This window comes from Eptatretus burgeri, chromosome 15 (assembly GCF_056783735.1).
Source record: "Eptatretus burgeri isolate ZD-2024b chromosome 15, Ebu_testis_v1, whole genome shotgun sequence".
In the NCBI taxonomy this organism is placed as follows: domain Eukaryota; kingdom Metazoa; phylum Chordata; class Myxini; order Myxiniformes; family Myxinidae; genus Eptatretus; species Eptatretus burgeri.
The window spans coordinates 10,552,509-10,696,687 of record NC_140975.1 but is presented as its reverse complement, the minus strand read 5'-3'; the positions used below and the strand labels follow the sequence as shown (position 1 = coordinate 10,696,687).

The 144,179-nt window shown below is 46.2% G+C and overlaps 2 protein-coding genes and 1 long non-coding RNA gene across 3 annotated transcripts; all 3 read right to left on the bottom strand.

The window, feature by feature from the left end:
- Window positions 1-11,538: 11,538 nt before the first annotated feature.
- Window positions 11,539-73,099, bottom strand: LOC147011493 (terminal nucleotidyltransferase 4B-like). The gene is given in 14 exon segments (XM_085857428.1): window positions 11,539-14,364; window positions 25,433-25,615; window positions 27,080-27,217; window positions 31,120-31,172; window positions 31,175-31,312; window positions 32,284-32,384; window positions 33,294-33,420; window positions 33,771-33,981; window positions 44,954-45,082; window positions 51,379-51,486; window positions 51,597-51,717; window positions 51,875-51,921; window positions 53,675-53,798; window positions 72,665-73,099. Coding segments are annotated over 14 exon segments (2,037 nt in total). The 5' UTR covers window positions 72,976-73,099; the 3' UTR covers window positions 11,539-14,118.
- An 862-nt stretch (window positions 73,100-73,961) lies between these two features.
- Window positions 73,962-75,033, bottom strand: LOC147011492 (uncharacterized). The gene is made up of 3 exons (XR_015052065.1): window positions 74,685-75,033; window positions 74,385-74,546; window positions 73,962-74,281 (listed from the first exon to the last, which is right to left on the bottom strand). It is a non-coding gene; the product is annotated as an uncharacterized LOC147011492 (long non-coding RNA).
- Window positions 75,034-77,285: 2,252 nt separating this feature from the next.
- Window positions 77,286-134,924, bottom strand: RABGGTA (Rab geranylgeranyltransferase subunit alpha). Its single transcript, XM_085858096.1, has 15 exons — window positions 134,766-134,924; window positions 125,127-125,237; window positions 123,972-124,096; window positions 123,617-123,801; window positions 123,042-123,239; window positions 121,520-121,603; window positions 117,360-117,442; window positions 117,143-117,244; window positions 116,440-116,545; window positions 116,255-116,306; window positions 113,855-113,943; window positions 113,531-113,736; window positions 87,963-88,076; window positions 84,164-84,251; window positions 77,286-78,289 (listed from the first exon to the last, which is right to left on the bottom strand). The coding sequence occupies exons 1-15, from the start codon at window positions 134,766-134,768 to the stop codon at window positions 78,147-78,149; spliced, it is 1,689 nt and encodes a 562-aa protein (XP_085714222.1). The 5' UTR covers window positions 134,769-134,924; the 3' UTR covers window positions 77,286-78,146.
- Window positions 134,925-144,179: the final 9,255 nt, after the last annotated feature.

The window sequence follows — 144,179 nt, the reverse complement described above, 5'->3', positions numbered from 1 at the left end:
CTCTTAACGTATACACAACTTACCTATACCGTATTCGACGTGTGCCAGTGTTTTAGACACATTTTTCATAGGTCGGCATACGCTGGCTAAATCGTCAAGGTGTGACTGCGTGGTTGACACTTCCAATTCTCAGGTAGTTATGATTTAAATCGGCGTGCGGAAGGTTTTTAACAGGCTACGCCATGAGTTCGTCGGCGATACGTGCAGCGCGCTATGCCTAAGTTAGACTATCGTTGGGCATAGGTGGTGAACGCCGACAACACGCTAATCATTCGTTGGTATAAGTTATCTATAAGACAACGAAACGTTCTGTGCCCGTTACTAATATGTTATGCATACGACCAACACGTTATGAATACGACCAAAACTTTAAAAAAAACATCAAAATTTCAGCGTACGCCAACGTTTTACATACATTTTTATACGTTGCCATTGCTGGCTAAGTCATCAAGGTGTGACAGTGCCTTTACCGGGGGTTAATGACATATGTGGCAGTGCTTCTGATAAGCATGTGCATAATCGTGATAATATGGATAACAGATAGTGAGGGCATGATGGGAATGCCAAAGAGAGCAGAATGTTTAGTAGGTCTGGAGCAGGGGAAGCAAGGAATGGGTCGTGACAGGGTACACAGGGCAGGAGGAGGGAAACATCGGGATCAATTGCATGAGAAAGGCATGTATGGGAAAACCTTTTTAAACATAAACACATAAACACCCTGTTACACAATTATGCAACGAAGGATACAATTATGCAAATGAGGCAAGGTGTTGGGTATGTGCACACCTCCTGCACAATTCATGAACAGGACCGTCGTTCGTGGTGATCCCATTTTAGGAAATAGATTATTGCGGAGCCGGATGGTACCATAACTATGCTTTGAATAGAACAAGCAATGAGTCATTCACGAGCTTTGTGGGCAGGTGGTACCCTCCTTAGAGCGTAGCAAAGAGACCACCGTATTTTCGGATTACGTACAAACAAGCGGGGTTCCTTTGCCCAACTTGGACAAATCTGAGCAGCAAATTTTATGCAGGCAAATCTACTTATAATTAATAGAGGTAAACGGCATGGCAGATAACAGGTAGGACATAAATGGGACCTATGCTAAAGTAGCCTCAAACAGTACGTACTTTGTATGCGGGTTTAGAGCCTATCCTTGGTTGCCGCTTAATTGGACCGGATCCTGTTATTTGGGATTTGTGGTGCCACATGTATGCCGAACCGCTAGCCCGCTACCTCAAGGTATTCTGTGACATAAGAGGAGCATTTCAGAAGTGGAACTCGCAGCAATGACAATTTTTCCCCAATATGAGGCATTGAAAGCAGGAAGAGAGCTTATTGAAATGGCAGCCTCATTGGATGAATTGGGGAACGAAACCACTGATGGCTTTGAGAAGGTCAACGTTGAGGTGGCCGCACGTCGCACAATGACCATGCAAAATAGAATAGCTTTAGACATGGTCTTAGCAGCCGAAGGAGGTACTTGCGCTGTAATTGGGAAAGAATGTTGCACTTACATTTCAGATAATTCTGAAAAAAAAATTAAACAAACGTCGTACAGCATGTAAGGAAGGTAGCTGCAAAGTTCAATGACTATTTTTAAGGGATGGGAGTTCGGATCCTGGTTAAAGGGAGTGTTTGGTGGATGGGGAACATGCATACTCCACATATTGTTCATTGGACTCATGATATTCATCACTGTTTTTGTCATCATTGCATGCATAAGATAAATAATTGTGTGTGTGTGTGTGTGTGTGTGTGTGTGTGTGTGTGTGTGTGTGTGTGTGTGTGTGTGTGTGTGTGTGTGTGTGTGTGTGTGTGTGTGTGTGTGTGTGTGTGCACGCAAATTTGCCACAGTAACGATGGTGGTGCATTAAGTTTTCCTGGACGGACCATCTCTGAGCAACTATGGCGACCATGAAGATCCAGAAAACCCAGAAAATGAAGGACCACAAGTCTGGGTGACGTTGTGGAAACGGACCTCCCACGAAGCGGCGACAAATTTAAATTTTTGTAGGTTTGTCTTTACAGAACAAGCCCTTGTGTTGCTCCGCACGAACAAATCAGGGGATTGTGGGAAACTGAATTGTTCATTGAATTTATGAGGTAAAATGCCAATTCTCTTTTGTTAGTGCTTTGAGAAAGAATTTAATAAATATATGCTGGGAAAGCTAGTAAGGAGGTAAAATATACAGTCCTCTGTAGTTGTAAAACCTTGTAAAAATCTTATCTGTTCCGAGCCCAGATGGCCAGCGCAAGAAATCACAAACTCTTTCCTCCCCTCACCGGGGCAATCCGGAGCAAACTCCGATAACAGACCGTTTTAATCCTGTGTTTGTAATTTAAACTTACAAAGTTCCATCTGTTGTTTCTCAGAGGCCTCTCTTTGTTCAGTGAATTTCCTTTGACGTCTTAACCACGCCCTGGAGGGATCCCATATAAACTCGTTAAACTCATACATGTTTAAGTTTTTCTGCTTGTGATATCACTCCAGGCTAAAAACTTCCTCATGCACAAGTGTGTGCCATATTTGTTATTGAATAAACAGCTTAAACTTAACTAAAAGGTACTTTCTGTCTCAAGGTGGCCAAAAAAAAAAAAAATCAACGAGACGGGACAAAGGGAAAGTCCAGTGGGGCAAAGAGAAAGGGTGTCCAGGACAACAACTTCACCCCATTATAATGAAACGGGATAGTTTCGTGATTTCATGATTGCCAAACCTCAGGAATTTAAAAAAAATATCACATTGGAATATATACAGCTTATTTGTATGTGTGTGTAGTATATATGTAGACAATCTGGTCAAAATTAGCAATGGTCAGGGTCAATACCATCCAAAACATGTTAAACACCGATTCGGCCACAATTAGAAAATGTGTCAACCAAATTTATGTGCAACATTCCATCATGTGGAACACTTGATCGGTCAAATTTTCCAACTTGCTGTTTCCATGGAAACTATTGTTCATTTGGATTTTGCAGGTATCAGACAGAGCACGACATCTTTCACGTTTGTTTGTATGTGTGCAGGATATCTCAAAAGGTTGGAGACGGATTCGGACAAAACTTGGGTGCACGACAAGGAAGAAGCGATTCGATTCTGGTGAAGAAACAGATCTGAGAATTTTAAGTGATTCTTCACCATTGAGTGATAGGGTTAAATCTATACATAGCACGATATCTCAAAAAGTTGTGTACAGATTCAGACAAAACCTGGTGGACAGGTTGGGTGTGTGACTGAATAATTGATTCGAAAATGTTTTTTTTTATTTTATTTTTTTTACAAGTGATTCTTCACCATTGAGAAATGGGTCCAAAAACGATATGTAGCACGATATTTCAAAAAGTTGGTGGATGAGTTGGTCACAAAAGAACAAGCCGATTAAATTTTGGTTGGAGGAAGCAGATCCAGATCCGGCCTATCAGTGTGACACAAAACATAGTGTTCAGCCTGACGGAAGTATGTGCTCTTCCGAGTGCAGTTGTAGTTGAACACTCAAAATAAAGACCACTTACTGCACCATAGCCCCAAGAAGGAAGCCAGGCAGTCACACACACACACACACACACACACACACACACACACACACACACACACACACACACACACACACACACACACACACACACACACACACACACACACACACAGTTATTTTATTGGTAAGAACTTACAAAAGTTATTTTATTTGAAGCTATAACCTTAACTTAAAAGCAATTGATTGATTTCCCAACTGCCCGGATCATCAGCTGAGCACCGTTTTTCATCGAGGTTTCGATCGTTACAGCCAAGAACCTCTCCAAACGGCGGATCCACAACCCCAGTCGCCGGTCCACATCAGATTCCTCAACATCAATGCACCCACAACCTCAAAGTTGTGTCCAGTCAGTCAGTCAACACAGCAATGCGATATCCTCATTCAAACTTATTTAATCATTACTTTTATTTGAAGTATGACTACATATGAATAACTTTAATCATACACCACTTTATTAAAAAATATATTTAGCGATAAACACTTTACCTTGAAGACGTGACCATTACACAGCACCTCCACATAACCAAACTGTCATTCAAATATTGAAACTCTCAAACACCCATTTTAATATGCTGCACTGCATATCCTCGCAACCAACAAATTATTTTAATGCTCATTTATAATGTATTTCATAAATAATAATAAATTCTTTCTTTACTTTTTTTTTTTTATCCAACTACCTCCTTTATTTAATACATCCATAGATATACATGATAGGATGCTCACAGCAGGATACTGCCCCCAGAAAGTTCAAAATACATTATCTGAACACAGTCTAAAGAAATTGAGGATTCCACAAAATTACCGGTTAAATAATAAGCGCTTGCAATTCGGACTTTTTGCATAATGCAAAAAACACAAAAATACTGGACCACTAACTTTTCTTGGGTATTTTTAAAGACATTCCACCCCCCCCAAAAAGAGCTTACTCAATTATTATTGATTAGCGAGCGAGCCCAGACAGACAGGGTGGCCTAGAGGAATGCACACTCACCTATCAGCTGTCTTGCCTGGGTCTGAATCCAGCCGTAGCCATAAAGTGACCCTGGTGTTTTGCAGACAGTGCAAGGCATTGGTGTGTGCGCCGTCCATCAGGACATTAAGCCAGAGGACCCATGCACCAGCACTCGTCCTTGGACATTAAAGACGCCATGGTGTCCTTTGTAAAGGGTAGGTGAGCGACACCGCCACCATGAACAAATTAAAAATTCCTGCCCCAACTACTTAGTCTAGTGTCAGGCCTGGGCCAGCCTGTTCGTGACTCAAGCCGAACCCCCCCACCCTCCCAAGCCAACCCCATAAGAACTTGGGAATAATTGTGGCTGTTGAAGAAGAAGAAGAATAATAACTGGAACTGCCACTTTGTAACTGCTGGCAGTGATGACCGGGTACCCAGACGTCCGCCTTTGATAAAACATGAGACATAAATGACAGTCGCAAATTTTCCCTTCGATAGGAAAAGTGGTTCCAGAGAAAACATTATTTAAGAGTGATACAAATGCAGCCCTGCTTCGATACAGCGTGGGACTGACGAGTTACGAACCGGGTAGCACAAAGTGTTCAATATAATTATTACGTTTGGAGTTGACCCTTTTTTCTGGGGACATCGACGGTATCAATTGAATTGCTATTCCTGTACCCTCAAACGCTTTCAGGTGCAGCCAAATGAGCCTTCTGGAAAAAACAACAAAAATCTAAAAGTTCTCAGATTCAAATAATTAAATATTTTTGGCTGCCAAACCATGTGACCGATCGGGTTGAAATTTTAAACCTACGTTTCACATGTCAGCCAGATTATAATTCGAAGTTTCGCATATATTGAAGCAGCGGTTCCAGAGTAAACATTAATTAATATTTATCTTTCAATCCAACATGGCTGCCAAAACATGGGGCCGATCGAGTTGAAATTTAAACACTTCATTCCGCATGTCTGCTGCATCATCTCTGAAGTTTCACATTTATTGATGTAGCAGTTCCAGAGTAAACATTAATTAATATTTTCCATTCAATCCAATATGGCTGCCAAATGATGTCGTGCATCAAAAGGGGGGAGGGGGGAGAACTTTTTGTTCATCATGGAGAGGCGGTCATACATGTGGAATTTCGCCTCGATCTGTTCAGCCGTTTCAGAGAAGAAGACTTTTAAAGTTATTAATTTTCAATCCAATATGGCTGCCGTACCATGTGCCCGATTACAACATAAATTTAAATTCTCCATCTAATGGGGTAGTGGATCATGCTTGTTAAGTTTCGTGTTGATCGGACAAGATGCGTTTTTCGATCCAAGATGGCCTCCAAACTTTGTGACATGTGACATCATAATTTTTACTGTCTTGCAGGCATGGGGGTAGATTATATTTGCCAAGTTTCACTGCGATAGGTTATGTGGTTCCAGAGAAAACATTATTTAATATAATTCTTGAATCCAACATGGCCGCCAAACCATGTGACCTATCAATTAGAAATTAACAAAGTTATATTCACTACTCGTGTGCAATATGTTTGTGAAGTTTCCCCTTGACCTGACCAGCTGTTCTGGAGAAGATGTTTGAAGGTTTTAGGGTAAATTCAATATGACCACCAAACCATGTGACCTATCAATGAGAAATTAACAAACTTGTGAAAGGATGTCTTGGGGAAAGTGTGTGTGAATTTTTGCCTCAATCTGTCCAGCCGTTCTGGAGAAGATTTTTAAAATTTATTCATTTTCAATCTAGTGTGTACTAGGTGTGGTGGGACGCAAGAAGCACGCGGGCCACCATCTACTCCGCTTTATTGCACGACCAGAAGCACAGTCCTGCCACCCCTAGCGGGCGAGGCATGATATACGAAAACCTAATCACGTGACACAGCACACTCCTCCCCTCGTAAAATGACCCGTCACATAACGAACGGATAATCACAACATGACCATCAGAAACCCATCAACACTCATAATCCTCCAAGTATCGCGGCCGCACCCTGACCCACCTCGGACAGGCAGCGCCACCAGACAGTCCAGGCTCATACGCCTCCCGGCTCGGTCGAGGTGACACCCTAGCCGGACTCGCACTTTCCGCAACACCAGCTACTCCCGACTGCCTAGCCTGCTCGACGTCCCCGGGTAGGACGGCATCAGGCGAAGACCCCCTCGACGCCGGCCCAGCCAGTCCCGGCGATACAACGTCAGGTGCCGGCGAGACTACCGGTGGGGGCCCCGCAACGTTCGGCTCGGGGAGGTGTGGGGGGGGGGGGTGACGCTGAACAGCGATCATGCATCTGGTCCACGTGCCGCTTCCACACATCCCCACCATCAGTCCGCACCATGCAATTCGCCGGCCCCAGCACCCCAGAGACCACCGCCGGCACCCACTTGGAACTGTGGAAATAATCGCGTACCATCACCCGCTGCCCCACCTCGAAGCTGCGCAGCCGCGTCGGCTGCGACATTGCCCCACTCCCCGACCCTCCAGGTAGCGGCAAATCTAGCCTGGACCGCAAAGCCCGTCCATAGAGACGAATGGCAGGCGAGTCACCCGTGACAGGATGAACTGCGTTCCTGTAATGGAGCAAAAAGACATCGACCACCGTCTGCACAGGTGCAACACCCCCCCCTGCGCAAAGCCCGCTTCAACATCTTGACAAACGACTCAGCTTGGCCATTCGTCTCAGGATGATACGGTGCGGACCTTAGATGTTGAATACCATTCTGGCGCATAAACTCATCAAATACACCCGCGATGAACTGCGGACCATTATCAGAGACCAGGATCTCCGGCAACCCTTTATTAGCAAAGATCGTCCGCAGCTTCTATACCGTAATGCTTGCTGAAGTATGCTGCATTACTACCACTTCCGGCCATTTAGAGAATGCATCAATCACAATCAAAAACATCTTGCCATTAACCGGTCCTGCAAAATCTACATGGACCCTCTGCCAAGCTCGGTCTGGCACAGGCCAGAGACTCGAAGCTCGACGCGGGTTATCAGCATCTGTCTGGCACGTGGTGCAACGCTTAACCAATTGCTCAATGTCTTTGTCCAACCCTGGCCACCACAACAGGCTACGAGCAAGACTCTTGGTCTTCACGATGCCCAGGTGACTGATATGCAGTTCTTCCAAACACCGCTGCCTGAACCTCCGTGGAATCACGGTCCTCATTCCCCACATTACGCACCGTTGGACCAACGACAGCTCCGCTGCGCGTGACGTGAAAGGTCGAAATGCCGGTGTCGAAGGCAGATCGCTCCAATTCCCCGTAGAAATCGCCTGGACGACACGGGCAAGCACCGGATCACGAGCCGACTCCACCGCGACCTGCTTGGCCGTGACCGGCCCGCTTTGGACCTGGTCCAGCGCAAACACGTCGACCCGGTCGCCCAGCTCAGACGCAGGTGGACCCTCCGCACACGGCAAGCGTGAGAGCCCGTCGCAGTTAGCATGCTTCTCGGTGCTTCGGAACTGAATATCATAATCTTAAGCACCCAGAAACAGACACCACCGCTGTATTCGCGCGGCTGCTACCACCGGCACCCCGCGTTCGGGTCTCAGGATGAATTGAAGCGGTTTGTGATCCGTCTGTAAAATGAAATGCCGTCCCAGCAGATATTGATGAAACCTCCGCACACCCCAGACGATGCCGAGAGCCTCCCGTTCGATCTGGGCATATCCGCGCTCTGCTGTGGACAGGGTCCGGGATGCAAAACAAACAGGCCGCTCGGAACCATCGTCCATCCTGTGGGAGAGCACTGCCCCGACGCCATATGCAGAGCTGTCGCATGCCAATAAGAGCGGACGCGCAGGCTCGTAGTGCACGAGGACCGTATCCTCTGTGAGCAGCCGCTTGACGCGGTCGAACGACGCCTGGTGTGCAGGCCTCCAAATCCAGCGCTCGTCCTTCTTGAGCAACCGCGTCAGCGGCGCAAGTTGTGAGCTGAGCCCGGGCCATGCCAATGGTAATTTGGTAATACTGGGCCATGCCAATGAATGAGCGCAGCTGCGTCTTGTCGCGAGGCGGTGGCATGTGCTGAATCGCCTCCACCTTCCGAGGACCTTTCAACAGCCCCTCCGGCGTGATGATGTGCCCGAGGTATTCCAAGCGCTGCTTGAAGAACGCGCACTTGTTCCTGTTTAAGCGCAGGCCGCACGCTTCTAGCTTTGTCAGCACTCGGGCAATGTTCGCCAGATGCTCGTCCGCTGTTTTCCCCGCAATGAGTACATCGTCCAGGTAGGTCTGAGCGGGCAGGCCAATGCAAACCTGATCCATAGCTTTCTGCCACAAAGCTGGGGCCGAAGCAATCCCAAAACAGAGTCGGGTATATCGATAGAGTCCTTGACACGTGTTGATTGTTAAAAGCTCGCTACTCCCGGGATCCATCAGCAGGTGAAAATATGCATCACGCAGGTCTAGCTTCGTGAAGTATCGACTCCCCACCAATCGCGCATATATTTCATCGATCGACGGCAATGGATATTGCTCCACGCTGAGCCCCGGGTTAACTGTGGATTTGAAGTCCCCGCACAATCGGACGTCCCCATTTCATTTCAGCACCGTGACAACCGGGGTGGCCCAGTCCGAGCACGACACCCGTTCGATCACTCCACAGGCCTCCAGCCTATCCAGTTCACCCTTGACCTTGTCCCGCAGGGCATACGGCACTGGACGCGGTTTACAAAACCGAGGAATCACCCCCCTCCTTCAAGAAGAGTTTCGCCTCCATGCCCTTGAGTTTTCCAAGGTCGTCTCTAAACAACCCTTGATGTCTTTGAAGAATCTCCTCCAACTGATCCTCCCACTGGCTCGGCACGGGTTGCACAAGGTGAACTGCGGCCCAGTCTAGCCTGATGCGGGTCATCCAATCTCGGCCGAGGAGAGATGGCCCCCTCCCCCATACGACGTACACCCGAAGCGTGGCGACCTGGCCTTGGTACCGCACCGACACGTCTGCCATCCCGACTGGCGTTATCTTCTCGCGGGTGTACGTGAACAGCGCGAGGTTTGACCTGATAAGCTTCAAGCCGTTGAGTCTACGCGCGGTCTGTTCGCCGATGAGCGACACCGCTGCTCCTGTATCGACCTGGAACGTGATCGGCGTTTCATTCACTTCGACCTCCACCGTCATCGGGCGCGCCGGCGTCGGGCCAACTGAACCCAGGCTCAACAACGGCCGCTGGTTCCGCCCCGAGTCGCGTCGCCCATCGCCGTCCACGACTTTAACGGTGGCCGACGCCCCACGGCACACACGCGCCAAATGACCCACCTTGTGACATTTCAAACACACGTTGCCTTTATACGGGTATGCACGGCGCAGGTGTCGAACTCCACATCCCAAGCATGTCCGCGGTGTCACCCCGCCGCACGCGTGGCCGCGCGGCGACGTCCGACCCGCATCGAAGGTCGCGCGCGCGTCCGGGGGTTGCTCGTGACCCCGCGTGGCCGGTGATGGCTCGAACATCACCGCGAGTCTGCTCAACCGCCATGTGTGCTTTCATTTTCTCCACGATGTCCCGAAACGCCAGCCCGTCATCCCGGGGCCTGTTCGGTGCCACTAAATCACCCAGCAGCCGATAATGCTCCGGCGAAAGCGAAGCGAGCAAGATTGACTTCTACTTGCTCTCGTCGACCACATCGTTCGCGTGGAAATAGCAATCCAATTGCTCTGAAAACGATTCGAAGTCGTCCCCGTCGAAAACGGGCATAAGTCCGTATGATCCCATCTTCGTCAGCCAACTAGTGTGTACTAGGTGCGGTGGGACGCAAGAAGCACGCGGGCCACCATCTACTCCGCTTTATTGCGCGACCAGAAGCACAGTCCTGCCACCCCGAGCGGGCGAGGCATGATATACGAAAACCCAATCACGTGACACAGCACACAATCCAAGATGGCTGACGAACCATGTGACCTATGACATCATAAATTTATATTCTGCTTCCAATCGTATAGTGGAATACGTCTGTGAAGTTTCGTGTTAATCGGATAAGGTGCGTTTCTCTATCAAAGATGGCCACCAAACCATATGACTTGTGGCATCAGTTTTTACCCTATATGCAGGCATGGGGTTAGATTACAGTTGGCAAGTTTCACTTCGATAGGTTATGTGGTTCCAGAGAAAACATTATTAAATATTTTTCTTAAATCCAACATGGCTACCAAGCTATGTGACCTATCAATTAGAAATTAACAAACTTATATCCACTACTCGTGAGCAATAAGTATGTGAAGTTTCCCCTTGATCTGACCAGCCGTTCTGGAGATGTTTGAAGGTTTTAGGGTAAATTCAAGATGGCCACCAAATCATGTGACCTATCAATAAGAAATTAACAAACTTGAAAAAGGACGTCATGGGGAATGTGTGTATAAAGTTTCGCCTCAATCTGTCCAGCTGTTCTGGAGAAGAAGATTTTTTTTTAAATTTTCAAAACAAGATGGCTGCCAAACCAAGTCACCGATGACATCATAATATTTTTTTTTCTGCAGTGAATTGTTGTGTCGATGATGCTCAATAAATTTCAGATTTTTCCTATGCAGCATTCAACTTGACGAATTTTCAATGGGATACCGCTTCACTGATGACGTCACTAAAAATCACCCGTCTTCCCCTTTGAAAGTTCATTAAAATGTATGAAGTGAAAAAAATTTCCATTGCATGGTTTGAGATACGGAGGTCCAAAGTTTATCATTTTTTTCAAGATGGCGCCCGTACCACGTGACCTATGACGTCACAATTATCAATTGAGTGCGCTATCAAAAAAGATACATACTATGGTGAAAATTGTGTCGATCGCACAGCGTTCCTGAGAAAATGATTTTGAAAGCGAAAGAATCCGCAAATTGCTGGCGGAAAAAAAAAATAAGAAATAAACAGAAGAAAAACAATAGGTAACCCAGTCTATTTGACTGGGTACCCTAATAAGCAGCAGCAGCAAGTTAGCCCAGAAATAATATGGTATGATTGCCTGAAAGCAATAGAAGCAACAAGATTCTGCAAGGCCAGAAGAAAGTAGACCAATAGGGATTAAAAGTTTCCATAAAATCTTTATTAGCGATTATACAAAACAATTTATGATACAACAGGGTACATTTGCGGGAGAGAGGAAAAATAAAAATAAAAAGAAAGCCAACATACCGAACAAGCATGTCCATATCACAACGCCCCTGATTGAACCCCAAGCAAAGGCCAACCCAACAGTCTTCAGTACAAATGGCTCAAGTACTCGAGACCCAAAACTGCAACCTGACGAATTCCAAATTTAAACGATCTTGAAGTCTGGCACTGCCCACGGCAGACTTCAAAACCTTCCTGATGCAGAAGAAGCGAAAGAGCTCATTCGCAACAAATCAGCAGTCTGGGAATAAAAGAGAATCACAACCGTCTTTTTGCTCAGAATACAAATCAAAGAGTGGGGTGGGTCTCAAAGGGGAGACTTCCATACAGCAGAGGTAGGCCTTTGAAGAAAGGCCGTGTCAGGATCATCATCCCACACTGATGCTTCAATGCAGTCTACCTACAGCAGATCAACAAACCGTCTGTTGACTTGGCACAGATACCGTTCGATGAGACGGCCGAGACAGTGCTGATGCATTCCGGGGGAACAAAATGAGTGTAACAAAATAAGTTAAGGGGAAAGCATGTCGAGACGTTTACAACAATGGTAGAACACCCGACTCCAACTTCCTCTCTCTCCGTCAAAGTACACACGTGGTCACCAATGAACCAAGGGAGGGAGGAGAGGAATGCAGGGCAAGAAAAAAAATATATGGGAGACAAAGCCCAAAATTTGCAAATGACCTCAGGATGTACGAAACCTTCTGTGGCACATTCTCCCGACGACGATGAGATAGATCCCACGCCACCCACCCACCCCCCAGTCCCAGGAAAAAAATTTAGTCACCACATCCAATTGAGACTTGCAATTCAGTTTTGAGCACCCACCATCACAGATACGTCGTTCCGTTCGTTTAAAAGTGAGGATAAAACAGCCTGAAAACAAAATAGAGAAGACCAGGGCCACATCAGTTTTTACACACACTCGACTCGACACGGAGCCCCATTGAACAAACAAACAAAAAAACACCTGCAGTGGTGGCAGAATGCCCGATGGAGAAAACAAACTGACAAACAAAAAAAAATCATTAAAATAACAAAACAAACCGACAAAACCGCATGGAGTTAAGAAGAAATGTGTTTTTGTGGAAAAGTTAACAGACTCTGTAAAAAGTGCAGAGGTCATCATTTACACATGCTCTGGAAAAAGAGAAGGCGGGTGGTGATGTAACAGATGAGCCATCGGCGAGACCTGCATAGCGTTGGGTTTATGTACATTTCCTTGTGTTTTCATTTTTCTTTTCTTTTTTGCATAGTCCGCTGCCAAGAGTATCAAGTACCTGGAGTGAACAAGTACTTTGGACAAATTCATGAACCCTATTACAGTAGTAAAACTGGCATTTAAAACAAAATATATATATATATATATTTATAAATATATATATATGTATGTATATATATATATATATGTATATATATATATATATATATATATATATATATATATATGTATATATATATATATATATATGTATATATATATATATATATATATATATATGTATATATATATATATATATGTATATATATATATATATGTATATATATATATATATATATATATATATATATATATATATATATATATATATATATATATATATATATATATATATATATATATATATATATGGCTCAATAGTTGGCAAATGTTGAAGGAAGAAAGACAGGAAGGAAAAGAAAAAGAAAAAAAAAAGAAAAAAAAAAGAAAAGCTGCTCGATCGATGTGATCATCGAGATATTGAAACAGCCACAATCCGCCATGACCAGGATGAACGTGAACCCACCCCTACAAAGCCACCCAAAGAAGTCTGGGCATCCAGACCAGTGTTTACTAATGACCGTCCGTAGCACCAATTCATGCCAGAGGACTTCAGGACAGCAGTTCACTCAGACTTATGGCAAGTAACGAGCGTAAAAGCGACGGGTGGGGGATGTGGGGTTAGGAGGGGGACAGGGTATTTCTTGAATGCTGCAAAGCCAATGGTGATATGGGAAGGGGGGAGCGGAATTTGGGAATATAAATTTTGAAAGGACTGCATAGTGGGATGGAAGGACGTCCTGGGCTCTTGCAGAGAAAAATGGACAATCGTTGAAAGGTGGGAGATGGCAAGGAGGAATGAAGGCGTTCTCATGACGAATAACAGCAGTTTTCCTCTCCAAAAAACGAGGGGGGGGGAGGGAGGTCAAAAATAAAATGTCAGCAACATTTTTTCTTTTTCTTTTTTTTTCTTTTGAGGGTTTTTTTTTTAACCCCCCCTCTTGTTTTCTTCTTCTAACTTTTAAGATTTTTTTTTTCAACCCCACAAGTGAAAAGTGCAAATCCCACCTTGGGGTAGTGGGGAAGGGGAAGGGATGAAGATTTTGACATTGGGTAATGACGGAGTTATCTCCTCTTCAGCTCTATGCTTGCCGTCCCATCACCCAACAGTCTCGCAAGAAAAGTTTCACAAAGGAAGGGCTTCGCAAGTGAGAAGCGGCACGGGTGCTCAGCGACCGAGACCGTTCATCGTGCCATCCCGGCGATATCTTCGCCGTTTGCCGAGACCGTATCCAAAGTGCTGTCCTCCGCGATGAGCCGACGCACGACCCTGTGCCGGCAAAGGTGGAGGTAACCTCTCGGCCGGCAGTTTGCTGGAAAACTGTGGCAGTGACTGCTGCAGGTGATGGTGGTGTGGGACATGGTTGTTTTGGAGGAAAGGCTCAGGAACAGCCATTTGTGTGCAAACATTTGCCTGGTGGAAACAAGACAACAAATGGCACCAATTACCAAAATAAAAACTATTATTGCAAAATTTTCATTCATCAAAATGCAAAACTATAGACGACCTTTCCCACTACAACTGCTCGGATCAGTCGATCAAAAACGCCATCCGTTCCAACAATTCTCCATGCCGATTAAGAGTAATGGGCTCCTGGAATAGCCGCACAAGTGGAGGACCGGGGCCTCCCTTCGTAGATAGGATGTGATCCCCTGTTTTATTCCCGACTATTCCGGTCTTGCTTCCTCTGCTCTTTCAAGCCCCCCCCCGACCATTCAAGTCCATCAGGGTCGCACACGTTCTTCTAATAAAGCCCTCCGAAGGAAACTCCCAAAATCCAGATGTTCTGCTAAACTCCTGTCCCTTTTTCCTCTATTCTTCAGATTATGGATTCACCTTTCTGAATCTGTTTAATCGTAGTCTGCCATCCTGGGCATCAGGTTGGCAGTACAACAGTCTCACAACATTCTCTATCTTCACCCACGATATTATCAACCCCAATTCGGGTTCCCCGATTCCTCCCTGGCGACCTTCTTCTTCCTTCCCCTTCTTAACCATCAACGAACCAAGATTGTATCCAATTAAAATAATAATAATAATAATAATAGATATGCCCCACTATCTTAATCCTGCAAATCACCAAAATCATCTGCAACATGATTTGACTGCTAATCACAAGGAAATCAGATGGAGATTGAGACCATTCAGCCCATCACTGTGCCACATTAACACCACACCAAATTATCAACACAAGATCAAACTAGAGGGGGAGCACTCGGTAGAGTGCAAAACCTCCGCCGCCAATATTGCTGGGTCACTAAAGTGAACCTGATATCCGATTCATTGTAGGTCAAAACGGATCAGACTCCACTGAACCACGATTGAATAAACTAAACTAGATCGACGCGCATGTAGAAATGCCAAAAAATAAATAAATAAATCAAAAAAAATTGAAAAAAAAAAAAAAGGTGCAAAATTTTTTTTTTTCTCCAAATCTTTTTTGGGGGCGGGGGGGGGGGGGTTGGAAATCACTGAAAACATGTAGAAATGCAAAAAAAAAAAATTCAAATATTTTTCCAATAAAATCGAAATTATTTGAAAAAAAGTTGCAGAATTTTGTTTTTTTTTATAACAAATTAATTTTTTTGGGTTGGAAATCACTTAAAACATGTAGAAATGCAAAAACAAAACTTCAAATATTTTTTCAAAATGGCCGCCATAGCGGCCACATTGGACTTTGGATCAAGTCCAAAATCAAATGGCATGATCCTTGGACCATACCGAATCCCCCCACCAAGTTTCGTCGAAATCCGTAATACTGTTCACAAACAAACAAACAAACAAACAAACAAGCAGTCAGTCATAGACTGCCACTTACGAAATCGTCAACTTGACCTCTGACCTTGTCGAATAAAAGCTGTCTCTGGAGAAGGTAGCGACGCAAACCAGAAGTTTATACGATGAATCTGTACCAAACCATCAAAAATCGAAACGTCGACCGAAGCAAAAAATCTCCATTTCTCCACGCAATTATTTTATATGATTTTATCAGTCACAAAACCGTAATATTCGGCCATCCACCAACAATCTTTACATAATCCGACAAAGAGAGTCAGGCATGCGATGATAACCTTTATTGGGATAAAAAAATGACTTTTAAACACCATCTTTATCGAAAACACCGTCAGTGCGCACACGCAAAACCATACGCGAGTCAACGACATGTCTGCTCAAGCGCACTGCATCACATGACGACCCGTGACGCGCGAGTGCAATATTTTTATACAATCCTAAAACGTCTCCAAAACATCCGATTTTTACCAGAATTTCGACAACCGAGTTTTAAGCGTCCGAAGCGATCGCAAAAACCGAAGACAAAATTAAAATCGAAGTTAAAACGAACTCGTAAAGTCGAGCGAAGCAAAAATACTCCATTTCTCCACATGAATTTACAGAATTGCGCACTGCATCACGTGACGACCCATGACGCGCGAGTGAAATATTTTTTATACAATCTTAAAACGTCTCCAAAACATCCGATTTTTACCAGAATTTCGACAACCGAGTTTTAAGCGTCCTAAGCGATCGCAAAAACCGAAGACAAAATTAAAATCGAAGTTAAAACGAACTCGTAACGTCGAGCGAAGCAAAAATACTCCATTTCTCCACATGAATTTACGGAATGATGTTTGACCTCACTCTGACCTTGACCTTTTGACCGATTTTGACCAAAATCTAATCAGCGCTCGCCACCACCCTCCTGAATCACGTGGTGTAATTTCACATTGGAAGCTTCTTCCGTTCTCGAGTTATCATTTTTTGGATGTTTGACCTCACTGTGACCTTGACCTTTGACTGATTTTGACCAAAATCTAATCAGCACCAGCCATCAGCCTCCTGAATCACGTGGTGTAATTTGACATTGGTAGCTTCTTCCGTTCGAGTTATCTGTACCAAACCATCAAAAATCGAATATTTGACCTCACCGTGACCTTGACCTTTGACCGATTTTGACCAAAATCTAATCAGCACTAGCCATCACCCTCCTGAATCACGTGGTGTAATTTGACATTTGTAGCTTCTTCCGTTCTCGAGTTATCGTGCCTACAAACAAACAAACAAACAAACAAACAGAAACGGAAGTCATCAATATACTTACGAAATCTTTAGATTTCGTAAGTAACAAACAAACAGACGGGTGAAAACAGTAACCTCCGTCCATCTTTGATGGTGGAGGTTAACAAGAGAATGCAAAATGTTTATTTTTTGTAGTTTTTATAGGTCTCCCCCCCCCCCCTTTCAGGCGAGGGGGCATGGGCTTGGGTTAAAAAACCCCCCCAAAAAAACCACATCAACCACACAACACCCCTTGATGAGACCCCCACCAACAGCACTCTGCACACAATCACCCATCAATGCTCAAACTACCTAAAAGTCCTGTCAACATCCCCAAACCCCTCAAACTCCATAACTTCCAGGTACCTATGCAATTCCAATTTTAACTTATTGACTGTTTCTGCTGCCACTACCTTTCCAGGGAGACGATTCCATGCATTAACTACTCTCTGAGTAAAAGTCGCCTGCCTGACTCCCCTCTTAACTCTCCTCCTCTTTACGCGCTCAGGCTGTGGCCCCTGGTTCTATCACTGTCGACTCTGCTGAATAATTCATCTGCACTTATTATGTCCACACCCTTGCATGATCTCAAACGTCTCAATCTCCTTTAAAATGAATAAAGCTCTGTCTCCTTCAGCCGCTCTTCATAGGTGAGTCCAGCTTGGCCCAGAATCAATCTCGTAACCCTGTGCTAAGCCCTCTCTATGGCATCTATGTCCTTCCCGAGTTGTGGTGACCAGAACTGCACACAATATTCCAGATGTGGCCCTCACTAAATTCCTGTACAATGTTAACACCACCTCTTGTTTTTTCAATGATCCCCCTCCGAATACAACCTAAAACCTGATTTGCTTTACCTACAGCTGCCTGGCACTGTGCTGTCTGCTTACCTCCATATCTATTACCACCCCCAGATCCTTCTCCTGTGTGACACGTTCCAAAATTACCCCTTGTATCCTGTAATCTCTATTTTCATTGTTCTTTCCCATCCCCAACACCTTACACTTGCTCAGGTTAAATTCCATCTGCCAATCTTTTGCCCAATCTATGCAAGTATCAATACTTTCTTCAATCTGATCATCACCCCCTCTGCTATCCACCTCACCTCCAAGCTTTGTGTCATCTGCAAATTTGGAAAACCTACTCTTCACCCCATTATCCAAATCATCGATGTAAATAATGAGTAATAAGAATGGTCTGAGTACTGATCCCTGAGGTACCCCACGACTTGCGTCCTTCCACTCACAGCCCCTCCACAATCCCTCACCTTGGCTAACAACCTCCGATGTGGTACCTTATCAAATGCCTTCTTAAAGTGTAGATATACCATGTCCACTGCCATTCCCTCATCCACCCAATCAGAGACTGCTTCATAGAACTCCAAAAGGTTGGTTAGACAGGAACTACCTTTGGTAAATCCATGCTGACTACTTTTAATTAGTTTGTATTTGTTTAAATGGTTCCCCATCTGGTCCCGAATTAATGTCTCCAACACTTTCCCCACAACTGAAGTCAAACTATCAGGTCTATAGTTTCCCAATTCTTTTCTGGATCCTTTCTTAAATAATGGTGTTACATTTGCGACTCTCCAATCCTGTGTTACCTGTCCTGAATCCAGTGGACTATTGAAAATATCCGTTAATATCTCGCTTACCTGCTCAGCCACCTCCATCAATACTCTCGGGTGCATATTATCTGGACCCGGAGCCTTATCTTCTCTTAGATTACCTTGCTGTTCCTTTACTATCTCCACTCCAACCTGGGTATTCTGTAAAAGCCCTTCCTCACCTCCTTGATAAATACTCTCAGCAATTAGCAGTTCTCCTGACTGTTTCTGTGTAAAAGTTGAAGAAAAATACCTGTTTAATAAGCCTGCCATCTCACTTTCATCACTAACCACTCTCCCGGTGCTCTTCCTCAATGGGCCCACACTGGTCCTATCCTGTTCTTTTCCCCTGACATACTTAAAGAAAGTCTTGTTATTTTGTTTAATATTCTTAGCCATGTCCTTCTCATAGCCTCTTTTGGCTTGCCAAGTTATTTTCTTAACTTGCCTCTGTTTACTCTGATAGTGATATAAATCTAACTCCAGTCCTGTTATCCTGGGCTCACGAAGCAACAAGTGGGGTTAAGTAATTGGTCATGTGCGTGTGCTGTACGTACGTGCATGTGTACGCATGTATGTTCGTGTCTGCATTTTAAAAATTCATTTTCTCACCAACCGTTAATCTGATTGACACAAAGTTTTCCAAAGAGGAGCGCCTCCTCATGAATAATTTTTTGTCATAATTAACATATCATACGTCACGTGGTACAGGCACCATCTTGGAAAACCCAAAAAAACTTTGCACTTTTATGTCGAAAACCACTCCATGGAAAAAAATTGAAACATGGCTCATTGTCAAATACTCTCCATGAAGAACAAGATATGTTAATGATGATGCCTTCATTGTGACATCACAATTCGACAAGTGCAATACCTGATCTGGTCAGGATGAAAAAAACTCTGCAATTGTTGGTCCTCCTCCTGTTGGAATTTGACAATTATGATGTTATAGGTCACGTGGTACAGGTGCCACTTGGAGTTTTCTTGGCTTGCATGCAAAGTTTCAGGCTGCCAAGTTCCATTGTTTTGGAGTTATGACGGATGGACGCGCGCGCACGCACACACACTCCTTTTGTCCACAAAATGATTCCCACTGCATCTTAAAGGTAAAAACTTCTTCCTTTCACCATTCTTCTCGCCATTGGTCGACATCTAATTGCTCTGCTCATCATTTCCTAATTTTGGGAGAATCCCAGAAAACATTACCTCAAAAACCTTTGCTTTTAGCCGCTCACTCAATATCCTGCAGCTATTTTTCAAAAACTCAGAGTAAACTTTACCTGAACCATTTGCTCCTCAGTGTACAACAACTAACTTCTTCCGACCGTGACCCGATACGATATCATATACCCTTCCTTCAATGTCCCGAACTCCTGCTCCCTCAAAACTGCACAGAATTCCATGACAACAATCCTTCCTGCAGAATGAAGAATCTACATATTTAATAGTCTCATTAACCACAAAAAACGATCTCCCAGACCTCATTCCTTCCAATCTCTATTGATGCACCTTCACCACTGCCTGCACCCTTTGCACTGAACTAAATCTTGTAAAGGTAAAATTAAATAAATAAAAATAAAAGGAAGACGATAATGACCACCCCCCCCTTCCCCGAATATCCACAGAAACTGACATTATGAAGCATGTTTCCCAAATTACCTTGCAAAGAAATGAGCTCGAGAGGAGGCAAAGATTATCGAACATGCAAATGGTATGTGCACGGAGATACAAGGAAGTGAAATCTAGTAAGTACTGCATACAGACTGGTCTCTGACATTCCCAGATACATTAGCACTTGATGGTGGGATTCAGGTTCAAATTCCAAAAACAAAAATATGCCAAACTCCAAAGCCATTGAAGTGACTGGGTATCCTCAGTTGTAAAATGTCCTTCCTTGGCACACCTGAACTCCTATCTACAAGGCCTTCATCCACAGCTTGGAGTACTGCTCTCCCCTCTGCGCGAGCTCCCGTGCCTCACACACCTTGCTCAGCTTGATGCCATGGAAACCAAAGGTCATTGGAACCTCCCACACAGAAGCTGAGTCTATGGGCCTCTCACTTTCACTTTCTAATAGTGAAAATAGTGAGCTCTGTCTTCTCCTGCCTCCTTTCTGGTCTTGCACCCTCTTCCCTCTTCGTGCATTGCCCCCCAGGTATCTGCATGGCACACACGGGTCCACCGTGAAACCACCTAAATCCAGGATCACAGCTCACCTGCACTCATTTATTCCTCTTTTTTCCCCCACGTGTGGAACCAACTTCCACATCCTCTTCAATCCCATTCTTCCCTCCACATCTTCAAGACAGCTGTTCACCAGCTCAGATCATCCCCAATGCAAAATTATGATCTTTGCTCCACTCATTAACCCCCACCCAAAGCCCTCTTCCTTCTACATCCATTTTGTCCACCCCATGCACCATTTTCTGCCTTTTCTCCCCCTCCTTCCTGATCCATTCAGTGCTCCAACTCTTCCACAAGCCAAGACTCTGCATCCAAATGTTGTTTGAAATAATAATAATAAATAAAAATAACATGCAAACTTAAAAACAAAATAGTCTTGAAAGCTTACTTTGTTTTTCTGACCAAATCACACTTTAAAACCTCATACGATTCATGCATAGAACAAACTCATTAATGAGCAACAAACCACTTCAATCGAAAAAGTAAAAATACATAAATTGTTCTGGGGGGATGTCAGCAGGTAAGAAATGGGGGGGGGGGAATAGTAATAAAAATAAATATAATAATAATAATGAAACTGACTATTCACGCATGCTCTCCATTCGTGTTAAATGATCAAACTGCATTTAATTCCCTCCCTTGTCATTCTTTTCTCGACTGCCGGCGATTTTCCCCTCATGTCCACATCGAGGACCACTATAAGAAAGCGATGCGAAATCCTTTCATTAGGCACGGCCATCAATCCTTAAGAAAGTTAGCCCTTTAAAAAGAATGAAATTTTCAACCGACAACTTTGGTGAAAATTTCTGAGTGTTGGTCATGTTATTCCGGTTCACAACAGTGCCATACATGAGCGCAGGTGGCAACGGCAAATGCTATGCTGTCATTCGGTCACAGAATGTAGCACTCAGAAAGCAAACAAACAAATAAATAAATAAATAAATATAACTCGTGGTACGGAAGAAGAACCGACAATTGTAGAAACTTATGGATTCAAGACGAAATCTTTTTTAAATGCATGCCTTTTAATTAAAGCAGTTACCGTGCCAAAAGACATCGCTTACAGCTGTGAATCTTAAAAGAAAACAAGATGGGTGCGTTTGCCAGGAAGAGTAGCACTTAGGTTTATTCAACACAATCCTGATCGGTGCTTTACAGTGAGGTTGGCGCAGGACGAGTCCCATCTTTTGCCTTCACTATTCTCAACACGACGTTCTGTGCCCAAACCACATGAAACGATCTTCTGGCTCTGATGACCATCCAATCTGGCCATAACCATGTCTCTTGCAAGCCCTCACACTTCTCCTATCTTCGGGACTGTACAGATGCAACACATCTCAAGCCTTTTCTATTTTCAATATTCAAGGCGCGTCGAGGATCTTGGCTTCTCATCAAAAAGCACCATCCAACGTCGACGACGTGTGAGAGTTATCGATCACACACAAAAGCAATAAAGATCAGAATAAAATGTTCAGCTAAATGACGTAAAGCTCAATTTGGACTCCATATGTTGTCCATCGTTGCAATGGAATCACAAAACTCGACAAACTCAGTGGATGAATGCTCGAGTTTCAGTTGTATTCTTACGGCACGCTTTTCCAACCCGCATTTCAAGTTTTGACACAATATGTGCATCCATATGCCCGACTCTTCCGCTAAATAGTTTACCGACAATTTGGGAACGATCCAACACAAGGCCAAAATAAAAATAAAAATGAGGGATTTGAAGTCGTGCTGGGCGCTATTGATATTTTTGCGAGTCGATCATCCCTCCAAATATGGATGATTGAGCGATGGATATATTGACATTATACCGTTAGTTGCTTATGCTAATGTAGCGTGACTACCTGGTGCCTGAGGGGTACTCATTAGAGGTGTTTTTAAAACCCTGATGATGACCCACTGTACAACAGCTCGAAGATGTTGCTGTTTATCGCCATGTAATCTGTCCTGAAAATTTTGTAAACACATTCTTGTCCTCTCATTGATAGCAGCGTTTGTGTCATTGTCAAACAAACACAACATCATAATGGGTATTTCTGAACATTAGTTGCATGTTTGCAGTGGCGAAGAAGCCGCTGTGGCTCGACATCAGACTTCATATATACTGGATATTAAAGCAGCCAGATTTCTCTGTCTGTCCCTCTGCCTGTCACGCTCTATTCGCTGGAACGTCATCATGGCTTTACGTCTGGAGCTAGGATAGGCCGCGACAGACGTGCACATCACCCCGGCGTCCAACACTAAACCTGTCCTCTGCTTATCTATTTCTTTAAAGTTTTTTAAAATGTTTTTTTTTTAAAGTTTAAAGGATGAAATGCTGTGTTTGTGTTTCTGTATTTACCATATGGTGTATTCTGTAGCTTTTATTGTAATGAGGAAAACCATTCGTTTGGAACTAAATTAGAGGTAAAACGACTTTATAAACGGAATGGTGAGCAACTTTAAATGAGTTATGTTCTCTTGTAGATCAGTGACTTAATAGTGGGAAGATGTTAAGTGAGGACTTACTGTACATACTTTGCATGTAAAACTGCTAACACACAATCTAATGGGGAAATTGGATTCACCTAAAGTAGTTTCAGTGAAAGTTGCACTTTTCAAGAATGTAACTTTAAGCGAGGACTGAGTGTACATAGTTTGCACAGAGCAAAATAGGCAGGGCCTGTACACTGCAACACACCACTCTTCACACACTGCCGTTTCAAAGTATATACAAACACAGATTGTTTTACCATAAGTGCGCATCATTAGCCAATGCTGTCAAAATAGGTCGATAAAAATTAGCATTTGCTTTACCCAAACAAACAAAATGAACGAGCAAAGCAACTTTAGGTTGGGACTGCCGGTTCTGGGTCTGAGTGCGTTGGAGTTTGCATCGGGCAGTCCCTCCCTTCAGTTCATCAAAACTAAGTTTTCCAGACTGGATCGGTCATGTCTTTCCATCATCTTTTTGTCCCCGTGTTGCCGTTTGGGTTTTCATCCAATTTTCCATGTTTAACTGTACCTTGTTGTGGTGTATTGTTGAATTGGTGTCTGTGCGTGTCCGGCCTATTCACCAAGGCCTGAAGTAGCTGGCACGCAAATCTTGTCACTGCTCCGAAACAGCATGTGGTGTGATTTGTTCTGCTTTCTTTCTCTAAAGTGTTATCCTTTCACTTTCTTAAACTCGACCTGATTACTCCTCACTTTGGGAAAAAAACAAAACACTTATTTTGTTAAAAAAATAAAGAAAAAATAAATAAATACATATATATATATATATATATATATATATATATATATATATATATATACATACATACATACATACATACATACATACATACATACATACACATATACATACATACGAGGTGTGTTCCAAAAGTATCCAACCTTAATTTTTCGTGCGTAAACAAATGAAGCTAGGGAGGCGTGGTTTGGTGCACGTATGAAGGCGATCCTAATTCGTATGCGTGAATATTTTCCCGCCTGCAGAAGCTGTCAGTCGCCGACAGACCGCTGACGAGTGAGGAAGTGTAAGTGAGCGCCGTCGGATTTTCGTTTTTGACAACATGACGGATCACTGTGGTCTCATCGCCAGTGATCACTGTGTTGAAGAAGTTGGGATCGCTGTTCACAGTCTCCAGCATGTCCTGTGAGATCTCCAAACGGAGTTGCTTCTGCTCGATCATTAGCAGCTTTGGCACGAACTTCGCTGAGATTCTCCTTGAGCCCAAATCCTCAGTCACAATGGAATGAACGGATCCAATGCTGACACCCGCCTCGTCTGCAAGTTCTCTGATCATGATTCGACGATCCTGCATCAGCAGGATCCTCACTTGGTCAATGACGATCTCATTTCAGGATGTTGAGGGCCTACCAGAACGTGCTTCACTTTCCACTGATGTGCGACCATCTTTGAAGCGGTTGTACCACTCTTTTATCTGTGTGGTGCCCATTTCTTCATTCCCGAAGGCCTTTTGAGTCTTGCGGATCGTTTCCACTTGGGAATCGCCAAGCTTTACACAAAATTTGATGAAGTAGCGTTGTTTAAGTTTTTCCGTCATTTTGTCAAAAACGAAAATCCGACGGCGCTCACTTTCACTTCCTCACTCATCGGCGGTCTGTCGGCGACTGACAGCTTCTGCAGGCGGGAAAATATTCACGCATACGGATTAGGATCGCCTACATACGTGCACCAAACCATGCCTCCCTCGCTTCATTTGTTTACGCACGAAAAATTAAGGTTGGATACTTTTTGAACACACTTCGTATATATATTTCTTGGAAAAAATTTTTTTTTTCAGGCTTTTCAACACCCATCCACCCTCTCCCAATCCCATCTCCTTCCAAATTTTCAGTTTTTCCAACCTGACAGTTTGTGGTTGTATCCATATTGTCCACATGTGTCCTCCCCGACACCACATCCCTTATTTGTCCGTCTCCCTAAATTTTGTCCCTCATACCTGCTGTTCATGTTTTTTCTCTCATCTCTTTTTCTACTGTTGCTTTTGCTCCGTTAAATCTTGATACAGTGCACCTTCCATCTCCTCCACAAGCCTCAAAATTCTATACAAAAAAGCACGCCTCATGTATTAATACAAGAGGGGACATGCACAACCCACAGGTAGAAAATTGTGGGGCTCATACCCGGGGCTGGATAGGAGGGCTGTGCACAGGGCTGTTTCCAGGTGATGGATCCATGGTGGCACGAAGAGGCTGCGCCGCGCCATGCTCTTGCGGCTGGCAAGAGGCGCTGGGACCAGTGTCCGTTCCTGGTGTTGGTCGTAGAGGGGGGGCTGACTGAAACCCAGGAGTTTGGGAAACTGGCTTCTGAGGTACGTGGGGAGATCGGGACATGGAAGTAAGAGGTCAATGAACAAAGTGGAAGAGCAATGTCTCTTGCTTTCTGTGGACAAGCAAATGCACCTGATATGCCATGCAATAAATAGGGTTCAAACAGGAGTATGACAATGGTTACCTATCTTACAGTATACTTCATGGTTTAGCTATTCTCAAAAAAAAAAGAAAGAAAAAAAGATTCACCACACTGACAGACCCATTTTCAATTGCTCTAAAATTTATCCTTTTCAATAGAGTTGTTCCTTGCCAGAATTAAGAGGCTTTAATTCTTCCACATTCGCCACGCTTCCTCCATAAGATGCCATTTCATCTCCTTGCTATTCGGAGAGCATTTCTACAGCTGTGCATTACACCATCGGGACTTTCACTGACAGTTTTGCGATTTAATCATGGACAATCAGAAAGCCCACTCACTCAGCACATCCCTCAATGCAAATGAGCAGGTGAGCGAGTTTTGTCGAGATCGGCGAAAAACCGGAGGAGTTGGCAAACAGCAAATTGACCTTTCCCGCTTTATTGTATAGATTCGTTTTTTTTCTTCAAAGGCCATATTATTGTCAGCAATAAGCCTTCAGCTTCAGGTCAAAATCACACCCATTCCTTTTACCTCTCCCAATCCGGATTTGTTTGGGACAATGACCACAGAGGTGCAGCGTTTTCCAAATTCCTGGCACAAAATTGCCGGTGATTCTGTCACAAGCGGAGAGAAAATGTCTTGATGGAAATTTAAAAGACCATTTTATCTGACCAAACACTATTTAACAGTCCACAAGATTACTTAAGGCTATACACACACACACACACACACACACACACACACACACACACACACACACACACACACACACACACACACACACACACACACACACACACACGGCTAATGCTGTACCATCCTGAAACATGGAAACTCTCCTCGGAGAGAAAAATCGACTTAATAAATGTTTCTTCAAATTAATCCAGACGGGAAAATTGTATTTTTTTTTCAATTAGCTGGAATTTAAACACGGGCAGTGTATAGGCAACAGACTGCTGCCCCAATCACTCGCGGAAAAAATTATTGCAGTAAGAAGTGTAGATAACCTCACATTTTTTGAAGACTTTCAACGAGCACAACAATAAAAGGCTTCCTTTATATATCGTGGTATTTTTACCATGGGCTTCTGGTTCTGCTTTTATGTTTTACATCAATTGAAGATAAGAGGCCACAAAGAAGACAACAGATATAAAAAGGCCATCCCACATGTTGATGAGATAATATTCCCATGCATCAGCATGCAGGAAACCAGAGATAACAATATCACGCGATAAAGCATTTGAAAGTGAGTAAACCGTCACGCTCGGTTTCCCCTTTTAATCTCGTTAATCCAATCGCTCAAAACACGGATTAAAGAAATGAGGACATAATTGGAATGGAAATGGCTGCATGGCCACCTTGGCAGGAACTGGTCCTTGGTGGACGGTAAAGCTCCGGGGAGGCATGGTGGGGGTAGCAGAGGGTAGCAGGCCAAACTGGATGCAGTTTGTGGGCCGCAAGCAGGCAGCCGAGTGAGTTCGGGTTGCATCAGGCTCCTGTACCACCCACAAGACAAGTCATCGCAAAGGAGCCGAAGCTCGTAAATTTGCAAACACCTTTGGGATGAATTTTTTTTTTTAAATAAACAAAAAACATTTTTTTTTTTTTAAACCGAATAGCAGAGTTTAAAAGAGCTGTTACTGCCACAGATCTATTTAGCTAATGATGGCCAAATAGCCAGACCACACTATTCAATACATACATTTTTATATATATATATATATATATATATATATATATATATATATATATATATATATATATATATATATATATATATATATATATATATATACTGTATATATAGTGGCGAGACAAAGTCTGCACCCCTTTCAAAATTTTCACCTTTTGTTGCCTTAAGGCCTGGAAATAAGATTCATTAAATGAGACCATTTCCACCTTTATTTACACATCATAAACCACAACTTCCAAAAGAAAAACAAATTCCACAAATATCAGAAAATTAATTAAAAACATAAAATGAGAATATCTTGGTTGGATAAGTGTCCACCCCCACCCCGAGTTAATTCTTGGTGGAAGCACCTTTGACAGCAATTACAGCCGTGAGTCTGTTGGGATAGGTCTCTACTAACGTCGCACACCCTGATTGGACAATATTTGCCCATTCTTCTGTACAAAACTGTTAAAGTTCAGTCAAGTTGCCTGGGGAGCGTTGATGGACAGCAATCTCCAAGTCATGCCACAGATTTTCGATTGGATTTAGGTCGGTACTCTGACTGTGCCACTCAAGGACATTTATCTTTTTGTTCCTTAGCCACAACAGTGCAGCTTTGGCTGTGTGCTTCGGGTCATCATGCTGAAAGGCGATTCTTTGGTGGGTTCAGGAATTTGTATACATATCTATCGCTGTTCTGTTCAGGATACCCATTATCAAGAAGAATAGTCTTCATGGTCTCAATTTCAGCATGGAGTTTATCTGTTATGCAGATCTTTCTTACTCCATTGACCAAGATACCAATCAATCCAATCTTGTATCAAGAGGAACTGAAAGAGTCCCACCTAGTATACTGTCCAGTAAAAGTAGATTTACGGTAGACTGTGGTTTTATAAGCGTCGGCCAATTTCTCAACTAAGACGTCTAAGAAGGGAAGTACGCAGGAGCGTTCCATCTCTAAGGTGAACTCAAGGGATGGATGGAGAGAGTTCAGGTATGCCAAGAAGACTTTTCATGCTGAGGTTGACTCAAAAACAGCAAAGATGTCATCCACGTACCGATAATAGATGGAAGGGGGTTGAATTTCAGGATGTGGATCTGCAAAGGCATGCGATTCACAGTAACCTACAAAGATGTTTGCCAAGATGGGATCCCATCGCTACACCATCAATCTGATTATACATTTAATCATTGAAACTGAACTCGACAGAACGCGTCACCATATTCATTAATTCAACAAAGACAGACTCAGGGATTGGTGGAGTTGTCAAGTCACTGATATAGAAGTCGCTCACAGATTTCGATCACTTCTGTCAGTGGGACTTTCGTGAATGGACTGGCTATATCATGAGCACATTGTGGAATTCTCGTTTTGGTGTGTGATGGACCGTATAGCATCGGCGAAAGTGAAGGAATCCACAATTACATGTTCTGAGACACTGCCCAGTGCTGGCTGCAATAGTTCACATTAACCATCTGGCGGGATCATGCTGTGCAGAGCCAGTCATTGAAAGGATCGGCTGAAAAATAATACTATTTTTATGAGTCTCTGGTAGACTACATCCAAGGTCTTTGCAATACGACAGGTATAATTGTGTCATAAACCTCCTGAGAGAGGTCTCTTCGTTTGCAGAGTTGCAATCATCTTTTCACCATATGTTTCTCCAAACGAGATGTGTGGTCACATTCAGTTGTATTTTCCAGGTGTTGAAAATTCGGCACATTGCTCAAAATCACAGCCATTTTCTCAACATAGTTATTCTTATTCAGAATAACCATGCCGGAACCTATATCTGGTTTTCAGGAATGGACTTGAGGTCACAGATAGCGACCAGGCAATCACGCCGATTATGGAAATCAGACAAATGGTTTGGAATACCACAGTCGGCGTGAGCGAGATCGGCAACTCTGGCCTCAAGTGCTTCGTTTGCCTCATTGGATACTGGTACGTGCTGGAACAGCTGAGCATACAGAAACTCAAACTCCGCAAACACCTCCTCTCACTTGATGTTATGAATAGGTATTCCGAATGTGAAGCCATGAGCCAAGCCAAATTATTTGGTCGCAGATAGTTTATGATCTGACAAATTGAGCACATGTTTGGAGGGATTACGAATCAAGGAACCAAACCAGAAGGGGGAGGATAGAAGGTAGCAGGGGGGGGCAAGGGATGAAAGGCAGCGGGGGGGGGGCAAAGGATGGAAGGCAGCGGGGGGCAAGGGATGGAAGGCAGCGGGGGGGCAAGGGATGGAAGGCAGCGGGGGGCAAGGGATGGAAGGCAGCGGGGGGGCAAGGGATGGAAGGCAGCGGGGGGGCCAAGGGATGGAAGGCAGCGGGGGGGCAAGGGATGGAAGGGGGATGTTCCACAGAAAAACTCCATGCTGAAATTGAGACCATCAAGACTAATCTTCTTGATCATGGGTATCCTGAACAGAACATCGATAGATAGATGTACAAATTTCTGAACCAACCAAAAATCCTATAATCGAGCCTGGTAAATGTCCTGTGTACCTATGTCGACCTTGGAAAGGCAAAGTGTCTCAACGGTTTGAAAACCAGATCAAACAAACAGTGTCCCATTCTTACTATGCTGTTCAACCACGAGTGATTTTCACAACCCGCTGGTTGCTTCCGCCAGTCCAAAAAGATGTTCTGCCTTGCTCTCATACAAGTAAGATTATTTACGAATTTCAGTGCCAGTGTGATGCTCGGTATATGGGCCGTACATCTTTGAGATTGAAGGATAGTCTTGAACACTTCCCTTTGGGGATCAGACGGGGTCAGTCAACTGAACAGACGACCAACTCGGGTTTGTAAGAATGTACATAGTGAGACAACTATTCCCTGTGTCTGCAATTGGTTACCATTTCCTGAATAATCCTCAGTGTACAGAGCAATACCGTATTGGCTGGTTTCAACCCCTGAGTAGAGGATGCAGTTTAGCTCACCTTCGTGCAACGGAAGCCACATTCATCAGGTCAACCAACCCTATTCATTGTGGACAGAAATAATTTGTCCAAACTTTATATCTATTTTGACGACGATGGCTTGAATGTGTGGAAACTGTACGACAGTCAAGATAGAGTCATCATGAAAACCAAACTGACCCCCCCCCCACTAGCCCTCAGCTACATCGCATTGTATTTCAGCTGGTACTTTGGCGATTTATCTCCGCCTAATCAGTATTCATGATGTTCTATGATTCCACCAATCAGGTGATCCCGTCCTTTCTTTCTCTCAAACGATCAACGTTGAGGACATTACATTGTGACTTTATAAACGAGTGTTTGGTGCTTCTTCTTCATCTGCTTGTGGTTTTAACCTGAAGAGTGCAAGTCGAAAAGCTTTGATTATGTCCATTTTATTGAAATGCATATTTAAATTTTGTTGTACTAATTGAATGTTTTGTATTTTTTATTAATTTTCTGAAATTTGTAGAATTTGTTTTTCACTTGGAAGTTGGGGGTTACGATGTGTAAATAAAAGGTGGATAAAGTCTCATTTAATATAATTTTATTTCAGGCCATAAGGCAACAAAAGGTGAAAACTTTGAAAGGGAGGGTAGACTTTCTATAGGTACTGTATATATATTTGCAAATGAAACAAACAGGATTTTTAAAGCTTCCCTGAGGCTGTGGACAGATTAAAAATGAACAATGCTGTCATTTTTAAATCCACAATCTTTCACCATATCTGTGGTTCACGCAAGCTCAACCACCTTACCGAGTCACTGGAGCTTCCCTCGGAAGACACGCTGGAAGAGCGGCTCGAGCTGGACCCCGGTGCAAGCTTCGCCCAAACCCAGATGAAGACCCACTTCCAGAGGATTCAGAACCACGGGTAGAATAGTCAAGGCCTGATGGTGGGTGCTTGTCCAAGTTTCCATTGTTGTCTGAGCACTCGTTATCACCATGCCCTACACAGACACAGAGTAACAATGACGGCTGTCAGCCTAATGAGTTTTATTGCACAAGAAAGCTTGGAAAACCTTTTCAAGAAAGGAAACACAACAGTAAAACACGATGTGACGATAGGAAGTGATTGATGTGAACCAAAAATAAATAAATAAATAAACCAATGTCACCCCCAGGGTGACCAGTATCTTGCCAAAATGTGAACACGAGTGACTTATTTATTCGATTAAAGTTACTCAAAAAATAAGGGTTTCGTCGACCTTGATGCTTGACCTTTTTGTGACCTTGACCTTTATATTTTCGTACGGTTAATGGTATGTCTCCAGGACCGTTGTACATGAAATATCAAGAGATTTTGATGAGAACTGAGGAAATAAAATTTTCATGAAAAATCCGTTTTTTCGTCATGACGTCATCAAATGACGTCATCACATCAAACTTTTGACAGATCTGGATAGCACTTATCAAGCGCTTTCATATGAGGTATTACTTGATATGGTATCTAAGATTTCAAGATTTGACCTTGGGGTCAAAAACTTTCGACCTCCAGCGCTAACCATGAAGGTCAAGGCCGATCGCCACCAAAAATTAATCAGCTGAGCGCCAGACCATGAACTATATTCCCATGAAGTTTGAAGACTATCCGATCAAAATTACTCAAAAAAAATAAGGGTTTCGTCGACTACCCTGATTTGCGACAAAGTGACCTTGACCTTTGACCTTGAAAATTTTATGCACTGAAAGGGACCTCTATAGGACTCTGATATGCGAAGTTACAAAAATTTCCAATGATAACTGTGCTCTGCAGAGTGATCGATACGTGATTACAGACAATAAAAATAAAAATAAAAAACATAGAAGCTGACTCACATATCTTGCAAAAACTTCGTTTTGGCAAGATAAAAACAAGTCAAAAGAAAATATGGAGAACGTGTGGCAAAATGCTTTGAAGGTAAGTGTAGAAATTGCTTACTGTTATCAATCACTCTGTGGACCTTCGCACCCCATCGGCATTGGATGAAGGAACGGTACTCCACCACTTCAGGAATCACCTTCAACACACGACCCAGCGTGCTGTGGGAAGGGCAGCACACGGATCATCGAAACCCACTTACCCACAAACAAACTTGCACAGGTCATATTAAAGTAGAAGCAGAGGACGGATGGACGCACACTCGCGCACGCACGCACACACGCACCCACCAATTGGTCCCATCTTTTGTAGGTTAAGGTGGGGAAAGTAGGTCCAAGTCTTTCACAAATTAGCTGGCCAGGCCCAACATTCAAATGGAGGGAGCAGGAATTTGTAATTTGTTTTAGGATGCAAGCGATGACGACTCTTCATGAAAGACACCGTGGACTCCAACGTCCACAAATGACCACTGCTGGCTGACGGGCTGTCCAACTTAATATCCATCGAACGGATGGTGCATTGCCATGTGAAACACCAGAATGGCAGTTTAAGGCCGAGTCGACATTCAAACCCAGGTTGACAGCTCAAAACACTGCGCACATGTATGCCGACAAGCTATCCCACCAGCCTTACACTGAAAATTCACATTTCGATCATTTATAAAACTGGCGGGCAACCCCACCCTCCGAGCGGGAGTACCCTTGTTAGCCCACCTTTGATGGGCACTGAGCAATGTGCTGAAGCACAGTCTTGGAAATGCACTTCACAATTTTTCTCATTTTTGAAATTATGTTTTTATTGATCACAATACAACATTTAAGACAAAAGAACTGATGGTTTGTAATTGCGGCTACCACCAAAGGTGGTGCTAATTCCGCCACGTCAATTTTGGAGTTTCGGTGACATCCACATTTGCTCCATTAAAGTAAGATACATGGGCAAGAAAAACATCCCATCCCACCATTCCCAAAAGACACTTCATCAAGAGAAGCATTAACATTGAAGAAGAAAATAATTCACCAGAAATCACATTCTACACCACCAGTTCGTTACGTGATTGCTTCACTCACGTGATTTGTTCGCGGTGTGGATAAAATCGTGTGAGTGGGGAGACAGCGTGACTAAGAATGAGGTACGCAGAGTCAAAAGCCTGCTTGACCTGCATCGCCCCATATGAGCTTCGGCCAACATCGTTCGCTTGATTTTGGGGAAGGGGGAGGAACACAGGTGGGGATGAGAATAGGGGAGGAGTGGAGGTGGGGATGAGAAAAGGAAAAAAAGTTTTGATGAAGTTCAATTTTTAAATTATCAAGCATTTCTATGTTTCTAAATTAAATCACAAATCAGTTTAAATACACCCAGACAATTTCAAGAAGTTGAGGGATGTTCTTGTGGCGGTAAACCATGCAGATGCAATAAAAGGTGACCGAAACGCACGAGCACAAGCATCACCACAACTTCGTACTCCATAAAATCAGTGGAATGTTTACAGAGAGTTTTATTTTTATTGGTAAATGGAGATTCACACAATAGAGGATCCGACTCACTGGGCATCAAGGGATCTTCAATGTAGAGCATAGAGGGCCGGTAACCATCCATCTCCTTTTGCATGTCATCCTTGGCAATGTAACAGCCGCCATCTTTTATTCGAATCCCGGTCTTCAGATAGTTGAAGTGACGACCATAAAGTTCAAAGAACTCGATAAGCAGGACGCCCAAGTTCGCTCGTGGGCTCTTGGCATCAGAGCGAGGATGAAGCTACAATATGATCGAGGAAGAGAGAGGCGGAGGAAGGAAGTAAGTGAAAGACACTGAGGGGATGGAAGGCAGTGGGGGGAGGTGGATGGAAGGCACCTGGGGGAAGGGGGACTGAAGGCAGCAAGGGGGGAGGACGACGGAAGGCAGCGGGAGGAAGGGGGACAGGAGGAACAGGTGTCGAGGGGGTGGTGGAAAGGAGGGACAGGCGTCGAGGGTGTGGTGGAAAGGAGAGACAGGCGTTGGGGGGGGAGAGGAGAGACAGGCGGCGGGGGGAGGGGACAGGAGGGACAGGCGTCGAGGGGTGGTGGAAAGGAGAGACAGGCGTCGGGGGGGAGAGAGACAGGCGTCGGGGGGGAGAGACAGGCGTCGGGGGGGGGAGAGACAGGCGTCGGGGGAGGGAAGGAGAGACAGGCGTCGGGGGGAGGGAAGGAGAGACAGGCGTCGGGGGAGGGAAGGAGAGACAGGCGTCGGGGAGTGAAGGAGAGACAGGCGTCGGGGGGAGGGAAGGAGAGACAGGCGTCGGGGGAGGGAAGGAGAGACAGGCGTCGGGGGAGTGAAGGAGAGACAGGCGTCGGGGGAGGGAAGGAGAGACAGGCGTCGGGGGAGGGAAGGAGAGACAGGCGTCGGGGGAGGGAAGGAGAGACAGGCGTCGGGGGAGGGAAGGAGAGACAGGCGTCGGGGGAGGGAAGGAGAGACAGGCGTCGGGGGAGGGAAGGAGAGACAGGCGTCGGGGAGGGAAGGAGAGACAGGCGTCGGGGGAGGGAAGGAGAGACAGGCGTCGGGGGGAGGAGAGACAGGCGTCGGGGGGGGAGGAGAGACAGGCGTCGGGGGGGGAGGAGAGACAGGCGTCGGGGGGGAGGAGAGACAGGCGTCGGGGGGGGAGGAGAGACAGGCGTCGGGGGGGAGAGAGGAGAGACAGGCGTCGGGGGGGGAGAGGAGAGACAGGCGTCTGGGGGGGAGAGGAGTGACAGGCGTCGGGGGGGAGAGACAGGCGTCGGGGGGGAGAGACAGGCGTCGGGGGGAGAGACAGGCGTCGGGGGGGAGAGACAGGCGTCGGGGGGGAGAGACAGGCGTCGGGGGGGAGAGACAGGCGTCGGGGGGGAGAGACAGGCGTCGGGGGGGGAGAGACAGGCGTCGGGGGGGAGAGACAGGCGTCGGGGGGAGAGACAGGCGTCGGGGGGGGAGAGACAGGCGTCGGGGGGGAGAGACAGGCGTCGGGGGGAGAGACAGGCGTCGGGGGGAGAGACAGGCGTCGGGGGGGAGAGACAGGCGTCGGGGGGGAGAGACAGGCGTCGGGGGGGGAGAGACAGGCGTCGGGGGGGAGAGACAGGCGTCGGGGGGGAGAGACAGGCGTCGGGGGGGGAGAGACAGGCGTCGGGGGGAGAGACAGGCGTCGGGGGGGAGAGACAGGCGTCGGGGGAGAGACAGGCGTCGGGGGGGAGAGACAGGCGTCGGGGGGAGAGACAGGCGTCGGGGGGGAGAGACAGGCGTCGGGGGGGAGAGACAGGCGTCGGGGGGGAGAGACAGGCGTCGGGGGGGGAGAGACAGGCGTCGGGGGGGAGACAGGCGTCGGGGGGGAGAGACAGGCGTCGGGGGGGGAGAGACAGGCGTCGGGGGGAGAGACAGGCGTCGGGGGGAGAGACAGGCGTCGGGGGGAGAGACAGGCGTCGGGGGGGAGAGACAGGCGTCGGGGGAGAGACAGGCGTCGGGGGGGAGAGACAGGCGTCGGGGGGAGAGACAGGCGTCGGGGGGAGAGACAGGCGTCGGGGGGGAGAGACAGGCGTCGGGGGGGAGAGACAGGCGTCGGGGGGAGAGACAGGCGTCGGGGGGGGAGAGACAGGCGTCGGGGGGAGAGACAGGCGTCGGGGGGAGAGACAGGCGTCGGGGGGGAGAGACAGGCGTCGGGGGGAGAGACAGGCGTCGGGGGGAGAGACAGGCGTCGGGGGGGGAGAGACAGGCGTCGGGGGGAGAGACAGGCGTCGGGGGGGAGAGACAGGCGTCGGGGGGAGAGACAGGCGTCGGGGGGGAGAGACAGGCGTCGGGGGGGAGAGACAGGCGTCGGGGGGGAGAGACAGGCGTCGGGGGGGAGAGACAGGCGTCGGGGGGAGAGACAGGCGTCGGGGGGGAGAGACAGGCGTCGGGGGGAGAGACAGGCGTCGGGGGGAGAGACAGGCGTCGGGGGGAGAGACAGGCGTCGGGGGGAGAGACAGGCGTCGGGGGGGGAGAGACAGGCGTCGGGGGGAGAGACAGGCGTCGGGGGGAGAGACAGGCGTCGGGGGGAGAGACAGGCGTCGGGGGGGAGAGACAGGCGTCGGGGGGGGAGAGACAGGCGTCGGGGGGGAGAGACAGGCGTCGGGGGGGGAGAGACAGGCGTCGGGGGAGAGACAGGCGTCCGGGGGGGGAGAGACAGGCGTCGGGGGGGAGAGACAGGCGTCGGGGGGAGAGACAGGCGTCGGGGGGAGAGACAGGCGTCGGGGGGGGAGAGACAGGCGTCGGGGGGGAGAGACAGGCGTCGGGGGGGGAGAGACAGGCGTCGGGGGGGAGAGACAGGCGTCGGGGGGGGAGAGACAGGCGTCGGGGGGGAGAGACAGGCGTCGGGGGGAGAGACAGGCGTCGGGGGGGGAGAGACAGGCGTCGGGGGGGAGAGACAGGCGTCGGGGGGGAGAGACAGGCGTCGGGGGGGGAGAGACAGGCGTCGGGGGGGAGAGACAGGCGTCGGGGGGAGAGACAGGCGTCGGGGGGGAGAGACAGGCGTCGGGGGGAGAGACAGGCGTCGGGGGGGGAGAGACAGGCGTCGGGGGGGAGAGACAGGCGTCGGGGGGGAGAGACAGGCGTCGGGGGGGAGAGACAGGCGTCGGGGGGGAGAGACAGGCGTCGGGGGGAGAGACAGGCGTCGGGGGGAGAGACAGGCGTCGGGGGGGGAGAGACAGGCGTCGGGGGGGGAGAGACAGGCGTCGGGGGGGGAGAGACAGGCGTCGGGGGGAGAGACAGGCGTCGGGGGAGAGGAGAGACAGGCGTCGGGGGGGAGAGGAGAGACAGGCGTCGGGGGGGAGAGGAGAGACAGGCGTCGGGGGGAGAGGAGAGACAGGCGTCGGGGGGGGGAGAGGAGAGACAGGCGTCGGGGGGAGAGGAGAGACAGGCGTCGGGGGGAGAGGAGAGACAGGCGTCGGGGGGGAGAGGAGAGACAGGCGTCGGGGGGGAGAGGAGAGACAGGCGTCGGGGGGGAGAGGAGAGACAGGCGTCGGGGGGGGAGAGGAGAGACAGGCGTCGGGGGAGAGGAGAGACAGGCGTCGGGGGGAGAGGAGAGACAGGCGTCGGGGGGGGAGAGGAGAGACAGGCGTCGGGGGGGAGAGAGGAGAGACAGGCGTCGGGGGGGAGAGGAGAGACAGGCGTCGGGGGGAGAGGAGAGACAGGCGTCGGGGGGGGAGAGGAGAGACAGGCGTCGGGGGGGAGAGGAGAGACAGGCGTCGGGGGGAGAGGAGAGACAGGCGTCGGGGGGGAGAGGAGAGACAGGCGTCGGGGGGGGGAGAGGAGAGACAGGCGTCGGGGGGGGAGAGGAGAGACAGGCGTCGGGGGGCGAGAGGAGAGACAGGCGTCGGGGGGGGAGAGGAGAGACAGGCGTCGGGGGGCGAGAGGAGAGACAGGCGTCGGGGGGCGAGAGGAGAGACAGGCGTCGGGGGGGGAGAGGAGAGACAGGCGTCGGGGGGCGAGAGGAGAGACAGGCGTCGGGGGGGGAGAGGAGAGACAGGCGTCGGGGGGGAGAGGAGAGACAGGCGTCGGGGGGGAGAGGAGAGACAGGCGTCGGGGGGGGAGAGGAGAGACAGGCGTCGGGGGGAGAGGAGAGACAGGCGTCGGGGGGGAGAGGAGAGACAGGCGTCGGGGGGAGAGGAGAGACAGGCGTCGGGGGGGAGAGGAGAGACAGGCGTCGGGGGGGAGAGGAGAGACAGGCGTCGGGGGGAGAGAGGAGAGACAGGCGTCGGGGGGGAGAGGAGAGACAGGCGTCGGGGGGGAGAGGAGAGACAGGCGTCGGGGGGGGAGAGGAGAGGCAGGCGTCGGGGGGCGAGAGGAGAGGCAGGCGTCGGGGGGCGAGAGGAGAGACAGGCGTCGGGGGCGAGAGGAGAGACAGGCGTCGGGGGGCGAGAGGAGAGACAGGCGTCGGGGGCGAGAGGAGAGACAGGCGTCGGGGGGAGAGGAGAGACAGGCGTCGGGGGGGGAGAGGAGAGACAGGCGTCGGGGGGAGAGGAGAGACAGGCGTCGGGGGGAGAGAGGAGAGACAGGCGTCGGGGGAGAGGAGAGACAGGCGTCGGGGGGGAGAGGAGAGACAGGCGTCGGGGGGAGAGAGGAGAGACAGGCGTCGGGGAGAGGAGAGACAGGCGTCGGGGGGAGAGGAGAGACAGGCGTCGGGGGGAGAGGAGAGACAGGCGTCGGGGGGGAGAGGAGAGACAGGCGTCGGGGGGGGGAGAGGAGAGACAGGCGTCGGGGGGGAGAGGAGAGACAGGCGTCGGGGGGGAGAGGAGAGACAGGCGTCGGGGGGGGAGAGGAGAGACAGGCGTCGGGGGGAGAGGAGAGACAGGCGTCGGGGGGAGAGAGAGACAGGCGTCGGGGGGGAGAGGAGAGACAGGCGTCGGGGGGGGAGAGGAGAGACAGGCGTCGGGGGGGAGAGGAGAGACAGGCGTCGGGGGGGGGAGAGGAGAGACAGGCGTCGGGGGGAGAGGAGAGACAGGCGTCGGGGGGAGAGGAGAGACAGGCGTCGGGGGGGGAGAGGAGAGACAGGCGTCGGGGGAGAGGAGAGACAGGCGTCGGGGGGGAGAGGAGAGACAGGCGTCGGGGGGAGAGGAGAGACAGGCGTCGGGGGGAGAGGAGAGACAGGCGTCGGGGGGGGAGAGGAGAGACAGGCGTCGGGGGGGGAGAGGAGAGACAGGCGTCGGGGGCGAGAGGAGAGACAGGCGTCGGGGGGCGAGAGGAGAGACAGGCGTCGGGGGCGAGAGGAGAGACAGGCGTCGGGGGCGAGAGGAGAGACAGGCGTCGGGGGGCGAGAGGAGAGACAGGCGTCGGGGGGCGAGAGGAGAGACAGGCGTCGGGGGCGAGAGGAGAGACAGGCGTCGGGGGCGAGAGGAGAGACAGGCGTCGGGGGCGAGAGAGGAGAGACAGGCGTCGGGGGCGAGAGGAGAGACAGGCGTCGGGGGGCGAGAGGAGAGACAGGCGTCGGGGGGCGAGAGGAGAGACAGGCGTCGGGGGCGAGAGGAGAGACAGGCGTCGGGGGCGAGAGGAGAGACAGGCGTCGGGGGGCGAGAGGAGAGACAGGCGTCGGGGGCGAGAGGAGAGACAGGCGTCGGGGGGCGAGAGGAGAGACAGGCGTCGGGGGCGAGAGGAGAGACAGGCGTTGGGGGGGCGAGAGGAGAGACAGGCGTTGGGGGGGGCGAGAGGAGAGACAGGCGTTGGGGGGCGAGAGGAGAGACAGGCGTTGGGGGCGAGAGGAGAGACAGGCGTTGGGGGGCGAGAGGAGAGACAGGCGTTGGGGGAGCGAGAGGAGAGACAGGCGTTGGGGGGGCAGAGAAGAGACAGGCGTTGGGGGGGGCAGAGAGCAGAGACAGGTGGGGGAATGGGGGGGAGGCGAGAGACATGTTGTGATTGGGAGATGAAACATCAAAGTTCCAAATACGTCAAATCCACAAGGTTCAAGGTTGTATTGTTATAAAACCCAATCACTTGTCTTTAAAAAAATGAAACCATCACTTTTACTTGAGAATTTGAGAGCAAGCTGGGGTGTTTCATCGTCACTCAAAAACCAGGTGACCTGTGGTTTTGCTTGTCGAAAACATTTCAGGTTCGGTTGACCTTTGTGGTTCAGGGTTTTTACTATTATTATAATAAAAAATAAATTGCACAAAACTCATTATTTATGATGTCCGAGACTTACTGTGCATATGGTTGCAGTAAACGCCAAAGAGATAAGCCAGGCCTCAGTTTTAATGTTTCCCAGGGGAGTACGTATGCTGCAATAAATTTATAGCTCCCATCTCGTGCTCGGGATTGGGCTTGGGTATCAGGCTGAATATTCCTTATGTTGCAGAAAGCATCCTTCAATCAGTAAATCAATGTAAACTCGCATCCATTGAAGACAAAGTCTTCAATATCTCCCGCCATAGTAAATGAGGACAAGTAGCAAAAGGCACCAGTTCAATTTATTCTTGATGTGTGTACCAAATTTCATAAAGAAATAGTTAATAGTTCTATGCTCTGTTAATAGTTCAACTATGCTCTGTAAATAAAGGTTTACCTCAAATATTTCTTAATACCCAACTTGTTTCCATGGAAATTGACAGAATTTTTTTGGGGGGGAAATCTCGAAATATCAAAAGGCACCAGTTCACCACTTGCTTGATTTGTGTACCAAATTTCATAAATATATCTTGAGGGGATTTGTATTTAAGCTCCGGAAACTAAATGTGACGGACAGACGGACGGAACTCATTTCTATATCCCCCGCCAACTTCGTTGGTTGGCGGGGGACAATAAACAAACACACATTGCAACACTAGGTGAGATAAGATTGTCGAACACAACATGGATGTTATAAAATTACCCCGGTTGGGGGTGACGGTCATCTCTGAAGCTCTGTAGATGTGGATCTCTGATCGGCTTAGAATGGCTTCGATGTCATCTTGTCTTTTGGTTCAACGTACAGACGAAAGCCCGGGAGTAAAAAGGATAGAAAACCTCAGAAATCAAACTACATTTCTGAGTTATCCGGAGATAGATTTTGAAAATGGTTGATTTAGAACATTTATGATCAAGGCGTCTTCAAAAGGAGAGAAACCAGACCTCAGAAATCAAACCGCATTTCTAAGTCATAAATGGCGGATGATATTTTGACAATGGATGATTTCACAAGTTTACAGCATCGGTGACCTTGACATTGACCTTCAATGAGGTCTGAAGTCATACCGTCGTGCATCACTCATCGACCCCTACCAACATACCAAGTTTCATCAAGATCAGGCGGATTTGTTTTTGACCGTATCACAGACGATTTTTCCAACTTTGAAGACTAGTGACTCGATAACCAGGACGAATTTTTAAAAATATCTCCGAGCGGGAGTGCCGGTCATCTCTGCCAGAGATCTCCCGGACCCCAACAGTAAGCATTCCCTCGAGGAGACGATTCTAGGCTTCATCCCGTGCCTGCCAGAATCCGCGGCATCTCGGCACCCAGACCCACCCACCCAACGCATTCGATGCATTTCCCTCATTAAAGGTGAATTTCAGGTCGAATTCGCTTTATTTCAGTGTCGATCAACCTTATGCAGTGCGAAAGGTGGAAACATGATTGAATTTGAAGTTAAAATCAGCGTGGGAGACCGAGTTGAGGTCTTCAGCGCACCAAGAGGCGGATAAAAACTATAAAATCGGAACGAGAGCAAATTTCAAAAAAAATGGCTCGTGTTGTTCGAGATAATAGTCCATAGCATCTGAATCACCAATAACATTTGATCTCTCTTGATAAATGAGGTAGGAGATACGATTTGAAATCGACGATTTTCGCAACTTTGACAGCCTCGTGACCTTGACCTCGACCTTGGACGACCTTGAAAGTTATATCGTTGTGCATGTCTCATCGACCTCTATCCATTCCACTCTTGGTTATTTGTCTCCACTCGGTTTGATTGTGGATCGACGTACGGACAGACTGAGACTGGCTTTATTAGGTCATCTCTACTGAGATGTAGAGATGACCTAAAAACCGGCCCGACCAAATTTAGATATTGTTCTATATTATCAGAATCCAAAGAAATTTCGAAGATTAGATCACAAACGGCAGAGGAGATAGATTTTGAAAATGGACGATTTCACAACTTTGGAGTGACCTTGACCTTCAATCGTGTCAAAAGTCATACCATCGTGCATCACTCATAGACATCTACCCACATACCAAATATCAAGAAAATCGGAAGAAAAAAAAATGGAGACATACGTACGGACGGACATAGAGACTGGTTTTATTAGGTCATCTCTAACGAGATGACCTAAAAATGATGGCACTCTTTATAACATCTCATCGCAGCTGCTGGGTATTAGGCTGAGGACTACCTGGAGGTGGACCTGGGCACCGCGGAGCTTTCTGATCACGTCGGCGGCTGTTACAAATTGTAAACTCTCAAAGTATAAATTGACATGAATGTGTTGATGGATATGCCTCCGCCCACATGAGACATCAACCCACTGTTACATTTGATCTCAATTAAAGGTCACATGAAAAAGTAAAGGTCACCTGAGAGAGAGCACGACAGAGAAAAGATAGATAAGTAGAAGAGATATAGACAACATCAGATGCTTCTCACTTGAGTTGTCGTCTGCAAAATGATTTTCCAAGATCATATGACCTTCGACCCCAAAATCGAATCAGTTCATCTTTGCATCATCGTAAACACTTGTAACAAGTTTAGTCAAAATCCCTTCAATGGTTCAAAATAAATCACGGTAAGAAAAATCTGCCACGCACCCATGTACGTACGGACAACCCTGAAAACGCCTCCCGCATAAATATAATATACATACAGACTGTGCATATGGTTGAAGTAAATGTCATGGAGATAAGCCAGGCCTCAGCTAGGCAAAGGGTTTACCCGAATCCCATGATAAGGTGAGCTGCCCTGTGAAGGGCGGCTGCACCAAAGGTATTCCCACGGAGTGATTTTCAGGGGTTTTTTTTTTCATGTGTTTTAGGGAATGAAACATTTTGCGGTGGCTGGATTTTTTTTGCGGTGGCCACTTTTGGTGGGTATAATGATGGTTTTTCGGTGAGGACACCGGTGTGACATCCCACGCGTCGTGGTTTGAAAAACTGCTGGATGCAGCAGCATGAGGGGATTTTGATTTGAAGCTTTAGGAAGTGAATTGGATTTTCTCAGAACAACCGCCACGGCGTGATTGAATTATCTGTAAAAACCCAGCTGGCTCATTAACGAACTTTATCGTGAGGACTATATTATACCTACCACACCCAGTCTGGTCCAGATGTCCACCTATTACAGTCGACTCCAATTCAGATTACCTTCCCTTCGCTTTTATTCTTCATGACCATGGATGTTACCCTTCTCATGTACTTGTTGCTTAAATACATTAACATTAAAAAGAATTGAACACATTATGGCCAGTTCTGCCATCGCCATAAAGCATTCAATGTACAACCTCTGATAAGGAACGTCTGGGCGAGCGAACACGATCCACGAAAACAAACCATTTAAAACTGTTCAAAAGTTTCAAAAAGACTTCCCTGGGGAAAGACCATGTGGTGCAACAATCGTACGAATAAACACACAACGTGCCTACAGAGGGTGGACCACTGCCAAAGCAACAAGTGCGTCAAGGATACGTGACCAGCAAGCTCTCTATGCAATTGGTTTTCCGTCTGCACGCAGGACGCCAAACTTCGCCTGCGTACAAAACCATGTTGTTTGCAAGCAGACGGTACATGAGCTGGACGTTTATTTTTTTTTAATTGCCAACAGAAACTTGCACCAGGTCAGATTTTGGTAGATTGGATTCACACCCTTTCCTTAGTATATATGTATTTATTTAAACACGCACAGGGTGTTGAGGTTCGTGGAAGAGCGAGAACATCGAACAGATCAGGACATAACAGAACAAAACAAACAGCATGAGGAGATGAGGAAACACACAACAGCATTGTTGAGGGATAAAATAGAGGTAGAGTTTGAAGAGAAGGGATGTGCGGAAGAAAGAGGACGAGAGAAGGGTGGATATGGTGGATAAGGCTGATACAAAGGCAAACTCTCAAGAATGAAAACGAAATTTGGAAAGGTGTGTTTGGGGAGTGTTAATGAGGTAGAAAATATGGTGGTTTGTGACGGAGGACGATACGAGATGGCAGATGATAAGAGATGGCAGTTTGGATGGCGGCTGATACGAGATGGCGGTTTGGATAGTGGATGATACAGATGACACGAGATGGCGGTTTGGATGGCGGATGACACGAGATGGCGGTTTTGGATGGCGGATGACACGAGATGGCGGTTTGGATGGTGGATGATACAGATGACACGAGATGGCGGTTTGGATGGCGGATGACACGAGATGGCGGTTTGGATGGCGGATGACACGAGATGGCGGTTTTGGATGGCGTAACAACACGAGATGGCGGTTTGGATGGTGGATGATACAGATGACACGAGATGGCGGTTTGGATGGCGGATGACACGAGATGGCGGTTTGGATGGCGGATGACACGAGATGGCAGTTTTGGATGGCGGATGACACGAGATGGCGGTTTTGGATGGCGGATGACACGAGATGGCGGTTTTGGATGGCGGATGACACGAGATGGCGGTTTGGATGGCGGATGACACGAGATGGCGGTTTTGGATGGCGGATGACACGAGATGGCGGTTTTGGATGGCGGATGACACGAGATGGCGGTTTTGGATGGCGGATGACACGAGATGGCGGTTTGGATGGCGGATGACACGAGATGGCGGTTTTGGATGGCGGATGACACGAGATGGAGGTTTTGGATGGCGGTTGACACGAGATGGCGGTTTTGGATGGCGGATGATACGAGATGGCGGTTTTGGATGGCGGACGGTATGAGATGGTGGACGGTACGAGATGGCGGATGATACCAGATGGCGGTTTTGGATGGCGGATGACACGAGATGGCGGTTTGGATGGCGGATGATTTGAGATGGCAGTTTTGGATGGCGGACAGTACGAGATGACGGTTTTGGATGGCGGATGATACGAGATGACGGTTTTGGATGGCGGATGATGCAATATAGTGGATGATCTGAGATGGTGGTTTTTTTAATGGGTGATGATCTGAGATGCACGGCAATCATATGAAATGCACTCAAACATGACGCAGAGCCATCTTAAGTGATTTAACTCGCATAATAAGGAAGCCACACACAGAGGGGAGGCCAAGCAGTAGCTGTTTACACCGACCCCATACCTGCAGGAAGCTCACAATCATCAGGATGAGGCTGTAGGAACTTATGCCACCGGTAAACACCTCATTGAGATCTCGCTGCAGCAGGAACTGTTTCAAGACGAGCACCAGATGTGGCAGCAACGGATACATCTGCAGGGGCAAAGGTTGGCACCATTCAATAAGGCAAACGACATGCAGACCACATGGCCACGAGGTTTCCATAACACTATGCGCAACCCCAAGATGACACGAATGCTCCATATCGAAACAAACAAAATGAACTCTTCCAAAGGTGCAGTTATCAAAGCCAAAATAAACCCACACAGCGTTTCCAAAATGGAGTATATCAAACGATCTTGGTATTTCCTTGGCATAAAAGATCTCAACAGTGGAAATCGCACGAGCTCGAGAGTTTCAGCCAAACTTTGTCGAGTTGATGAAACAAAACCCGAGCTGGCAAACCCACAAGGTGGCCAGAAACAAATTTCTGAAAAGCAGATTTTGAACGACAGTCAAAATTTGCATTTCCAAGTGAACACTTAATGGAATAATAAATGGTGCAATGCACCGGGGAGGAAACGGCGCAGCCTATGGTCATTCCAAGAAAATCAAACGATCAATAAATTATAAGGTTGATAAAGGTGGTCTTAACCTTCAACCCTGTGGTCTTAAAATGTTTTTTTGTTTTTTTTTAAGCAAACCAGTCAAATGACACAAGTATTTGCATGGAAGGAAAAACAATTTACATTTTACTCACAAAGTCCCAAAGAGATCAAAATGAAACAAAAGTATACCGACAAGTGCGTAAAATCCAGGGGACATTAAACTCCAAACACTGTGCAATGGTTGTTTTAAAATTGCCAGGAGTTTAACATTTTAAGCTCGAGAATGTCGTGGCAGGGTGTGCATATGCACAAGCACGTGGCGTTGCAAACCGATGGGACGGGGAGCTCAACCTCCGTTTCAAAATGAAACAAATTGAAAATGACGAGATTAGCAAGCCGTTTTCGGAGAAGTGAGAATCCAGCACGGATTGCCCTGAGGGCATTTCCGAGTCAATTGCTGCGCAGGGCCTGGCACCACTGCCCTGGAGGTCAGTAAACTGGCTTGGTTTTTAAAATATTTTTGACGCATTAAAACCTGGGCGAAAAGAGGTTGGATCAGAAACCATGAAAACGTTTTAAGTAGCCTGAGGTTCAAATATAAACGCAATGTTTTCAGATTGATTTGATCCCACGTCTGGGACAGCAACCCAGTAGCCTTGACGGCATACCACTGCACCGACAGCTGGTATCGGATGTCAGAGGTGTTTGGTTCTGCTCAAATTGACATCAAACCAATGTTTTGTGCCACACCGGGAATCATAGCATACACAGCCCTTCACATAGGAAAAAAAAAACCAAACAGCTGTCTTGTTGGCTTTGTGAAAATTAGAGATACCAAATGTGGTGTATTTTGCATTAAATGACTCTCACGGGATGGTCGCTCTTCAGGGCTTTGAGATCGGGGGAGTTCATCATCATTGGGTAAGGTTATATTTTTACAATGTTTCATATTTACATCCAATTTGAGGCTTTTTTTTTTTTTAAAACAACAATAATAATCATAATAAAATAAAAGTCACTTGGAGCCATTTTTTGTCAGCGTAAATCTCAAAATGCAGTGCGTTCACCTTTGGGCTATCTTACATGGGTTTGAGTCTCAACCCGACAACGTACTGTCAATCTGACGCCTCACAGACGGGCATTGACTTATCGAGTGCACCATCCTCCGGAAGCACGCCAAGCCAGGAGTCCCATTTGTTCACATTGACCGGTGGACACCAAAGATCATTACAATACCTTTTGAAAAAGGATGCCATCGTGTCATCAGCACCTTGACCAAATTCCGTCCCGACTGCCGCAATGAAGATCAATCGCAAACACTGTTATTCTCTGCTTAACGACAACATTGAGTGCCAAATCTCAAAAAAAGAAAAAAAAAAAATTAAGAAAAAAAAAAAGAAAAGAAAAGAAAAGCATGGTCATGCACCAAATTGTTCGAATTGCCTCTTGGTGAACAAAGCCCAAAAGCAGATGATGCCGTGGCAGCAGAGGAGGCACGCTTGTACATTTGTCAGCTTTTTTCGCAAGAGTTGTGACGTCGGGTAGCCACACAAAACAGACTCGAGTCGCACGGCGACAAATCGGTGAAACACTCGACCAACAGTGCAAAAGTACGGCAGAAATGCACGTGCGGTGTGCACCCGTCTCCAGCGCGACCGTGAGCCTTTTAGGGAAGGCCAGTTTGGTTTTTCCATTGGCGTCACGTGCACCCGCAACAAAAAGCACGCCCAATGCCAGCATCCCCAATAAATTTGCATTCAGCAAGAGGAAATGGGCAGCACAAGACAAGAAGGCACGCAGCCCTACAGTCACGTTGGAATCAAATGCAGATTCTAACCAGTGAGCCTTACTCTGACACAATATGCAGCACTGTTGCAACAAAGCAGACGAGTCTCCAATCCACCAATTTGCACGTGCAGCGCCTGAGCGAGGAAGAAGCATCTGGGTGGCATTCCAGAATCCATAGCACTACTTCACCAAGCTTATAAGCAAAGCCATCTGTTTATGGTGGGTTAACAAGACATCAATCTGGTGGATGCTGCTCTACTCTTAAAGATGAAACAAACAACAAAAAAAGCAATAAAGTAAATAAATAATAAATAAAAATACAGCACAAATGCACATATGGGCCTTAACATGTTAAGAGTCCATTCCAATAAAAAGAAAATAAGAAAATCCAAAATCCTCCTGCCAATGTAAGCAAGCAGCTCTGGAATGCAAATCCATCCGGAATTGAGGGTGGAGGGGAAAGGGGACGGTTGGAGTTGTTTAAAAGGGAGAGAAGATCCATGCCTGCTCGTCAGCTGGTGGAATTGACTTTGCTGGATTGTAGGCGAATGCTTTGTGATGGAAATAAAAACTAACCGAAAAAGCAGCTGAAAGTAAAGCAGCGGAAGTAAACCGGCACTCAAAACCGCAGGAAAATATCCACCAATCCACATTCAATATTTCTAGTAAATAAAAGAACACCTCAATGCGACACGTACACTTTTATGGTATGCATTGAAGGTGAAGACGGGAGTGGTCGTTGGAAACAACCTCTCAGTATTACAGATCCGGAGAGACCAAGGGGATGAGGAGGAGGAGGTGGAGGAGGTGGAGGGGGTGGAGGAGGTGGATGAGGAGGAGGAGGAGGAGGAGGAGGAGGAGGAGGAGGAGGAGGAGGAGGAAACGATTGGCAAAGCTGGGACCATATTTCCAATGTTGATCTGTTAAATCCCTCAATGCTTCACACCCCATTGTCATTGCTGGAAACACACTTCCTTTTCACGGGGTTCAAGTTTGCTGGAACCTTCATAGACCACGTTAAACATCCCGTCTCGACCAAGGGAAGGTATTACGGTACTGTACGTGCAATGATGCAACCAACATTATTCTTCACCGTCAACCTTCTCGTTACGTTCCTTTCTTCGAGTCCATTTTACTCAATTAATCCGAATGTGTGGTTGGGCACCTCAAGACCATCCCACAGCAAAACCAGAAATTCCAACTGCAGATTTCAGGTGGTAAAGAAGCCGGCTGTCCAACTGACCAGTGAATACAGAAGATTCAAATTCGTTTTTGGAATAAAGTTTGGCTGACTTGAAAGAAACAAAAATGGACTAATAAATATTTATATAAATAATGCTGCACTCCCCAAGTCATCATCATCATCATCATCATCATCACACGCACATCAACATAAACATTTTAACCACGTTCGCAAGTGCTACACAAGCTACTCTGGAACCTCGTTAAAAAAAAAAAAGACAAGTAAAACTATAACAGAGGCTCAGAAAAGCCAAAAACCATGCATTTCACTTCTCATTATAAATGATAACTCAAGCAAGTACAACCCGAAGACCAAGGAAGATGAAACCAATTAGAACTCAACCAACCAGTTATAACTCAACCAAGTACTACCCAAGGACCAGGGAAGATTAAACCAAGTCTACCTAAACCTACCAATTACATCAACCAAGTACAACCAGAGGACCAAGGAATATGAAACCAATTACAACTCAACCAACCAATTAGAGCTCAACCAAGCACTACTCAAGGACCAAGGTAGATTAAACCAATTCTACCAAAAACCAACAAATTATATCAACCAAGTACTACCACCCGAGGAATAAGGATCACTGCAATAATTGACAGATTGGCCATAGTTTTTAAAGAGCTCTCACACAATCTTTTGGAAGGGCCTCTTTGGAATCCTGCTTCGAAACCAGTTTGTCATCCCTCAGAAGTCCACCTTTTTCATTTCATCATGTATAATGGTGACAAGGTTTGAATCCTGTTCGCCATATCGATTTGCTAAGCTCGTGTTTTGCGGACCGGTACTAAGCTCGTGACACCTTATTATAGTACAGAGCAGGGCACTAATGGCACACTCTTGTTCTCATCTGTGGATGGGTTTATCCTAACATCTTACCGTCTGTGCAAGGGGTTTACCCTAACACCTTACCGTTGGTCCTCACTGGCGGCCCGGCGAAGCCACGATCAGGCAGAGACGTGCTGTGCAGTTCGGATCGCTCGGGCTGCGTGACGAATTGCGGAGCAGGCATTGATCAGCACTAATCGGGGGTGCCCGGGCGGGTATGCGGGGCCGACATGACCCTCGCCCGGTCGCCGGGGCACGGTCCAGGAGATCAGTGCAAGGCAATTCATGTCGCGGAGTTCGGTGCGGGGCGATTCATATCATGAGGCTCGGAGCGAGACGATTCCGCAGCTTGGAGTTATCTTGCCGGAGGAAGTGGAGTGGAGCCGCTTCCGGCCATCACGGCCAGGCCATGCAGTGGTCCGGACCCAATCACAGCGGCCGATTCGGGTGACGACATCGCTTTGGGGTAATGCCCCCCACCCTGCACCCCTGGGTCTATAAAGGATGGGTGGCGAGGCTGTTCGTAGTTCCGGTTTTGGTGTCTTGCCCATCGCTGCTGTCGGCTCATCCCGTTCTCCGCCTGGCCTGGGATCTATCTCTCCGCCCATCTGCTAACTCCGCCTTCTTCACCTGCTCGCTCCTGACTCTGCCTTCGACTCACCTTTCTGTCGTCATCACCTGCGATTCTGCCTCCACCCCCCACCCTCGACGCCACCCATCCACCTCGTCCTGTACCACTCCACCCACTCGCTCTCGACTCCGCCTTCTCCACCCATTCGGCTCCCGACACGGTCTTCTCCACCCAAAGTCCCTCCTTCGCGCCTCACGGTCACGTCTCGTTCTCTGGACCGACGCCAGCTGCACGAAGTGCGACGAAGCAAGAGACGGCACGCCAGCTGTCAGGGAGGTATCGCCCAGCGGAGCATCACCCCAAAACGTATTGGTGGCGCGATCGGGCAATCGTGCAAGGTATTGAGAGAACGTTAGCCTCATCTCCTCTCCTTTTCTCTTTATCAAAGTGTGTGTGTGTGTGTGTGTGTGTGTGTGTGTGTGTGTGTGTGTGTGTGTGTGTGTGTGTGTGTGTGTGTGTGTGCGTGTGTGCGTGTGTGCGTGTGTGCGTGTGTGCGTGTGTGCGTGTGTGCGTGTGTGCGTGTGTGCGTGTGTGTCCGTCCTGGCGCCTGTCCTCGTTTAAGTTAAGATTGTACAATAATTATAATCGGGATAACTCTGCTCTGTGTCTGCTTTTGTAAGTTGCTTGTATGTTGCCACACCTCTCACGCTTCTTTCCATCCCTGCATTACACACAACAATAAAACTATTCATTGTGCCACATATCTTTCCTCACCTGGTTGTAAATAAATTATTAGAAGAAATGTTCCCAGCTCGTTTTTGTCTGTTCTTTCAATGATGCAGCATAGTCCGAACTTTATTCCCAACGATCCGTTCCTTTTAGCCGGTACGTCCTTGGCAGTATCGCTCAGGTGCATCCGATGCGGTAAAGTGATCTGGTTCGGACAAGGCGTACCGGGGGTGTGTTCCCCGGTAATTAAATCACGTGATTAATTACGTAACCCGGTTAACCCACTGACGGGAGGACCCTCGGTCACGTGGTTGAGTTATTAGCGTTCACGGTCGGTTAGCGACCCGCCGCGTCACAGAATTATCCGTGTACGCGGCCTGCAATTCCGAGGAGTCTGGTGGGAACCCGAGATAGCTTCCCCCTCTGGTGGTCTTCTCACCCGACCTCCGGCCCACAACAGTATGTTTTAGAGCAGGTGCCAATTCCCCCTTTGGGTCATTTTGACACCCAATCTTCAAACACATATGTGCCACCTTCCAGACACCTCACTTAAATAAGGAAATGCAACTCCAATTGAAGTCCTCTCAAAACCAAAATAAAAATAACAACCCTTTGAGCTCCTCCACCAAGCAGGCAAACCCCAAGCTCTCAAATAAGGAAGACACAGCAAGCGTCTCACCTGGACAAACTCCCGGATGAGTTCTGCCGATTTCACTCCGTTTTCCACGTTGAAGCTGATGTCCACCTTGACGTCTGACTCTGCGTCAGTCAGTTTGATGATAGGTACCTGCGCATCAACAAGTACAGCACGTGACCAAAGACACGATTGCTGGTAACAACCGATCTGAGCGCACAAAACCACCTTGGCAAGCTTAGCGTTTGCCAAATCTAACTCACCGTGGCCTTGTCCAAAACTTTGATGGAGTTTGGAGCGGCGATGCCATGCCGACGCAGTGCCTCATCAAGGGTCCACAATGGTAATGAATCCCACTTTCCAAATACCACCAAGTCAATATCACTGAGAAGATGATCGTTCCATGAGAATGTGTGTAGGCGAGCAGATAATGTCCCCCACCGGAAGGGTCACAACCCCGACCGTTCAACCTCTCAAAAGTATAAAGCAAAGCAGGAATGAATAAGGTGGCTAAGGGGCACAGAGATGGACACAGACTTACCTGGTAGGAAGGTATAGACCAGTACGAAAGCTTCCAAATACCTGAACCTGCAAGACAAAAGGGGATCTTTCTCAAATACACTTCAGAATATATCAGGTAATAAATGAGCGAATATGATGTGCCGCGAATGCGTCGATGGTCATGTGTCCGCCCAAGTTAGATGTCAACCCACCGTTACGTTTGATCTCAATTAAAGATCACATGAGAGAGAATACGAGACAAGTACAAGAGACCACACAAGATGCTTGTGACTCAAGTTGCGGTTTGCAAAATCATTTTCAAAGGGTACATGACCTTTGATCTTTTGAAACTAAAATTGAATCAAAGTATTCTCTCTGTTACAATCTTCACTTGGTGCCAAGTTTGGTTGAAATTCCTTCTGTGGTTCTGAAGTTATCATGGTCTCAAATATTTAAATTTGTCACAAGACCTAAGGGCTTAGACCTACGACCCTTTGAACCAAATATCTAATCAGTTCATATGTGCACATAGTTTGGTTGAAATCCCTTCTGTGGTTGCAAAACAAAAACAAACAAAAAACAAGAAAAAGAGTAATCAGAGATTGCAGACCCTCACCAGGACTTGTTTTGTGTGGCGTTTGTGTAATTAATAAAACATAACTAGAACTGCCACTTTATAACGGCTAGCAGTGATGACCAGGTACCAAGACGTCTCACTTTGATCGGACACCTGACCCATGACATTTATTATTATTCTACTGAATTCAGAATGGGTTTAAAATAAATTAAATTCAAATCAAATGGAAGACCAAACAGGTATAGTCCTGCATTGGAGTAATCAGAAGGAACCCGAACAAGCAAAAAGCAAAGATGAAGTCATCAGGAGGAACCTGGATAGGATTCAGGTTTCAGCTGCTGCTCCTCTACCCTCAAAACCCATCCAGGTACAGCCAAGTGAGCATTATTCAAAACAAAAAAAAGAAAGAAAGAAAAAGTGTCCAGTCATTCTGGAGAAGATATATTGATACGTTTTAAGATAAATCCAATATGGCTGCAAAACTATGTGACCTATGACGTAATGTGTGAACCTTTTGTTCCTCATGAATAGGCGGTCAGACGTGTAAAGTTTCACCTCAACATGGTCAGCCATTCCAGGAGATTTTTTAAGGTTTAAAAAATAATAATAATGAAAAAATACGGCTACTGAATCATGTGACTGATGACATCTGCAATTTATTTTCTGTGTACCATTTCATCCCAAGATGACCCTCAATTTTTTTCAAACTGATCAGATGTAGCATTACACATATGCAATTATGACGTCATAACAAGGGCACCGATGATGATGTAAAATAATCACACTCGTTCCCCATGAGTAGGACTTGCCAGGTGCCAAGTTTCAATTTTTTTCCCCTTGGTGTGGTTGCAGAGATAGAAGTATGTATCCACCGATTACAAATGCACAGGGAGAACATCAAAATGAAGGGAAGAGAAGGGAAGGGATGACGATGGGATAAAGAAAATGGGGTTAGAGGAGCGTGGAAGGAGTGGATTTGGAATACAAGTCAAGGAAGTGAAGCTGCGATGACCAGTCCGGATGGGGAGTGGGGTGGGGTTTTGGGAGGATGAAAAATTCCACCATATGTGCCGGTGCAACAAATCAACCGTCTCCCAAGCTGGGATCATCATGTCATCGTTTCAAACAAAACAAAACTGATTTTTTTTTTTTTAAACCTCCGAGAACCTAAAAGTCTGTGCACAAAACCAGATCAACGTATAATGCAGAGGGACAGCGGTCTGTACACAAACCAGAGCCACCGATTTCATAGTGCGCACTCACATCTGCGCTCGGCCACAGCTCCTTGATGACCTGCCGGATGCGATCCACTACCTCCGTTCGCATGGCGTGCTCGGCGGGCCTCGGAGACATGTACTTGAAAAAGTCTATCATCTCATCGTGCAGGCTGCGTGAGAAAGAGAAATAGTAGAGGGGAGGAGAGGGGGAGTGAAACAAGTAGGGATTAGACGCCATCGTGCACAACAAAGCCATTGTTGTGATTGGTGGAAGACTATATCCTTGATTTTCATTGTGGTGGCAACAAATGTGTTGTGCTAACAACGACATGCTGTATTGCTTTCAATTCACAAAAACAAGAGGTTCAAGTTCATACAAATTGAGCAGTTTCTCCTCACAGCAAACAAGAGTCATGAAGCAGCTTATACGTAACAGATGCAGGCCAAGGACATTTGGAGACATGAATGTACTTTTCCTTTTACATTAAACAAGCCATGCCAACCCGTCACTTCACCGACGGCTTTAATCAAAACATTGTACAGTCCATCCATCCATGAATCTCAATGAGGATGTAAAAGGAAGTGAAACAAACAAAAAAAAAATGATGCTTTATAACACTTAGTTGTTGCTGCTGTCGTCGGTGTGCTCCGTCCGTTTACTATTATATACATTTCCATTTGTTTGAGTAGAATCACTATATATAATTTCTTGTGCTCCTTCAGTGTCCACGACAACACATTTCCAAAGGGCTCCTGCTGTCATACGATCGGAATCACAACATTAAAGGTCCAGGTCCTGCTTCTTCCTCTTCTTTCAGACATGGAAAGGAGACAAAGAGACAATTCTTTACCGGAAAGGAGACAAAGTCTTTCACGAACCAGCTGGCCAGGCATGGCATTTGACAAAGTAATTGGGGCAGGAATTTGGAATTTGTTAATGGTGCCGGCGATAGCTCGCCGACTCGTTGCGAAGGACACCGTGCGATCTTTAACGTCTCTGGCAGATGGAACACCCGGTTAAATGTCCATCTGAGTGACGGCACACACTTTGATGAATCACCCTGCCTGTGAAAAACAAGGATGACAGTTAATAGCTGGGTCAGGACTCAAACCCAGGCAAGACGGCTTGGAGGTCAGGAAAATAGACACCCTATACAGTCGGATTTAAAATCTGAGGATCTCAGCTCCATCAAGATCTGTGCTCAGACGTGCTACCACCCCCCCCCCCACCCCACCCCTTCCTTAGAAGAGAGGGGGGGATCTGTTTTTGCTTCCTAGGGTTTCCTGCCTTGGTCGCTGGTTACAAACCAGCTCCATTTCACAGCACAATGGCATTCAGGCAATTTCATCACGTGTCCAAAAAACTTTTGTCAAACATGCCACAAGGACGAGCAAGGAGCACTTGCCTTTAAAATAAATAAAAACATAATAAATAAATAAAAAAGAGGTCATGAAGATCAAAATATCAACACATGGTCATTCATAATGATACAAGCTCATTTCAAACGCTAAAACTCAGTGGAACAAACATAAAGCGTTTTAGTCCTGGGCCGACCCCACGAGGTGGGGACTAATTGGGTCGGGTTTTATTTTCGTAGCACCAAGTAGCAGCAATCAATGCTTCATTCCAACATGAAACAAACGGATAGAACGATAAATACATCCATAAATTGCACAATACAATACAATACAATAACAGCACTTGGTCAAGCACATACCTCTGCCAGGCTGAACAGTTTACGTGTTGTATCCCACCGATAGACCGGATCTGGATCCGGACCTGAACCAAACTCTAATCAGCTTGTTATAGTCACCGACGCACTCATCCACTTCGTTTTGTCATAATCCGGCCGCAACCTTTTGAAGTAGTGCATCATGCTATCTATCTATCTATCAATGTATTACCAAAACTCTCATCTTGTATGTATGTATGTTCTGAAATACAGCCAAAACGGTACACGATAGCGCAAAAATTTTAGTGCCACCTTACTCACCATTCTCCTGCGGTGTGCAGTATCAAGTTTCATTCAAATCGAGCAACGAAAAATTTTTTAAAAATCAATTCCTGTTTCAGTGAAGTACTCTTCAGGAGAATTTGATCAACGCAAACAACCTCAGCGGTATAGTTCGCTGGAGCTATCTTTTTTTTTGTTTTCTTGAAATGATTTATTTTAAAATCTCAAACATTTGGTATAGACAAAGAACGATTTATTTTCAAGCATAAAATAAATATCACCATTTTGATCTAATACTTCCGTGTTCAAAAAGAAATTAAATTGTGTTTCGAAGATTATGCACAATAAATTCTTTTCTCAGTTTTTTTTCACATTGACGCGCAATATCAATTTTCGTTCAAATCGGGCAACGAAAAAAATTATTTCAAAAATCAATCTCGATTTAGTGAAGTACTCTTCAGGATTATTTGATCAATGCAAACAACCTCAGCGGTATAGTTCACTGGAGCTATATCTTTTTGTTTTTTGAGAAGTTTTTTTTTTTAAATCAACCGCTGTCACAACGGTAACCCAACGGGTTCACAGATCGTCCAGTACCGAGAATATCGCTTTTAGCCACATGTGCTATGACATCATGAATGACGTCACAATTAATGTTTATTTATTTATTTTTGCACGATTGACGTCACAATTCTTCTTCTTTTTCGTTTAGTATGATGTCACAATCGACGCTGGGGACCTGAGTATGTGCCTTTTCAAGGTTTGATATTGTTACAGCTGTGGAAATTCGCAAACCACCATTCAGGGCCCGCAGGTGAGATAACTCTAAGTACATGTGTAGTTAGCCCCAAACCCGTTGTTTAGAGGGAATTTATGTGATTCATTCGGGCTGCGACACTTTGAGATAGCCGTTTTTCTGTTCTATCTTTATTTTGAACCAACCACGTCTCAACCGCCATCACACAACCACCACGCCAGCCAACATCACCAACTGCAACAACGCTCCAACCCTCAGACAACAACAACGCCAACAGCCACGACCTTTACCTTCACAACTCAATCTCGCAAACATCGCATCACCATCATTCCCAAACGGCACCATAACCATCAAACCACCACCGATAAACCCTCCACCACCCTCACCTCTCTCCTTCTATGGCCATTCCCACACCACCTGTGAACACTGAGCGTCGGGCTGTCTTGGGCTCGTTCAGCGATACGCACCGAGCCGCGAGTGCAAATAGCGGCATTTCCGAGGGAGAATTCGGATCAGGAACGCGACACGCCCACTTCTGATCCGTCCAATTAGCAAGCGCGGAGCGGCTTGGCCCCGCCTCCAGGTGTGTCTGTGTGAAATCGATATATGCAAATTCTAGGATCAGGGGAAGTTCACGCCCACTTTTACTCAGTCCAATTGGCGAGCGTGGCTCCGCCTCAGAGGTCATCCTGATCCGGATATTTGCATATTGTTTTCTCCTGCCGGCCTATAAAACGGCGAGCGCAAGTCGAATCGTGGCAGAGTGTGGCAGTGGCAGACTGTGGCAGGGGCAGAGTGTGGCAGGGGCAGAGTGTGGCAGGGGCAGAGTGTGGCAGGGGCAGAGTGTGGCAGTGGCAGAGTGTGGCAGTGGCAGAGTGTGGCAGTGGCAGTGGGAGAGTGTGGCAGTGGCAGTGGGAGAGTGTGGCAGTGACAGTGGGAGAGTGTGGCAGTGGCAGTGTGTGTCGGCAGGGCAGAGCGAGTCGAGTCATCGGTGTGGCAGAGAGTGGAGTCAGGTGGCGAAGTCATCGGTGTGGCATCGAGTTGGGTTCTGCAGTCGGCTGAGGAGAGTTGCGGGAAGAGGCAAAGGAGCTTGGGTCCGAGGCGAGAAGGACGACGGTCAGCGACGAGGTCGTGGTGTGAGATTGCTCGTCGCGGGACCCAAGCCAGCCAGCCATTCTCCTCCCCCAGGGCATCAACAATTCCCGCTTTCCCCGCGCTGAGATAGTGCAAAAAGGGGGCCCCGTTCCCACCCCACTCCAAACGTCGTGCCAACAAAACCCGCCAAGGAGCACGGACTCGGGGCACAGCCACGCTGCCACCTCTGCGGCTCATCCGCCAACGCGTCACGAGGACGCGGGTGGGACCCCCCGGTCTCGCGGACCTGGCCACTCCTCCAGGTCACGCGCACATATTGGCCTCCAGGCCTGTCTGCCCCCTTGTCTATGAGGGTGGCTTCTTTCCTTTGCTTTTGAGTAAATGTGTGTTGGCGCCGTCTGTAAAGTAGAACTGTATAAGTGTTGCCGTGTGTACGCGTATTCGGTAGCAACTCTGCGTCATTGTTTCTTTTGTTTTAACTGCAATATGTGCATTTTGACTGTTTGGCTGTATATGTGTGCTTTCCATGTGTCGTGTAATAAATGTGCATTGTGTGAACTGTTTTCCCGTTTCGCTTCGTCTTTTCTTTATTGACCCTCCATCCTGCTTCAAGTAAAGGGTTCGTCGTGGGCTTAATACGCCCGGGAATTAATCTGAACCGTCCAGGTCTGCGATAACACCGCTCGGTTATCCCGATAGCACGGAACGGGCCGCCCAAGCGGCCCGTGTCTGGAGTCGACCTGCGGCGAGGTGCGATCGCCCGGTTGACCATTCGCGCAGGTACTTCGGTAGATCGAATTTGGCGAGCAACCCTATCCTGCGCAGGTGGGCAATTGGCACGATCGTGGTGAGGTTAAACCCCCACCCGTGACTAGCTCCCGGCGTTGGTCCGAGAGGGTCACGACTGAATTGTCCGTCCGGTGGGCGACGTGCCGCGATCCGAGTTACGTGGCGCGATCCGAGTTATGTGGCCGTCCACACCCCGGCGGGTGCGAATTCGCAAAAATATTAATCGGACAAGCGGTTCCCAAGTTACGGCCATTTATCTGTCAACCAATGACAAGACACGGTGCTATGACATCACGAATGATGTCACAAATAATGTTTATTTATTATTATTTTTTTTTTTTGCACGATTGACGTCAATTCTTCTTCTTCTCCGTTTGGTATGACGTCACAATCGATGCTGGGGACCTGAGTATGTGCCTTTTCAAGGTTTGATATCGTTCTTTATCCGTTTCAGCTGTTTCCCAAGGGTTTGAAAGCTGTTTTTTTCCCAAGGTTTGAATTAATTGTTGTGCTTGGAAGACATTTGTGAACACATTTACAGAGGGGCGAGGGAGGAGGGAGTGAGGAGGGAGTGAGGAGGGAGTGAGGAGGGAGTGAGGAGGGAGTGAGGAGGGAGTGAGAGGGAGTGAGAGGGAGTGGGAGGGAGTGGGAGGGAGGGAGGGAGGGGAGGGAGGGAGGAGGGGGAGGGAGAGAGGAGAGGAAGGGAGAGAGAAGAGGAGAGGAAAGAGAGGAAAGAGAGAGGAAGAAGAGAAAGGGAGAGAGGAAAGAGAGAAAGGGAGAGAGGAGGAGAAGAGGAGAAAGGGAAGGGAGAAGGAGAAAGGAGAAGAGAGAGAGAAAAGAGAGAGAGAGGGAGAGAGGAGAGAGAGAGAAGAAGGAGAGGGAGAGAGAGAAGAGAGAAAGAGAAGGGAGAGGAAGAGAGAGGGAGAAAGGAGAAGAGAGGAAAGAAGAGAAGAAAGGAGAGAAAGAGAGAGAAAGAGAGAAAGAGAAAGGAAGAGAAAGAAAAGGGAAAGAGAGAAGGAAAGGAAGAGAAGAAAGGAAGAAAGGAAGAAAAGAAAGAAGGAGAAGAAGAGAGAAAGAAGGAAAGAAGAAAGGAAAGGGAAAGAAGAAAGGAGAAGAGAGAAGGAGAAAGGAAAGGAAAGAGAAGAGAGAAAGGAAAGAAAGGAAGGAAGAGAGAAAGAAAGGAAGAAAGGAAGGAAAGAAAGGAAAGAGAAAGAAAGGAAAGGAAGAAAGGGAAGAAAGGGAAGGAAGAAAGGAAGAAAGGAAGAGAAGAAAGGAAAGGAAGAAGAAAGGAAGGAAAGAAAGGAAGAGAAGGAAGAAAGAGAGAAAGAGAGAGAGAAAGGAAAGGAAGAAAGGAAAGAGAGAGAAAGGAAGAAAGAGAAAGGAAGAAAGAAGGAAAGAGAAAGGAAAGAAAGGAAAGGAAGAGAAAGGAAAGGAAGAAAGGAAGGAAGAAAGAAGGAAAGAGAGAGAGAGAAAGAAAGGAAAGAGAAAGGAAGGAAGAAAGGAAAGAGAAGAAAGGAAAGAGAAGAAAGGAAGGAAAGAGAGAAGGGAAGGAGAGAAAGAGAGAAGGAAGAGAGAAGGAAGAAAGGAAGGAAGAAAGAGAGAAAGGAAGAGAGAAAGGAAGAAAGAGAAGAAAGGAAAGGGAAAGGAAGAAAGGAAAGGAAGAGAGAAGGAAAGGAAGAGAGAAAGGAGAGAAAGGGAAGAAAGGAAGGAGAGAAAGGAGAGAAAGGAAGAAAGAGGAAGAAAGGAAAGAGAGAAGGAAGAAAGAGAGAGAAAGAGAGAAAGGAAGAGAGAGAGAAAGGAGAGAGGAAGAAAGAGAGAAAGGAGAGAGAAAGAGAGAAAGGAAGGAAGAGAAAGGAAGAGAAGGAAGAGAGAAAGGGAAGGGAGAGGGAGAAAGGAAGAGAGAAGAGAGAAGAGGGAGGAAGAGAAGGAAGAGAAGAAAGGGAAGAAGGGAGAAGAGAAGAAGGGAAGAGAGAGAGGAGAGGGAAGGAAGAGAGAGAGAGGGAAGGAAGAGAGAGAAAGGGAGGAAGAAAGGGAGAGAGAGGAGAAGAGAAAGGAGAGAAAGGGAGAGAAAGGGAAGGGAGGAGAGAAGGAGAGAAAGGGAGAGGAAGAGAGAGGAAAGGGAAAGGGAGAAGGGAGAGAGAAAGGAAGAGAGAGAGGGAGAAAGGGAGAAGGAAGAAGGGAAGGAAGAAGAGAAGGGAGGAGAAGGGAGAGAAGAGAGGAAGAGAGAGAAGGGAGAGAGAGAAAGAGAAGAGAGAGAGGAGAAGGGAAGAGAGAGGAGAGAAAGGGAAGAGAAAGAAGAAAGGGAAGAGAGAGAAGAGGAAGAGAGAAAGGAAGAAGGAAGAAAGAGAGGAAGAAAGGAAAGGAAGAGAGAGAAAGGAAGGAAGAAAGAGAGAGAGGAAGAGAAGGGAGAAGAAAGGAGAGAAGAGAGGAGAAAGGGAAGGAAGAAGGAAAGGAAGAAGGGAGAGAGAGAGAGAGAGAGAGAAAGGGAAGAGAGAAGGAAGGAAAGGAAGAAAGGAAAGAGAGAAAGGGAAGAAAGAGAAAGGAAAGAGAAGAGAGAGAAAGGGAAAGGGAAGAAAGGAAGAGAGAAGGAAGAGAGAAGGAGAAAGAGAGAAGGAAGAAGGAAAGGAAAGGGAAGAAGAGAGAAGGGAAGGAAAGAGAGAAAGAGAAGAGAGGAAGAAAGGGAGAGGAAGAGAAAGGGAAGAGAGAGAGAAAGGAAGAGAAGGGAAAGGGAAGAGAAGGAAGAAAGGGAAGGAAGAAAGAGAAGAGGAAAGGAAGAGAAAGGAAAGGAAGAGAAAGGAAGAGAGAAAGGGAAGGGAAGGAAGAGAGAAAGGGAAAGGGAGGGAGAGAGGGAGGGAGAGGGAGGGAGAGGGAGGGAGAGGGAGGGAGAGAGGGAGGGAGGGAGAGGGAGGGAGAGGGAGGGAGAGGGAGGGAGGGAGGGAGGGAGGAGAGAGGGAGGGAGAGGGAGGGAGGGAGGGAGGGAGAGGGAGGGAGGGAGGGAGAGGGAGGGAGAGAGGGAGAGGAGAGGGAGAGAGAGAGAGGGAGGGAGGGGAGGGAGGGAGGGAGAGGGAGGGAGGGAGAGAGGAGAAAGGGAGGGAGAGGGAGAGGGAGGGAGAGGGAGAGAGAGAGAGGGAGGGAAAGAGAGAGAGGGAGGGAGAGAGAGAAGGAGGGAGGGGGAGAGAGGGGAGAGAGAGGGGAGAGAGGAGGGAGAGAGAGGGGGGAGAGAGAGGAGGGGGCGAGAGAGAGGGGGCAAGAGAGAGGAGGCGAGAGAGAGGGGCGTCACAATTCTTCTTCTTCGTTTGATATGACATCACAATTGATGCTGGGGACCCGAGTACGTTTCCCAGGTGTTTCCCAAGTTATGGCCATTCATGATACGGTTGGTCCGATCTAATGAAAACAACGCCCCAATCCAGTCGTTTACGAGAGCGAAGGAACGAAGCTGCACATACTGGCACGCACCTACGGGCCCGCACTCGTAATAATAATAATAGCATCACTTGGCAATAATAATAACCAATGTATAATCCCAGCCTTGGCCCAAGCACATCTGGGCTTTGTGAAAGGCAAGCTCATGCTCAAGCAGTACAGCAGGAAGGTATGCAACAAACCTGTGAAAATGAAAATTTGATCAAATGGAATAACTAGTTGACGAAACATGTGAAAGTGAAAGTGTCCATTCCTTCCCTTGGTGTTGCAGCGATCACCTTGGAGACGTCAGTGCCGTGGGAAAGCACCTTGACCTCTTGTGAACTACAAATGTACTCCAATGAGTGGACATGTGGAAAACTTAAATGGCTCATGACCACGAGATGTCAACAGCACTTTGGAGCAGACATCAAGGAGGCACCTGCACCAAATCAAGACTTTTAACCCATGAGGTTTATTTATTTAACGGGAAAAGAGCCAGTCTTTCGGTGCGGGTTAATTCCCTCAGGATTGGCATATTTTAGTACGACTTGCAATGCCTCGAGCAGCGCGATGCCAAAGGTACGTACCAGGTATTTACTTGGAAATAACCACCTCCACCCTGAACACACAGGACTGTGGATGATTTTTTTTTTTTAAACTGTGAAAACTAGCCCGTGCACACAGTACAAAAGGCAGTCTTCACCTCATTCCGTCAAGGAATGGTGCATACATGTCAACAAACATGCACTTCTCAAATCATAGTATTGTAACGTTTCTTTGGGAGTGGGTGGGAGAGGTTAGATATTCCCATAGAGCAGATAGGAATGTTTTGAGTAGCATGGTGCGTCTACAAATAGTTAGCCATCTTGATGTATAAAAGAGGGAAACGTTGGTTTAAGAATTGTCTGGTTTGCATGTGCACCAGACAGGGGGTGGTGCGTGGTAATAATTAGAGATTATGGTGAAGGAAATTGCGTGTAAAACCTCTGTCAACCTCTACAATGGGATGCCAGGAGACTTGGCAGAAGACGGGGCGGAGCCATGAACGCCTTCAGGGTCAGGGTTATAGACGCCTCCCAAGCGGGCAGTGTGTTGCCCAGGGAGAGGAGAATGAAGAGCCGAATCGGGCAGTTGGGAGGAGAAGATCGAGGTCTGAGGAGAATGAGGAACAGAACAGAGAGAAAGAGTTCTGAGGAGAACAAATTGTGGGAGAGTTTTAAGGAGGTCGTTCTGCCTGCCTGTTCTCTTCGCCCTGTGCCCGTTCGGTCTGCCCAAGTGCTTCATCTCCTCATCGTTCTGGTCATCGTCTGCTCGTCCCCGCTGCCACCAGAGCCGAATCCCACGGTTTTGTCCCCTTCCCCTCAGTGACTGAGTTTGGTGTGTGGTGCCATTGTTTTTATTCTCATCGTATGTAATTATTTATCAATTGTATGTAATTATTTATCAATTGCATCCCCTTCCTCCCAACCCACTGTTATCTCCTCATGATGACATCATCCCCAGGTCCTTTTTTTGGGGGGGGGGGGGAATAAACCCGTCGGTTACAAAAAGCTTGAAGGTCTTTGTGTCTCTCCTCACGATCCGCGCACACATTGTCCGCCATAATTCGGAACGTCGTCCGAGGGAGTAAAACCGCCAGTTCGTCTCATCCACCCAGCATCGGTGTTAATTGACCTGGACACGACAGTATTACTGTACGAGCAAAAGTACCCCTTGCTTCGCCAACTGATATAATCTAAAGACATGTTGTACTTCAAACATTCTGCTCTATTCACTCGATAATTTGCCCAAGGTAATCTTCTATCCGGTTGGACGTCAGCTATCACCTTCATCAACCGTCCTTGCTGCTCATATGCGGAGTGAGCAAAAAAAAAACAAAAAACAATCACAAGAATAAAAATAAATCACTTCTTCTTTGCGAAGCTTAGTGTTGGATTTTGTTTTGGTTTGAAGCTCCGCTAAAAATGAATGAAATGAAACATTTTGAAAATTTATAATTATTCTCACTCAGATTTCAACATCACCACAATGCAGATCGTTAATTTGTTAAAATTTTCTTTATTTCAGAAGATGATGATGATGATTTGTAATACCGGCAACCACCGGAGTCGCTATACGATGCACATTTACATTGAGGGAAATGGGATCTTTCGCCCAGCCTGAACACCATCCCTAAGATATACAGAAACCATACATGGAGTATCCTAAGGCTACATACAAAATTTGCTTCAGTAGTTTTTTTTTTTTCATTTATGAAGCAAAAAAAACTATTAGGGTTACCAGTATCCAGTGTTACCCAATGGGGGGATACTCGGCGCTGCCCTGCAAGGTGGTTGGGGGGGGGGGGAAGAATACCAAGCATTGCCAGATTGGGGCGGGGGAGAGGGAAGCGCTACCCCATGCGACTCAACTGTGAACTTTTCCTGGCAGTTGTTTCAGAACGTGATGGACCTTGAAAGCCTATGGAGTTATTGGTCTCATGAGGGTTACTTTTTGCTTGCGGAGAGAAGGCAGCACTGCCTGATGCTACATCCCAATATACACTTTATAGCAGCCTTTGGCGGAAAAAAACAGATGTTAACGGCAATGTGCGGTCACTTAAAACCTTGTCCAGATTCTGAAGTACCCACAACCAAAATTTGGGGCCTCTCAGTGCTACGGTTCAGCCATGGAAAGTATGACGCAAAAACACTTCAAATTATGTAAACAAACATGAATTGAGATTTATACATTAAATATCAATGAGATTTGGTGGTGCAGCATACAGTCAGCTGAAGTGGCAGAAAATAGGTACAGCAACGGTTTTTGGTAAACCAGAGGTTTGGATGGAGATGGAAAAAAAAATGACAGACCAGACTCAGTGGCATCATGATTGGAGCGTCCGCTCGGAGCCAGGGAAGGTCGGTGGGTCGAACCCAAGACAAGTCACACGAAACACGAACAACAATAATTTTTATTTTATTTTTAATCCCACCCATATCCAAAGGAAGCGGTTGTTTGGCATTTTTAATTTGAAATAGGCAAATCCGAGAAACAAAAGACACCCATAAGAACTACCCCCCAGGAGTCGCTCCAACTACCCCCCAGGATCCGCTTCAACTACCCCCCAGGACCCGCTCAAACTACCCCCCAGGACCCGCTCAAACTACCCCCCAGGACCCGCTCAAACTACCCCCCAGGACCCGCTCAAACTACCCCCCAGGACCCGCTCAAACTACCCCCCAGGACCCACTCAAACTACCCCCCAGGACCCGCTCAAACTAGCCCCCAGAAGGTCAGGTCAGGTAGGTCAGGTATGGGAGGATGTGCTGTCGCAGCGCGTCGCTGAGTCCACTTCCCGCCAGTACTCCAGGGGACTCCCTCTGGCCATCCCCCAGGCAGTTGCCTGGCCCATCCCCATCTCCTTGAGATGCTGATCAACCTGCTGCAACTACGAGGCACAGGGTTGGCCCATTGGCATCCACCCACGAGGCTTCCTCGCTGAGAGAAACTGGTGAGTAGGATCAGCATCAGGAAAACGAGGCACATGTCCATGCAGCCACAGCTGACACTCACAGATTATGCAGGTAACAAATCTCATTTGAGTCTCTCAGCAACCGCTGATTGGACAAAAAGTCCGACCAGCGAGAGCCAAGGATTCTCCAAAGGGACCTGGTTCCAAAGGAATTAAGTCGCTAACTCAGATCCTTGGTCAGAGTCCAAGTCTCACATCCATAGAGCAAGACTGCAAGCACCAAGGACCTGAAGACTCAGACTTTCATCTTCCCGCACAGGTACTGGCATCGCCACACCCCATGTTATGGGGAACCCATGACTCCCCAGGCCCGACCGAGACGTCTATTGAACTCTGGCTCACAACCAGCAGAAACATGAATATCACTGCCAAGGTAAGTGAATCTCTCCATGATCTCAACATCCTCACCACAAACCGGTACAGAGAAGATATCAGCGTCCAAGATGTCATTGAAAGCATGGATCTTAGTTTTGACCCAGGAAACCCGTAATTCCAGCGGCTCAGACTCCTCATTCAGCACCTCAAAGGCCCTCAAAAGGATATTCAGAGTCTCTGCAAAGATGACTGCATCATCTGCAAAATAAAGGTCAGAGATTTTGACATTCCCAAATGATGCACCACAGCTTGATCTCTCCGACATCCCTCCGCAGAATCTAGTCAATTCAAGCGCTGAAAAGTGTGGAGGTCAGTATATACCGCTGACGAACTCCAGTAACAACTGGAAATATGACAGAGATGGTACCACAATATCTCACAGCACTCAGTACCAGAGTGTAGCTCAGACATCAGATCGATCAGTTTTGGTGGCACCCCACAAAGACCAAGAATCCTCCAGAGAGCACACCGATTCACTGAATCAAATGCTTTCCAGAGATCAACATAAGCTGCAAGCAGCCCCTGCCAAAACTCGTCTACATTCGGGGAGGACCCGAAGAGCAAGGATAGTCAATCGTTGACCTCTTTGGTGTAAAGCTGACTGCTCTGGATGCTGGTGCTCAAGTAGAGGGTGGCGACCCCTCAATAATTATCTGAGCAAAGACCTTGCCCGACACTGAAAGCAGCGTCACCCTCAGTAGTTGATGCAGTCTTGGCGATCACCATTCCCTCTCCAGAGAGGGAAATCCAAGGCCCCTCTTCCAGTCAGTTGGGATGACGGCTGTATTCCAGGCAGAGCACAGAACTAATTGCAATGACACGAGTAAAGCATTTCCACCAGCCTGGAGAAGTTCAGCATGGATGCCACAGCTCCCAGGAGCTTCACCCCACTTTGACCGGTTCACCGCAGCCTGTGTTTTCACAAGCGAAGGTGGATCATAGTTGATTGGAGGGTCAGCAATAGGGACAGAAACACCCATGACATCCAGCTCAACAGCTCGTGGATCAGCCTGGCACAGCTGCTCAAAGTCACCGGCCCAGCGGGCCTTCACTTCGAATTCCCTTGTCAAGAGCCCACCACCCTCCACTCCAACTAGAGTACACCGAGAGACGGGCTTGGAGGAACGCAATGCACGAATTCCCCTGTAAGCAGGAGAATCACTTGACCACAGGTGATGCTCAACCCACTCACAGATTCCTCGCACATCGGCCTTGTCCAAACTGAGGGCACATGCAGTTTTACGCCTCCGCTCCCTCAACAGCTCAGTTCTGCCATTCAGCCTGCCCCTGCGACTCTGGTCAATGGTATCCAGAGTCCCTTGAGAGACAAACTTCTTCTTCGCCCTGTGGTGAGTTCCAAGACATCGACCGACAATATCAAGGATGGTTGGTGGTCCTGAAGGCACTCCACAACTCTTCAGGATCCCCCAAAGCAGCAGGCCACCCAAATCTCCACTCGGGTTGTTGGCAAACTCCTGAGCTACCCTCTTGTCCTTGAGCTTGCCAACATCCAGCCGGGGTTGGGATGGTACCATTCTCCCAGATTTAAGCTGCAACTTCAGAGTTGCCACAACAAGCCTGTGGTTGGTATTGAGGAACTGAGCACTACGGTAGACCCTGCAGTTCTGGATCATCCTCCAATGACCGTCAATGAGGACATGGTCAATCTCCTTTGCCACACCGCCAGCGTTGGAATACCAAGTCCAGCGATGAGCTTGTGGGCGCTGAAACCATGAACCAGCCACCCGACGTCTATGACTTCTTGCAAAGTCAAGGAACTTAGTGCTATTCTGGTTCACAGTTCCAGACCCATGGGAACAACACGTCTCAAAACTATCCACATCAGTTCCAGTCGATGCATTGAAATCCCCCAAGACGAGAAGTGTATCTCGCCTGGGGCACTGAGCAACCAGACTCGAGCGTGGCATAGAATGCGTCCTTCACAGTGAGATCACTCGCCTCAGTCGGGGCATGGATCGAGACCAGGTAAATGACACTCAAGGAGTGACGAATCCTTAATCTCATAATACACTTGGTGACTGGTGTTACCTCAATTATCATTGGAGTCAGTGTCTTGGATACAGCTACAGAAACTCCTTGGACATGGTAACCATCAGAGTGACCAGACCAAGAGTAGATGTAACCACCCGCAATGATCTCATTGCAATCCAGTCTCCCGACCTCAGAGAATGCTGGCAATACCGATGTCCAAACGCTTGAGCTCAGATGATGAGAGACAGGTGACCATCTCTCTTCGGGATAGCACAGTTCAGGCACCCATCCCAAGGGACCACCTCAGGTTAACCCAAGGAGACCGCCCGCTGGTGGACAACACCTCAGCACCAGCCGAACAAACACGACTGCAATCTGACCTGGGAATGTTACCCAACGGTTTTCCTCCTTTCATCAAAGAGTGAGGGTCCCGAAGGCTTTGCCCGAATCCCGTCATCCGGTGAGCTGCCCTGCGGAGGGCAGCTGCATAGGAAGTACTCCCACGAAGTGGGTCTGAAGATTAATTTTGGCTTTTAATACGTTTTGCGGAATGAACGATTTTACGGTGGCTGGAATGCAAACCCTGCCACCAACCTCCGAATAAAAAGTAACCCAACTGCAGGAGGACGTCCACAGATACAGTTGGGCATCAGAAATGAATGGCCGTTGGCTCAAAAGGAGCTCCTCCGCCCTTTTACAGGTTTTGATTTTAATCCTGCTGGGTGTGCATACGATACACCCTCCTCACCAGAAAACCTGGTGGAGGAGACGGTTTCGTCGCCGACAACCCGACCATGAAACTGGTTCGGACAGGTTGACATGGTACCTGTAGAAAATCACAGATCTGATCTGGCCTGACAATAACACCCACTGCAGAACACGCTCGAATGGCCCTCCAGAACCTGCTTTAGAAACCATTAGAATTGGCTTAGAGAATAACCTCACAGAATTACCTTATAAAATTACCCTTTATAACTACCTGAGAGAATTACCCTTCAGAACGACCTCATGGAATTACCCTTTAGAACCACCTCACAGAATTAGCCTTTAGAACCAATTCAGAGAATTACCCTTTAGAACCACCTCAAAGAATTACCCTTTCGAACCACCTCAAAGAATTACCCTTGAGAACCACCTCAAAGAATTACCCTTGAGAACCACCTCAAAGAATTACCCTTGAGAACTACCTCATAGAATTAGCCCTTAGAACCAACTCATACAATTACCCTTTAGAACCACCTCATATAATTACCCTTTAGAACCACCTCATATAATTACCCTTTAGAACCACCTCATATGATTACCCTTTAGAACCACCTCATATGATTACCCTTCAGAATCACCTCATATAATTACCATTTAGAACCACCTCATATAATTACCCTTTAGAACCACCTCATATAATTACCCTTCAGAATCACCTCATATAATTACCCTTCAGAATCACCTCATATAATTACCCTTTAGAACCACCTCATATAATTACCCTTTAGAACCACCTCATATAATTACCCTTTAGAACCACCTCATATAATTACGCTTCAGAACGACCTCATATAATTACCCTTCAGAACCGCCTCATAGAATAACCCTTGAGAACCACCTCATAGAATTACCCTTGAGAACCACCTCATAGAATTAACCTTGAGAACCACCTCATAGAATTACCCTTGAGAACCACCTCATAGAATTACCCTTGAGAACCACCTCATAGAATTACCCTTGAGAACCACCTCATAGAATTACCCTTGAGAACCACCTCATAGAATTACCCTTGAGAACCACCTCATAGAATTACCCTTTAGAACCACCTCATAGAATTACCCTTTAGAACCACCTCATAGAATTACCCTTTAGAACCACCTCATAGAATTACCCTTTAGAACCACCTCATAGAATTACCCTTTAGAACCACCTCATAGAATTACCCTGAAGAACCACCTCATAGAATTACCCTTAAGAACCACCTCATAAAATTACCCTTTAGAACCACCTCATAAAATTACCTCATATAATTACCCTTTAGAAGTACTTCATATAATTACCCTTTAGAACCACCTCATAAAATTACCTCATATAATTACCCTTCAGAAGTACCTCAAAGAATTACCCTTTCGAACTATCTCACAGAATTACCCTGCAGAACTACCTCATAAAATTACCTTAAAGAACCACCTCATGGAATTACCCTTTAGAACTACCTCATAGAATTACCCTTTAGAACTACTTCATAGAATTACCCTTTAGAACTACCTCCTAAAATTACCCGAAAGAACCACCTCAGAGAATTACCCTTTAGAACCACCTGATAGAATAACCCTTCAGAACCACCTCATATAATAATCCTTTGGAACCACCTCATAGAATTACCCTTCAGAACCACCACATAGAATTACCCTTTAGAACCACCTCAGAGAATTACCCTTTCGAACCACGTCAGAGAATTACCCTTCAGAACCACCTCATAGAATTACCCTTTAGAACCACCTCATAGAATTACCCTTTAGAACTACCTCATGGAATTACCCTTTAGAACCACCTCATAGAATTACCCTTTAGAACCACCTCATAGAATTACACTTTAGAACCACCTCATGGAATTATACTTTGGAACCACCTCATAGAATTACCCTTTAGAACTACTTCATAGAATTACCCTTTAGAACTACCTCCTAAAATTACCCTAAAGAACCACCTCAGAGAATTACCCTTTAGAACCACCTGATAGAATAACCCTTCAGAACCACCTCATCGAATTACCCTTCGGAACCACCTCATAGAATTACCCTTCAGAACCACCACATAGAATTACCCTTTAGAACCACCTCAGAGAATTACCCTTTAGAACCACCTCAGAGAATTACCCTTTAGAACCACCTCAGAGAATTACCCTTAAGAACCACCTCATAGAATTCCCCTTTAGAACCACCTCATAAAATTACCTCCTATAATTACCCTTTAGAAGTACTTCATATAATTACCCTTTAGAACCACCTCATAAAATTACCTCATATAATTACCCTTTAGAAGTACCTCAAAGAATTACCCTTTTGAACTATCTCACAGAATTACCCTGCAGAACTACCTCATAAAATTACCTTTAAGAACCACCTCATGGAATTACCCTTTAGAACTACCTCATAGAATTACCCTTTAGAACTACCTCCTAAAATTACCCTAAAGAAGCACCTCAGAGAATTACCCTTTAGAACCACCTGATAGAATAACCCTTCAGAACCACCTCATATAATTACCCTTTGGAACCACCTCATAGAATTACCCTTCAGAACCACCACATAGAATTACCCTTTAGAACCACCTCAGAGAATTACCCTTTCGAACCACCTCAGAGAATTACCCTTCAGAACCACCTCATAGAATTACCCTTTAGAACCACCTCATAGAATTACCCTTTAGAACTACCTCATGGAATTACCCTTTCGAACCACCTCATAGAATTACACTTTAGAACCACCTCATAGAATTATACTTTGGAACCACCTCATAGAATTACCCTTTAGAACTACATAGAATTAATTACCCTTTAGAACTACCTCCTAAAATTACCCTAAAGAACCACCTCAGAGAATTACCCTTCAGAACCACCTCATAGAATTACCCTTTGGAACCACCTCATAGAATTACCCTTCAGAACCACCACACAGAATTACCCTTTAGAACCACCTCAGAGAATTACCCTTTAGAACCACCTCAGAGAATTACCCTTTAGAACCACCTCAGAGAATTACCCTTTCGAACCACCTCAGAGAATTACCCTTCAGAACCACCTCATACAATTACCCTTTAGAACCACCTCATAGAATTACCCTTTTGAACCACCTCATAGAATTACCCTTTAGAACCACATCATACAATTACCCTTTAGGACCACCTCATAGAATTACCCTTTAGAACCACATCATACAATTACCCTTTAGGACCACCTCATAGAATTACCCTTAAGAACGATCTCAGAGAATTACCCTTTCGAACTTCCTCATAGAATTACCCTTTGGAACCACCTCATCGAACTCTTCAGAATTAAGCACGTTGGATAGAAAGGTTTCTCTTCTTCATTTTTGACAGGCAAACGGACGGAAGGAAGAAAGGAAGAAAGGAAGAAAGGAAGAAAGGAAGAAAGGAAGAAAGGAAGAAAGGAAGAAAGGAAGAAAGGAAGAAAGGAAGAAAGGAAGAAACGAAGGAAGGACGAAGGATGGACGAAGGATGGACGAAGGATGGACGAAGGATGGACGAAGGATGGACGAAGGATGGACGAAGGATGGACGAAGGATGGACGAAGGATGGACGAAGGATGGATGGAAGGATGGAAGGAAGGACATTGCTAAATATTGTGAAGTGGTTTTCACATCCGTGCTGCTTCCTTGCTTGACGCTCAGCGTTTGTAAAGGATTAAAGGCACCGACAAAAACCATAGGTAAGCAACCATTACGCACACTCACATCGGGCCACGTCCTTCTGCACTGAAGTTCCTCGTGAGAGGAACTCGTCTTCAACAAAACATCAGACCCTGGATGTTCTGATATGGATTATAGCGACCCAATCTCACAAAGAGTGTGTGTGTGTGTGTGTGTGTGTGTGTGTGTGTGTGTGTGTGTGTGTGTGTGTGTGTGTGTGTGTGTGTGTGTGTGTGTGTGTGTGTGTGTGTGTGTGTGTTTTTAGCATCGGAACCCAAGATCCCAACCTCAACAGCCCGGGTTCAGATGGACACACAAACAGGGTAGCCCACTTGGTGTAACTTGAAGTTAACTCAGTAAAAGGAACGTGGAACGTTTAAAACTCCATCAGAGCATCAGATCGACTGTGGGAATAAAAAGTTCACTGTGAGGCCTCCAAGTACAGGAGGAGGACCGAAGTGAAGATCGCGGGTGTTCACTGAACATCACCAGAGGAACCGAACGGTCCACGGAACCAGCTGTTTGCCATGAAACTCCACCGGCCTTGTCTCCGGCAAACAAGACCCCGAAATACTTCAATCACCCACCGGATACTGTACCCGCCCCCAGGTCCCCTCAACCTCAGGGAGACACTCACAACGCAACCTCCACACCCACCCACCCCCAACCCCCCACACCCCACACAACGCAGCCCCCCCAACAGGAATCACATTGGTCATTGCCCGTTCGTCCTCACCCTAACACTCCATCCACGTAACGTCGTACTTTCCAGGGCATTCCTCCAGCCACCGTGAGCAAAGCCAAGTGCACGCCGTTCGTACAGGCCCGATTATCGCGCTTGCGCTTTCCCAGGCCGGCCCGCACCTCGGCCGGGCCCTCCGAGGCAGCGGCCTGCAGCGCAAGGAAATCATCGTGCCGCCGCATGGCGCCCGTCTGCAGGTACAGGTTCAAACCCCCGACTCCCTGCGTCGTTTCCCACACTTGCATCCACAGAGCGTTCGCGGGACCGAGTTGCTCAGGCTGCAGCCACGCGAGCCGAGGATCCATGCAAAGAAGCCCGTTTACCTCAACCACACCCGGCGTGGGAGCGAATGCCGCACACTTCACCAAGCTCCGTCGCCTCTGACAGGAACGAGCCAAAATGGTGGCGCCCACGGCGCGAAAAATCGCGTAGTGCGCATGCGCAGTACGTTTTGAACGAGGCGTCGACCAATGAGAAACTGCCGACGTGCTTGCGTCACCAACTGACGCGCTTTGCCGCTTCTCCTCTTTATCGTGACGTCAGACTTGCGGGAAGGGAATGGGCGGGGCCAATGTAAGCATGAAACTTTCGTTTAACTCGGAAACGCCAACAGAAAACAAATGACTCTCACTCGAACGGCCGCCGACGTCTATAAAATACGTACTAGGAGATTAACCAACAAAGTCACGAGAAGAGATAATGCGCTTTAACGTTTCGAGCGTTCACCCTTAATTAGAGCAAAAAATATCGTTACTCGAACTCTTCCCGTTTTTCAATTGTTAAAATCCATTGTTTTCAATTGTTTCAATCAACTAAACATTGTCTCAAAATATGGCCGCACATATGAGCAGAGTCATAAAAAGGTCCCTTTGGGCCCAAAGCCTCATTAACGAGGGACACAGATCACTTTTAAACTTAATCTAAAACACTCGACTGTACTTTCAACTGCTTAACCTCCTTTTCAGGTTTGGGCAGCACTGACATCACCACCGACGGTGGAGGTCTGGGTTTGGGGGTTAACGTTGATGAGTCCATAATCAACTACACATCAATCGAGGTGGGAGGTTCAATTTCTGCCATATTTACGTACTTAATAGATGGCCACAAACTAGGCGTCAAAGTTACCTCTTCGGAGATGAAATGACAACGCCCTTCAAATGGACCACCTTTGAATGACCTGATGGTGTTTGAATGACCTGATGGTGTTCTAACAAGAGGAGGTGAAGGTAATGGGTGGGGGGGGGGCACCGCAAACATCACCGAAGCGTTTAAGCTCACACCTGCGAAGGTGTGTTACAAAGGACGTCACCGTACAACGACGGTCTTAAGACCGAGTATGCGTGCTGTCTTGTTCAGGCGTGTTAAGAAATAGAGGAAAAATGGTTTAAAAGTTTGTTGAAGACTACTCACGGCTCTCAGAACCAAATCTCACTCGTGTTTGTGAGGGCAATGCTTGAGGAATGCAACCACACACCTGTGGAGAAGGTGAAGTTCGGGGAGGGGTGTTTGGCACACTTTCGAAGGATATGATCATTCCGACATTTCAGGTGTTTGCTCGTTGTCAAGCGGAAAGTCGAGAAGGGTCGGAGGCACAGTCATTGGAACAACCTCCTGTTACAAGGGAAGGGAATCACAGTCGACCACCATGAGTGGACTAAGATCACGTGTGGACCACCCTGAAGGTCATCAATGAGCCAGCTGGGCTTTTACTCACAATCCAATAGTGGAATGACAGTTACCCTGAGACGAGCTTGGAGTCCCGACAAAAGATTAGAATCCAATGCCTAATACCGCTGCCTTTAGCTGGATTTGAACCCCCGACTTCTCAGATACTAAGTCAGTATCCTCAGCAACAGTCCACCAATAGACACTCCATCTGTGAACACATAATGGTTTTCTTCAAAAAGTGGTGCTTGGTTGGGATCTGAGTGATTGTGGGACGTGGGTGCTCGTTGATAATTGAATGTTAACTTGATTTATGGGAAGGCATAATGGCCGAGAGATACGCACTCACCTGGGTTCGAGTCCTGACGTGGCAACAAACTGTCATCCTGGTGTTTCACAGGCAGGGTGTTTCATCAATGTGGGTGTCGTCCCATTGGTTGGTGGATGTTCGACCCCGCAGTGTCTTTTGTGGAGAGCAGGCGAGCTATCTCCGACATCCTGAACAGATTACAAATTTCTGCTCTAACTCTTGCTGGGAGATGGATGGCAAACTGCTCAGCATGACCCAGCCAGCGAAACTGCTTCGGCAGAACCAACGCCCTGTGTCACAGCATGGTACATCGGGATTGAACCCTGATTTATAATCGTGAGCATCATCGAATATTTAACACTTATTCAATTAATCAACAACGAGCAGTTCCAACCCCCGACCAAATATTCCACAGATTCAGACCTTTGTTAACCAAGATGATGTATACGGTTATTGTAAATAAATAAATAAAACGATTTATCAGTTTCACACAACCATATTCTGCACATCTTCAAAATGTCATCCATGAAGATCGTCCTTTAAATGAGCAAAAAATGGTGGCAGGTTGTAGGTGTGAGATTTGGAACGTCGGGTGAGTGGGTAAGCACCGTGAAAGCAACCTCTGCCGTGATCCGATGCGTTTTCAAAGGAAGATCTCCGCTCCGTCATTGTCCGGATGGGTTTTGATCCCATATTGTCACTTTCATTACTAGGATGGCACGTGGTGGAGTGCATACCTCCGCCCGGGTGAACCGTCTAAGTTTTGTATCGCACCGAGAGGCCTGGTCTGGATCCGGATCCGAACCAAAATCCAATCGGCTTTTTCTCATCACCCAACTCATTCATCCATCTAAGTTTGTCAGAATCCATCTCCAACTTTTTGACATATCATGTCATATATCTTTTTGGCCTTATCTCTCAATGGTGAAGAATCACTTGGGAGATTTTTTTTTTTAAAAACTCGCATCCGGATTTGGATCTTCACCAGAATCTAAACCATTCGTCCTCATCATACACCCAACGTGTCCACCAAGTTTCGTCCAAATCTGTCCATCGTTTTGAGACGTGTTGTTTATCGTTTTTGACCCTACATCTCTCAATAGTGAAGAATCACTTTAAAATTCTCTTATGCAGATCCGGATCGTCATCAATTCATCCTGATCACACACCCAACATCTCCACCAAATTTCATCCAAATCCATGCAAAACTTTTATTTTTTTAGATATCATGCTCACAGACAAACAGAAACACAGACACGGGTGAAAACATAACATCCGTCCACCTTCGGTGGCAGATATGATTATCCAAATGCATTTAAGTCACAATAATGTCTGACAATATAACAGAGACTGCACACCTACCTTTGAGTCAACTCGGCTGGGTTAAATTCCTGACCTGACTAAACTGTTGGTTTGGTGTTTCAGAGGCAGGGCGAGTCATCGATGCGCGTCCTCCCTCGAATGGACGTAAAACCGGATGTCCCATCTCCTAGCATTAGTTGATCGGATGGTGAAGATCCCATAGTGTCTTTGACGAAGAGGCGAGTCATCGCTGGAGCCATGAACAAATTACAAATTCCTGGCAAAATCACCTCCGTTCGAACATCAGGCCTTGCCAACCTGCTTGTGAAAGACTTATGCAAAAACGTGGCATTTAAATCATGCTCATCCATAAATTATGCTCTGATCGGGTCCAGAAGAGTATCTGGTTGGAGGTTGTTTTTTTTGTTTTTTTTAAAGAAATAACTCAAACTGGTTTATATAATATAAAAAAGACATAATTAGACATCACGACGTCGACCAAGATGCCTCCACCGACATTATTACATCATTATAATACTTGCACCAAGTTGTTCTCAAGCAACACATTTTTAACCTGACATGACCTCTGACCTTTGACCTCTTGACCCCATAATCTAATCAGCTCATCTTTACAACATAATACACACTTGCACCAAGTTTAACTTGGATCCCTTCAGCCCTTCTTAAGTTATTATGAGAATGACAACCTATCACAGACGGACGGACAGACAACCCGAAAACATAATGCCTCCGGCGACTTCCTCACGGAGGCATAAATACATTGAAGTCAGTTTTGAACCCAGGATTGATCACCTCTTTATTAGAGGGGATAATACACCTTAGGCTGGAGAATGTAACTGTGAAGTTCAACAACTGGGCCTTGTTGTGCCAATCTATCAACATTGCACAAGGACTAACATGAAAGAGCCAGACATTTCGGAACTTACATTAGATGTCTTACTTCAGTACCACGGAACCTTGGTGTACGAGATAGAGGAAGAGAGGTATAGGCCTTGAGGTGCAGGTAATCCTTAAATAACGTCGCAATCAATCATGGTGTTTTTTGGACAAAAAGTTTCAATCTCGCCTTCCTCATTGCAGATGATTGCCGAACCCTGTCATGACAAACATCAAATTGATCTTCTTGCAGAGGGATGTGGTCGTACCTCCACGATAAAGCATCGATACCTCTCAAGAGCAGCAGTTTGTCTGATAAAATCACCTGCTTGTTCCACAGTCACCTCATATGGTTCATGGCACAGAGCAAGAGCTCTCAAAGGCCGAGCAAACTTGGTGAAGTGTCCAACGATGGACACATGAACAACAACAACAACAACGTAAACCATCAGCATTTCCTTTAGTGAAACCCATACGATACCTGAAGAAGCAGACCTTCACACATCCTGCATCAACTCTCCCAAATGTATCACAAACACGGCAATTTCAAGTACAACAAATGGCAAGGCCCAAAACCAATCCCGTGAACTTAACCTTCGGTTACCAGAAGCTCGAATCACAGTGCTGTGCTTCCTTTTTTTTTTTGAAACATTTTAGGAGTAAAGGCCAAGTTTGATACATTGCAACTGAAAGCATGAGGTTTAAATAACTTTCACGTAATCGCATGTGTAGACAGCATGCAATGGGAGTGTTTGTGCCACATTTCGTGGATCGAGCAAGCTCGCCAATAGGAATCACAGGTGAGCAGAGACAAACTGTGTTTTGGTTCAGTATCACTAATGCCATGTTTAGGCTTCCTCAACGTAGAGGGAAAAACCATACGACTCGCGTCTCACCCACCGACCCAGGTAGCATGCCTTCAATTACCACATTTAAACTTAGGGTTCGCTTGCAATTCCTGCTAAAAAAAAAAAACCAAACATTCATGAGTATTTATAGTCTTAAATGAAGCCCCACAACCTGGTTCCCAATGCCAGTGGAAATATTGAAATAGCGGTTGGTTGAGAGGACACTGGTGATGACATCACGAACCTCGAATGTGCCACTCTGCACCTTTTTCTTTGAGACAGACTTTTATGACCGTCACTTCGAGAGGGGGTGACGTGCTTCGCAGCAACCAACGAGGACCAGTGGGTTTGAATGCACGGCACAGGTTTTCACGGCAGTCACACCACCATGTAGGTCGAGACAGTCAATTCAAATCGATCTCCTTCCTCACTCTCCCCACTTGTTGCGCTCACACTACACAGGCCTTGTGTGTGTGAGCAACTCGTGCAAATGCGTGTAAAAATCCGGGAGATTTTCCACCAGGTTCCCGCCGAGCTCCACCGAAACCAATCGGCAGCAGGAGGTGAGCGGCTGCAGCTGAGACAGGTGAGCAAGGCCTGGTGAGGCTCAATCAAGGAAAAAGGCAATTTTTTTAAGTGTTCTTTATATGTTATGGGGCAACAAAAAAAAAATGTTTTGGGATTTCAGAGAAGAGAATAATCGGGTTGGTCAAAGGGGAATTGTTTTTGTGAGGATAAAATAGAAAGGTTTTCCTGAAAACAAACAACACTTGAGGGTTTTCAATATATTTTGTGTTTTTTTTACATTCACACAGGTTTTGAGGTTAATAGAAGAAAACAATAACAGGGGGCAGGCGGTGACCAGGCACAAAATTGAGGTGAAGGGGAAGCCGTAGGATGAGAACATATATATCACAGCACAAAGGTAGGCATCGTCGGTGAAGGATCGAAACAGGTTCTCAGCTGGTGTGGTAAAGCTCAGTAATGGATATGGGAGAGAGCACGAGGTGAAGGAAAGCAACAATTCAAGAGGGAAAAGCTGGAGCCGACAGATTCAGGCGAGACAGTTCCACAGGTGAGAGGAGAGGGGGTAATGAATGAATGAATGAATGGAAGTTTTAGACCTGGGGAGGATGACCAGGAAGGGGTTTCTGGTGGAAGACAAGCGACGAAGGGGTGGGTATTAAATTGACATGAACACAATTTGAGAATCACACTACCCTCTCCCTCTTTACCAACAATTGAATAACTACATCACACATTATCACAACGTTGCGACCTTCAAACACTGAATAGTTTGTGTGTTTGAACACTTTACACATCCTGAATCTGCACCGTTTGATGCCATCACACTGACCCATTATTCAACCACATTATCGGGTGGAAAAAAATTACACCGAATCAATGAATGAAAGCATCAATAAACCAATATCCGGCACACATCCATAAATTTCGTGATTATTTCACATAAATTCAGTGGAACGAGAATGGTTTAAAGCAAACAATTATCACACAAGTAGGCGGGCAGGCTGCAGACCTGTCTGCCAGCATTGCTTGCCCAAGGACGCGAAAAATCCCACGGCATCTTTTGAAGATATACAAAGCAGCAAAAAACACACACACACACACACACACACACACACACACACACACACACACACACACACACACACACACCAGGCTTCTTTCCAACTTCTGAAACCCGCATATGGATAAAAGAACCAAACACAACCAAACGAACGAACGCACGCACACAAACATTGAGACTTCGTGGGTCTCTGTTCATCTCCTGAAACCCACCCATGTGGAGATAGCAGCCAACAGCACCAACTTGCACGCACACACACGCGCGCGAACACACACACACACACACACACACACACACACACACACACACACACACACACACACACACACACACACACACACACACACACACACACACACACACACACACACACACACACACACACACACACACCCTTCAGGAAGTATTGACACTCCTCAACTTTCGTCACGTTTTGTTGTGTTGCAGCCTGAATTTAAAACTGATTTAGTTGAAAAATAAATTGTCACCAATCTCCACTAAATACCCCATAATGACAAAGTGAAAATATGTTTTCAGAAATTTTTACAAATTAATTGAAAATGAAAAGCTGAAACGTCTTCCGTCAATAAGTATTCAACTCCCCTGAGTCAATACTTTGTTGAAGCGCTTTTGGCAGTGATTACAGGTTTGAGTCTTCTTGGGTATGTCTGTATCAGCTTTGCACATCTGGATTTGGGGATTTTTCTCCCATTCTTCCTTGCAGATTTGCTCAAGCTCCGTCAAATTGGATGGGGAGCGTCGGTAAACAGCAATCTTCAATTATTTCCACAGATTCTCAATGGGATTTGAGTCTGGGCTTCAGCTGAGCCAATCAAGGACTTTCATGTTCTTGTTCTGAAGTCATCCCATTGTTGCTTTGGCTGTATACTTGGGGTCATTGTCCTGTTGAAACATAAATCTTTGCCACAATCTAAGGTCTTTAGCACTCTGAAGCAGGTTCTCCTCAAGGATTTGCCTGTATTTGGCTTCATTCATTGTTTACTCTGTCCTTACAAGTCTTCCAGTCCCTAACACAGAAAAGCATCCCCATAGCATGACGCTGCCACCACCATGCTTCATGGTAGTGATGGTGTTGGATGGGTGATGAGATGTGCTCGGTTCCCCCCAGACGTAGCACTTTGCATTCAGGCCAAATTGTTCAATTTTTGCCGAATCAGACCACAGAATATTTTGCCTCATGCTCTCAGTCTTTCACGTTATTTTTGCAAACTCCAGGTGTGCCATCATGTGCCTTTTCTCAAGATTGGCTTCTGTCTGGCTACTCTCCCATAAAGTCCAGATTTGTGAAGTGCTGCAGAGATTGTTGTCCTTCCAGCAGGTTCTCCCATGTCAGCCAAAGAATTATGGTAGTTCAGTCAGAGTTTTCATTGGGTTCTTGGTCACCTCTCTGACCAATGGTCACCTCCCTGACCAAGGTCCTTCTTGCCCGGTTGTTCAGCTCTAGGAAGAGTCTTGGTAGTTCCATATTCTTTCCATTTCCTCATGATGGATCTCACTGTGCTCTTGGGAACTTTCAACACTCCAGAAATTCTTTTATACCCTTCTCCAGATGTATGCCTCCTCATAATTCTATCTCGGAGTTCTACGGACAATTCCTTGGACTTCATGGTAGAGTTTCTGTTCTGACATGCACTGTTAACTGTGGGACCTTATATAGAAAGGTGTGTTTCTTTCTAAACCATGTCCAATCAATGTAATTGGCCACATGTGGACTCCATAGGCCAGATCTGGATCTGGACCATAAACAAAATCTAATCGACTTGTTCTTATCAACTAACCAAATCATCCACCTCATTCATTGTATCATAACCCATCCATATGCCATAAAGGTGTGCTGTCATGTGCCTTTCATGAAAGGCCATAGAGAAGGTTCAGCATAGGGCTACTAGATTGATTCCGGGCCTAGCTCGACTCAGCAATGAGGAGCAGTTGAAGGAGACAGGGCTTTATTCACTAGAAAGGAGGCGGTTGCGAGGAGATATGATAGAGATGCTTAAGATAATGAAAGGTCTAGATAAAATAAGTGCAGATGAGTTATTCAACAGAGAAGACAGTGACAGAGCCAGGGGCCATAGCCTGAGAGTGAAGAAGAGGAGAGTTAAGACGGTAGTTCGGCAGGGGACTTTCACTCAGAGAGTAGTTAATGTATGGAATTGTCTCCCTGGAAAGGTAGTGGCAGCAGAAAGAGTGGATAACTTTAAATTATAATTAGATAGGTACCTGGAAGTTATGGAGATAGAGGGGTATAGGGATGTTGATAAGACTTTTAGGTAGTTTGAGTATTGATGGGTTATTGTGTACTGAGTGCTGTTGGTGGGGGTCTTGTTAAGGGGGGTTGTGTGGTTGATGTGTGTTTTTAACCAAGCCCATTCCCCCTCTCCGAGGGGAAGAAAAGAAGAAAAGAAAAAAGAAAAAAATTACAACAAAAAAATACAATTTTTTTTTCTTTCTTTCATTAATTAAAATGATCTTGGGTTGGTGTGGTGTTCATGCAGGCATGATGGGCTAAATGGCCACCACCTGTGTTGAATTTCCTTGTTGTTGTCCTTGTTCCTTGTTGTTATCCATAACTTGAAATATCATGCGACATCGTTTTTCGCCTCAATGGTGAAGAATCACTTGAATTATCGGATCTGGATACTGACCAAAATTTAATCAATTCTTCCTTGTCACACACCCAACCAGTCCACCAGAATCAGAATCCGTCCACAACTTTTTGAGATATAGTGCTATATATAGTTTTTGGCCCGATCTCTCAATGGTGAAGAATCACTTCAAAAAATTCTAGTAGTCGGATCCGGATCCGGATCTTCACCAAAATCTAATCAGTTTGTCTTTGTCACACATCCAAATTGTTCACAAAATTATCAAGATCCGTCCATAACTTTTTGAGATATCCTGTACACAAACAAACAAACAAACAAACAAACAGACAAGCCAGTAGGCGGCGATGGGTCGCCGAGCATGTTAACTATAAGATATAGAGCAAAATGGATGTCATATAGCGGATAGGGAATCACCTTAAGATTATGCATATCAAATCTCATCCAGTTCCATCGACTGATTACTCGGTATCCATTTGAATGAAAAGTACCGAAAATGCGGTTTGAAATCGGAAATCCCCAAAGTTCGAGGGGGTGCTGTGGGTGAACAAAGATCTAAATCGAAAACCCGGCTCGATCGTTTGTGCACAATGTATTCCAGACGATTAGGCCAAAAAAAAAAATGTTGCATTGGCGTAACGGGTCACTGAAAAATAGGGTAGGTTGGTCGGGATCTTTTTTTTTTTTTTTCCTAATAAATCCCTCCCAAAATCTCCCCCGGCTCGAGTACCACCCTTTTTGTCGGCGGGTTCTGTCCGAAACACTTCCGGGTTTTTGCGATCGCGATCACAATCAACAAGATACTTGAAAACGATAGCAAAACAACAAAAATAGCAATAAAATAGGGTCGGCAAAATTTTTCGATAGCAAAAAAACAAAAAAAAAAAACGTAGGGTCGGCGGAATTTTTAGGGTCGGGCGGGTTATGCCAATGCAACATTTTTTTTTTTTTTGGCCTTAGTGTGAATTTTCATGACCATCCGACCATAACCCTAGGAGGAGTAGCATTTGGCGCGAAGGTACCTCCAGCTCTCACATATATCGATTTTTGCACGAATTGACCTTTGACCCCTGACCTAAGCGAAATCGGTCAATATGTCCTGAGGCAAAGTTGTAGTACTCATTGAGTACCATGAACCTGCAAAATTTCATTCGTATTGATGCACTCACCTGGTCGCGAGGGGGCCTTCAATTTTCACCAATTTTCACGCATACCCTAATTGTAGGGGGCGCTGCGGGTAAAGTATTCCATATATATCACAAAAACCGGAATATATTTGATAGAGCATCACCTGTAGATCATTCGTGCCAAATTTCATAACCCTACGTGGGATAATGGCTTTCGGAATTGATTTCGCGTGAACGGTACCGATTTTGAAGGTTTTTCGGTTGTTGTTAGGGAACCAAAGCATCCCTAGCAACCATCACAATTTCCAAAGCACAAGGTCATAAGATGTACCTACCACCCGAGTTTGGTCAAAATCCGCCCACGTTTACTACCAATTATGCTGATGACAAACGAACAAACATCCAAACAAACAGACAGAATTACTGACAATAAGGGTCACCTATTTCGGCGACCCAACAGAAAGGGGTGAAAACAAAACCTCCTTCACCTTCGGTGGTGGAACTAATAAACCTTTCTCAGTCAACTTTTGAACGAGAACAAATCTATCCTATGAGAGCAGTTTATCTGCGTGTGTCACCATTTTTCTCAGAAATTGCTGAACGGATCTTCGTCAAACTTTCAGAGGTTCATCAGCATCAGAGTGGCAGGTAGTGTTTTAGACCAAAAAAAACCAAAACATTTTTGAAAATTTTGAGAAAAAAGGTTGGAATTTGAGACTTTTCTTTTGATCACTGGGTGCAGGAAAGTGTGTTGGGACTCCATTCTTTAGTGAGTGTCGGGAAATGTTTTAGCCCCCCCCCCCTCCCCAACATAAAATAGACTAGGCAACACTGGTGACCTCTGCTAGTCAACGATAAATTAAAGAACTCACGATCAATGATAAACGAACATTTTCTGATTCAATGAACAAAGTTAAGCAGATTGTGCTGACGACCATGTTACACACTCACTCCAGATACGATTCACCTTTTTCATGAATTTTGATAAAGGAAGCCCTCGATGAACAATCATCAAGACAAAAGCTGACGGGGCTTCGGTGCCTTTAAAATTGTCTCAGATTCGCTGTTATTGTCAAATAAAAGAAGATGGAACAAACGTAGCAGGGGCTGCATTGCTAAAAGTGAAGGATACGGTTGTTTTTCAAGCAAACATCCTGCAGAACTGGGAGATTTCTCACACCTTCAATGTCTTCAATTTCATTGTCGTCTGCATGAAGAACCTGCGGAGAGAGTGAAGGTGAGGTAAGCAGGTTTAGTCCGCTGCGGATCTCTGATAACCGGCCCAGACTGACATGAACGGATGATTTTACACCTGTCGTGGGGAAGGCACAAGACCTAGTTTTAGCGACAAGCGTAGTTATGAATGCGTTTGAACCTTCCAATTGGGTGATCGGAATAAAATGGAATCGACCAATTAATCCCACAAAAGAACCGACGCACCAGCCATACATTGAACCACAGAGCGGGTCTCTTCATCAACAGGAACAGAAACACCAAGAACACTTGAGGTTGTTTCAACTTGTCGACACGATGGTCTATTTTAGGCAAGAAGAACACCACCCCCGTCCAGGCTTAATAATTTAGAGCACTGAAGACATCGCCGCCAGGTAGGTTCCGACAATATATCGATATACCAGTTATAATCGGTATTTTTCACATTGATATACCGATCTTGGAAATTTGAATATAACAGAACTGTAACAGAACAGAACCGAACAATGTTGTGTTTATAAAAGCAAATAAATAAATAAAAAATAGGTACATCACCAACAAATTGAAGAAAGGTGTTTACAATCCTTAAAAACATATCAATATCAGAAGAAAAAAAAAGATAACTCCAACTTCTTTACTCGTAAAATAAGCAACAAAAGACAACTTCAAATTTTCCTCCGATCTCACACCAAAATCATTGTACGGGATTACAGCGACAGTAATTCCTGCCTTTGTGCCTTGCGTTGCCTGCATCCTGCACTCACAACTGGCAAATCGCACAAGGTATCCACACTTGTGGTCTTAGTAATGACGAATGTATATCGGTCTTCTTTGCTTAGCTTGGATGCAAATTAAATCTGATCTTGCACTTGAAGCAAGGGAGCTCATTATTTGTAAAAAAAAGAATAATAATAATAATAATAATAATAATAATAGTAAAAATAAAAATCTTTGTGAACTATATTCAGAATTATTAATACAAACTTGTTCATAATATTATGTATTATCTATTATAATAAACGTGTGTGTGTGTGTGTGTGTGTGTGTGTGTGTGTGTGTGTGTGTGTCCTATATAACTCCAAAACCATTAAACCTAGCAGCCTGAAACTTTACATGTGTACGAAGGGAACCCCATCGAAGTGCAAGAGTGAAAATTGTGTTTGGGTTAATTAAAACACCCCTTTTGAAGATAATTAACGGCCTTATTTAATTATATCCTTCATCAGGTGCATCCTCAGCCACCTCGCTCTCCCTCGAATGGGTCTTAAGGCGAATCTTCGGTTACCTTGCTGGGGTCTTCATTCGCAATTTTGTTCAGCCTGCTCAACAATGCCTCGACTTGGAACAGGCCGCAACGATTTCTCAACAATAAAAGTTCCCCCCCCCTCCCCACTTTCCTCATTTGTATCATACCGAGAAAATCGCTGGATACATTGCATTGCTGATCAACGCCCGGAGATGCCAATGTTCGTGGCTTTATTTCATTTCCACACGTGCCATAAGCTCTAGAAACTCTTAGACTTAGCTGAATTACAAAAATTAAGCTCCAGAATTGAACTTAGCATCAGTTCCGACTGGACATAGTTTGATATTTTGGGTGTCTCCGGGAGGTGTTTATTTTGATGGATTGGCAATCGCTAATCGCTTACCAAGCCAGCCGTTAAATATAATTTGAGTTTGGAGGATCGGATCACGTGGATTAAATACCCCGATATCTGGAGTGAAATCTGAAAATGTTCAGAAATCAGCGATGTTTAGCTTTTTGCGGGTATGTGCCATTATCAGCGGCTGTTCGTTGCCAAGCCAGCAATTCCTTATCAACCATATAATTGAGTGCTTGCTTGAGTGCTTAAGCCACTTGCTGAGCACCCGACAGTTGATAGCAATACAGTTCATGTCCTGATCGGGATGCACAGTCGGGAGTTGCTCCAAGGTAGAGGTACATGTGGGTACATTTGGATCTCTAAAAGGCACCCTCTGATCTGATTTGGATCTGTTAGGGATGTCAGGTGCTCGTGCCGAGTAATCGCTTACAGAACGATGTCGAACTGGTGCTTCAGAGGAAGTGACGGGTAGTGGGGCTACGGGAGCTGCGACTACGGGTGCTGGTATATTTGAGAGGAGGATATTGTACCAGAGAAAGGGAAAAAGTGTCGACGAGCAAGTATGTCACTATCTTGAGCATAAAAGCCATGCTTGTCAATTTGGATAACCAGATGATGAGCCTCATCCAGAAAGCCGACTTGTCAACATACTGCAAGCCAACATAAGGGATGATTGGAACCTGCATTTAAAAAAAAAGTTAATATTGATATACCAGTATCAATATCAGGAGGGGGGCAGGGAGGGGTGGGGGATGGAGGGATTAAAAAAAAAAAAAGATAACGACGGACATCACAAAATATATAAAAGGTGCCTTTCTCTTTAATGGGTCAGATTTATCTTGGATAGCTGTAGGCTAATAAAATTAAATTAAAAAAAACCATCAAACTGCTTGTCCATCCATCGGGACCGTACTCTGTGCAGAGCGTTGGTGCTGCCTAAGCAGTCTCCTTGGCTATTGGGCACAATCCTGGACGGGTTGCCACTCCGACACAGGATACCAGCAAACTGGCGCTCATTTTGCCGACCTCAGAAGGATGACAGGCAGAATCAACCCCACCTGGTATTAATTCAACAGAAGGGGGATTTTAACTCAGGATCAGAGGATTCCAAGTCCACCACCATAACCATTAAGCCAACACCAGGCATAACTGCTTACGTGCTTTAATAATAAAAATAAAAAAAAACACAATACCAATTACAATGGCACTCGGTAGAGCGCACACCTCCCTCCGCCGGATGTGCTGACATGAACCAAAATCTATTCAGCTTGTTCTTGTCATCTAACCAACTCATTCACCACATTTTGTCAAAATCCATCCGCAACTTTTTGAGATGTTGTGCTGCATATCGTTTTTGGTCCCCTTTCTCAATAATGAAGAATTGCTTCTAAAAATTTTAAAAGTTTTGTGTCCGGATTCGGATCTTCAACAAAATTGAATAAATTCTTCCTTATCATACACCCGAACTGTCCACCATGTTTCAACCGAATCCGTAAACAACTTTTTCAGACATGGTGTTATATATCGTTTTGGGCCCTATCTCTCAATAATGAAGAATCACTTTTTTATTTTATTTTTTAAATTCGTATCCGGATCGTCACTAAAATCGAATCGATTCATCCTAGTTACACATCAAACCTGTCCACCAAGTTTTGTCCAAATCCGTCCATAACTTTAATTCCATGATGGAATATATCCGTCCGTATTCCTACCCTATTGGGGTTTAAAAAAAAAAGTTTTTCAGACTTGTTTTTTGGTGGGGGGAGACAATAAGGGATGGTTGAGGAGGGAGGAGAGAGGAGGAGGGAGGAGAGAGGAGGAGGAAGGAGGAGGGAGGAGAGAGGAAGGGGGAGGGAGGAGGGAGGAGGAGAAGAAGAGGAAGAAGGAGTAGGAGGAAGAAGGAGGAGGAAGAGGAAGGAGGAGGAAGAAGGAGGAGGAAGAAGGCGGAGGAAGAAGGCGGAGGAAGAAGGCGGAGGAAGAAGGAAGAGGAGGAGGAGAAGGAGAAGGAGAAGAAGAATTTAAAAAACAAGCTTGGATGAGAGAGTACAGATACAACGATGAAGAATCGTTTTGTGTTTGTCATCGTATTTGTGCACTGTGTCGATGAGTCTTTACCTGCAAACACTGCAGACAGGACATGGCAAGTGGCAACACATGTAAGCAGTTCCCAGACACATCCAAGTGGGTTACAAGCACCATGAGGTCCAGGTGGAAGAGAGAGGTGAGTTCCTGCATGCAGAGAAAACAAACAAAACTCAATTCAATTTAATTTAAAAGGAAAAAAACCAAAACCTTCTGAGAAAAACGTTGCAATCAGCAATACATCCGTTATAAATAAAAATACCAACGATGTTCGTTTAAGCCTTAACGTAAAACAAAACGTGCTATGTCAATGCAATGCCGTGCCACGGGGTAAGGAAGAGCCAGTAATAAAAAAAAATATATATATATATATAAATAAAAAGGAGGCCACCAACCTGTCTGTGATACGAGAGCAACAGGCCTTGTACTTTGGCCTCATTGTGGAAGATTCTAATTATTATTTTGTACTAACAGGGGTGCTAACACAACAAGTCAAACAACGGCTGAACCAATCGACTTCGTTGAGACGTGCGACTCGGTGAAACGTAGTGTGCCGGCCAGTAAAAAAGTTCACATCCCCCCTCGTGATTTAGATCAAATGGAACTGGAGATACTCGCACAGATTGTCATTGAAGAGGAGGTATCCTCACAACACTTCGATTCTTGTAAAGATGGTGCAGTGTGCCGCTTCCTGTCTTTGAAAAGGCACAACATGTACTCGAGCGCCCATCGTGCATTGTGTGGGGTGTTTCAAAAAGATTGATACAACTTTGACTTCCTGCCATTTCTTTGTTTTATGACCTGTATTGTTTTCCTTTTCAGGGTTGGTGGTGTTATCGTGGTATTCGTTCCCTGGGATTTCTAACTCCGTCGCACAACTATGCTGACAGTGAAGCAGAGGACAAAAGTGGTGGTGCTGTGGTATGAGACTAAATCGTATGTAGACACCCACCGGAGGTTCTGCTGGGAATATGACCTCAGAACACGTGATGGACCCACAAATTGTGCCATTCAACATATTGTGAAACATTTTGAGCACAAGGGTACAGTGCACAACCACCAGAGCAAGGGCAACAATGGCAGGCTGGCATCAGTTACCAAGGGCCAAGCCAACATCGACGCCGTGCGGGATTCTGCAGTGGACACAAGACAGTCCCAATAAGTCTCACCGCCAGCGCTCCCGCGAGCTAGGCATCAATCCAACATCTGTCTGGCGTATCCTCACGAAGGAAGTGAAACTTTTCCCGTACATCATCTCTATTCGTCATCAACTGAGTCAAGATGACGTGAGACTTGATATGTGCAATTGGCTCAGTGACAGGATAGAGCAGTACCCAAACTGGATCAACCTGATCTGGTTCAGTAATAAAGCTCATTTCCACTTGAACGGTGCCATCAACAACCACAACAACATTTTTTTAGGGGGAAGAACCACCTTAGGAGATCACCGAGAGGTACCTGAAAGGGCCTAAGGTCACATGCTTCTGTGCCTTCAGTGCCAGTTGTGGAACTGGTTTGAGAATGACAACAGCAGGACGGTGACAATCAACGGTAAGTGCTACCAGGCCATGCTCCAGAAGTTCCATAATGATCTAGCCCAAAAGGTCACCTCAAACTAGCTCAGCATGACCTGGTTTATGCAAGATGGTGCACCCCCTGCATACAGCTGTTGACACCATCACTTTCCTGCTGCAGCACTTCAGAGACCACCTTGTTTCCCTAGGTCACTGCTCATGACTGGGCACCCCATAGCCCAGACTTGAACCATCTCGACTAATGGTTCTGGGGGGCTGCCAACGGCTCTGTCTACACCAACCACCCTGCCGCACTGGATGATCTGAAGCAGGAGGTGTCAGACTACCTCCAGGCAGCGCCACACGAGACCAACAGGAAAGTCGGACAGAACTTTGGAGTCAGGATCAATGCCTGTCTGAACCACGGAGGGGCACACATCGAGAACGTCAATTACAAGGATTTTGTGTCAATGCCAATTTCAGACCTTGGGCTCTCACGAACTCGAGCAGTGACTCACTGCAATAGCAATCAATGATAGAAAATACCATAAGTTTTCAAGAAATGTTTGGTTTACATTCCTGAGGTTTCTGTTTCTTTGTAAATGAACATTTGAAGTTGCATCACTCTTTTTGAAACACCCTGTATACATCAGGGCTCGACATTAACAGGTATCCAGGTGCCCAGGGCACATAGTTTTAGCATGTTGTCGACACCACCAATTGCACAGGAAGCATGTGAGCAGAGTTTCTCGAAACTTCGTTTCATCAAACACATGCCTCAGGAATTCTACGTCACAAGACCGTCCAGAAGCTTTCATGTTGATGTCAATGGAGAGTGATATCCTCAACAGCACATCCACACATTCAATCATTGACCACCTGCCCAAAAAGAGTAAACTCTTAAGCTCTTAGGCCATGCTGTGAACCACAAGTGACTGAGAATAGACCGTTTGATAAAGACGTATTGAATTCTCAGTTTCTGTGACGGCCTCGCCCAAAGTCTTGGCAGTGTGTTTGTACTTCTTATTCGATATGTGGACAGTTTGTTGAGATCTCTTTCCTGCAATTCTGCGAGGGTTCCATTGAAACTTGCTATTCCTCCCTCAGTTTCCAAACATTGTTTGGTCAGCATCACAGCAAAGAAGTAATCTTTGTCCATAGAATGTCGTTTACAGTTCAAAGTCATTTCCTCTTCATTTCCAGACCATAGTTTCATCTCAGTGAGTCTGTCCTTTTCATCTGTCCATTTTTTTCTTTGGAGGCGATTGGTTCAACTTTTTATTAGTCAATTAATTTTGTACTGAAGAATCAATTAATTCCTTTGGACAATATTGGTGTTTTGTACCTATTAAAACAGGATGCAATGTTTCCATTATCTGATCTATTATCATTTTTTTTGTGGTGATGCTAAATCATGTCATAAAATGATGTCTTGTATCCATCATCATGAATTGTAATGATATTTCTTCAGTGCTCATTCAGTCTATTCTTGTTAGCGTTCTTTACTTTCTCACTCCAATCAGGTGTCAATATTACGCGTTCGTACACCCAGGATGAATGAATGTCCCAACTTGACTTGAATAATTGCTTCAGTATCAAAATCGCTCTGAGTTGAAAGGGAAGTTATGGGTCAGAAATTGCTGAGAATTGCGCATTTGCCTCTAAAATCTCTGTCCCCAACACATAACGCCAGTAGCTTTGCGCACCTTCGGCGCTCACGGTGTTAGGCCAGGTCTGTCGCGGCTTGTAAGTGGGCCTGCCTGTCCCATGCGCCGACCAGAGTCAATTGATGTGCCTCGCCCTGATACAGAGTCAAGGTTCGTGGAAGAGCTGGAGCACTCAGCAATGGATCAGGATGTAACAGCAGAGAGAGAAAGGGGGGGGGCACAAACAGCAGCTTTGAAGGATAACATAGAGGGAGACTTGGACAAAAAATGGATGTGGGGGGGGGAATAAGGGGTATTGGAGGATGCATAGGGTAAACAAGATGGATACAGAAATGAACTCTCAGGAAGGAAGTACTGGAAACTTGGAAATAGGTGCCTTTTTTTTTTTTTTTTTCGTCCGAGCTTTTTTGCCAGGGTCCTTCACCAGTTTTGGGTTTGTCTGTTTTGGTTTGTGGTTCCTTGCCGGTTGATCTCAGATCGGTTCAGCTGAAGGTCAGACGGGGTCGGAGAATGAATCGGACGGGGCCAGGAGTTGTTGAGATCCCGACCTGCTGCAGTTGAGACACCCGTTCGATTCCCACCATTTCAGCCATACTGCAGCCCATCCTTTGGGACTCATTCGGGTGGATCTCATGGCTGTCTAGGTCGCGACTGGCATTCCATAGTCTTGTCAATTTCTCCCTGGTCTTTCTCCTATGGTGCAATTGGGGCCCAACAAGGCTATGGTTGATGAGGATGTTCCATATGCACGATACCCAAGCCACGTATTTTGTTACCTCCGCCACTGAAAGGAGGTTATATTTTCACCCCTTTCTGTCTGTTTGTATGTTTGGCTTTGTGCAGGATATCTCAAAAAGTTGTGGACGGATACGGACGAAACTTGGTGGACAGGTTGGGTGCATGACAAGAACAAATTAATTCGATTTTAGTGAAGATCAGAATCCACATATGAGAATTGTTTGGTTTTTAAAGTGATTCTTCACCATTAAGAGATGGGGCAAAATACGATATATGGCATGACATTTCAAAAAGTTATTGGGCTCGATATGTTACACTGGACCAGGCATTGCATGGCGGAGGTATGCGCTCTATGGAGTGCCCTTCTAGTTTTGGAAATAGGACTATTCTACAAAATGTTCCCGTGTTCATCTAATACTGATACATACATTACTTCACTGAGTCTCCTTTGAGGTATTTCGAGTCAGAACGATCCAGAAAACTGCTTGATTTTATAAGTTCTGGAAAGGACAGATTTTGCGGGACAGTTGGCGTCCATTTCAAAGTCTTCCCCCATCGGATGCAGCGAACAGCTCTTTTTGCCCTTTTGGGTGGCTCGGGGTGGGGAGATGCCAGCGCATCACTTGATCTAACCTGACGTACCAAAATGAGCTAGATAAAGGAGCACGTAAGCCCTCAATCCGGCTTGGTGCAGAGGCCGATTCGCCAACAATGAGAGAGAGAGAGAGAGAGAGAGAGAGAGAGAGAGAGAGAGAGAGAGAGAGAGAGAGAGAGAGAGAGAGAGAGAGAGAGAGAGAGAGAGAGAGAGAGAGAGAGAGAGAGAGAGAGAGAGAGAGAGAGAGAGAGAGAGAGAGAGAGAGAGAGAGAGAGATATATATATATATATATATATATATATATATATATATATATATATATATATATATATATATATATATATATATATATATATATATATATATATATATATATATATATGGAGAGTTAGATGGAGAGTTAGATGGAGAGCTAGATGGAGAGATAGATGATGCTGGGGCACCAGCCCATAGGAGCAGTACTTCACTGAGCTACAGAGGAAGGCCTTGTCAGCTTCGAGTCATTCAGATTTATCAATAAATTACTTGGGATGACTGAGGATGCTCAGTCTACAGCTCAATTTGGAGGCCATCGTTGCAATACGGTTGGCCCAGGACAGAGTCCATGTCCGATATGGTGAGGGAAAACAGGTTCAAGAGATTAAACCTCTTAGAATGGCTGACACGAGAAATAGATCAGTGGCTTAGTTTGACGATCCTTCTGGTATGACAGAGTGAGACTGTGAGAATTGCTGGGATTGAAAGATGTGTTTCATTTGTCAAAGCAATCCGCTGGTTGGCCAGTGGAGGCGGAACCGAGTTCATGGTGGAGCCGGCTCCTGTTCCGCTGTTCCAAGGATTTGCCGCGGCTCTACAAGCTATTCAAAGCTTCCCCTTGGGCTGGACCCAAGCATGAAGCAGGTATTCTACAACACTGGAGCGCTCATTCTCGTGGTGCTGGCTTGCAATGCTGTGGTTGCCTTTATGTGCATTTTCAAAGCCATCCTGCGACCGCTGTTGTAGGCGGCTTTGTGTGGAATTTTCTTGCCCTCCATCGGGTGTACCCTTGTGGTGCTGGTACGTGCCTGGTTTTCGGGTGTGCAGGCATCGGGCACGCCACTGGTCCCTGCCACCGTGGGCCTGCCCTTTGCTTGCCTCAACCTCGATGTGGAGAGCTCTGGCTCTTGTGGTGGTTGAGTGGGGATGGGCGTGCAGCAGCGGTTCTCAGTGCTCTGTGAGTTGCCTGTGACTTTGCACTTGTGATCCCGCTCGTTCCTCTACTGGTGTGCAGCACCATGTGTGGTTGCCTCCAGGTGGGGGTATTGTTGTGGCAACCACAGATGCAACTCATTCTGAAGTGGTGGATCATCTCCAATGAGGGTGCTATTAAGCAGCAAGCTGGTTTCTTTTTTAAGTTCTCCACTATTTTAGTTTATTTTGTTGTTCGAATTTCTGTTTATTATTTTTATTACAGACCGATACCATGGCTTTGGACAAAGCAGTGATTGGATAAACAAGAACAGAACTTTTGGAGTTACCTTGGCTCTCAGCTGAAAGTTTGTTTACCCCAGGATATTCTTACATTCACAGTTTTGGTATTGCACATCAACGTGGATGCCAGCTTGGTATAAAAACACGGCATGAAATAAAAGTTGTGGATCCCCATCCTTGTCAGCAACAACTTTCAGACAAAGAAGTGATTCGATGTACAAGCGTAGAACTTGTGGAGTTAAGTAATCATGGCTCTCAGCTGAAAGTTCGATTACCCCAGGATATGCTTACAAATATTCATAATTTTGGTATTGTGTGTAAACATGGATGCTGGGCTGGTAGAGAAAGGCAGCATTGAATAAAAGTTGTGCATCCACACCCTTGTCAGCAACAACCTTGGAAACCTGTCAGAATAAGGACTTTGAGACGCGTTTATCCTCATTCCGAACGATCGTCATTTGCGTTACCGTTGATATTGTTTGTTAATGCTCCATCACTGTAGAATATGTTTGATGACTGAGACAACTATGGTCACCCAGTACAGTGATTTAAATCTAGTGTCAGTAACCGAAACTTAGTTTACCTCTGACAAGCCATCCACATGTTTTGACTTACCAGCATTTACTCTCAACCACTCTGACCGTCATGGACGAATATGGGAGGACAAGTTCCATTTTCTGCTCGAGATGATATTCACTCTCGACAAGTGTTGAACAATCTTATCCCGACACATGTTGAAATTATTTGGGTTAAACTGACATCGTCGTCTTCCATGCGTCTGATGAGGAACGTCTACGCATGTGTTGTCAATGTTCCACCACGATCTCCCTACCACCAGGAGATAACAGATCACATCATTGACATGGTTGACCTGATCAGTTCAACGGAGGCGACGGTAGTACTCATCATGGAGGATTTTAGTGATCTCCGTACCGATGTTATTGAACAACATGCCCTGTTGACACAGTTAGTTGTAACACCAACACGAGGCGATGCAGTACTTGATTAGATTTTGATAAACTTTCAACAGCTTTATGCTAAACCAGTTAAATGTGCCTCAATTGAATCTTGTGATCACCCTGTTGTTATAGCTGACCGCATGACTCAATTTAACCAATGAAATTCACCAGGTCTAAACCAAGACCTTTTCATGTATCATCTCTGGGAAAATTTGGACAATGGATTATGGAGTATAACTGGGCTGATTTGAACTCTCCTGACGATCCTGATCAATTGGTAGATATTTTCAAGAGTTAGTACCCTTATGATGCAATACAAAGGATGCTTTCATGAGATAGTGATGAAGCAGAAACCGAGGGACAAACCATGGTTCAAGGACAATCTCTCTACCGTTTCACAGTACAATGGGACTCTGCACATGATATCGTAGATTTTGGTTGATTCCATCAACTCAGGAACATAGTCCAGCGTGATATCACAAAAACTAAGTCTGATTACTTTCAGAACAAAGTTGAACCACCTTAAAAGATCAGAGCCTGAAAATGGAAGAGACAGATCAGATTATTGACCAGAATGAAGATGCAGTCCTATAATCTTGCTTTTGCTGATCAATCTCCTTGTCAGCTCGCCAATGATCTAAACATGCATTCTTCACGCATCTGTACTACATTAACTCTGCTGGACACGGCAATTCTTATGGCGTATCTTCCGGCGTCTGTGCCTCCACCAACAATCCAGCAGCACGAGGTTTACTGAGGTCTCACGAGGTCTCAGACGTCTCAACGCATCCAAGGCACCTCATCCCAGTGATATACCAATTCGTCTTCTCAAAGAGTTTGCACTGGAAATATCAGGCCCTGTTACAAAGATATTTATCAAATGCTTGCAGAATGGTTACTTCCGTGCTAAATGGAAGGGTGCTTCAGTATGTGCGATTCCTAAGACGCCTCATGTAACTGGATTCGATAAGCTTCGCCCCATCTTGAGTACGTTTGTTTGAGCTAGGGTGTTTGAATGCTTTCTTGCTGACTGGTTGATGGTCGATTTTAAACCTCACAGTGATCCTGCAGAGTATGGAAACATGAAAGGAAGCTCTGTCAACCATTAGTTAGTCCACATGTTGGATGTTATTCATCAAAATCTTGACCGACGAGGTCATTATGCAAACATTTGCACCCTCGACTTTACGAAGGCCTTTGATCTCGTCAACCACTCCAAGGTCTCAGTTACTAGGTCCAGGAGAGAGCATTACGAGTTGCAGAAATCCCGGTTGGGAAGTTTACAGATCGGATCAGACCCACAGAGTCACATAAAGCTTTTGCTGCAATTTGATGGCTGGTTATTGCAGAACAGACACACAGTGAGCTATCACAGTGGCAATTGATATTTCTACAGATGAGGAACAAAGAGTTGGGAAGGATTGCTACGAGTTGACTCATATAAGCAGAAATGGAGGTAGATTTGGAGAAATCATCATTGGGTGTATGGTATACCAAACGGCCAAACATTAGATGTTTGCTGAGAGGTATCCACAGGCAGAAGTATTCTCATGAGATTGGATTAGGATGCACATTGGACAGTGAGGAATGCAATTCTTCACATCGACTAACACACGCAAATGGACGACTTGAGCATTGTTGAATCACCCTAAGTGTGACGGCCGGCACACCAAGACATTTCAGCTTTTGATTTCTAATTAATTTATAAAATTTTCTAAAAATATGTTTTCACTTTGTCATTTTGGGGTATTTTGTGTCGATTGGTGACAAAAAAACCCCTGAAATTTAACCCATTTTAAATTCAGGATGTAACACAACAAAGCGTGAAAAAGTCAAGGGTTGTGAATACTTTCTGAAGGCACCGTATGTTCTGCTTTCCTCAACAATGGCTTCTTTTCACATCTGATGGCTTTTAAAACACATTCACTTTCCACTTGGCAAGTGTCTCACCATTTATGGAGGCAATTTCAGACATGGATATTCATTAACTGTCAAAATACAACATGGTTGTCATCTGGCAATACAATGGCTGCTGACACAACTCCTCATGCAAAAAGTTAGAGGAACTGTGAGGGTATCCAAGTCGGCTCTTTCAAACTACGACTACTACAACAAAGGCCCCAAATATTCCCAATTTCTTGTGGAGTCAGCTGGGGGAACACTTTTCATCCATATCTTTCACAAACCGGTTGGCCAGATCAGCCATTCGACGGAAGGTGACATGAATTTGGAATTTGCCCAAGATGCAATAACTCGCCGACTCTTCAACGAAAGACACTGTGGAATCCAGTTTTGGTGTCTTTGGACCAAATATGGTTAAAATCGTGTTTTGCAGATTGTACAACTAAGATTAAAATTTGCTTGCTATTCCTCACACCCATTTTATTGATCTGTCATGTGTTACCCAAGGATCTGTTCTTGGTCTACTTTTGTTCTCCCTTCATCATCTGCAACTGCATGGTACAAATTTTATGAAATTTCGAAATCAGCTTTCATTATTACAATGACAAGGCCCTGACATACCCTGTTATTGAATCTGATGATGTGCTCTTCTCCACAACTCTCAATTCCTGTCTCTCTAAAATTCAAACATGGATGTCCACGAACTCTCATAAACTCAATGCTGTGAAGAATGTCATTCTGATCATCAATTCCTTATCAGTTCTTAGAAAACTTCATCCTCAGATTGTGTAAATGGGGAATTACCAACCGATCTCTACTTCTACATGTTCAAATCTTGACGTCACTTTGGAGCAAACACGTTGTGATATTCTGTAGATTTACTTCCACCACCGAAAGTGGTCGAAGGTTCTGTAATCACCCGTCTGTCTGTCTGTCTGTCTATGACTGTGAGAAAGATATCTTAAAAAGTTGTGGACAGATTCGGACAAAATTTGGTGGACATGTTGGGTGTGTGACAAGGACGAAGTGATTCGATTTTGGTGAAGACCCGGATCTGGTCTATCAGTGGGATACAAAATGTAAATTGTTCAGCCTGGCAGAGGTATGTGCTTTACCAAGTGCTGTTCTAGTTCCAAAGTGTGAAAATCTATTTTCTTCAATCTGCACGATGTTTCTCATATCTGTTCATGTTAAAATTGGAAGACCACTGAACCTCTGGTTAATCTATTGCTAAAAGGAGAAGTGTGTGTATGTGTGCGTGTGCCAAGATTTATTACAAAGGTCCCTGCTGTCGTAGACTAATAAAAATGGTACCGCTGGAAAGCCACCAATCAATTTACTTGGCTGGAAAGCCAATAATCTATTTACTTGGTTGGAAAGCCAATAATCGATTTACTTGGTTGGAAAGCTAAAAATCGATCTGCATGGTTGGAAAGATAATAATCGATTTACTTGGTTGGAAAGCGAATAATCGATTTACTTGGATGGAAAGCAAATAATGGATTTACTTGTTTGGAAAGCGAATAATCGATTTATTTGTTTGGATAGCGAATAATGGATTTACTTGTTTGGAAAGCGAATAATCGATTTACTTGTTTGGAAAGCGAATAATCGATTTACTTGTTTGGAAAGCGAATAATCGATTTACTTGTTTGGATAGCGAATAATCGATTTACTTGTTTGGAAAGCGAATAATCGATTTACTTGTTTGGAAAGCGAATAATCGATTTACTTGTTTGGAAAGCGAATAATCGATTTACTTGTTTGGAAAGCGAATAATCGATTTACTTGTTTGGATAGCGAATAATCGATTTACTTGTTTGGAAAGCTAACAATCGATTTACTTGGTTGGAAAGCTAACAATCTATTTACTTGGTTGGAAAGGTAATAATTGATTGGAAAGCTAATATTCAATTTACTTGGAACAAAAATGTGTGTGCATTTAATCACAAAAGTACCTATTTTAAAAGCCCATCTTTCCAGGATGGGAGAAGAAGAAGAAGCAGGATCTGGAGCTTTAATATAACCGTTCTAAAGGTACGACAGTGGGAACTCCTTAGATTAAAGCGTGACCGGAAGGAGCACACAACATTAATACATACAGTAAACCCTTAAATATTGTGGGGGTTACGTTCCTGGAAAGTGCCGCAATATTCAAAACTGCAATAGTTAAAACTAATTTCTTTTCAGAATAAAGGGTTTATGTTCCTGGGATTCGATAAAATATAGAGGAAGGTGAGCGGCAACCAAAACTAAGCACATCACAATTGAAATAAACATGGAAAATAAATATAAATCTGCTTTACAATGAAGATAAAGTCTCCTTCTGCATTGAAGCAGATTAAACATTCAGAAGCAATTTAACTTCCCCCCACCCCACACCCCTACCATTCCTCTCCTATTAATCTCTAGAATTGTTTTCCTTTGTAATCTGTCGATGCGTTTCTTTTATAAATCGTGTGCAGTTCCTAAACCAGTGAATAAATAAAATTAAAAGAATCACTTTTGTCTTTCGTTTTACACTTCAGCGTCATTCCAATAATAATTGTGTGCAAAAGGCTCTCATGATGCGAGATAACTATCACAGCTCAGCTCAAAAACCATGATTGGTCAAAATTAACACTGCGGCAATTAAATCGATACATAAAGAGGTTGCCGCGATTGGTCAAAAGACGTGATATTTAAAGGTTTACTGTTATAACAACTTCTCAAAGCAAAAGGAAAACAAGTCGAGGTACATTCAAAGTACACCGCCCCCATGCCAAATAAATAAATAACATATCCTCCAACGTGCGACATTGCCAGGGTGCCCAGTGATGCCGCCTTTCAGCCCATGGAGACGGAATTGGGAGGGAGTGGTGAACAATAATGGATTAACCAATTGCATACTTGAAATAAATAAATAATAATCGTAAAATAATTAATTTCTTAATCAATTGGCTAATAGCATATGAAAACCACCACCGTTTCATCTGAATCTGTAACTTTTTGAAAATCACGTAGTTCATCAAAAAATGAATAATTCATCGATTCATTCATTAACAAATAATCAAAAATACCCTTCATAGCCAAATAACTCGTTTACTGCCGTGTCCAAATATCAGCTTCCCAGCTCAAAAGGTGCCCGAGATATTGCCCAGATGAGAAAGAAAATAACAAAAATAAGTAATTAATAAATTGATAATAATTAACCAATTGATTGAATAATCAAAAATTAAAATATCAGTTTTGCCGAAGCACATCTTCACTTTTGTCCCCAAATTTCAGCTTCCGAGCTTAAAAGATGGCTGACATATCACCCGGCCAAACAAGAAAGCAAGAAAACAAGAAAACAAAGAGTAAAAACTGAGTACTCCCTTTTCGTGCTGCAGAATGGTGGAAGCATTGTGCACTTTTAGTGAAAAGCATGAAACTTTGCACAGGTGTAGTGTTTTACCAACTGAACAATATTAGATACTAGCCAAAACCCCGTCACAGACGGATTCCGTTCCATGAGCCCAATATGACAACCAGTGGCGGCTCTTGTAAGAGCCGGATCCCAGTCGATGTACTCCATGGCCTTACCTAATGAGGCCAACAAAACGTCCTTGTACACGTCATTTTCGGTGTACACTACTCCTTGTAAAGAAATCCCCTGATTTGTGCACGTGTCTACTTTGACGAACACCGTGTCAAAACTTCTCAGGTCACAGTACCGAGAAAGACGTGACGCTACCGCAAGGAGGAGCACAAAATTGGTCCTTCAGTATTAATACATAGATGCTTCAGAGTTGAAGGTTGACTATTGCCACTATGTGTGATGCACTCTTACAGGTACGAAGTTTCTTTCAATCCAGGTCACAGTACCGAGAAAAACGTGACGCGACCGCTCGGAGGAGCACAAAATTGGTCCTTCAGTATTAATATATTGTTATGGTTCAGGCGGTGTCGGGATTCGAATGCCACCCAAGTCGGCTCCAATCCGTAGCCAGTTTGGGTTTTCGCACCCTTCTCTCGACAGCCAAATGTTGAATATTTGGCGTCACTTAACCACCGCCGTCTCCGGAGTTATAACGCCGGCTGGTTCGGCACAGGCCTCGGGTCACGCACCTCGAATCACGATACCAACGTACACCTGGACTTTACCAGTTGGGGAAATAGACCCCGGTTACAGACTGGTTTTGTCAGAGACCGAGCGAATTCTGCCAGTCTGTAACCATTTTGGTTTTATATCCAAATTGAGCGGATCGTTCCTCGGCGCGGCACGAATTAATTCAAGGCGGCAAATCTCGGATAACTCAGCCAGATTTATTGGGGACACATCGGGGAACACAACACAAGCAAAGCATTCACGACAATGTTATAATTAATCTATAACGCATTCTTAACTTGGGAGCTACGGATTACGGGTTTCGAAGGGGACCCTAACGAGATAAACCTCAAACAACATGCAGACAAGACATGGACAGCATGCAGACAAGACACAGAGTACTTGGTGATGCTTCATGGATGAGAGGAAAAAGTGTCAAAGGCCCGAATGCGGCTCGTGACAAGCCGATTTCAACGGATTCGAGCACCCGGCTCGAACACGCCACGTGGCAAAATGGCGGCGGCGTCCATTTGTCGCAGCCCTCACGCAAGCAGCCTCGGCGCGTTCAGACTCCGCGTAAGGTCGACGGCCCAAAACGAATGATCTGTGGTATGCTCCAGCTGGCTTTTCACAAGGTCCAGCATACAAGTCCAGGCCTGGCCTGTTCACCAGATCAGGCCAAATCGAGGTGTTGGGCTCCGCAGGCTGGGTCCATGGCCGAGGAGGAACAGCCGGCCAAAACCACTCTCCACAAAGCCGATCGCCCGACTCGAAGCTCAGGCAGATCCACCACTGCCTTTCCGGCGCTCGCTCGCCTCCCAGCAGACTCACACACAGCCAGTTCTATTCAGCCGATCGCGCCACACCGGCGCTCGCAGTCCCACCTTCTGCCGATTGCAGACTCGGCGCTCGCTTCTCAGTTTCACTTCCTCCTTTTCTTTTGGGGCGCGCCCCTTTACAAAGCCGACAGACACTCAGGCTCCCTCGGCAGATCCACCACTGCCTTTCCGGCACTAGCTCGCCTCAAAGCCGACTGGCTCCTCCCTTCAGTTTCACTTCCTTCTCGAGGCCACTCCCCCTCTCAGAGCGCTGGGCAGGGACTCTTATGGAGAAGAGAAGGAAGGAGAAGAACCTCTCGGTACACCACCACTGTACGAACACTGAACATGCCTCATACACCTCCCGACGCATGTAACGTCCATTTACCGAACAACCTGGCTAAACATGCATTTCATGGGGGATCTGGGCTAATCCTATATTTAATAACACACTAAGGGCCATTTCCGCAACAATACAGATTTTTTCCAAGATGGCGGTCATTTTCAAAATGGCCGCCGCCATGGGCGAAATTACTGATACAACCATATAAATGAATATATTTCCTATGATTGGTTGGAAAATTGACCAGAAATGTGAAATGTCACTAACTTTTACCTTACGTTTCACACGTTCTTCATTTCTTAACCAAGATGGCTTTCAAATTCAAAATGGCTGCCAAATTCAAAATGGCTGCTACATGATGAAATGGTGACAAACATATGAAACTGTAATGTGGTAATTGTACCATGCATCACAGTCAACGTTCTTCCAGTTAATCTGTGTATAATTGCACGCATTCATCCATTCATTCATCCTTCATTTTTTTTTTCTTTCAGATCAGTATCTCCATAAGACAGTGCACGCTGTTGTTAGTTGCAGAAGCTGTGGTGGTGGAGTAGTAATCAAAATACCAACAATGGCTAAATTCTTCAAGATTTTAGACCCCAGACAACGTCCAGAAACTCCTTCAACATCTGAATCATCATCGCCGATAGATTGGACAAAATGCATTTTGTGTCAACAGACATCAAAAGAACCACTGTGATGCCCAGCTGAAAAAAAAAGAGGACTGATATTGACATTGGTGCACTTTATGATAATTTTGCAGGTAATTTGATAAGATTTAAAGAGCTTCAGAGTCTTCGAGATAATATAAACTTATCAAGGTTAGACAATGGAACAGGAGTTGCTTCAACTCTAAAGTCTAATGCAGCTAAATGGCACAAAAAATGCAAGGATAAGTACAACAATACCAAACTTCAACAGGTAGAAAACAGGAAAAGAGATGAGTGTGAAACCAACAGTGACTCGCCAAAAAAGAAAGTCACTCGCTACAGCAGTGGTGGTGCAGCCAGAACATCGCAAGACTCTTGCTTCTTTTGTGGTGAAAAATCAGATAAACTCCAGAAGGCATTGGCGGAGAAACTAGACAGAAATGGTCGGCGATGTGCAGAAAATTGTTAGTTGCCAAAATGAGCGCTGGGGATATGATGTCCCAAGATGCAATGTACCACAGCAATTGCTTAAAAACACTCTGCAAGAAAGCAGAGTCAGTGAATTGCTCTGACAGTGGAGAAAGTTCTTCTGATAAACAAATGCATGGCATTGTCCTGGCGGAGCTGCTTTTGTATATTGAAGACTGTCATGCAGAAAGCATGGAGAATGACGTATCACCAGTGTTGAAACTAGCAGATTTAAATCAGATGTACACTTCAAGACTAAATGACCTGGAAGCAGACACATCTACTCGAGAACACTCGACCAGGCTGAAAGAACGAATATTAGCCAACATACCAGACTTCCAAGCCCACAAGCAAGACAGGAACGTTATTCTTGCTTTTCAGGATGACATAGGACTGGCACTAAAGAGGGCATTTGAAAGTGACTTTGACGAGGATGCTATCATGTTGGCAAAGGCAGCTGAAATCGTTCGTAAGGACATTCTAAAGCTTGAAAAGTCTGTATTTATGGGGAAATTCTCCAAGAAGTGTCAGCACCAATCAGTTTCTAAGTCTCTGACGACCCTAGTTGGGATGATAATGGGTGGATCAAACAGTGCAGCAATCAAGCAATGCCACTGATACCCAGGCGATAACAACTGTCTCGCAGCTTATACGCCAAAATGTCATAATTCGACGTCGTGAAGGATCCACCTCTCACTACCACAGTGTGGATCGTGAGACACCCCTGCCGATTTACGTCGGACTCCTCATCCATGCCAGGACAAGAAAGCGCGAGTTAATTGACAGAATGTATGACCTTGGGCTCTCCATATCATATCAGGTCAGGTATGGGAGCATGTGCCAGAACAGCGCGTCGCTGCGTCCACTTTCCGCCGGTACTCCGGGGGCCTCCGTCTGGCCATCCCCCAGGCAGATGCCAGGCCCATCCCCATCTCCTTGAGATGATGGTCAACCTGCTGCAACCATGAGGCACGTGGTCGGCCCACTGGCCTCCTCCACTCATGAGACTCCCTCGCTGAGAGAATCTGGTGAGCAGGATCAGCGTCAGGAAAACGAGCCACATGTCCATACAGCCGCAGCTGACGCTCACGGACTATGCAGGTAACAAATCTCATCCGAGTCTCTCTCAGCAACCGCTCGTTGGACACAAAATCCGACCAGCGATAGCCAAGGATTCTCCGAAGAGACCTGGTACCAAAGGAATTAAGTCTCCGTCTCAGATCCTTGGTCAAAGTCCAAGTCTCGCACCCATAGAGCAAGACTGGAAGTACCAAGGACCTGAAGACTCGGACTTTCGTCCTCCCGCACAGGTACCGGCAGCGCCACACCCCATGATCCAGTGAATCCATGACTCCCCAGGCCCGACCCAGACGTCTATTGACCTCCGGCTCACAACCTGCGGAGACATGAATATCACTGCCAAGGTAAGTGAATCTATCCACGACCTCAACATCCTCACCACAAACAGACACAGACAGGACAGCAGCATCCAAGATGTCACCGAAAGCCTGGATCTTTGTTTTGACCCAAGAAATCCGTAATCCCAACGGCTCCGACTCCTCATTCAGCACCTCGAGGGCCCCCAAGAGGATGTCTAAAGTCTCCGCAAAGATGACTGCATCATCTGCAAAATCAAGGTCCGAGATCTTGACATTGCCAAACGATGCACCGCAACTTGATCTCTCCGACATCCTCCCAAAAATCCAGTCCATACAAGTGCTGAAAAGTGTGGGGGCAAGTACACATCCCTGACGAACTCCAGTAACAACTGGAAATAAGTCAGAGGCGGTACCACCACACTTCACAGCACTCTCAGTACCAGAGTAGAGTTCAGACATCAGATCGATCAGTTTCGGTGGCACCCCACGAAGACCAAGAATCCTCCAGAGGACATCCCGATTCACTGAATCGAACGCTTTACAGAGATCAACATAGGCTGCAAGCAGCCCCTGCCGAAACTCTCGTCTGCGTTCAGTGAGGACACGAAGAGCAAGGATACGGTCAATCGTTGACCTCTTTGGTGTAAAGCCTGACTGCTCTGGACGCTGGTGCTCAAGCAGATGGTGGCGAACCCTATCAAGAATTATCCGAGCAAAGACCTTGCCCGGCACTGAGAGCAGCGTCACCCCTCGGTAGTTGTTGCAGTCTTGGCGATCACCCTTCCCTTTCCAGAGAGGGACAACAAGGCCCCTCTTCCAGTCAGTTGGGATGATGCCTGTGTTCCAGGCAGAGCACAAAACTGCATGCAACGACGCGAGTGCAGCATTTCCACCAGCCTTGAGAAGTTCAGCATGGATGCCACAGATCCCTGGAGCTTTGCCCCGTTTCAACTGGTTCACCGCAGCCCGTGTTTCCACAAGCGATGGTGGACCACAGTTGATTCGAGGGTCAGCAACAGGGATTGTAACACCCTTGACGTCCAACTCGACAGCTGGGGGATCAGCCTGGTACAACCGCTCAAAGTAACCGGCCCAGCGGGCCTTCACTTCAGACTCCTCTGTCAAGAGCCTACCACTCTCTGCTCGAACTGCAGTGCTCCGAGGGATGGGCTTGGATGAACGTAATGCGCGAATTCCCCTGTAAGCGGGACGAGAATCACCTGTCCACAGGTGATGCTCTACCCCCTCACAGATTCCTCGCACATAGGCCTCCTTGTCCACCCTCAGTGCACGTACAGTTTTACGCCTCAGCTCCCTGAACAGCTCAGCTCTGCCATTCAGCCTGGCCCTGCGACTCTGGTCAATGGTATCCAGTGTCCCTTGAGAGACAAAATTCTTCTTTGCCCTGCGGTGAACTCCAAGGCATCCACCGGCAACATCAAGGACGGTGGTCTTGAAGGTGCTCCACAACTCTTCAGGACCCCCAAAGCACCCAGACCCCCCAAGTGTCCACTCAGCCTGTTCGCAAACTCCTCAGCTACTCTCTCATCCCTGAGCTTGGCAACATCCAGCCTAGGCTGGGATGGTACCATTCTCCAGGATTTAAGGTGCAGCTTTAGAGTTGCTACAACAAGCCTGTGGTCAGTATTGAGGAACTGAGCACTCCGGTAGACCCTGCAGTTCTGGATCATCCTCCAACGACCGTCAATGAGGACATGGTCAATCTCCTTTGCCACACCGCCAGCGTTGGAATACCAAGTCCAGCGATGAGCTTGCGGGCGCTGAAACCATGAACCAGCCACCCTAAGTCCATGACTTCTTGCAAAGTCAAGGAACTTAGTGCTATTCTGGTTCATAGTTCCTGACCCATGGGGACCAACACACACCTCATAACCATCCCTATCAGTTCCAGTCGATGCATTGAAATCCCCCAAGACTAGAAGTGTATCTCGTCTGGGGCACTGATCAACCACAGACTCGAGTGTGGCGTAGAATGCATCCTTCACGGTAAGATCACTCGCCTCAGTCGGAGCATAAATAGAGACCAGGGAAATGACACCTAAGGAGTGACGAATCCTTAATCTCATAATACGCTCGTTGACCGGTGTTACCTCAATTATCATTGGGGTCAGCTTATTGGACACAGCTACAGCAACTCCTTGGGTATGGTAACCATCAGAGCGACCAGACCAATAGTAGGTGTAACCACCCACCATTATCTCGCCGCAATCCGGTCTCCGAACCTCAGAGAGAGCTGCAATCCCGATGTCCAAACGCTTGAGCTCAGATGATAACAGAGACAGGTGATCATCCTCTCTTAGGGATAGGACATTCCAGGCACCCACCCGAAGGGACCGCCTCAGGTTAACCCAAGGAGACCGCCGTCTGGTGGACGACACCTCAGCACCACTCCGACACACTCTCCCGCAATCTGACCCAGGGATGTTACCCCGTGGTTTCCCTCCTATCAAAGATTGGGGGTCCCGAAGGCTTTGCCCCAATCCCATCATCCGGTGAGCTGCCCTGCGAAGGGAAGCTGCACAGGAGGTACTCCCACGGAGTGGGTTTTCAGATTTTTTTGCGTTTTGCGGAATGAAGCGTTTTACGGTGGCTGGAGTGCAAATCCTGCCACCAACCTCCTAATAAGAAGTAACCCAACTGCAGGAGGACGTCCGCAGACACAGTTGGGCACTAGATATGGATGGCCGTTGGCTCACAAGGAGCTCCTCCGCCCTTTGATATCATATGACAGAGTACTTACCATTTCAAAGGATTTGGGTAATGAAGTTTGTGCAAGATATGAAGCAGAACATGTTGTTTGTCCTGCAAACTTATGCCATGGTCTATTCACCACAAGTGCAGTTGATAACATAGACCACAATCCTACTTCCACGACCAATCAAGGGGCATATCATGGCACAGGAATATCGCTCTTTCAGCACCCGAACAATGATGTCCATGGAGTAGAGAGAGACACAGAGATCCTCCGGCAAAGTGAGTCTAAAGAGAAGACCTTATCAGAATTGCCAGAGGAATACACCAGCATACCACCGGTTTCCCTCCATATAAAAGACCCAACAGTACCAGAAGTTTCGGTTCTCCCGCCTGCTTCATTTGAAAGAATGTATGCAGCACTGCAGGACAATGCCAGGTGAGTTCAATATGTTCTAGTAGTAGGACCTCGCTTATTGTGCATCTGCCAACACTTATATTTATTTATATTTCGAATACTAGTAGATTATTGTGAATGTGAACACTGAACTGTCGCACTGTTTGTGCCTATATGCTTATTTCTTGTTGCTTTATAGGTGGCTCAGTCATGTGAAAGACATAGTTGAGTCTCATGATAACACTGCGCAAGATATGGAGGTCTCCTGGGCAGCATTTCATGCCAGCAACATAGAAAATGATTAAGCAAACCCAACAGATATCAGCTCGCTGCTTCCACTCTTCGCAGAGAAATCAAACTCTCCTGCTATGATACGTCACGCTATGAATATAATCAAACAATGTTGAATTTCTAAATCCTGGTCAGACTCCTGTCATTGCTTTTGACCAGCCGTTGTTTGCACTCGCAAAGCAGATCCAATGGAACTGGCCAACAACTTACGGAGAAGGCAAGATTGTAGTAGTGTTTTGGGGCCTTCATATAGAAATGGCTGCATTCAAAACCATCGGTGACTGGTGAGATGAAAGTGCATGGACCAGTGCTTTAGCAGAGGCTGGTGTAGCTTCTCCAGGCACAGCTGACTCTTTCCTCAAGGCATCCCACTTTACAAGGACAAGACATGCCCATCAGATTACGGCTCGTAGTCTATCCATCCTGATGCACAGAGCATATGACGAATATGGCAAGAGCTTGGCGGCTGATGAAATGCCACAAGCATTTGAGGCCTGGCGTAACAAGCGTATGGCTGAAAGTCCACAGTTTAATTACTGGTCTAAAACATTGGAATTTGAGCTGACTATTTTGAGCTTTGTAAGATCTCTTCGAGAAGGCAACTTCAAGCTCAACATTGAAGCTCTGGATCAGCTTATGCCCTAGTTCTTCGCCCTTAATCACCTGCACTACAGCCGTTAGCAACCAGTTCATTTGCCTGACATGATTCATCTTAGGAGTATGTACCCTGACGTCGCAGCACAGTTTCAAAGTGGCAACTTTGTCGTAAAGAAGACCCACCAGTCATTTTCTTCCATAGCCATTGATCAAGCTCACAAGAAAAATAATTGTATCGTGAAAGGTGACGGAGGGCTATAGGACTTACAGAAAACATATCACAACTAATGCGGTGGATGGTGGTGGGGCCAGAAATGGCACGAGTGATCGGAGAATTTAACGACTCTGTAGAAAGCATCAGGGAGAAACAGAACAAGGGGCCGGATATCAAACACCATGAACAAGTGAAGTCTGTGGAGAACACATGTGCCAAACAAGTGCGTTCTCTCTGTCATACTATCGAGGAAATAGCTAACCCATTTAAAGAACAAACCAGTGATCTGTTGGTTCTTGACACAAGAGATATTGTGGGAGATGAAGTAGTGACGACAGTTCGCGACATACAAATGATTGGAAAGGAGCAGTATGCTACCTTTGTAAAGGCCCTGTCACACCTTGACGATTTAGCCAACGTATGCCTGACGAATGCAAAATTGGGCGAAAACGCTGGCACACGTCGAATACGTTATGGGTAAGTTTGTATACCTTAAGAGCACGCTGGCATACGTCATAGTTCGCAGAGCTGTTCGACAAATTTTCCACGCTTGAAATTTCCCGAAGTATACCAGTAGATGACTCACACGTTCCGCATAATGCTGGCCATAAGTCGACACACATTACTTGTAAGTTACTCACAAGTCGAAACACGTCAAGGTAATGTTTAGCGGACCCAAAACTTATTTCTAACCTTTGAGTAATGTGTTGTAGGCACGTCACGCGATCGTTGACACACGTTGACACACGTTTCTTGTAAGGTACTCATAAGTCAAAACACGTCAATGTAATGGTTAGCGTCAGTGTTCCAGACTCCCTCGTTTTTTTTTTTTATTATTTTTTCTTCGGTATGACGGTCATGTTGACACTTCGATTTCTAGTGCGGTTATAATATTATATAATTAATAGGCTGCCGCTCAACGATTTAAATCATAACAGTCATACTGAAGAAAAGAAAAAAAAGAACCAGGGAGTCTGGAACACTGACGCTAACCATTACCTTGACGTGTTTCGACTAATGAGTAACGTACAAGTAACGTATGTCGACGTGTGTCAACGATCGTATAGCGTGCCTTCAACTTATGCCAGTGTATGCGGAATGTGTGTCATACGTCGAGTACGCCGAGAAATTTTCAACATGCTGAAAATTTCTCGACGTACGGCAGCGTGCTCTTAACGTATACAAAACTTACCCATAACGTATTCGGCAAATTTTTCATACGTCGGCATACGCTGGCTAAAACGTCAAGGTGTGACAGCGGTTTCACACTTCGATGTCTAGTGCGGTTATGATTTGAATCGTCGAGCTGCAGCCTATTAATAGCCTACGCCACGTGATCGTCGGCGATACGCTGCCGCGCGCTATGCATAAGTTAGACTATCGTTGGGCATAGGTTGTGAACGCTGACAACACGCTCAGCATTCGTTGGTATAAGTTATCTATATGTGATTGAAACGTTCTGTGTACGTTACCAACACGTTGTGCATACGTCCAACACGTTATTATATGCCCAAAACTTTCAAAAAAACATCAATAGTTCAGCGTACGCCAGCGTTTTACATACATTTTGAGACCTTGTCATACACTGGCGAAAACGTCAAGGTGTGACAGCTCCTTATAGGAGCGCCTGAGCGACAGATCTAAGTCTCTGTTCAGTCCACTGAAGAGAAACAATCTGCCATTGTTCAGCTGCACTCAGTCTAAATTTAAGTCCAATTATCAGCAGCAGATTACATCACTGAAGAAAACATGTGCCTTCTTCTCACAGTTGTATGTCTCCTGTCAAGTCCGTGATGGAGACATTGAGGAGTTCTTTCGCCATGAAAATCAATGTTATCCACCATCATTGTCCATATTTGGAGAGTTGCGGTCGGGGACAAAGGCTGACCTAGTCAAGTGCTTTGAGGAAACTTACCCGACTCCACCAGAACAAGTTCCTGAGATTGATGTCATTCTCCCAGATGGCGCCGCTATCATTAACATGTTGAAACCAGGCCCTGCCAAAACTTGCCATGAATACTCCAAGTGCATTTTCCTGCCCTATATTCAGACCCAGCTTACGAAAGCCAGCAGAGTAGACATTGTCTGGGATGAATATATTCCAAATAGTCTCAAAGCAATGACGAGGAAGAAGCGTGGAACAGGTACACAAAGACGTGTTCAACCAAATAGCAAGATCCCAGGAAACTGGGAAGGATTCCTCAAAGTCAGTGAAAACAAGAAAGAACAATTTGCATTCTTGGCTCAACAATCGGTGGCAATCCAAACTGAAAAGAAGGTCATCTCTACGTTTGGCAAATCGATATTGCTGAATTCCCCAAGAGAAGACATCAGTTGCCATGTGCACACGAAGAAGCCGACACTAGGCTACTACTCCATGCAGCAGACGCTGCTGCGAATGGATACCAGAAAGTCATGTTGCGTACTGTGGACACTGACGTGCTTGTCTTGGCAATAGCATTGTTCAACCAAACGAACCTGAGTGAAATATGGGTATTGTTTGGCACAGGAAAGAATTGCAGACTCATACCAGCACACACCATTGCCCATACCCTAGGTCCAGATAAATCTTTGTCTCTGCTAATGTTCCACACCTTCACCGGTTGTGATCAGACGTCATTTTTTTCTGAACCGAGGAAAGAAAACAGCATGGAACACAATGGTTTTCACAGATGTCGTAGAAGCCTTTGCGACTCTTGGTAGCGTACCTCCTAACCTCCTTCAGTCGAGACATTGAAAGAACAAACGCAAACAATTGAACGGTTTGTTGTCGTCATGTACGATCAGAGAAGCTGCTGTAACAGTGTTGACGATGCCCGAAGAGAGTTATTTACTCAAAAGGGGAGATCCATCGAGTTCATTCCACCTACTTCAGCTGCACTGTGTCAACACGCAAAGCGGGCAGCATATCAGGCAGGGCATTGCTGGGGGCAGGCATTACTGCGAGATCCAGAGTTTACCAGATCCCGCTGACTGGGGATGCTTTAAAGGGGGAACCTCACAGTTGTGGGAACCTCTGTGGACAACCCTGCCTGAAGCATCCAAATCGTGCAAAGAACTTCTTAAGTGTGGCTGCAAAGTGGAAAGAGGATGCCTGCGCCAATGCAAGTGTGTGAAGGCAGAGATGGCATGGACAACATATTGCAAGTGTCACGGAGACTGTGAGCGTTAATCACATGATTAAGCAATATTAAGCATCATTTTGTGCCTCGAGGTAGATTGCTGTTTCTATATACAACTAACAATGGACTGCTAAAAAACCATTGTTGAATCTTGTTGCCATGAGATGTCTTAGATCTATTATAACAAGATGAATGTGCACCATATTGATAGATGTTTCTCTTGAAAAACAAATCCGAGTAAAGCCCATGCCTACATGTGATAGTAATAAAAGAATTATAATTTGAAGAAAACATGACTTCATCAAGGATACATTAGCTTTTCCAGTTATCCACTTAACAGTTGGTGAGATCCACCTCTCTAGAAATGAAGGTAAAAAAAAACGGTTCTTTTTGTCCAATTACTTTGTATTTACACATGATAATATTCCAAAACCTAAAGACGCATTGCGTAGATGAAAGTTACATGTCATAAGAACGTTTTGCCAACTGCAGAACTAATGTGCTTTATTATACGAAGGGAGAGTTTGCATTCCCCTTTTATTATGCAAATGAGATAGGCAGCAATTTGGCTTAACGATCTAATTTGGTTTAAATATACGAGGCAATATGCGACTCAAAGCATGGAAAGAATATATCAAGTAGCGTGGATGTTATTCAGCAAAAACGACCCTTTTTACCTCCTTTTCAGAGAGCTAGATCTCCTCGACTGCTTAAGCATGGTGGCCATCTTGGAAGGAAACTTAAATGGCCCCATATCTAGAAATGTTCAGCACATTAAAAGCTACATCTGTGCCAATTTTTCCTGCTTTTCACCCAAAATGCACAATTGGTCTGTTATGTGGTACCATTCTGCAGCACTATTTCTTCGGTGCCTGGCGTCATGCATCGCCTGGATATGGATTTGGGAATGAGCGGTGTACAATATATAATACTACACAGATGGAGCACACAAACAACATCCACAGCCACACCAACAACAGCAACAGCAACATCGTTTTTGGCCCTAATCTCTCAATGGTGAAGAATCACTTTTAAAATTCTCGTCGTCGGATCCAGATCCGGATCTTCACCAAAATCTAATCAGTCTGTCCTTATCAAACACCCAACCTGTCTACAAAATTTCATCCGGGTCCATCCGAAACTTTTTGAGATATTCTGTACATAAAGACAAACAGACAGACAAAGGGGTGAAAACATAACCTCCTTCACCTTCATTGGTAGAGGTAATAATATCCACTGTTCCCAAGATGTTTTTCCTTCTTGGATAAACGCCGTGTTAACATGTTAGCTTATTGCGGCTTTTCGTGGGCCAAGCCTACCAGAAGTAAAAAAAAAAAAAAAACATAAACCACAAACACGTTCGATTACCTTTTTAAACAGTCACTGCTGCTGTTTAACGGAAAACTGAAAGAAATCTGGAGGAATATTGACATCCTTGAGGTATTCTATGCTAATCACATCCACCATAGACAAAGGGCCTGAGCCTGTATCTACTGTAATCAAAATACCCCAGAGAGGATAACAACATGACCCTTCCTGTTGCTCCCATAAGGAATGGGTGTACTTATACAAAAAAACCCGACACATTTTCTCATTCATTGTGGGAGTAAACTAACCTATCCTATGTAAAGTTCGCCCCAAGGAGTCATTCCCACAACAATATCACAGCACACATCTCATTGGAAATAATACCTTTCTCGCGAGATGTAGCACACGTGTCTCTGCATACTCCATGCACAGTAGGCCATCCTCCACTTGGTATTTGCTGCGCAGATCCTTATAATATCCAGTACGCAGGGGGTCGACAGCAAGCAATTTCTTGAACCAGGTCAATGTTTTGCTTGCGTGACCCAGTGGGTCGAGGACCCGCGACAGCAGTATACAAGTGAGCAGGCACCCTAGATCACAAAATAAATCAAGAAAAACATCGAATCACTGCACAGGCAAACATTCATACAATGGCTGCTTACCTTACAACAGTCCCTTACCTTAAATCCTAATGTACCATTTACTTACATTTGTTCTCCGGTTCCAAATCTAGAAGCTGGCGGCATGAATCCATCTCTGCCCGCAGCACCGACGACTTCTCTATAGACAGCTCCAAGCTGCAATCCAAGAATGTTGACCAGAGAGAGTGAGAGAGTGAGAGTGAGAGTGAGAGTGAGAGTGAGCTCAAGGATGTAATCAAAGTGGCAAAAGTGTAGTAAAACGATGTTCCCGCTCCATCCCTTCCCTTCCATCAAATGGCTGTGCAGCTGGCATTGTATATGAAAAGGCTGAATGTCTAAACTCTGTATTTGCTTCTAAATCTTGTGTCCCAAACCCATCGCTTTCTGCACCTACCTTACCCAGTTGCACCCACCCGTTCCTGGACTCTGTGTCCTTTTTCTCCTGAAAGGGTGGAGAACTTGCTGTCAAACCTCGACTCAGATTCTGCAACCGGTCCAGACGGCATCAGCCCTCGTGTCCTAAAAACCTGCTCTGCTGCTCTTGCTCACCCTCTCAATGTTCCATTCACCCTCTCATTTGCTCAAGGTCATCTGCCATCTGCTTGGAAATCAGCAAACATTACCGCTCTGCATAAAAAGGTGCAAAAACAGATCCCTGCAATGACAGACCAATCAGCCTTCTTGTAATCATCAGCAAAGTCATGGAATCAATCATCGCTTCTGACATCAAGTCATTCCTCTTCTTCAATGGCTTGATTCCGATCATCAATTTGGATTCAGACCAGGTCACTTTACCCTGGATATGCTGCTTATGCTCTCCCAACAATGGATGGAGGTCCTCAATGCCGGACATGAAATCAGAGCCGTATCCCTTTTTTTGACACGGTCTGGCACCCTGCCCTGCTCACCAAACTCTCTTCCTATGGTATCCAAGGCAATCCTCCACTCATGGCTCACAGACTTCCTCTCCTGTCGCAGTCAAGGTGTGGCCTGAAATGGAGTTCTCTCATCCCCCCCTTCCTGTCCAGGCTGGAGTTCCTCAAAGCAGTGTTATGGGCCCTGTACTTTTTCTGGTTTTCATCAATAATCTCTCAGACTCTCTGGAAAATCCTCTTCATCTCTTCGCTGATGACTCCACCCTCTGCCGTACCATCTGTCATCCCTCAGATTGGCAAGCAGCAGCCTCTTCACTCTCTACAGATATGGATAAAAATGAAAAGCTGGTCCAACACGGAACATGTCTTTCAATCCTAACAAATCTCACACACTCACCATGTCTCTCCGAAAGGACCGTCTGGAAACCTCCCCATCTACTTTCTCAACAATCCTCTTGAAGAAGTCCTTTCATTCAAGCTTTTGGATCTCACTATCTGCTACGATTTCTCCTGGGAAAGCCACATTTCCAAACTGGCCTCCAAAGCCAGTCTCCATTGTGAGACTCCACCGACTGGACATACTCCATCGTTCAAAGTCCTTCCTTGGCACATCTGAGCTCTTGACCACATACACAGCTTTCATCCACAGGCTGATGGAGTATTGCTCTCCCCCCTGGGCAGGCGCTCCCACCTCTCACCTTTCTCGGCTTCACGCTGCGGAAACCAAGGTATTTAGGATCCTTGGTATTTCCAGCGATGAAGCTGAGTCTTTGGGTGTCTCACTCTCTCACTGCAGGCAGGTCAGTGGTCTGTTTTCTACAGTCTCCTCTGCAGCCTCACCCCTCCCGCCAACTCTGTCTGGTATCTTCCCCCCCCCCCCATATTTCCACAGGGCGCTCAAGGTCCACCAGCAACCCCCTTCTGGTTGAACTACCAAAATCAAGAATCACTGCGCACCTTCACTCTTTCATTCCTCTTTTTCCCCCCACCTCTGGAAAAAAACTCCCACACCCTCTTCAATCCCACTCTTCCCTCCAGGTCTTCAAAACAGCTGTTCACCACCATCTCATATCTTCCCCCATCCAAAACCATGATTTTTTCGACCCCCATTGATCCACCCCAAACCCACCTCCTTCACATTCCCTGCTTTCCTTCCTGAAAGTCCCTGTAATGTCCATCTTGTATTCGCCATGTTCCCCGCTCCATCCCTCTCCCTTCCACAGATCTCCTAATGTCTTTGTTCCCCACTGTTTTGTGCTTCCCTCTCCCGCTCCTCTTGTCTCCTGCTCCCCTTGTTATACATTCTGTGTGTTAGCTCTTATACGAACCTCAATATTGTATACAAAAGGAAATAAAGGAAATCACAGTGTAGAAACGGATGCAGCAAGTCTGATGACCGGCACACACCTTGACTTTTCCACATACAATTTCTCCCATTTATATCATGTAACCTACAAAATCACGTGCCGCGTTCTGCCTGACAAAATGTATCAATGGCTGTCACAGACAGTACATAAATATCTCAGTAATATCAGTCATTGATGGGACAGCCTGTGGATATAAACAGCTAAGTACATCGACAATAAACTTGCCTGAAAAGTTTCTGGTCCGTTGCGGAATCTTGGCACCAAGACTCCTTTGAACCTGAGACAGAGGCCCAAACCAGTGAGAGGTAAATGGATGGATATTAGTTCAGGAAAACAGCTTTATAGACTCGAGTATGGCGTCTATCACAGAAACGTGGTCGCTGTAAACTTGGCAGCCACTTCAATCTCACCTGGATACAGAAGACATTCCTTCTTTAACCGACCGTCTTTCCATGACACGTGCAAACAGTGCTGCAAAGTTTCCCCTTCCAGTAGCCCCGGAGGCAACTTGCACACCTGCCTCAAACACGAGACAAAACACTCGGTTGACACTCCATAAAAGCGTGCATTCTGGCTCACTCCACAACAAAAACATGAGCATACCTTTATTTGGGTGGTGTATAGGCTAAATGTGCCCCCCAATTATATCTCGTCACACCAAACCTGCAAATCTTAACATCATCAAACGAGAACATCACTCGGTAGAGCGCATGCCTCCGCCAGGATGAACAGTTTACGTTTTGCATCCCACCGATAGGCCGGATCTGCATCCGTACCTTGATCAAAAGTCTTATCAGCTTGTTCTTGACACCTAACCAACTCACATCCACCTAGTTGTCATAACTCGTCCGCAACGTTTTGAAATATCGTGCGATATATCATTTTTTGGCCCCATCTCTCAATCTTCACCAACATCAAATCAGAATCAGACCTTGTCATCCACCCAACCAGCCCACCAAGTTTCGTCCAAATCCGTCCATTAGTTTTTGAGCTATCCTACTCACAAACAGACAGACAGACAGACAGACAGACAGACAGGAGTGAAAACATAACCTCCGTCCACCTTCGGTAGTGGAGGTCATGAAAGGCAAACCGGTAATGTGTGCTACAAACCCAAACATGAGAGAAAGTGCTCCTTTTATCAGGGACTTGCCACTTGGAAGGAAATGGACGTGAATCAACAAACAACACTGCTTCGTCCTCCTCGTTCCTCAACTACGAGAAGGAACAAATGACATGAATATTGAAAGTGATGCGAGTGGTTGACACACGCACACGCATGACAATCTGCACAATAAATAAATCAGGAAAAGGGGCTCGACACACTCACATTGACTGGCTTGCTGAAAGAGACGAGAACAGTCTGCAGAGGTTTGGACACGTACACACAAGTGATGGCATCTTCTATTTCCGCTGCAGGAACAGGGTGGAAAGAAAAAAAAAGGAAACGATACTAAGTGTCAAACAATGACGAGGTTCAAATAAATTGACCTGCAGGTGGATGAAGGTTTTTTTAAGATTTGGGGGGGGGGAACCTTTTTTTTCCAATTCCCAGTGCTGGTACAGAGGATCAGAAGGAATCAAGACACAGGAGGAGGTCATTTGGCCCATCGTGCATGTGCTACATCAACAACAGGCCAATTTGTACAAAAAATGAAAATGCTAAATGCTTTTTTTTCTTTCCGGGGGTGGGGAGGGAGTGGGCGAAGGCGGTTCTTGGGTGAGAAGCACACAACATTAACGACACACCACCCCTTGACGAGACCCCAACAGACACTTTAAACACATGCACGCAGACACCCATCCATGCTCAAGATACCTAAAAGTCCGGCCAACATCCCTACACCCCTCTATCCCCAATACTTCCAGATACCTATATAATTCTATTTTTAAACTTCTCCACTGTTTCTGCTGCCACTACCTTTCCAGGGAGACCATTCCATACATTAACTACTCTCCGAGTGAAAGACCCCTGCCTTACTTCCGTTTCAACTCTGCTCTTCTACTCTCAGGCAATGGCCCCTGGCCCTATCACAGTGGCGTACCCAGACGGGGGTGCGGCGGGTGTGTACACACCTCTCCCCAACAAAAAAGCTCCACACGATTTAGAAGCATTATTTTTCATCACGTGTTCGAAGGTGAGCTCAGGGAGGACGGAAGCCTACCTCTGGAACAGAAGAGCAAAAGCTCGCTTGATCTCGATTTTCAGTACGAATCCACACCGTGAGCAAGATTAAATTCGAGATTTGATGATTCTCGTGTTTTATAATGATCCTTTGAAATGAATGTTTAAATACAGCGCATCATGGTTTGCCACGGACACCTTTGCTCGCGAGCAGGCCGCGGGGTTATTCGCGGAAGACAAGTGAAGTGTCATTAAGATTAATTTTCTAATGTTTCTAAGTGTGCTCATCAGATTCTTGACGAAAGCTCCTTTATGATGATGGATGCATTACATCGACGACGTGTGGATTTAAATTAATGAATTACGACTTTTGAGGGTGTACTGAAGTGAATTTAAAAATGACTCTTGATGTTTAAAGACTGCTTCGCTATGTGAAACACAGGGGTTCACACAATTTGTTTGTATTAGGTTCTACGATGAGTACCAGCAGAAATGGTTTGGTACTCATGGAAAATAAATAAATTGTGCCACTCCAATTTTTTTTTGTCTGCTTTCCCAAGCACCATTCCGATTTTTAAAGCACCTCTCGGCTTAGTATCCATCTTACTCCTCTGCAAGCGCTCTCTCAGAACGTACGCTCCAGATGAGACACTCGCAAGCCACTCTTTTTTTCTTTTTTTAGATCCCCGTGGAGGATCTCGAAGTCTTACTCACGTTGTTCTTCATCTTCCTCTTGTGGACTTTTTTGTTTCACAGCCGACAGTTTTCATCGAAACTTCCTGAAACTTGGCGTATATATGTAAAAACACCCTGCGCAGACAGTAACCATCTCCGATTTTGGAAATTCTTCCTAGAAAAAAAAGTTGACGTCATAATATCGCCGCTAATGGAAATCGCCGATACCATTATCTCCGAAACTGGGCAAGCTGTTTGAATTTGGTTTGCGGGAATCAAGCCGGGCATTAGCACAGATAATTTATCGCAAACCTGATACATCACAATGACGTCATATTCGTTTTTATGTCATCATTAAGAGGACGAGGATCTTAGCTCATTTGAGCTTGTTTTTGTTCCGGGCGCTCCTGAAACTCCTTTTCTTCCTCCTTGCTCGTGCGTTCTCCTTCGTTCGATTTTTTTTTTCATCTTATAAGTTATAAACTTTACAATAAATCTTATAAATAATAATGTTATCATTTATAAACTTAATTTTGTGCACTTAAATTTTGAAATAACAGGATATAAATTTATCAGAATTATCACGGAAGAGTCTTTCCGACACGAGTTGAGAAAAACTTCCATCGAAAGTCTGTGCTGTGCTCGTACACTTTTAAACTTTCGGTGCATCTTTGAAGTCCGCACTTAGTTTTTTGTTTAAATCGCACATGAGTACCTGCATACCAGTTATGTGAACCCCTGGTTAAACATATTGGATTTTAAATGATCGCAATTTTGACTTTCGGAATGATAATCTCACCAATTATCCTGACTATAATTCACAGACCGGTGTTTGTGTGCATTTGTTTGTCGCGCTACTCCTCCAGTTCTGGGCGTCTAGACTTGCGACACAGGATCAGCATGACCCCAATCAATGTATAAGGGTGTTTTTTTTATCTTTGCTGGTGGTCTTGAGGGGGGGAGGAGGGTAGGACGCAAATTCTCTATGTAAATGTGTACCGTGTAGCGCCGCCTCCAGGTGGAGGAGGATATTACAAGTCTCCACCATTTTCAGTACAGGATTCCTGTCTCCACATTTTCCAGTACAGTGAAGTGTTTTATAAGCAGAAGGTATGTTTTTGCTTCATACACGTCACCCAGGTTATTTTTTTTTTTGGAACTATACAGAGCTGTCAGTTGCCTATACACTGCCCAAATAAAGGTATGCGTTGCACACTTCGAACAAGATCGCCCTTCAGGCGGGTACTCTGCTCGTGTAACAAATTTGGTCAAAATGGCTTCCCGTTTAAGCATTTCAACTTGGAACCTTTGTCGCAATGTGCTTCCGTCATTAAATATCTAATACAGAATGCAGTTTCCCCGAATAAAGGTGTTTTTTTGGGGTGATTTTTTTCACTGTAAAGTTATGTATGCGGTCTATGTTTACCTGTGAGATTGTAATGCCAGTCTTTCAGCAGGGCTTAGTCTTTCTTAGTCCTTCAGCAGAGTTCCAAGGCTGGGACTTCGAACCCTGCTGAAAGACTGAAGCGAACAATAAGTATCTGCCTCGATGTATTTTAAAAACCTGATCGGATCATCTCATTGTACTGTACACGGCCTATGTTTACCTGGAAGATTGTAATTGAAAAATCATGCTTTTGATCATTAAATTTGTGTCCAACACATTGTTCCTCATCCTTTCTCCCCCCCCCCCCCATCATGATCATTGACAACAAAGACGACCTCGATAGGCTTTAATGATAAACTTACTTGTAATATTATAAAAACAAAAGTATGTGTACACACACATCTGTGTATTCATTTGACGTATGTTCCCTTTTCTGACGTGGTGTTTCATGTCACGAGTTACTTGGTGAATTGAACTTAAACTCAAGCTTTCATCGGTGTTTGAGACGTCAATCAATGAAACGGTATTTTATATGCTGCCTTGTTGATGAAATACCGACATATGGCCTGAAAGCAGCCAAAAATGATGACCCATTGGTTGAGCTCTCGATTTTCGACCTTTCACTTTCTGCGGGAAAAGCAAGGTGGCGTGCATAGCATCCCATAACATGCATGATGATGATGCTGCAACATCATGCTCTCAGCGGTCCAGAGTTTTGAAACTTCGCACATCCCCATTGAAAATCCTGTGTACGTGCTTGTGTCACTGTCGACTCTGCTGAATATAATTCTTCTGCACTTATTTTGTCTCTTCCTTTCATTATCTTAAACATCTCTATCATATCTCCTCGTGGCCGCCTCCTTTCTAGTGTATAAAGCCCTGTCTCCTTCAGCCGCTCCTCATAGAGTAGCTGAGTCTAGCTAGGCACGGAATCAATGCAGTAGCCCTGCGCTGAACCCTCTCAATGGCATCTATGCCCTTCCTGAGTTATGGTGACCAGAACTGCACAAAATATTCTAAATGTGGCCCTCACTAAATTCCTGTCCAATGTTAACACCACCTCTTGATTGATAAATGATCCCCCTCTGAATACAACATAAAAACCTATTTGCTCTACCTGTAGCTGCCTGGCACTGTGCTGCCTGATTACCTCCCGTATCTATTACCACCCTCAGACCCTTCTCCTGCGTGACGCGCTCCAAAATTATCCCTTACATCATGTCAGAATAACTTCTGTTTATCTTGCATAACACATGCTCATCGACCATTGTTCAACGCTGTAAAAAAACAGGCTGTTGCATACCTCGGCCGAGCAGCCAGCGATGGTAAAACCACGCACTCTGGTCACTGGGGTCGGTGAAAAAAGCGTTCTGTGCAAGTTCATACTCTGCATACAAAAACAGAGTTTGCAAGTTTAAACACGAACAACTTCATACTCATGACCCCCCTCCCCACACCCCACTCCCCTTTCCAAACCTCAAAAATGATAAAGCATATCCTGTGTTATGAGAGAAAATCATATTAAATGCAAACTGCAGGTGATTCGGTCATCAAATTAACTTATCCCAGCTCGGTACTAAGCAAGATAACAGCAAGACTTTTTTCTTCTTCTACAGTATACATGATTAAGGCTCGTGGAAGAGCAAGAGCAAATTGGAAGGGGGGAAGCACCAACAGCAGAGAAGGGAGAATGAGACTAACATCAAGGGGAAGATAAGAAGGACACATGGAGGTGAAAAGATGAATGAAACACAGCAAGAAGAGGAAAGGGAAAGTGGGGATGAAGGACAAAAGCAACAAACCAATCGACAACGACCACAGAGAGGTTGGAGAGAAGTTTGAAATGGGAGGGGAGGGGGAGTAAAATCACAATAACCAGGAAACGGGGAACTGCTCGGGAATGAGATCATGAGTATCGATGGGGACGATCTGAGATGGTGTTGAATAGCTGTCTTGAGCCAGAGGACGTGGTAGGGCCAACACCGAGCCAGAGGACATGGTGGGGATGACGCCAAACCAGAGGACGTGGCGGGGAAGCCGCCGAGCCAGAGGACGTGGCGGGGACGCCGCCGAGCCAGAGCACGTGGCAGGGATGCCGCCGAGCCAGAGCATATGGCAGGGATGCCGCCGAGCCAGAGGATGCGGCGGGGACGACATTGAGCCAGAGGAAGCGGCGGGGATGCCGCCGAGCCAGAGGACACACCGGGGACGACGCAGAGCCAGAGGACGTGGTGGTGACGACGCTGAGCCAGAGGACGCGGTGGGGACGATGCCGAGCCAGAGGACAGGGTGGGGACGATGCCGAGCAAGAGGACGCGGCGGGGACGACGCTGAGCCAGAGGACGCGGTGGGGACAATGCCAAGCCAGAGGACGCACCGGGGACGACGCCGAGCCAGAGGACGTAGCGGGGACGATGCTGAGCCCGAAGACGGCGGGGGCGAGGCCGAGATGAAGGATGGCAGGGAAGAGGGATGGGTGTTCCTCACTAGACTGGTGCAATGGTCAGAGGTCCACTCTGAGTCTGGGAGGTTTGAACGCAATACTGGCCGAGTCATACCAAAGATTTTCAAAAAATGGCACGTGCTGCATCCTTGCTTGGTGCCCAGGACAAATGACCATAGGCTGGCAACCATTGTGTGGGATTGTTGGGCCTAATGGCATCCTTGTGCATTATAGTTAATTGTAAGGGAATTTGTTGTTATAAGATGTGGAAATGGACAAAAAACCTTGAGGAATTTTTCACTCAAAGAGTGCAATGTTATTGGTTCGTTCTGCTCATACGCAGGTGGCACAAATACGTCACTCAGGTGACACAAAGACTCACCTTTCAGTAGCTGATCCTCTGCCACACGACCCTTTTGTTCAGGGTCTGGGTAGATCCGTGGAAGCAGGCAGCTGCGATAGTGCCACGCAGAGTAGTTAGAGAAGTTGGTGCTGATTAGTTGGGACGTGTACTCAAGCTCGTCGGTATCGGGAATACCTGCATGTTGCACCACAAAGCGTCGATGATCCCAACAATGAACTGCAGAAAGTTAAAAACAATGGGGGGGGGGCTCATGAAAAGAACAATCACCTCAGAACAAGAAACTACCCTCTCTTCCACTAAAAAATACCACAATCCTGACCGATTTATGTCCATATCAAACACGAAATGTTGCGGAATCAGTTTCCCACAGGATTAAACTGATGCTTCTCCAAATGGTATTCCACAAAAGAGCGATTGTCCCCTTGACGCCTTCTTGTCCGACCAAACAGTAAAGACATTGTTTTTGTAATTATTCAATTCGGACCCATTCATATTTCTGCCCTTTCCTCATCCACCTCCTCAAAATAACACATCAAAGCTGCGGATCCAAGCAAACCCCACAGCACCCTGCATTGGGCCAAACCAACACGCACAGTTCCTCTCATCTTTCTGAAGAAAGGCCCCACAGAGACGAAGTTCTTTGGCCCAGTCAGTATGTTTGGCATGAACCAGCACCCATGCACGGTGGTGCCATGCGCCATATGACTTGGGGTTCACACGCAAACAGGACTCCAGGAATGGCAACTCCAAAGAAAGAACTTCCTGGACTTCTTCTTGTCTACATCAATGTTGAAAGCACAAATATCAGAACGGTGGAGGGGCAGGTGAGCACAGCATCGTTATGGTCTCAAGTTGGTTGAGAGCCTCATGCGGCACACTTTAAACACAAAAGACGCTCAATTGAAACCAAAAGAACACCTTGTCACATCAATGCTCCCATTCACTCACCTGTCCTTCTCCCAGAACAACAAGATCTCACGTCGAAAGTTCCACAATGACGCAATGTCTGGATTTTGCTCCAAGATGTTTTGTGTGATCTCCAATGCTTCTTTGTCGAACTCCCCGTTAGCTCGCTGGAAAGACGGGCGGCATGAAAAGGTGTTAAATTGGCATATGTAGGAGGGGATTGGGACCATACTCTGTGCAGAGCATTAGTGCTGCTTAAACAGTCTCCTTGGCTATTGGGCACAATCCTGGACAGGTCACCACTCCGACACAGGATACCAGCATGCCGGCACTCATTTTGCCAACCTCGGAAGGATGACAGGCCGAGTTAACCCCACCTGGTATTAATTCAACAGCTGAGCGGGATTTGAACTGAGGACCCTTGGATCCAAAGCCCACCACCCAAACCATTAAACCAACACCAGGCATATGTAGGACAACCTCTTTAAGGCCGTAGTCAATCTTGGATTTGTGCCGTCCCTCGAATGGATGTTAAACGGGCGTCCCGTCTGCCAGCAGTTGTTAGTGGACGTTAAAGATCCCACAGTGTTCTTCGCGAAGAGTAGGCGAGCTATCGCTGGCACCATGAACAAATTCCAAATTCCTTCCCAAACCAGCAGAGGGCACTGCATCAGCAACACCGTCAACCAATCCTCCTCCTCCTCCTCCGTGTGCAGCATAAGGCTGCAGGTGGCATCATTGGCCGAGGACACGGCTGTGCCGCTGATGCAATGCCCCAATTACAGTACACTTGTACTCATTTTGCCGACCTTGGAAGGATGACGGTCAACCCAACCTCGTGTTAATTCAACAGAAATCAAGGGCTCAAACTCAGGACCCAGAGATACCAAACCAGTCACCCTAACCGCTAAGCCAACACCAGGCTTATGCTTCATATGAAGGAATGAGATTATTGGATTCCTGACCCCACAACCCCCTACCTCTGAAAGAGCGAAGATGTTTTGAGTTACAATTTTACCTCAAGAGGTTAAGGTTTGACAATTGCAATATTTCTCAGAGTATTGTGATGTTTCCAGGAGTACTGTGCAATATTGTGATGCAATAATTAGAGAGCTGTGATGCAACAAGCAGATAAACCATGAACACCTTGGTTTTCTGACTAAAGATGAGGAAATTGCGAACAAAAAGTAGACACACCTTCGAAGCTGCTGCGGCGCTTGCCACCTGATATAACTTCAGCTTCTTCTCCCGTTCCTTTCTCTTCGTTTCTGCCTGCTCGGCAGAAGTCTTCACCTTCACACGGCCATGCTGCATACACCATTTAAAATAGACAGATAAATGATTATATATTGTTACGAATTCTGGCCCGCCTGGCGTGCGATCGGCCGCGTACCTCTTATGGCAGCCACGTCACCCACTGGATGGACAATTCAGTCGTGACCCTCCTGGAACTACCGCCAGGAGCCAGTCACGGGTGGGGGTTTAACCTCACCACAACCCAGTCCGCATGCTACCCGCGCGAAATAGGGTGAATCGCCGAATGGCGATATACCTAAATACCCGCGCGGGTAACCTACCGAGGGGTTGCACCACGCTGCAGGTCAGCCAAGGACACGAACCGCTTAAGCGGTTCGTTCCGTGCTACAGGGATAACCGAGCGGTGTTATCGCCGACCTCGACGGTTCTGATTCTCCTTACCAGGCGTTCAAAACCCACTACTCATTCCACGATGCAAGATGGCACTTTCAATGTGGTGAAAGGAGAACGCGACGAACGGGACACGTTGCACACAAGGACATTTATTATAGAGCACACGTATTACACACACACAACACAAGCAAGGGCAGTCATGCAATTTAGAAGCAAGGCAAATAGAAAGCAATACAACCGACTATAATTATTATTTACAAGCACTTAACAGATGGCGCCATGACAACATTCACACAGAACAAAATAAATGACCCCCTCATAGGCAAGGGAGTAGACAGGGTTCGTAAACCTTTATGGCCGTGGGCCGTGGATGACCGAATGGGCCCACGAGACCGACACTGGTTACCTGCACCTTCGTGGTGCGACGGTCGGCGAGCTCTCTCCGGCACTCCTCGCAAGATGTGCAGGTCCGGCACACAGCCGGCAGGGCTGCGCCTCCCGTCTGCGTCGCCCGGACTCGCCACCGGCCCGTGCCTTCACCGACAGGTCGCGCAACGCCAAGACGAGAGGGAGGGAGAGAGAACTCGATGACAAAGAATGACGAAGGCCACCCCGACGACAGAGAGAGAGAGAGAGAGAGAGAGAGAGAGAGAGAGAGAGAGAGAGAGAGAGAGAGAGAGAGAGAGAGAGAGAGAGAGAGAGAGAGAGAGAGAGAGAGAGAGAGAGAGAGAGAGAGAGAGAGAGAGATCCAGCACGACCCCGACAGAGAGGATGACGTCGATGACCCAGACAAAAAAAAAAGGACTTGACCTCGACCACCAAGAGAGAGCGAGCCCCGCGTGCTGTCCGCCTTATATAGCGCGGGGCTCCGCCCTTCGCTCCTCCCCGTTTTCGGCTCCAACTTCCTTCGAGAAGGTTTCCGAAAAGGGGCGTTCCCTCAACCCGACCGCCTCACGCCGTGCATCCACCAATCGGCAGCGAACTGCCCTCCCCCTTCCCTTCACACCAAGCGCAGGGAAAATAGGCGGGAAAAAACCCCACAGGCTTCACGAGAGCTTTTGTTCTGCCAATCCTTCTCGGACGGTTTCCGACGCGGAGACCGTCTTACCGTGGTCCACGGCGGATGGCGTTCGTAAGTGGGCGTAGTGGCGAAGATGGTGGCGGTTGTTGTTTGCGTGGCCGTTTGTTGCAATGGTGGCTGAAAATAATGATAAAGAAAAACGGCTATCTCAAAGAGTCGCAGCCCGGTGAACACGAAGAATTCCCTTTAAACAACGGTGGGGACCTATCTGAACACTCACTTACGGGCATAGCTAATCTAAGGAACCTTTATGGCGTATTGCGAATTTCCACAGCCGTAACAATATGTAGTACTAAAACTCTCATCTTGTAGGAATGTATGTATGTATCTATGTTCTCGAAATATAAACAAAAAGGTACAGGATAGCCCAAAAATGTTCGGCCCACCTTACTCACCATTCTCCTGCGGTGTGCAGTATCAAGTTTCGTTAAAATCAGGCAACGAAAAAATAATTAAAAAATCAATTCCCGATTCAGTCAAGTACTCTTCGGGATTATTTGATCAATGCAAACAACCTCAGCAGTATAGTTCGCTGGAGCCATCTTCTTTTTATTTTTTCTTGAAATGATTTATTTTAAAATCTCAAACATTTAGTAAGACAAAGAACGATTCATTTTTAAGCATAAAATAAACATCGCCATTTTGATCTAATCCTTCCGTGTTCATTAATAAATAAAATTGTGCTTACAAGATTACGCACAATTTATACGACTTGCTTTTCTCTGGTTTTTTTTTCACATCGACGCACAATATCAAGTTTCGTTCAAATCGGGCAAAAATAAAAAAATTATTAAAAAATCAATTCCCATTTCAGTCGTCCTCTTTGGGATTATTTGATCAATGCAAACAACCTCAGCGGTATAGTTCGCTGGAGCTATCCCTTTTTTTTTTAATCAACCACAGTCACAACAGGAACCCAACGGGTTCACGGGTCGTCAAGTATATATTTAAAAATAAAAATATAAATAAATAAATAAAAACTACAAACAAGAACCACATTCAGTGGAGTGCATACCTCCGCCAGGCTGAACGGCTTATGTTTTGTATCCCACTGAAAGGCTAGATCTCGATCCGGACCTGAACCACCAACAAATCTGCTTGTTCTTGTCACCTAACCAACTCAACCACCAAGTTTTATCAAAACTCATCCACAACTTTTTCAAATATCATGCTATATATCGTACTCGACCCCAAAATTCTCGTATCCGGATCCAGATCTTCACCAAAATCGAATTGAGTCATCCTTGTCACACACCCAGCTTGACGACCAAGTTTTGTCCAATCCCATCCAGAACCTTTTTGAGATATCTTGACAAACATTGCCTATAGAAAGTCTGCACCCCCTTTTAAAATTTTCACCTTTTGTTGCCTTATAGCCTGAAATTAAATTGCATTAAATCAAACTTTTTACACATCGTAACCCACAACTTCCAAGTGAAAAACAAATTCTACAAATTTCAGAAAAGTAATTAAAAATATAAAACTAGAATATCACTAAAGTGTCCACCCCGCTGAGTTAATACTTGGTGGAAGTACCTTTGACAGCAATTACAGCTGAGTCTGTTGGTATAGGTCTCTACCAACTTTGCACACCTTGATTGGGCAATATTCACCCATTCTTCAGTACAAAACTGTTCAAACTCAGTCAAGTTACGTGGGGAGTGTTGATGGACAGCAATCAAGTCATGTCACAGACTTTCGATTGGATTTAGGTCGGGGCTCTGACTGGGCCACTCAAGGACATTTATCTTTTTTGTTCCTTTGCCACTCCAGTGTAGCTTTGGTTGTGTGCTTCAGGTCATTGTCAAGCTGAAAGGTGAACTTCCGTCACAATTTCAGCTTTCTTGCAGAGGGCAGCAGGTTTCCTCTGGGATTTTTCTGTATGTTGCTCCATCCATTTTCCCTTCTATCCTCACAAGTGCCCCAGTCTCTGCTGGTGAGAAACATCCCCATAACATGATGCTGCCACCACCATGCTTCACAGTAGGGATGGTGTTCTCTGGCTGATACGCTGTGTTGTATTTCCAAAACGTAACGTTTTGCATTCAGGTAAAAAAAAGTTCCATCTTGGTTTCGTCAGATCACAAAACTTTTTGCCTCATGGCTTCAGAATCTCTGATGTAGATTTTTGCACACCTCAAACAGAACTCAAAGTGGGCTTTTTGAGTAAAGGTTTCCTCCTTGGCACCTTACCGTACAGGCCAGACATGTATCGTGGTTGGAATATTGTTGTTACATGCACACAGTGACCAGTCTTTGCCAAAAAGGCCTGTAGCTCTTTCAAAGGTTCCATTGGCCTCTTTGATCAGTCTCCTCCTTGCTTGGACATCAATTTTGGAGGGATGGCCTGATCTCGGCAGGGTCTTGGTGGGACCATACACCTTCCACTTCTTAATGATTTATTGACTGTACTCCAAGGGATATTCAAGGCCTTTGAAATATTTTTATACCCATCCGCTGATCTGTGCCTTTCCACAACTTTATCCCAGAGGTCATTTGAAAGCTCATTGGTGATCATGATTGAGTGTTTGCTGTGACATGCACTACCCAGCAGAGGAAACCTACAGGAACAGCTTATTTTATTCTGAAATAATCAGAATCATGACAATTTAAAACAGGTGGAGGCCAATTAACTTGGTATGTGATTGGTTACACCTGAGCTAATTTACAATTGCTATTATAAGGAGGTGGGACACTTATTCAACCAAAATATTCTAGTTTTATATTTTTAATTACTTTTCTGAAATTTGTAGAATTTGTTTTTCACTTGGAAGTTGTGGGTGACGATGTGTAAATAAAGGTGGAAAAAGTCTGATTTAATGCAATTTAATTTCAGGCTATAAGGAAACAAAAGGTGAAAATTTTAGAAGGGGTGTGGACTTTCTGTAGGTACTGTATAATCGGTTTTCGCTCTATCTCTCATTGGTGAAGAAACACCTAAAACATTCTCGTATCTTCACCAAAATCGAATCATTTCACCATCGTCACACACACAACATCTCTACCAAATCTGTCCACCACTTTTTGAGATATCCCGTTCACAGACAAACAGACTGACATGGGTGAAAACAACCTCCGCCCACCATCAGTGGCGGAGGTAATGAGGACCCCAATAATGGTTTAGGACCTTCTCTACTCATTCATTCCCTTTAACGTGAGGGGTTCATTCCTTTAAAGAGAATGATATTGTTGCGGATTTCTGCCCGCCGGCGTGCGGACGACTGCTTCTAGCCAATGGCGGCCGCTCTCGCCCACCGAACAGACAATCTAGTCGCAGCTTTCCGGATCAAACGCCGAAATCCCGCTATGGATATGTTTTAAGGATACCACAGCCTAGTCAACACTCTACCCGCACGCTACAGGGTCAATCGCCGAATTGTCGATATACCTAATTAATGGCGCGGGCAGACTACCGAGAGACTGTACCTCAACGGGGCCGCTTGGAAACAAGCCGCTTAAGCAGCTCGCTTCGTTTTGGGATAACCGAGCGGGGTATTATCACGAAAGCCCCGTTGGATCAGATTCTATTATCGGCTATTAAAAAGCCAGCTATTATTCCGAACTCGATACGGCAGTCCAATGAAGGAAAAGGACGCGACAAACGGGTTAACATTCACACAAGCACATTTATTTGCACACACAACATATATGCAGTCATGCAGTCATGTATGCAATCAGGCGAGGCAAACAAAAGCAATGCAATGTACAAGCACGCAATGAATGGGGGTAGGGACAAGACGCGAGCAAGAAAAAGAACTACCACCGTTCTATTAAGTACGTACACTTATACAGATCTAACTAAAGACATGGCGCCACAGCGTTCATTCAAAAGAAACAAGGAAAAACCCCAGGAAAGACGAGGGGTAGACTGGACCTCTTGGGTCTTTATGAGCACGGAGTTGTGATGACCGCAGAAGCTCCGAGAGGCCGGGCTGGTTACGTTCACCTTCGTGGTGCCTCGCTGGGGTGACCCGCAACGTCCCGTCCTCACGGCAGCTGGCGTGACCGCGGTTCGGCCCAGGCCTCCTCGGGCGGCCTGGTGATTCAGGCCCAGCCGGCAACGCATCAGAGCAACGAACGGGTCTTTTGCTCTCTTAGAGTTGACGCTCTAAGAGCCCGTCCGTCCCTCAGCGCCACTCGTACTGTCCCCAAGTCCGATCACCTCGGACCGTTCGGTGCCGGCTGGCGACCTCTCTCCGGCTCCCCCCACGTCCCGCACACGAATGCGCAGTTCTGCGCGGCATGGCAGGCTTGGCTGCCCTCCCAGCTCCCGTCTCCTCGGCGAACCCAGACCTCCACTGCCCTCCACTGGACTCGAACCTTCGTCTTCACACCACTCCAAACCCAGACCGACTGACTCTCTCGGCGCTCTGCACGCTGTTATATAGGATCCGTGAGGCGAGGTTTGATCTTTGATCCCTCAACTCTAAACCCCCGCTGGCTCCACCCCTTCGATCTTCTGATCCGAATTTTGAGGCAAAGCTCAGAGCGAGCGGACGTGGCAGAGATCATCGTCGCTGGCGCCCACAAAGGAGAGCGGATGTGGTTGAAATCACCGTCGCTGGCAACGAGGAAACCCCCGCGTCTGTTTGCAGCGATGCTGTTCGCTGGGAACTCGCCATGGCTGGTGCAAAAATGGTGGTGTTTGCGGAGTTGAAGGTGAAGCGATGTTGTTCGTTGTTGGTTATTGGGGGAGATGTGGTTTAGGAGATGGTGGCTGTGGTTGGCGTTTTGGAGAAGGTGGTTGTGGTTGGCGTTGTGGAGAAGGTGGTTGTGTGAAGGAGGTTGTGGAGAAGGTGGTTGTTGTGAAGGCGGTTGTGAGAGCGATGTTGGTGGTGGAGGTGGTTGTTGTGAAGCGGTTGATGAGAGCGATGTTGGGGGTGGAGGTGGTTGTTGTGAAGCGGTTGATGAGAGCGATGTTGGTGGTGGAAGTGGTTGTTGTGGAGCGGTTGGTCCAAAATAACGATTGCAAAAGAATAACACTACCTAAAGATTCACAGCCCGGTTACACGAATAATTCCCTTTAAACATCGGTGGGGAAATCTATCTGAACACAGACTTATCGACATAACTGATCTAAGGACCTATATGGTGCTCTGTGAATTTCCACAACCGTAACAATATTGTCATTATGAAAATATAGCACAAGATAACATGGGCCTTTGAGCTTGACTTGCCTAGGTTCGATTCCTCACCTAAACATAAGCTATGACATCACTCGTCTGTCTGGCAGACAGGCAACAGCCTCTTCCCTCTCCTCAGACCTTGACAAGATCACAAACTGGTCAAATACTTGGTGGAATATGTCCTTCAATCCTGAGAAATCCCAAACACTCACTCACTCTCTCCAAAAGAACCATTCTGCAAGCCCTCCCATCTACTTTCTCAACAACCCTCTCGAAGAGGTTGTCAGTCAGTCAAACTCTTGGGTCTCACTTTCAAGCCACGATCTCTCTTGGGCAAACCACATTTCAAAATTGGCCTCCAAACCCAGATGACGACTGGTCATCCTCCGTTGTGCAAACTCCTTCCTTCAAGGCACATCCGAGGTCCGATCCCCCAACAAGACTTTCATCCGCAGCTTTCAAGATCATTGGAAACAAAGGCTTTCAAGATGTTTTTACCTTCGTCACTTTGCCATCGCAGACAGGTTGATGGTCTTTCTGTTGTCTGCAGCCTCATTTCTGGTCTTGTATACTCTACCCCCTCCATGCCCTGTAGTCCCCCCCCCCCAAAGTATCTGCAGGACGCACACCATCCACCTTCAACTCACTTAGAGTGAAACTGCCTAAATCCAGAATCACTGCTCACCTCCACTCAATTATTCGTCTCTTTTTACCTCCATCACTGAGGGTGGAGGTGGTAATGTTTTCACCCCTTTCTGTATGTTTGTGCAGGATATCTCAAAATGTTGTGGACGGATCCGGATGAAATTCAGTGGGCAGGTTCGGTGTGTGACAAGGAAGAATTGATTCGATTTTGGTGAAGATCCAAATCCAGATCTGATAATTTTTTTCAGCGATTCCTCACCATTGAGAGATAGGGTGAAACTAATATGGAGCACAATATCTCAAAAAGTTGTAGACGGATTCGGATGAAACTTGGTGGACAGGTTGGATGTGCGACCATGACGAATTGATTCGATTTTGATGAAGATCCGAATCCAGATCTGGATACGAGAATTATTTAATTTTCAAAGCGATTCTTCACCATTCGGAGAAAATATATGGAGATGGACAAAGAAGGGATGCAGGTAACGATGAGGGGTCGGGGAGAATGTAAGGGGTGGACAAGATGGATACAAAAGCCAAAAACGATGTCGGTATTGCACGATATTTCAAAAATGTATTGGGCCCGATATGTTATCGTGGATCAGGCATTATGTGGTGGAGATATGTGCTCTTCCGAGTGCCCTTATCGTTCTGCCAGTGGAACCACCTTTCACACTCTATTCGATCTCTTTCTTCTCTCCGGGTCTTCAAGACAGCTGTTCACCACCATCTCAGGTCACCCCCCATCCAAAGCAATGATCTTTTCTACACCCATTAAACCACCCCCCACCATCCCAAAAATTTGCTTCTCTATCCATCATCGTTATATGCATCCCTTGTTTGCCCGTCTCCGTCTACTTTCGCCCTCCACCCTGCTATTGGTGTTTCCCCTTTCTTCTGCTGTTCCCTTTATGTTGTGTCCCAGCTCTTCCACAAGCCTTGGCCATGTAAAAAAGCCGCTGTATCGGTGCTACATGCCAGACGATACATAAATACGCTGGGTATCCAGTCTGCCAGCGTGAGTTGGTGGACATTGACCCCCATGGCGTTTTTTGTGAAGAGTATGCAGGTTATCGCTGGCACCCTGAACAACTTACAAATTCCTGCAAAGTGGTTGATCGTCATTGTCAAAACAGCAGCAGCAACAGTCGTAGGGGACGAGTCTCTACCATACCAGAGATGTGTTCCATTTCCAACTGGAAGGGCACTTGGTAGAGCGCATACCTCCACCACGTAATACCTGATCCACGAGAACATATCAAGCCCAATACATTTTTGAGATTATCATGCTATACAGTACTATATCGTTTTTGGCCCCATCTCTCAATGGTCTCTCCATCGAGTGCAGCCTGTGGCTGCTGATTGCATCATTGGCTGGGACGCGGAGTCGCGGCTACGCCGCTGATGCAGTGTCCCCCTTACCAGTACACTGGTACTCATTTTGCCGACCTCGGAAGGATGACAGGCTGAGACAACCTCCTGGTGTATTTTAATTCAGCGGCAACGGGGCTTGAACTCAGGACCCTAGGATCCCAAACCGCCACCCGAACCACTAAGCCAACACCAGGCTTCCTCTCAATGGTGAAGAATCACTTTAAAATTAAATAATTCTCGTATCCAGATCCAAATTCGGATCTTCACCAAAATCGAATCGATTCTTCATCGTCAAACACCCAACGTGCCCAGCAAGTTTCATCCAGATCCGTGCCCAACTTTTTCAGAGGTCCTGCACACACACACACACACACACACACACACACACACACACACACACACACACACACACACACACACACACACACACACACACACACACACACACACACACACACACACACACACACACACACACACACACACCCTCCTTCACGTTTTGGTGGCGGGAGGTAATGAACTTGCTATCTCTCTTGCCAAGCCATCGTTCATTAATCAACCGTTTCGATCGAGTGCTTGCTCGAGTGCTTAAGCCCCAGGTCACGTGGCGAGCGCTCTCCAAGCTGCTTTCTCATGGAGCACCACCCAACACTTTATTGAAGAGAACGTGTATCAACCACAACTCGTGTGCGAGCAGACGGGACAGCCTACTTTGTGTCCGAATTCGCACAACACGAGAAAACACAGCCGGACATGCTCATGATAAACTCGGACCGTGAGTCGTGAGACAACCGCCTGTGGTGCGCGGCCACAATAACATGGACGTCCCGATGAAACGACGGTTCTTTCACCCCGAGCGGCCTCACGCGGGACCTCCACACCGGTCCGAAAACCTCCACACTCATTAACCAATATCTGGCTGCGACCAACGACGGCAATCCTGCCCTGCGTGTCACTCACCATTTCGGTGTGACGTGGTGGACTCGAGTCGGGATGTCGGGCTCGATGGCCACGATTGGTCTCAAAAATGTTCCTTCACTTTTCACCTCGCCTTTCCTTCAGATGTCATGAAGCGTTAAAACATACCTCTTGGTTTGCATGACATCTTAGGTTTTAAGAGGTTATTTTTAATTTTATAAACCTTTTATGAACAATAACATTTTAATTTTTAACACTGCAATTATATTTAAAAAAAAAATTATTTTAACAATAAACAGTAAGCAGGCGAAAAGAGGATTTTACAAGCCGAGCTCGTGATACACCCCGACCGATTGCTGTCGTCGTACGCGGCGCAGACTCGAAATTCGAAGATTTGCTTCCGAAGATACAGGTCGGAGGAAGAAAAACAAAAAGCACAGAACCGGATTGATTTGACTCGTGAAGAAGTGAAACGATATCACGACGGTCGCTATCACAGGATTCGATGGCAATCACGTGACTTTTTCGCATCGTGGACTCATCTTTGTTTGTCTCTGCCGGCAAAGGAAAATGTAATTCCAAAAATATGTAATTGTTATTTTCGATTTCGCTCCGAAACCCCCTCGTCCGAAGGACCAGAGGCTGGAAGAGCCCTTTGGCTTTGAAGAATATATGATGATGATGATGATGATGATTATGATAGAGGAAAAATAACAAGCTCGAATGAGCTAAGATCCTCGTCCTCTTAATGATGACGTCATAAAACGAGTATGACGTCATAAAAACGAGTATGCCGTCATTGTGATGTATCAGGTTTGCAATAAATTATCTGTGCTAATGCCCGGCTTGATTCCCGCAAACAAAATTCAAACAGCTTCCCTACTTTCGGAGATAATGGTATAGGCGATTTCCATTAGCGGCGATATTATGACGTCAACTTTTTTTCTCGGAAGAATTCCCAAAATCGGAGATGGTTCCTGCCTGCGCGTGGGCTTTCTGCATATACATGGCAAGTTTCACGAAGATCCGATGAAAACTCTGGGTTGTGAAACAAAAAATGTCAAAAAATAGGAATGACGTCATAAATATTGATTATGACGTCACAGTGATGTATCATATGTGCGGTAATTCATCTCTGCTAATGCTCTGTTCGATTCGCGCAAACAGAATTCAAAAAGCTTGCCAAGTTTCGGAAATAATTTTTTAGGCGATTTCCATTCGCGGAGATATTTTGACGTCATAACTTTTTTTCTTGGAGAAATTTTCAAAATCGGAGATGGTTACTGTCTGCGCGGGGTATTTTTACATATATATGCCAAGTTTCAGGAAGTTTCGATGAAAACTGTAGGCTGTGAAACAAAAAAGTCCACAAGAACAACAACGTGAGTAAGACAGAGATCCTCCACGAGGATCTAACAAGGCGGCTCAGCCTGTCTCTGGTCATGGACTTGGCGACGGGCGTAAAGCTCGTTTCCTCTCGTTTTGTACAATAAATGGGATCCCTTTCAACTTATCAAAGGTTGTTTATCCATGCTTGAGCCAGTCTCACCTATCCTTTTTAAATGCTAAGTGTCAAGCAAGGAAGCAGCACATACCATTTTAAAAGACTGGGATGACTCGGACGGATATTCGAACCACCAACCTCCCAGACTCAGTATGGATGTTATTAACCATTACACCAAGATCCATACCAGTTTGGAAACCGCAAATTGCTTTCTACTTTGCGCCGCTTCGTTAACATGTTACATCCGAAAGAAATGATTACGGACTCAAAGTTCGAGGCTCACGAGGGGGAAGCACTCGGGACCTTCGTGAACACCCGGTCCTGAGACCACCAGGCACAGACAACTCCATGCACTGTTGGATTGCTAAGCAACCACGAAGGGCGATTGGCACTGCCAATCCTGGCAGGGCTACACTAATTCACGTGATACCTTACCTGTGGACGGCAGAACCAAATGGGGTCTCGTGCCCTCAGTGCACACAAGGATTACTGCCGAGCGATACAGGGAGTGTGCGCTGGCTAACAAGAGCAAACTAATGGGGTAGAACTTCCTGGCTAACTAATGTGCAGATGATACTGGACCAATGAAGGAAAAGACAAAACGAGCTGGGTACATTTATAACATGAGCAATTTATTTATAAGAGCGAGGAAAAGTATGTGTACAATAAGGGCAAATAAAAAACATAGGGGCAATACCCCTGGGCACTCACCTAGTAGTGGTGGGCGCTCACCTTGTAGTGGCTGGATAGGATAACCGGGGAACCACTGGTAAACATGGATGACACACAAAATATGTAATTGAGAAAAAAGTAAACACCGATGGATTTTTTTTATGCCTTCGGTGATGAAGTCGCCAGTGGCATTATTTTTTAAGGTTGTTTTTTTAATGCCATGAACAAACTGGTACATCACGGGTGATAAAGGTTGTGGTCGAGTTTCATCGAAATTGTGCGTGTCGTTTCTGAGAAAAAGAAAAAAGCTCTTGGGGGGGGGGCAACCTCCCCATAAACTCCCTCCATAGACCCCCTCAGACCCCGATTTTGTTAATACTGTGAACAAACTTTGGTACTTACATGGTGAGGAACATTGTGGTAAAGTTTCATCGAAATCGTTTATGTAGCTTCAGAGAAGTTGAAAGTATTAGTGGACAGACGAACGGACGACGCACCATCCCACAAGCTCCCCGGAACTACATTCCAGGTGAGCTAAAAAATACCAGTTGATCGTCTCTGTCCACCTTTTTTATTATTTTTTGTGGACCTGGGGTCGCAGGGGTACGAAGGTGGGGGTATCCCCAGTTCTCCCCAGACTCACCAGGAATCGAGGCCGTCACGCACGAATAAATCCATGTTACAGCAGTTCAGTAATCGACCGCAAACGCCAACAATTTAACCACGTGACCCAATGTCCTCCATCTGACTAGTTTAACTGGGAACACGCAGACGCCTTATCAGGGAATCGCGCCCTCCAGCATTGTGCTGCTCTTATCTTTATTGGATCTTGATTTACCGCAAGCATAATGCCGGACTGATGTGAGCCAATCAGTTGGGAAATTATAATCTCTGGGCTAATCTACATCCGGACATTGCTGGACCAATGGAAGAAAGGACATTTACCAGCAGATTGGAAATATAATTTATTTGCAATAATCAATGGGGGGTACAGGAAGGAGGGAAGGGAACTCAAGGGCTTTAATGGAATTCAATGGGAAACTGGGGCAGGAAAAGGGGAAATGCAATACAAAGCAATCAAGGAAAACCATAAAAGATTCATAAAATGTTTTTTCCTTTACAAAAAGGAAAAAAAGATGCACAAGTTGAAGACTTACCTTAAGCTATTCCTTATCTACTACATAAGACAGAGTACACATCAGACCACACACATGGGGAGACAATTGGGAGGGGCAGGGTGGCCTCAGCCTACCAGCATGTATGTAACCATCACCCTCCCCAGATTGGTACCGCTCTCCCCGCTGCTCTCCAGAATGGCCCTGACACTACCCTCCACAACCGAGGGTCCACGAGCTCCATAGGGAGCAGCCAGCCAACAGCCACGATCGCCGCAGATTTCTTCCAAAGCGTCTGGGACCAGGGAAGAAGCAAGGGTAATGCAGAGCATCTGGAACCAGGGCAGAAACAACAGCGACGACCAGAACCGAGAGAGATTGAGATGCGACGATCAGGGTAGAAAGAAAGTGTGATGCGACGACCAGGGCAGAGAGAGAAAGAACCAGAGCGTCAAGCGCAGTTTTATAGCCCCTGGGGTCGGTGAGGCCAAAGAGTCGCACACCAGATCTTCTGAGGTGGCCTGTGACCAGCGATTGAGCCACATCAGATCTTCTGAGGTGGCACCATGCCAGCCCGTTCTGCTGCCTGCCGGGCTATGCACTCAGTTGGTCCTTCCCCTGTCGCCAGGAGTGGAGCTCCGCACTTAACATGGGGAAATCCCTTTTTACCCCCATGCACCTGGGACAAACCCCAAATGTCAAAAAATGCTCATGGCACAAAGCCAGGGAATTGGGCAATTATTTCCGTAGGACTGTGTCGTGTCCTGGTCTGTTTACCGGTCGTGTTCAGGTGGAGGGAAATAAACGAGGATAAGGGAAACGAAATACAGTACAGGGGTGGAGGGCAATAAATTACAGTACAGGGAAGACATCCATACAGACAAACAAGTACTTGCTTGTGCTTCAAACAATAAGTGGGAATTTGGCGAACGTTCCAGAACCCTGGTGTTATTCGCACATGCTGAGCAGCCATGGCAGTAAAACAATGCACGCCCAACGTGATGATGGCATTCATGGCACACATCATTACGCGCTGATGTATTATCCCAACTGGTTGAGAGGGGGCGCTAGCTACCCAACTTAACGCATTTAATTACAAAATGACCCCGAGAGGGAAGGCGCAATTCATAATGTCCATGAAGGAAATAACTATTCTAAAAGTCTACATGGTGTGTGCATTTCAATTTCGGCATAAGATTTATAAAACCGCAACATTACCCCCCTTCCCTTTCCCAGACTCACCCCGAGTCGTACACAAAGTTGACTCAGAGGAGTCTGGGACAGCCAAGTTACCATCCCTGTGTGATTACCCCCAGTACCTCCTGAGCTTGTTGCATTAATGCTACCCCCCATGTATGTGACAATTTAAACGAGATATGTCCCACCTAATGCGTTGGGGAACTACCTGACTCACACGACAACCTTACTTAACACCGAAATTGCTGGAATTTTGAAAAAAAAAACATGAAGCTGATGGGCTTTAAAAATACAAACTAGACACAACAATCATCAAATATTTACAAAATCTCTCCCAGGACCTGAAGGGGAAAACAAAACAAAACAAAACACAATGCAAACATTGTTCATGCTGGAAGAAAAGACACCTGCTCACCATCTCTTCCTCTTGCTCATCTTCGGGCTGGAGGCCCTTCGACCAAAAACCGGCAGGCCATGATCCAGCATACAGGCCATTTCGGGGTGACTCTTCTAAATAGCAAACACATCTTCCTCCACTGAGCTGCTGTACGGGGCAATTCTTGGAGGTGGGGAAACACGGCCACGACAACAACGTGGTCCGGTAAAGTGGACGAGCAAGGTGAGTGGTACATGGGCCACAGAGCAAGTGTTCCAACAAAGTGTATGGGCGACACCAAGGTGATGTGCAAGGACGCAAGATGAGTCCTGCAAGACGTTCAGTGATGTATCCTGGGTCCTGGACAGCCAGACGAACAAAAGCACAAGAAAAAGCCCACGGCAAAGAAAACAAAAAGATAAACCAGGTAATGCAATGGACACAAGCACCAGGTCCGACCAACATAGTCAGCCGGTCCGTGGTGTGCACATACCTGGGGCAATGGTGGTGGTGCCAGAAGAGCGAGCTTGAGGTTGGTCCTACTCGTCTGCACCCACCCAGTATCTCCTTAATACTACCAAAATTTGTCTCCATATTCTGTCTCCTACATCTCGTCTCACTCCAACCAACTTCCTCTCCGATCCCCCAAGATTCCTCAAGGAAGGAAAAGGCAGAATAAAACAAAATGTTATGAACACTGCATGACCCATCTCGTTGTTCCTCTCACTTGGAGGGCAAGTCCCGTGGCCAGTGATCATCCCAGCTGTGGATGGTGTGAAGGGGTCTACATCAATCCTAACTACGCTAACATTCTTACATATTTAAACTATTCCCGGGGTCACACCCTACCAACAGGCCTTCATTAAACTATTGGATTCTTCAAACCCAAATTCCTGTTGCCCACGCATTGGTGCTCTGAAAACTTTGGACCCTGCCCATCAAATTTTGCGATTGTGCCTCCACACAACTTCGTGGCTGGGTAGTGAGGTTCCACTGGCCGGCTTGCCAAACTTTACTCACCTGTGACACCCCCTCTTTGCTGGAGCCACCTCCGAGGTTACCGGTTCCTGACCCTAGCCTGGGGGATGCCCTCACTGGCACTCCCCCCTTGATGCCCACACGGCATTTTGGAGCCCCGGGTCCTGCTGCTCGGGCACCTGGGCCCATTGAACACTACACTGGCACGCCAGGCCCCTCCCCTCGGGTACATGCGCCCACTACACACTGAACACTAAACCGGGCCACTGGGCCCATCTACGGCCGCACCTGGCCAACGAGCTTACCAGCACCTGAGGTGTCCCGAGGTGAGTGCACATTTTTGAGCAACACTCCCAGCCAGTCCATTATCTCCTGCACTCTGCAAAGATACTACATGCTACAATCATCACCAACTGCAGAATGACATCCATTTGCAAATTTACCGAATCCCTCCGTCTAACATTAAACTAACCCCGGGTTTCCTTGAGTGGGATCCACTCCCCGCATTCAAACCTTCCCACCATGCACCCAATTACCACTCATACCAGGCCTTCCATTCATAATTCGCTTTTACACACACACACACACACACACACACACACACACACACACACACACACACACACACACACACACACACACACACACACACACACACACACACACTTCTTGCTCTCATAATTCCTGTCTGTCTGTCTGTCTCTTCCATGTTGGGAGTGTGATTAGGACGAATATATCTGATTTTGGTGAAGATCAGGATACAATAAAGAAATTTCATTTATGAGAGATTCTTCACCAGAGATTGGGCCAAAAATGATGTAGTGTTGCGAATCTGGAAGCTATGAGCACTCAACATTCAGGTCCTAGAGATCAGTTATATCAGTAAGTACATGTTGCCAGTTAGGGTCCTGACCCTAGTGTTATGGGTAATTAAATGTTCCTGCACTGTGGAGTTATTTAAATAGTCAGGTTTTCTTTTCGTTTATTTTTACACCACCAACATCAACACCGACGACACCGCATCACCCTCACCCTCACCTTCACCTTCACTTCACTTCCTTCACCTCGCTCTGGCAGACGTCATGGTGGGCGGAGTTCAAGGAGGAGCCGCACGGCAGCCTTCGACCAATCAGCGTGCAACGAGTGAGGTGACCATCGCCCGGCCAATCAGATCCCGCGACAGGAGGAAAGGGCTCCGCGTAATGTCACCACACCCCCGGATCAATCAAGGAGCTTGCCGCCTGTTTTGGCCAGTGAAAGAGACGAAGAGCGATTTGCGCGCCAAAACCAGCCAGTGAGAGAGGGATGATCGCGAAGAGGTGCCCCCCCCCGAAGAGGGGGGGGTATAATTATAGGTGCGGTCTGCACGTTCAGGGGTTCTGAGAGTTCTGGCAAGAAGTGAACATCTGCGCGCAAGGTGGTGGAGTGGAAAAGTGTCTGCGCATGGAGTGGTCAGTGCCACGGAGAGTCTTATCCTGCCAGCTTTCACCCTGCCGATTTCGTTCACCTGGAGCCCGGTCATGAGGGCGTCTGGATCGTGCTGGGGGTCCAGTTCTGCCCCGAGGACCTGGTCCTTGAAGACCGCAGTAGGCGGACAGGTCTGAGACAGGGCTCAATAAAGACCATTTTGGTCCGATTCTTTGGGTGTATGCGTATGTTTGTTTGTGGTGCCAGTCAGATAAGTAGTGAAGTGTATAAGTGACGTGCTGTATGTACGTGCATTTCTTTTGATCGGTTTAACTCTGCCCTTATGTGCTCCCCTCATTCCCCCATTGTGAATAAATACCCCGATTGTTAAATGTTTCAGCTCGTTCATGTCCTTTCCTAAAATTGGCTTCGCGTGCTGCGTGTTGGGAAATTAGCCAGGCTGTTGCCGTTGTAACGCGATATTTGGGACCGACGGACGTCGGCGATAAATAGCTCGGATTGCACACAGTTCGAGTACGCTAAGCGGCTCGTTCCGTACCGGTGCCGTCAAGGGTGTGGAAACTCGGTAAATCGCCACATGGTCTCTAGGTATTTTGAAAATTTGCGAATAACCCTGTACCACGTGGTAGAAATATTGATGCTTCACGGTCTGATAAGGGACCCGTACTTTTTCGGAGTTTTCCAAAAAGGTACGATCTAAATTCCGGGTGATCGGTCGAGCCGACTCTGCTGCTCCATCTAGCAGTCGTGCTCGTCACCGATACCCGGCCCCGCAACAATATTGCATGTTATCTCAAAACGTTGTGGACGAGTTATGACAAAACTTGGTGGATGAGTGGGAAGGTGACAAGAACAAGCTGATTATTACATTTTCGTTCAGGTTTGGATCCAGAGCTGGCCCATCAGTGGGATACAAATCGTAAACTGTTCAGCCTGGTCGAGGTATGTGCTCTACAATAAATTACCGATCAATTTGTGCAATTCCCCCCCCCCCCCCCCCATTAATCGCTCCAAAGGAGTCAGGTGGACTTCCAAAATCCCAGAATTTTGTTGTAAAACAAACCATTTGAAGAAGAATGCTTTATTTAACTTACTCAGTTTATATTTTTCATAAGTGGATTTGATGTTATTAGAATTGCACTCAAAGTAACTCAATGTCAGCATGTGTGAATGTACGTATGATATTTTTTAATTGCTTATCGTCTTATGACTCAAATCCTATTTTATTTTAAAACTCCTTTTCACTGTACTCTCCCATTGTCATGTCTATATACATATACGTGTATATATATATATATATATATATATATATATATATATATATATATATATATATATATATATATATATATATATATATATATATATATATATATATATATATTGTTGCGGATTCGCGCCCGCCGGCGTGCGGACGGCCACGTAACTCGAATCGCGGCACGTCGCCCACCGGACGGACAATCCAGTCGTGACCCTCTCGGACTAACGCCGGGAACCAGTCACGGGTGGACCTTTCGGTCTCACCACGATCGTGCCAATCGGCCCCCGCGTGGGATAGGGTTGCTCGCCAAATTCGACCTACCTAAGTACCCACACGGAGGGTAGACCGGGCGATCGCACCTCGCCGCAGGTCGACTTCGGACACGGGCCACTTTAAGCGACCCGTTCCGTACTATCGGGATAACCGAGCGGTGTTATTCGTCGGCCTCGACGGTTCGATTAATTATCGGGCGTTTTAGCCCACGACCAACCCTTTACGTGAAGCAAGATGGAGATTCAATGAAAGAAAAGACGAAGCGAAGCGGGAAAACAGTTCAACAATAAGCACATTTATTTCGCGATGAACGGAAAGCACACATATACAATTCCACCAAAAGCACATGTAAAAGAAGAAGACAATGCAATATTACACAAAAAGCAAATGCAACAATGCAGATCGATACGACTACCGGGCACACGGCAACACTTATACAATTTTACTTCACAGACGGCGCCAACAACACATATTCCCAAAGCAAAAGAAAAGAGAACCACCCTCCAGGATGAGGGGGGTAGGCGGGCCTGGGGCCGAGACCGTGTCGGGCCTACCCGTCTGATGATGAGACGCGGAGCGGCGGTGGTGCCTCAACTCCGCGGGCCTCGCGGACAGTGTCTGGTAGGGGGTGGGAAGGGGGCCCCCTTTGTCG

Coding starts and splice junctions, on each gene's coding strand:
- RABGGTA (XM_085858096.1), bottom strand. Junction 123,240..123,616: donor TCAGAAAGATGAGAGGAACT/GTGCGTGTTGGT, acceptor AACTTTCTGCAG/TTCATTGTTGGGATCATCGA. Junction 78,290..84,163: donor TGTTTGCTTGAAAAACAACC/GTATCCTTCACT, acceptor GAGCCTCACCAG/GCCTTGCTCACCTGTCTCAG.